Below are 139,714 nucleotides of genomic sequence, written 5' to 3'. Positions count from 1 at the left end.
ATGATGGCATGTTTGAGTTATAATGCTTGTTCAAATTTAATTTATTTTATGCTCTTTTGTTTTGATAGTTATCGTTTGAGTTACCTGTTATTGCTTGAGGTAAAAGTGAAAACAACACAACATTCCAATAGGAACTTGATTATATGTGTTTTTAATTTGTTGTTCTTGATTCATTTAATAAAAACATTCTCTTTTTTCTATCTGGTTTCATGCTAATTATGACATATTTGCCTCCCTCATCTGCTCAGGATGCCTCAACAATTGAAAGGGTTTCAAAAAGCGTACTGCCAATAATATGCTTTAGAGATGGAAGCCCTCCATTACCAGATGCATTGAACACTACTCTGAAAGATCCGGCCATTTCAGGTATGAGCCACCCAAGTCAGTTCAACTTTTAGCGTGTAGTTTATTTTGAAGTCCTTTTCAATGATACATCTATAATTTTGTTAGATTTAGGGTATACTCTGTGCTGCTAGCACAGTGAACCACTTTTACCCCAAAGAAATATCTTCATTTGTTCAAGTACCACCAACATTTATTATTGACATGATTTTTCTTCTGTTGTTTCATTATTATGTATTTAATTAAAATTTCTATTTTCCCCCCTTAATTTTTACAAACCACCTGGTATCTAGTTAGGTCAGGTCCTAGTTAGGTGGAGAACTCCCCCAACATGGTTTTCTCCATCCAAATTTGAGGCCTTACTTAAAGGATGTTGTGTCTCAATTTCGATCAGTTTTGTAGCTTTACTGTGATGTTTTTGGGGGTAAGGGATGAATGCTCAACCCAAGATTATGTGTTCCTTCTATTTCATGTCTTTTGCCTTATTTTATAGGAATGAATGGTCTTGATGTGGAGCAGTGCTTTCCCATGCGTAAAAACTTCACTATGAAATTGACAAATGAGCAGGTATTGCTAGAGGTCCTTTTACTTGAAGATGTAGTTTCGTTTGCTTATTCTGATATCATACTTTCAAGCTTAGTGTGTCTCTTACTTGTGGCTAGCAATGACATGAGTTTATATCCCTCAGTAGTTAATATTAAAATTCCTACAGTATGATTTTTTTTTTTTTGGGTGGTCGGGGTGGGAATCTGTGGTTTTGTTCACAGGCAATTTGATTATTGTCCTTTTTGAATAGACTGAAAATTTAACACATCATAGTTCAGATATCTCCAGGCATTTGGTACATTGGCCTTTTCAATGGCATTGGAGCGACAAGCACACAGTCAAAGATGGTATGGTTTATTATCCAAAAGACTGAATATTCCTAACGTTTGTTCATGACTTCTTTCAACCAGTTGAGCAACCCTTAAGTCCTGTGTTGTCAACTTCTGACGTTGGTGCAGTTACTGCTTTTTCAATCATGTTGTATTATTGTTTTTTTTTTCCTTCTTCTTATTTTTGGATGTTGGTGTTAATGACGGAATTCAGTGTCATATTTTCTATTCAATTATGTGTTAAAATTGAAGATGTTATCATTTTAAATTTATATAGTTGGGATCAAATCCATTCTCATAATTTTTTAATGTTTAATTGCTAAATTGTAATTTTTTATCACTATTGATATGATCATTGTCTTCTACAAGAACAACGACCCAATTCAATCCCTGATTTAGCTTTGAGCAGACAATTTTATCTTTAGATAATAAATGCATACAAAGTTTTCCAGAAAATTTCCACATCAACGTCCGGCTATATCTTTCAATAATGGGTCTTGACGCATCAACCACATAGTGACTATAAGAACTACTTCAATATCTGTGCAGATTATCCGAGGCCCAGCATACTCATTTAGTGCCAATATAAGTGTCCAAGGATGCACAAATTCCATGATGAGGGGCACATTCTGCAATAGTACTGTCTATCCACTTTCATGCTCAATCTCTGCTGCTTCAGAAGTGAACAAGTCAATGGTGGAAAATATGGTGACCTGCAGAAATAATTTTGGAACTGTTTGTGTTCAGGAAGGTGCGCCAGAATTATATTCCTTGGATATAATGAATATGGTGGAAAAGATGACCATTATGGCAGCAAATGTCACATTCCAAGTTACTCCTGTAAGTAGCACTTTTGGTGCAAATGATGCTAATCTAATGTGTTTTGCTCGGCATGGAGCAATACCTTCAGTAGCTTTGCATGACTATTCCTGTAATTTAAATAAAGGTCCTTTGGTCATTCGTTCACCCCTTATTGGTCGTTGGTACATTAGTATAATTCCAGTTAATCTTACAAAAAATATTGGAGAGGCACAGAAGAGTGATGTAAGAGTTTGCTATTCCGTGGAATCACAAGTGCTTGAATGCCCATCTGGGAAAGCTGGACCAAATTGTACAATGGAAAGCTATGTACTTCAGGTGGGATTGCTTACAAAATGTTCCTCTGCCTCTATTTTCAATTTTACTGTCACCTCATATGCTTTCTTTATTATGATAATGAACTGTGTGTCAATGTATCCTATTTGGGGAAAGAAAAAAAAATTGTATAGGTGACATTTCTTGTAGACGGTTACTTATACTTAAGGTTATAGGTTTTAAGGGTAGATTGAAAATATAATTTGCAATGCCTGTATCTTAATCACTGGTGATAAAAATATAGATGTGAAACTTTGGAAGGATAATCTGAGATTTGTATTAATTATCCCAAATTGAAATTAAACATGTATGAGCATGCTCACATTAGAATATCATATAGAACTTTAATATCCGTATGGATTTTTTCACTTACACCATCGAGGAAGTTACAATATGTTAGAAGCTAAAGGTGATTATCTTTTCCTATTTTATTGACATAGATTTAATATTAAGAACACATTGTACTAGAATAACTTCTGTCGTCTGCTTAAAAACAAAAAAAACAAAAAAACTTCTGTCTTGATGCTTGAAGAAATCCCATGAGTGTTTTCTTGACAGGGTGAGAATGGTTGTTTGCAGACAGTCCTAAGGAGAGGTTCAACCCCCTTTGAATCATATTATTTGCCCATTGGACAAGTGCCCTCAGATTCTGCTAATTTTCCTCTTCAGCCACTATTAAGCAATTCATCATACGTAGGAGAACGTGATAACACCTGGACTTACTTTCTTTTGGACATTCCTCGCGGTGCAGCTGGAGGAAACATTCACATTCGACTATCCTCTGATTCAAAGATCAGTTATGAAGTATATGCCAGATTTGGTGGATTGCCGTCTCTTGACAATTGGGATTATTATTATGCTAACAAGATTAGGAGGAGTGATCCATCTATGTTTTTCGTGCTATATGAATCAAGTGATGACAAGATTGATTTTTATATTATCTATGCTAGAGAAGGAACATGGGGCTTTGGTTTAAGACATATTAATACCAGTATTGCTTCTTCAAAGGGACAGACCGTCATGTCTCTTTCACTTGAAAGATGCCCAAAGCGATGCTCCTCACACGGGGTCTGCAAATTTTCTTTTGATGCAAGTGGACTAACATCCTACAGGTTTATTTTAAGCAGTTGTCCTGTTCTTTATTATCAATTATGTTATGGTTCAATCCTTTATTTCTATTGGCTAGGCAAGAATTTTAAATGGCAAACTATTGAATAGTGATTGAGGCATTATGAGGGTAGAGAATGCCATATTGCGCAGTTTCTAGATGGCATGATTTGTATTTATTTCATTAGTTGAAGTGTTTTCCTCTTGGCCTCAGCTTCTGCGCTTGTGATCGAAACCATGGGGGCTTTGACTGTAGCATCGAAATTGTGTCACATCAAGGTGGATGTTCAATTCGAACATATATTATTTTATTTTATTTTTCAAATATTTGTAATTATCTAAGTTGATCATTCTCTTTTTTGCCTTTTTATTTTTATCTGGTTTCCTGACTATGCATTCAATTTAGACCAATTTCCTTCAAAGAAGAATCATCCACCTGGCAGGCTAAACTATCTAGTTTGTAGATTCATATAATCAGTATAACCATCTTGTTCTGAATTTGCCCGGACATCTATACTTGCTTCTAATTTTAGTCAACTAATTGAAAATTTGTGCAGGGCATGTGAGGGAATCAATTTTTCTCATTGTCTCTAATGCTGCAGCCATATTGCCTGCATATTGGGCACTTCGGCGAAAGGTATTTCTCACCTTTCACTTTCTTTTTTGTATCAGGCTTTTATCATAATTTGTGTTAATTCAGTTTTAGAGGATTATGACTTTCTAGGGTGATGTCAGAAATATCGTAGAATCTTGTGGTTATAACAGTCTCTGACCCTCCTACCTACGTTAGGCTCTATCGTGAAATATTCAGCCACATGCAGGATTAGCCTTCTGGTGTCATCTTGAAAGTTGGGACCATTAAAACTAGCACGTGTACTGACATGTTGAGGAGAATAGTTCCTGATCCTATAATCTAGATATTTAAATAGACAAATTGAGGTGGAGATTAGCAACTTCAGAATCTTGTGTCATAAAATATTTGAATTTAAATAATAAACGGGGTATTTTTATTTAACTCGAAGATTATTACTGTTAAATCTCCAATAGAAAAATGATCCCTGTATATCTTACATGTTGCAATTGAACGCATACTTCCCTTCATGCAGGCCTTTGCAGAGTGGATTTTATTCACATCCAGTGGAATTTCAAGTGCACTATATCATGCTTGTGATGTAGGCACGTGGTGTGCGTTGAACTATAATGTCCTACAGGTTAGAGCTCTGCTTCCATTGTTTGTTTAATCTGTGGAAATAAAATATTTTTTAGTAGAAATGCAATTATGAAGATGACCTACTGTTGTGTATCAAAAAAAAGATGACCTACTGTTTTAAGTAAGTTGTGTTCTTAACGGATGTGATAACTGTTATTGCCAATCCTTTTAGCCCATATACATAACTTCTTGAGGGGGTCCAAAATTGATGTCCCGAAAAATAACAAAACAAACAGTGGAGTAGTTACTTTTTCTTGTGGGAATGTGCTCTCTCCTTATAAGTTTGTTTCAAAAGATCAGGGTAACCTTACATATTGCCTTAATATCTTTCAGTTCATGGACTTCTGGCTCTCTTTCATGGCTGTGGTTAGCACTTTCGTTTACCTTGCCACCATTGATGAAGTATTTAAGAGGGCAATTCACACAGCCGTTGCTATCCTTACAGCTCTGATGGCTGCAACAAAAGCAACCAGGTACACTAGACTATTACAGATATTTGTGTGGTTATATACCGCATAAGATGGTTTAGAGTATTGTTGGGTAATTTTCTATGCTGACATGGGCAGGTCTTCGAACATAGTTCTTGTAATAGTCATCGGAGGCGCTGGTCTTCTTATTGGTTGGTTGATAGAAATCTCATCGAAGTATAGGTCTCTTTCCTTCTCAATTGGATTTTCATTAAATTCCATTAACAGGTGAGTTCTGTCTACTCCCCCTCCCTTTTGGCCCCTCGTTCTCTCTACCTCATTAATAATAGCACGCATAGACTAACTAGTTGATGGAAGAGTTATTCTTGTCGTATTATGTTATAGAATTTAGATTTTTTTTTTTGGGGGGGGGGGGGGAGGGGACAGAGATAGAGAGCAAAGAATAATCTGAATAATATCAGTCTTGTTGAATTACAAATCTAATCATGTATGCTAGCTTTATTTATAGGCGTAAGTCCTAATAGATATAAATCTTAATAAAAATCTAGTCTCGTCTAAATATTCTCTAGATATCTTGATCTATCCAAACCCTACTAATATAATTTAAATCCTATTACTATTTAAATCAATTCTTATATAATTATAATTACATAACATATTGCACTTATGTTGATTGCTTCCCTATCATCCATAATTTCCCCCCTTCTGGGAGTTTTGGCTGACGCCATTAAACCTGGAATTCACCACAGATTAACACATTTATCCTAACCATTACAGTCTCGCTATTGTAATATTTAGTATTTCTGTTAGAGAAAAAGGAAAGTGGTATTTGGGATAATGATCCCTTCATGACTCATTCAAATGTCACTGAGGGTAACAACCTTTCAGGTCTTTTCTAAGTCACCTTGTGTGCCGAAGTAGCTCAGGAGAATCTTATAGACAGCTTACTTAAATATCTGGTCATTACTAAAATTAGGAATGATGGATTTTCCCTGCAGCTTGGAAACTATAAAGCAACGGCTTTATAATCTCATGAAGACGCTTCTGAGACGGTTCCGGTGGGGTTTCTTATTGGCTGGTTTTGTAGCATTGGCCATGGCTGGAATAAGCTGGAAGCTTGAAACTAGTCCGACGTACTGGTTTTGGCACAGGTATGATGTCACTAGTTTCCCAGTCTGCACCCACCACATTTGAATTCACTCAATTCATTAGAAAGTGACCGTGTCGACTTCAGAGAGATAGATGCATTGTTTATGAGCCTTACTTGAATCGTGAGGCCCTAAGCCCTTCACACGTGTCTATATTATTTTGAAATTTACACTATCAATTTCCTAAGAATCAGAGAGGGACCGTCATTTGATGTTTTTCTCTTTTACAGCATGTGGCACATCACAATATACACATCTTCTTTCTTCTTCCTTTGTTCGAAGGCAAAAAATGTTGACAGTGAGAATCAATCACTCGAAAGTGGAAACTATGCGCTGACTCCTCAAGATTCACTTTCAAGAGGTAGGAGGTGAAGGTTTTCTATGGAATACATAGGCTGCTGTAAAAAGGGTAGATTAGAGGATTTAATTCCTGAGGAGACATCAACGAAAGCGGTTTATCGATTGTACATTCTTTTCTGTTTGAGAGTTGCTGCTATAATTCTTTCTTTCTTTTTGCCCATATAATTAATAATTTTTGTTTATAAATGGGTCTTATGTTCCGGGGTAGGAGAGTGATTTAAAAATGGGCAAGTTTAGTGGTAGGGAAAGAGGTTATAGATAAGAGCTTTTATCATGTAGTCATCGTTTTTAAGATACAACTTTTTTTCCCTATGAAACCCTATGTGCAAACAAATTATTCAAGTGCAGTGAGAGCTCTTCTCTTTTCTTCTTGTTTTTTTATACAAGACTTGTTAATTTGCAAGTGTAGCCCTTCCTCCTTTTTCAGTGGGAAAAATGACTTCATTACATTTTCTCTGTAGAGTTTTGGATAGGTAAATCGTACAATTTTTTCTTTCACGCCTAAAAATTTATGTGGTGAGTTTTGAGAAACCATTAAAGTCGAGAAGGCTTAAAAAGTGCTTTACAAAAATATTTACATATTATCTACAAAATCCTCATATCAACATTAAAGAATTTGAGCTTACGCCAGTGTATGATATCTTATTTTACATAAACTAATAAAAATCTTAAATTTGTTTAAAATTCAACTTTTTAATTTTATTTTTATTTAATATATAATATATTGAATTAGAGCAAAGTTAACACAATAATAAATGAACAGTAAAATTGTATATTTATATTAAAATTCACTCTTTCCGTCTTATAAATAGCATGAAATTTTTTTTGCCTCTTTTTACTCTATAAATAGCACCATAGGAGTATATCATTACGAGTTGAATTAATGTTTGTTGATAATTATTATACAAATTTATAAATAGTACTGATACTTTTTTCCATTTGTGTAGAATTATTCATAACTTCATATAATACTACAGTCGTGGCTTTTGATTAAAATTTAAATTCAAATAATGTCTTGTTTATGACATCAACTTCACCATGAAATCAGTCCTCGTCAATGACCAACTACCCATTTGGTAAGGATATTCTTCCCCCGCCCCCAAAATTTTTATGTAATGTAATGATTTATTAATCAAATTATTTACCATTTATACTTGAAAATGTGCCATAACAAATTATATTTGTGCATGAGACTCGTTTGCTTTATTATTATACATCTCTCATTATGTTATATATATCTATTATGAATTTTAATTAATTATTTAACTATTCGATCTTTTTTACTCTTTCTGGTATTTTTGTAAGGCATTTCGAGCCTTTTCATTGTAACTGATGTGAGGCTATTAACTTTTAGAAAATGAGGGAAAAAATCAAATCTCTCTATATTTAAACTCATGTTTGAACGAAACATAAATTTTCTGTCCAAAAAACTCACGTTTTAATGAGAAAATTTTCAAGAAATAAAAAGATCAACAAATTAAACATTAAGAAATGGGCATTATTTAAAAAAGTGTAATAAATATATGCTCTAGCACTTCATGATAAGGGCCAAGTATTTCTCTTTAAAAGGCCTTATCCTATGCTGCTCAAAACATTAAAACAAGGTCCTTAGTATTTTTGTTATATCAACTTATAGTACTATTTACATGCAAATCATGAATATTAAAACCGATCTCTCAAACCACGACGATGCCTAGCTTGACACTTAGTTGAGTTTTTTAAACATTTAGTTAGGGATTTGATCCCTGATAGTGTGTACAGATAGGATTTTATAGTCGACACTAAAACCCCTTCAAAAAATCTAGAGTTTTTTAAACATTTAGTCAGAGATTCGATCCTGACAGTGTGTATGGATAAGATTTTATAATCAACACTAAAATCCCTTTAAAAAGTTTACAGTGTAAGAAAATTAGTTACTGCTACCGATAGTAGATAACTTGACCTCAACAAAAAAAAAAAATCATCCCTTGAACACCATGAGAAAATTTATTTATTTGTTTTGGCCAGAATCATGAGAAAATTTATCTACTTCATATAGTGAATGATTTGCATGTGGCGAGATCTCTAATTATAAGAAACTACTTGTTATTGACATATGTAATGATAACTATATCTGAAATTTAATTTGAACATGCGTATGTTCATCATATATATTCTCTTTAAGTATCACTTCTTATAGATTTTATAATAATATATTCAGAAAGTGAAGCTGGTCATGAGTATCATAGATAGTGTAGCAGAAGACACACATGAATCCATGGTTAAGTCATAATTAAGAAAGGATTCCGGAGTGAGAGCAGAAGGCGAGCAAGCTAAAGCTAGCCACCCTCTCACACACGAGTACAACCCATTTCAACTCTCCCTAGGTACAGATCCAAGGGATAGCCATATTAATGAGCTTATTTCATCACCAAACTCCAACAACGACCTACGTACCTATATATATATATATATAGGTTTTATTTATGTAACATATATATTAAGGTTCAGCAAGCTTTAGTACAGACGCACTTGAGGCCTTTGCAAGCGCCACTGAGCAATCCTTCGCCTCTGACACAGAGATAGCCACACTGTTTATTGCCGGTCGTCCCAATGCATCCTCCTGTGAAGAACTTGCTCGGCTTCTCGCATGTCTTTGCCTCCGTCTTCACCACCATTTCTTCTGCATTCATTCATTTACATGATTAACACAAAATATTATTGAAGAAGAAGGAACTCATCGACGTCGGAATAGAGACTTACGAGCAGCGAAGAGAAGGATGAGGATGGAAAAGACAGCGACAAGTGACTTCCTCTCCATGATGATGCTTAGGGCTTCTTCTGGTTTCTGTGATGATACAGAGTAAGTAACAAGAGTTATAGTGAGTTTGATGCATGAGGAAGAAGAGAAGGTTGGTATTTATAGGGGAAGGCGAGGTTGGAAAAGTAGCATTATGCGATGAGCCACTTGATCTTCTGTAGTAAGATGAGGTGAGACGCAACCTGAAAAGTCAGCATATGCGAAGATAAGGTCCCTTCAAATCAATACTACATTTAAAATATCTTCAGCAAGAATATTTAATTAATGATGCTTGCTCTTCTGATTGCAACTCTCGCATGCTTTTCAGCTTACCCATTGCTATCGATACCAATTTGACTATTTTTCCCATCAAATTATGATTTTTTTCCTCAAGAAAATAAATCAAGTAGAAGATTAAATTTTTTTCTTTTTCTCTTCAATATATCGGATAAAATAATAGTAATTCCAATTAAAGAAAAAACCTATCGCCCTCAGATTGTCTAAAAATATCTTATATAAAACAGAACGTGCGGACCCATATATTAAAGTTAGGTCGACTACGATGGTGTCCTTATATGTACTAAGAAAATTGGTATAGGCAATAATAATACTCCTCTGATCCTTAATATAATATAGAACCTAATTATTAAATTAATTTTGGTCTTAAATATAATATCTATTTCTCATATTTATCAATTTTTTTTAAATTATCACTGTGAATATTCCTTCAACTATAATCAAGTAGAAGATGAAGAATGATATTAAAAAAGATAATTATGGTATTTTAAGAAAAAAATGTCAAATTTCTTATAATTAACTAACTTACCTAACTTTCTTAATATAATCAAATTAGTTAAATACGTCTTATATTAAGGATCAGAAGAGTAACAATAATAATAATAAAGGAAAAAGAAAGAAAGAAAATTGGCATCATTCTTTGGATGCCAATAACTAGAGAAATCAAATATCAAATTCGGGAACAAAACCCGCAAAACATACAGCTCAGGTCTGTTTAGATCGAAAAAGAAGAACGCAATACTACCTCCGGTCCTTAATATAAGACCCCGTTTGACTTTTAGTTTGGTCCTAATTATAAGACCCTAATCCATTTTGTCTCTCATATTTATGTATTTTTTTCCAAGATAATCCTTCTAATAATGATAGTTCTAGCTAATATACTTAATTAGCAAGGATATTTTAGAAATGACAACACTTATCTATTACAAATAACTAACTTAACTTACTTCCTTAATTTTTTCAAATTAGTCAACTGGGTCTTATAATTAGGACCGGAGGTAGTAATATTTACAATTAACTAACCCAAATATGTTGGTTGCTTCGAGTATATATAATGATCAATGTTTGAAGTGAATAAAGGAAATTGCATCTTTCTATAATCTCTTCGATTTATTTTGATGTGTGTGTGTGTGTTTAATTAATTACTTTTAGGGACGTGAATGTGGATTCAAATTAAATATCCAATTCAAACAGCTCGAGGAGGGAAAAAATCAACATGAGAGAGGATTTGTAGTTATCAGTAATCGCTGTGTGGGACTCAATTAAAATTAATGAGACCGTAATGTCTTATTTCTGAGAGAGAAAGAAGAGGGATTCGCCATTAATCAAAGAACAAAACAGAAACACACGTCAGAAGCAAAGGAAAATCATACTCATGACACACAAACGCCAGAAAATTTCAAGTGATGACATTAAAGCACGCCGTGGGTGGGTCGGTAGAAGCTAGAAAATGCGACACATGCATTGTCTCTTATACGTGTCCGGTGTCCATGTGTTATTTATCATATAAGGTAAAATTGCATCCGTTTTTAACGTAAGAATTACATAACTAAGTTATGAAAATTAATAAAATTAGCTGAGTTTGTTAGTTTAATAAATAAGTGTTGTCTTCTCTAAAATATTTTTGTTGTTCATGTGCATTGAAGTTTTCTTTTGATGAAAATTTCTTAACATATGTAGGGATTCCTTGAAGAGAAACGAATAAATACTGAAGACAAAATGGACTAAAATCTTATACTAATGACCAAATTAAATCTCCAACTAGGTTATATTAAGGACTAAAGATAGTATTTTCTGGGAGCATTCAACATGCTAATCTTATTTATTTTCTTCCCGATGCATCTAGCACCTTTTGATATTATTTTACAATCACATCCAGTATTCTGATCTTATTTATGATTTAAGATGTTAAATATACTATAAATAAAATTAGGGTACTCAAAATATAAAAATAATATCAAGACGTTAGATGCATATGGAACGGTGATTAAATGCCACTTTAGTTACCTATATAATATAATAATGCGTATGGTCAAACATTATATTGTATGTTCCACACAAATTAATATAATACTGTAATCTAAATCTGTTCTCTTCCCTAAAATTTCTGGTCCCTCCATTGTTGACTGCTGACTCCAACTATTTGTTTTTATCGAAACTGAACTTGTGACTCATCCTCCTCACCACTGCTGAATCCATACACTTGGGTCTCTGCTACATTAATATGTTGACGTTTTGGGAGGCACTGGAAACTTGCTATATGACTCAGTCTTGTAGGGTTTGGGGCGGTTTTAGGTAAGGCGGCCGCAGCAAAAGTCGACTTTGGATACATCATACTCATCTAGATTTATTTTGCAGTGTAGAATTGCACTATAGAACCGGAGGAGTATTTAAATGTTTACTTAACTTTTTTAAAAAAATATATATAATATTGTCTCTATTTAACACAGAAAAGTAAGTTTGTGTTATCTCTGGTAAAATTAATCCAGAAATATAATTTAAATTTTTAGGTAATTGAAATGATAAAACTACGAAGGAGATCGAGCGATAAATGTTGATTTCAGGCGTGCATGCCTTGGGTGATGACGTACCGTTTTTGTACCATGCTGTGTTTGGGCCTCCGCTTGGGAGATGGGCCGGCCTCGCCTTCCCATGGCTTTTGTTTTTAAAAATTAAAAACTTTGTCTCTTTGGACCTGAGGTGCTTGACTAAAACCCTGCTACTGCAATTTGCAAGTAGACCGTCGGACCCTGCTGCTGTTGTCTTAAATTGCTGGAAATATTGTGTCTGACTCTTAATCAAAAGTTAAATCTGACTGAGGGACAATTACTGCGTAGCAGGAAATGGAGCCCACCGCCTTGTGGATGGGTGAAAATTAGTGTGGATGGTGCAATGAATCAGAATTCTTTAAGAGCAGGCGGCGGAGGCATCATAAGGGACAATTTGGGCAACTGGGTTACTGGTTTCTGTCACATCATTGGTATGACCAGTGCAGTAGAGGCCGAAGAATGGGCAGTTTTCAAAGGTTTATCTTTAGCCTGGGATTTTGGTTTTAGAAGAGTTATTTTAGAATCAGATGCTAAGGGTCTAGTTGACCTTTTACACCATCAAAAACATAATGATCACAGCAGTCTCGTATTTACAAGAATAGTATTAGTGTCCATGCTGAGATATAATTGGGAGGTGGAAGTAAGATATACTCAAAGAGAAGGCAACAAGGTGGCTGACGCGCTAGCTAAGATGGGAATTTCGAAGACTGCTCTTTTTGATTCTTGTCCGGAGCATTTGAGATCTCTGTTGACCAGTGATTGTACCGAGTTTGACCTTGGCATTATCTAACTTGGGCTCTAGCCCTCGTTCTGTACCAAAAAAAAAAAAAATAAGAGGCTTGGAAAGTGGTAAGCGGCTTAATACCGCTTAAACGAGATCTCGAGTTCAAGCCTTAACGTATACAGAAATTGTTGTTGGGAGATTCACCCACTACAGCCAGATGCGCGACGCGGGTCGGATCCAGATATAGTCGAAGTAAAGTTCCGATGAATTGGGTGGGCAACAAAAAAAAATTAAGAGACTTGGAAAAGACTAATTTCTATGGGAAGGCTTTGGGAACTTAATTAAGAGAACTTATATCTGGTTAAGTGTAATAAAAAGACACTTATAGCAAAGAAAATAATTTATGTGCCTTTTGATTGTGAACAAGAATGCATTTTGGTTAACAGTAAGACTTTTCCCACGATCTATTGAGGAAAAACTATTTGAAACAACTAATGAGTATTATTGATAAAAAATTTCCCTAGCATTTTTATATATTTAGTACTGTAAAATTAAATACAAAATGAAATTAGTTTGGTTCCACTTTGCGGCCAATGGGCCATAAAAAAATAAATAACAAACGTCTTATCAACTTGTAATCCAGCAGTCTCCCTGTCCCAGTTAGCTCAAACACGTAAATCCACTGAGATGAGCCTATGCGTGAACGTTGGTCCAAAGAAATTAGAAACTTGAAAAAAAACTGAGTTGAAGTGAATTCTCAAACTGCAATTAATCTTAATAGTGAAGATTAAGCAATCTGCCACATCACCTGACCACCCAAATCAAGGATGCTTCAAGAAAAGATTTGTTTAATTAAAATTAGCTCCGACTTTCGAGAAGACAACAAATTAACAAATCGATTTGTTAATCCAACACATCATCAGAATAGGAATTAGTCTATTTTGTCAACAACCGCTTAATTATTGCCAGCACATCCTCATGGGCGATGCTTCTGGTGCTCCTATTCTTCCTGTACTTGTTGCTTCAGGCATTTTTAGCCTCCTTCCTTTTTCTTTTTCTAAAGAGATATGATATATATATATATATATATAGATAGAGAGAGAGAGAGAGAGAGAGAGATCAGATATTTTGTCAATGAAAACTAATTTGCTGCTAACTACACCCATTACTAACAGATACAGACGAGATAGCTAGGAGGCCAATTGTTACATCAAAGCTTTCTCCCTCGCACGGCTCTCATGGTTCCAAGTAACAGAGTGCAAGTTTCCTTGTCGCTTATCAAACATTTCTTCAAAAGAAGGCAAGTTAAAAGATCACAGAAAGCAAAAGACAGGTTTTTCTGGAACAAAAATGCTATCTACAAGTTCCATAAAATTACCAGTATATCCACTTACACCTGTATTCTAAACCAACTGATTGGCCCCTGAATTATTACATCGATTTAGCTCTGGCATGTCAATGCACCCGCTAATCCTTGTAAATAACTTGTGATGAGTTTGTTACTTGTAAGGAACAATTTGTGTATATCAATTTCAAGGACTAGAGATCAATGAACCTAAGGTTTTTTGACGAATGCATATTATTTATCCTTCAAAGAAATCTTTTTGCGTTTCTCACTCTTTTATTGATGCACTCCTCTGGGAAGAAGAGGAAAATGAACGAAAATCTGAAGCTGATAGCTCTCTGTAATCCTTGCGGATGGCCCAAAGGATCTCGGCGCATTTCTTCATACTAGGCCTGTTTTGTCTATGAGGTGCCAAACACTGCAAGGCTAGTTCAAGTATCTTTTCTAGCGCCAGATTATTTGCGGCAGTGTGATCTAGTTTCGGGTCCAACACCGAGATGGTATCACCGCCAATGAATTTCTTCATAGCCTGCCCTCATGAAAAACCATGTCAGATAAAAGCAATAAACTATTTCCACACCCTCTGCTAATACATAATCTGTTCATGACTAAACATCGCTGGGGAAAAGAGAGACGCACCCATTTTGCAGTTATTCTCTCCTTCAGTTCAAATTTTGGTTCAATGGGACGTCTACCTGAGACAAGTTCAACAAGTAAAACGCCAAATGAATAGACATCACTCTTCTCAGTCAGTTGGTAGGTTCTGAGATATTCAGGATCCAAGTAGCCAGCAGTTCCTCTAACTTGGGTGGATACATGGGTCGCACCAGAATCACTGTCAGGTGCCTGTCTAGCAAAACCAAAGTCTGCTACCTTCGCTCGCAAGTTTTCAGTAAGAAGAATGTTGGAGGATTTAATGTCTCTATGAATAATAGGATGATCTGCAAATGAAATACAAAGATACACTGCCTGTAAAATTTTTTGGAGTAGCCTTGAGAACAAATAAGAGGACACTTTTTCATGACTAAAATGATCATTCTGGCGATACGGTCTTGTGAGCGAGGAGTTTATACCTATATACATATGAAGATAGGTGATAGCATGAGCCACATCAATCGCAATGTCTAGACGAGAAGCAAGGTCCAAAATGTTCCCTCGAATGCCTGCAATATTCCTTTTGATCAAGTTACAGATACATTTAAGTTGGCGAAAGAAAATAAATTACAGGTACACTTAAAGTTTATGGAAGTGGCAAGGAAAAGACAAAACCACATGAGAATAAAACAATAAAAGGAAACTCACAATCTAAATGCTCTCTAAGGGTTCCATTTGGGACATACTCCACAACAAGAATTCTTTCATCTCCTTGCTCTAAATATCCATAGAACTTGACCAAATTCAAATGTTCAACCCGTGATAACGTTTGGATCTCACTCTGGAACTCAACACCCGAATGCTTCTCATATAAACTCTGCAAAGCAAGGTAATTAATTAGTAACTTTCACTAATAACTAAGACGATGCTCAAAATGGTGACACAACCAAGCAGAGAATGCTGAATAAGAACAACCTTTTTGGCACGCTTTACTGCAACAACAGTTCCATTCTGGAGATTTGCCTTGTACACTGTACCAAAACCACCTTGACCGACCTTGTAAGCGGGGGAGAAGTTTCTTGTGGCTTGGAAGATACGCTCCAGGGTGAAATTCAGAGGTCTAGGATCATTTCCCTGAGTTGACTTGTATGAACTGGAACTGATTCGTCTATTTGAACTATGCGTTCTCTGACTACCGGTTCCCGAAGAATCAGATACAACTAAGAAACAAACAGAATTTATTATTATGAAATAATCATCCTGCCCGCTTGAAAATTTTTCTGATCAGATACTGAGTCATGCAATTGTATTGGATGCCCTACCAAATTTGTGAAAGTAATGGAGGAGGGCATTACTACACTGTCCCATTCAGCTCGAATGCCTCTCTCAGCTAGCAGAAAATGCAAACCTAAGTTCAAGTGTTATGTTATTGCTTGCGCATAGCAGAGAACAGAGAGGGTTGTGGGGGGTGAGTACAGAGTATTACTTAAAAATTGATGATTTGATGATAGAGGGCCCAGGATTTTGCTCACCAACAAAAGAAACATGCAAGCTAGGATTATGAATCGAAGAAATTATTCACTCAAGTAGGAACCCTATTAACAAGGGATTCACAAGAGCTACTACCTTAGATATGCTTATTTGATCATGATACCCACAAAAAGTATCAACACAACCAACCAGTCTTCACATTTCTACAGTTTTCTCACTAGCCAACCAGTATATACGGCTTCGAAATGGAAACCTCGAAACTAAGAAACCAGGGTCAAAATTCAGATCCAAGACACGCACAGAGAATCACTAACAGCTATCAACAAACAGAATCCCAATTTTCCCCTGTATTGCACAATACAAACTGAGAAAAGGAAACTACCGGAGGATGAAGAGGAAGCTTTGAACTCCTGAGAATCCACGAAGCTCCTGGAGTTACTCTCATCCGGTGGGGTGAAGCAACCAACAAAAACCGCAGCCACTGATCTGGCCGCAACCGCGACTGGGTTCCAAGAGGAGTTTGACCTGTGGATGGTGACACTGGAGGAATCATAGCTGGAGGAGTAGATATGGCGGTGTTCGGGTGTGCTGTAGCCGGAGCCGGAACTCTGGCGACGTGAACGGGAACTTGGCCTTTTCATTTGGCGGGGACAATTGGCGTGGAAGCATTAGCTGTAAGAAAGGAGACCTTCGGTTCTTCAACTCTTCATTCAAGTGCCGAACGTCCTCTTGATAATAATGGCAACGACTTTCGCCTTTCAACTTGCAAGAAATTAAAATATGAATTGTATTTCTTCAATACACTATAAGTATAAATTATTCTCTTTTTTATTCTACAAATATTTTAGATCATATAACTATTTCTTATGAATACAAATACGCGCAAATATCTTTAACTAGATATTTTTTTGATGAAATTTACGCATCATTTTTTTAAAATTAAAACTTTGAAGTTGAAAACATATCTTGAACTCAAGGTTTGAGGCGGTATACTAAAAAATGTATTATTGAGAATATTATATTTGAGGTTGATATGTGAACATAAAGAAATGTATTGTTGCTTTCACCAAAAAAAAAAACACGAAATGTATTGTTGTTTCTTTAAAAAGAGAAAGAAAGTTTATTAGTATTATTGATTTATTTAATTATGATAAATTTTACTACTTCCAGTCCTAATTGTAAGACCCAGTTGACTTATTTGAGGAGATTAAGGAAGTAAGTTAAGTAAGTTATTTGTAATAAATAAGTGTTGTCATTCCTAAAATATCCTTACTAATTAAGTATATTGGCTAGAACTATCATTATTAGAAGAACTATCTTGAAAAAAAATACATAAATATGATAGACAGAATGGATTGGGATCTTATAATTAGGACCAAACAAAAAGTCAAACAGAGTCTTTTATATTAAGGACCGGAGGTAGTATAATCTTTAGAAGTTGGGGCCTGGAGGACCCTACCGGCCACCGTCCAGCGTGTTACGTGTATGTTACGGTTGCGGTCAAGAAGGGAAGGCGGTGAGTGAAGCCGTGCGCTGGCCGATAGGGACTCTTGACTCTTGTATGTGTGTACTGGGTTATAGGGAAACTAAGAATTTTATGCTTAAACAATCATTTTATAACTCAGATGCTCATTATATTTTATATAAAAAAAATTTGAATTTACCCTCTTATACTTAAAAGAATTAAGAAAAATATTTGGCATCATCAAACTATAACAACTCGACATTCTTGAAAAGTTGAATTAAAGGGTGAGTCAAAATTGGGAAGGAAAAACAAATTACCGTGATTTTTTTAATATATTGAATTGGAGAGATATTATTGAAACTATTCTTAATAAAATTAATTTGTTGTGTATTTTATTTGAGAATTATTTTTAAAATAAAGAATTTTCCTGCACCCACATCACGGCTTGTTTCCCTTGATAGTTGATAATTAATTATACTGAGTCAAAATATTCATTCAAAATTTTATCCGCTTTCCTCTCTCTACTTCAAGAAATGAAATTATCAATTTTAATTATTTAATCCTAAAAATAATTAATTAAAGGGTTAATATAATCTTTAAAATATCAAATTTATCTTCATTTTGTTTTCAGTCTCTCAAGTTTGAAATTATAAGTTTTGATTTCTCAAAGTGTAAAATGATTCAAGTTTTTATTGTGTTAACAAATATTAATATTTTAAATGAAAAAAATTGAGGGACTAAAATTAAAATGAAGTCAAATTTGTGGGCAAAAATTTCAAAAATTAAATTATAAATGAAGTCCTTATAATATTTTTAATCTCCAATTGTTTGCTCAATTATCGATGTTAATCTTTTTGCTTATAAAACTCGGAGATACCGTTAGTTTAAGCTGACGGGGGATGATGTGGCGCTTCAATACAATTTGACTAACTCGCACCGTAAAAGATTGCCACGTGGATTAAACACATCGACAGCACGTGGTAACCGGAAATACACATGTTCATGATTCTGCAGCAATTCCATTAATGAAACCCCCTTGCTGTTTGGCTTCCCCTTTTTTAAAAAAATTAAAAACAAATGACCAAATAGCAATACTCTGCTATTAGATTATAAAGATATTTTCTTATTTTAGACAATCATGTCCAAGATGCTGTCGGACATCAAAATGTGAGTACTTCTTCTAATACAAATTCAAATTTTGATTTGTTGTATTATAAGAGATTAGAACCACCGTAGGTAGGAAAACTGTTATAGTGTAAAGAACAATTTGCCAAAATTATTTTTCTTGTTTGTTGTTTCCAAAGAACAGGAAATTGCTCTCAGAATAGGATTCCAAACAAGCCCCGTTACCTCTCTGGTATTTTCCCTTGAAGACAAAGAAGCTCATGAGGAAATTGAGAAATGGAGGACAGGAGGAGAGCTATTAGCGTCGTAGATGCCTAACGTGGTCTTTGAGGGGAAACTTCAACAAAGACTCTCAAAAGGCAAAACTCCCCCCCCCCCCCGGGCATTCCCCATTAATTTATGCCTGGCCCTCCTCTTTCTTCTTACTTTCTTTTTCAGTTTCTTTCCCTTTTTTGGTCGGGGCCATCCTTCTTCTGTTTCCCCCAAAACTTAATTAGTTGCAAGTGAGATGGGGATCAAATCATGTGGCTTTGATTATAAGTTAAGTGGTTCCGCTGGTAATATGCTGCAGCTTTAACACTGTATTAGCATTGTGCTCGAAGCAACGGTGTTTCATTTTCGCATGGGTTTGTTATATACTGGGATTTTCTTACATGAAATTTATAATGGACAATTTTGTTGCTATAAATAATCTATAATTTATAAACTCAATCCATCAATATAATTACAGCAACACAAGCCTTGTACGGTTATTTCATTAGGCAGGATTACTTACATAAAATACTTAACATCATGGAACTTTATTAACTATCTTCTTAGACATGTTATTTATCATAAGATCTGGTCTAATGACTTCTTTTATTGTTTTTCTTGAATTTTATTGCACTTTTTTCACTAGATATAGGGAAAATGACAAGAAAGTACCTAAAAAGTAATCCCAAATAATGTTTGTTGCCTATACTTCAATAAGAATTTCCCCTCTAATGCATATGCTTAACAAGAGTATTTTAAGAAAGATAATATTAATTTATTACAAATAACTAATTAAACTAAATTTCTTAATATTAAAAATTAGTTATTTAACTCTTATATTAAACATTATAGTATTAGTTTAATAATCAATATAAACTCATAAATTACTAGAATTGCAGTGAAAGTTACTGAAGTTATCTCCATTAGTCACCGATAGATACATACATAAATACAAAAAAGAAAACAACTAAATTGAGGGTGATCCCTTTTGATGATTGCTTCGGAAGTAGTTTTTGAAATGATCGTTCACAATTAACTTAAATTAGTTATTTTTTTTAATGAAATACAATTATAATTAGTTTAGGTATGTATTCTAATAATTTTCCCAGCTCTACAAATTATACAATCCAAACGCCATCTTCTTTCATTGTACTTATCAACATTGCTAACGTAGCATGCACTTCTAGAGCTTCAGGGTGGGATCTATCACAAGACACAAAGAAACTAATCTCATTACCAATCTCTATCCAGCTACAACCTCTGACCTTTGAACTGCACCTTTCCTCCATCTTTCTGCGCAATCTTTCCACTTCACACCAACGCTTGTAACAAGCATAAATATTGGACATCACAGTGTAATTCACACTCTTCTTTGGCTCTATCATCAACAGCTTCTGTGCAGCCCACCTAGCCAGAACTATCTGTTCATGTACTTTGCAAGATCCAATAAAAGCTCCTAATGTGTTTCCCTCTGGTTCAATTGGCATAGACCTTAAGAACTCAAAGGCCTCATATATATACCCACATCGTCCGAGAAGGTCCACTATGCAGGCATAGTGCTCTGTTTCCGGCTCAATCTGATACACCTTCGTCATTAGTTTTAAGTAATAAAGGCCCTTGATTACTAGCCCAGAATGAACACAAGCAGAGAGAACACCAAGAAATGATATTTTGTCTGGTTTTATGGCACAAGATAACATCTTCTCAAATGTCTCATTTGCTTTTTGGGCAAGACCATGAAAGGCATATGCATTTATCATTGAAGTCCATGAGATAACATCAGGTTGTAGGATGGACCTGAAACATTTATATGCACAAGCAATAGTGCCACACTTGGAGTATGCGGTTAACAAAGAATTGCTTACAGATATAGATTCCTCAAGTCCTGATTTGATTGTAAGAGCATGAGCTTGCCTGGTTTCAGTAATAGAAGAGGCATACCCACATGAACTAATGGTGCTGGAAAGAGTCAAGTCATCAGGGTGAGTTTCTTCCCTTAGCATATTTCTAAGAATCTCCATGACTTCATTCCCATGTCCACACTGTCCACACCCAACAATCAAGGTGTTCCAAGACACCACACTTCGAATTACCATCTTGTCGAAAACACGTAGAGCATCGGTTATGTTTTCATGTTTGGCATAGATGTTGATCAGAGCGGTAGCCACTGAAACATCAGAATCAAATGACTGTTTAAGGATAAGACTGTGAATCTGCCTTCCAGAGTCATAACAATCAGAAGCGACACATGAACTTATAAGACTACTATATGTGAACTCGTCGCCTTTTACGCCTTCCAATCGCATCAAGTTGAAAATGGCCCATGCCTTCAGGGGTAAACAATTCAAAGTGTAGCATGAGATCATCACATTCCACATAACCAAATCTTTAAACCGAACACAACTAAAAACCAACCTTGCATTCTGAACTAAGCCACGTTTTGCATAGAAATCAACAAGAGCACTGCCAACAAAGCAATCCAAATCCAATCCCAGCTTCACTGTGAAACAATGCAATTGCGTACCCATGTCAATATCATTCAACTGAACGCAAAAGCCAATCAAACTGTTAAATGTGGTAAAATCAGGAGCCGTTTCCATCACCATCCTTTTAAAATAAGAAAAAACCAAGTATGGATTCAAGCCATTGCAAATACCAGAGTCAAATATACCACGAATCGAAATGTTCCAGGATACTACATTTCGCACACGCAATTCCTCAAACACCTTTTCTGCGTCTGAACTTTCCATACATTTGAAATACGTATGCAAGACCTGATTTTGTAAAGAAAGCACACTGGACAATCCAGACTTGAACAAATGCCCATGTACTTGTTTAAGTTCAGAAAGAATTGCCCTTTTCGCACAGGTTTGAAGGATGCTACAGCTAAATAAAAACACCGTGTTGAAATCCCTGGAATGGGTTTGATCAGGAACTGGCACTAAAGCTCTGCATCTACTAACGGAGGGAGATGCAGTGGTTTGAATCAGTGGATGGAACTGATATGAAGAATAACTATAGTTTTGAGCGACGATTACGAAAAACGGGCTTGGTTTGAAATGGAGAATTGGAAGTGAAGGTGGAAAGAATTTGATTCTATGAAGATCATAAATTGAGGACCCAAGCATAGTACGAATTTTCATGCCATGGATTTTTTAACATCTGAAATGCCCAAATGGTGGTCAGTTAGACTTGTCAACAAGAAAACAAATCCAGAACTGATGTGAAACTCGGCTATAGACAACAGGATTGATATCGACCATAAATATTTATTAAGATAACCAAAGAAAAAGTCTAACAACGTTTTATTTGCCGTCTTATAATTGAGAGGAAGAGGAATTATTTTATCCATTTCAATAATTGGCCTCGGAGTCTGCACAATAATTTTATATTCCTTTTCTTTTGTATGATATTGGAGAATCTTTGAAACATCTCAATTCTTATTTATAAATGTAAGTTGTGTATATGATTTTTCTGAAGACTATTTTAAAATTAGAAATTTAAAGCATTAGATTTTTTTTTTGAGGGAATGACAGAAAAAAGAAGTTGGAAATTACAAATCCCAAATCAGTTTTGGTAACACAGCTTTATTTAATATTAATAAGTATGAATTTGCAAATGATAATAAATGTTTATTAACATTCCTTATTTGGTATTTATAAAATTTCAGCTTTTTTTTAAGGCAGAAATGCAAATATAAATTGTTTCAATTTAGCCCCATAAGAAAAAGTTTGGGCTGGGCCTGTTCGCTTTTAATAGGTAACGTCTGAGCCCAACAATATGAACGATGGACCCAGTTTCCGAGCTCCGTTTTGTGCGTTTCGGTGTTTCCTTCTTTCTTTCTTTGAATTTCTTTTTGGGTGCAGATCAATTTCAAACCTGTAATTTTTTTGCCAACTAAAAATTGCGTGTTGATTTAATTATAATATATTTTTCCGGCCAAAGAAACTTAATTACTATTATAATATATTTTATTGTTATTTTCTTAAGAAATTACCGGAACTTATTTTAATGGGGGAGGTAGCATGTTATGTTAAAAGATTGATTCATTTGTTTTATTGTATATTCATAATATCAAGGTTATTTATCTGTTTGCTTATTATTCATTATCATCCTTGTTACTAACCTCTCTGGAAAGTCTCGATAAAATTTAATTCAATTCAGAGAACTTATAACTTCTTTTAAAATTATAATAATAAATGGAAAAGGAATAATGAGAACCGAAAAGGTGGATATTATAAAATTGGTAGATTGAAGTAGGTGAAACAAATAATCAAACATATCAATTTATAGAAATAGAGAACCACTTTGAGGTCTTTTCAAGGATGGTCACTAACCAACAATAATGAATACCTAAATACTATAATACAATGTGCTGTCCCAACCATATCAATTTGGAGTTCAACTAAATTACCTTCTAATCATCACTGTCTTGTCTCCAAAACATTATTGAAAAATACAAAGGAACTAGCCAAACCAAACTCTTTCCCTCTCTATGATTTCTAACGCTAACGCTATTCTTTTGCCATCTTGTAAGTTGTAGACTGTATAAGAAAAAACATAACTAGTTTTAATTTTACGTTTAAAAATATAATTTACTGCATATAAATGCTGCCATCATCGCCATATTATTAACTCCATCGTACCATTTGCTGATAATTATATATTTATAAGTTTCTCCGTTGAATTCAGGTTAATTTATTTTCTGCCAGAGAATTCAGGATAACTTCAAAAATACTCAAGTTCTGATTTATATTCATAAACTTAAGATTGAAGCATTGACGCAATCCATCAGACATCAGTGAATAAATCTAATCTAATGCATGCAAAGAAATTAAAAAAGAAAAAAAGTTCGACTCATTAACTTCAGTTTCACATTATCAGTTTATCACTTTCCATGTTAGGATTAAGGATCCACCTTCATCCCTGGAGCCCCACAACTATTTTCCAGTTGACTTTGTCATTTTCATCTTCAAGAAAAAGAGAGAAAGAATAATAATAACACAAAAGGAGCAATACAAAAATAAGGTAAGAAAGGAAAGACAACGCACCTATGACCATGAGAGAGAAATGAGAGGAGCGTGTAGGAGTAGGACTGTGGACAGGAAAGTAGAGCATACACAGGGTGCAAGCTTTCGCAATCCTTCTCTCACCCGCTATTCCTGAAATTCATCTGTTCTATTATTCTGTATCTCTTCTTCCCAAAGGTACGAGCTTTTACGTTTCCTCAATGGTTTCCTTTGCCGTTGACAACTTTTATGCATTTTAATTGCTCATTCACATGTGGTCTGTGCACCCTTTTCCTCTGGGACCGATTTGTCTATTAGGGTTTATGCGGTGAGCTTCGTAATTGTATTTGATTGAATGGTTTTGATGGGCTATCAGTTTTTGGGGTCGCTTTGGTGTTCTGGGTAGTAAGGCAGATGTTAGCTCTATTTTTCTTGGTCTTATTATGATTATTATCCTGGCTTTTGTTGTTTCATTGATTTGCTGCATCTTTTCTTCTTGTTCTTTGTTGATATTATTGGTTTTTGAGTTGTTTGTTGCTTGTGAAGATTAACTTTTGTTGGGAATTTTTTATGCTAAATGTAGTGAGCCTTTATTGGAAAAGTCATAAATTCAGGGTTGTGAATTATAGTATTATAGTCTTTAAGCCTTGTTATCGAGTCCAGATAATAATTTCAATAAAAGTTCATTGAATGGCTACTGATTTGGAAAGCTGAGTTGTGTGTTAATGAAAGATGCATATTGTCAAAACTACACCTGGAGAACTACCTCCTATTTGAATCCAACAATTCCTGAATCTGGATTAACTGGTGGTAGCGGATACTAAATAGTTGTACTCAAAGGAAAACGATGCTTATTGTCTCTTTCTATTGCCAACTACAGCATGAAAGGTTGCAATAGCAGATGTGTGAAGCCTGTACAAGCTGTGCAAGATGTTGGATATAGTTGCATGTTGTGTTGTATCTTAGAAAAGAAACTATGGCTTCTAAATCCAACTTTTTTATTCAATAAAATAAAATTGTGATAGCTTTCAAATCGTTAGTACGTGATGTTGAACAACCACGTGCGCACATCTTTGTGATTTTTGGGCTCCTTTATAAGCAATTCACCTTTTCTCAGTTGCTGCCTATTAATGCTATTCCTCTGGTCTTAGTGAAGGACTTGGCCACTGGTTAAATTTTGTAATTAATTAGGACATGATATTTGCTTGCATAATTTCAAGTTGACATCATTGTTATTGCTTCATGAAACATCATGCCCATTTCTTTGTGAACTAGCTGTAAATACCATCTGCAGACTTGCGTCAGATAAGACACAAGTTTTAGGGTGCCTCTTATTTTCTTTTGTGCTGAATAACAGGAATGAAAGAGACCATCACTAGTGGTTTTGGCTAAAAAGAAAACAGAAACAAGTGCTAAAAAATGGGAGGTTGCTGCTGCAGTGCCAGAAAACCTCATCTGCATGGAACACCAGTTTATATCTATGTCAGTAATTTAATTTATCCTTCTTGCATAATTTATAGCTTTTGTAGAACTAGAACATTTGATGGTTGATAAGTGGCAATTGGAATGCCATGAACTGCTTTATTGACCACAGCTGTAAATGCAACACACTAAAGCACCATTGCAATCTGGCTTCCTTGAGGGTTTTGATTATTGTGACTGAAATTGTCTTTACTGCAGGTAATCATCAAAGGTGCTGCCAGATTTTATTTATACTGTGCACATCCCCCCTTTTTCTATCTTCTTTGAACACTGAAGTAAAAAGTATAGCCCCCCCCCCCCAAACCAAAAAAAAAAAAAACCTTTGCTAGATGGATGCTTATTCTGGGCACAAAGGATCTCAAAAGATAACCCATTGGCTGTTATTTAATAGAAATGTTAAAAGTTTTGGTGTAGTAATTCAATGAGGCAATAAAAGCGTTGGATGAATAGTATATGGCAAAAGTGTTGGAAGAAAGTTGATTACAGTTGGTTAGTTGTTTTGTTTGGACTATAGAACTGTTTTTGACCAAATATTAGATTCATTGGCAAAAGAAGAGCTAATGAATCATACATCTCTGATTGTGATAAGTTAGGCACCTGGCAGGAAAAAAATTGCCCTGATGCATTCTTTTTTGGATGATGCATCAGCTGCAAGCGGGTGCAAATTTTTTTAAGATATGGAAGCTTAAATTTAACTTATCTTGACAAATCTCTGGTTTATCTTTTCTTTTCATCACCTGCAAAGTTCTTCGCAGAAATGAAAAGGAAATTGAAATGGATTTTCATGGCTGCCTTCTATTTTATCATTTCTACATTTATTCTTGCCTTTTGTAGATTGTACAGTGAGGAGAATGGGGATAAGAAAATGCCTTAATTGTCATGAGGCAATTTGCAGAGATTAAGTGCTAAAACATAATTATGATTACTATATATTATAACACCTTTATAAGAACCTAGTTTTTCTCTTTCTTTTACATAAAGTTGGGAGAATATCTAAAGAATTTTCTCCCACGCAAGCATGACCCCCGCAGGAGGTGTCAAAGGGAAAGCGGCTTGAGATTGAGCTGTATTGTAGTATTGATTGTTTTTTCACACGTTCAAGCTCTTTCACGATGATAGCCATTTACTACTTTTTACATGGGACTTTGCGTAATAGACATTGCTTGTGACATATTTTAAATCTAAGAAAATCTTTTCTTCAGTGTCCACCGGCTTTGGAAGAGCACGAGTCTTTAACTACTAATGATGGTACTGGTGGTTCACTCACTGCCGGCTTGCTGGTCGGTTTGGACCTTCAGGGATCAACACCTGATACTTACCGGCCCCCTCCTGCACCGTTGCCATATGATACGGTTTTGGGTTGTCCAGTGTCAACTGATTCTGAGTCAGGCAGAGAAACAGTTAGTGGTAGTAGTTTTGCAACTTTACTTACATGTGAAGATATTGAAGATGCGGAATGCAAAGTTCATGCTAATTCTATGCCTACATCTCCAAGGAAGCCAGAACTAACAAAATCAAATGAATCTCATGTATTAGTGACAGAGGAAGAGGATGGTTGCCCAATTTGTCTTGAAGGTACAGTTGCCCCAATTTGTAGAAATATTCTTTCTCATCCTCCCATTTTAACTGTGTTTCTGTCGATAGAACTGGGACTAATCCGTCCTGGCTCTCTTTGCCTCTTAAGCCACTGAAAGAGTTTATGTAAGATATGCATTTTAAATGCAGAATATGATGTTGAGAATCCTAAAACTCTGACCAAGTGTGAACACCACTTTCACCTATCTTGCATTCTTGAGTGGATGGAACGAAGCGACTCTTGTCCCATATGTGATCAGGTATGTCTTCTGCAAAAACTGTGAAAAAGGAAAAAAAGGTTGTTAAACTAACCTAAGCACTAAGCAGTTCCAGCTGGATGCAGAAATATGGTTTTTTGCTGACTTGAGAAATCTAAGCATGTCACGGTCAAATAAAACCAATCTAGCGTTTTTAATCCTGAGGAAAATTATATGTTGGACCCAGCCCATAAAAAAATTTTATGGTAAAGAATCTTATAAATCATGATAAATATTATGGTTCAATTTTTAGAAGTTATTACTAGCTTTGAGAATATACTTAAAACCTGGTAAAATGTTCTTAAATTCAGTTAATAGCTTCCCTAAAAGTTGTGGATAAGTCGCGTAAAACTGCATTGTAATTTTGATTTTTGGAAATGATTACAATTTCGCAAGATCCTTAGGCCTAATATTATTAGAATATGGGTACTTGGATGTAATTTTCCCTTTACCTTGAACAACAATTCTGCCGTACTCCAATGAAATATTCTCTTTCCCCTTTCTGATGTTACAGGAGATGATCTTTGACCAGAAACTGAATTAGATTATTCGTTTTAAAACCAAGGTTAGCTAAATGGTGGTTGATGAATGGAGGAAGTTCATTGTTTGATAACTGGTTTGATGATGGTAGCTACAGATTCGTCTTCGATTTGTCATGCATCTGTAGTGTAGTCAGTGTCTTAACGGGTTCGTCATCAATATCAGCTATCTATCTGTGAAGAAGAATGAAGTTTTAACAAAATACAAGATATTGCCTGTTGCCTTGGCTGCAATTCTTCACAGGGGAATTTGCCTGTTAGTATAAGAATGAAGCATTTCTCAAGAGGAAGATATTATTGTTCATTAATGGTTTTTCCTTTGCTATCTCTTTCACTCGTCTTTTTTTTTTCCTGGTGTTAATTTGCTTCTCTCTATTTCTTGTACAAATATCTCAATATTTATGTGCTTTCCCATGCTTTATATTTCTATTTTTTCCTTTGTTGGGAAAAGAAAATATTTATCCTGGTGTTGTAAATCATGTCTTTTTCACTTTTGTTGTATACTACATACAGACTGGTGGATGATGGGGCTCCAGTCCATTGTCTGAAAGAAGAAGAATAGTAAAAATCTTGTTTTGAGTTGGGGGTTAAGGGGGGATGATTTGTAAACGTTTTTGAACATTTAGTCAACACTGAATTTTGCTGGCTTGTGGCTTGTTCGAGAATTGTGAGTCTAAAACTCAATTTTGACTATTCATCCAGTATTGACTTGTATAGAAACTATCTCTGATGGGAAATTCTTACAATCAATAGGGGTATAATGGGAAGCCAAGTGAATTAAGATCTTATATTTTGATCAAATTCAATCCTCTAATTAGTTTTTATATTAAAGACCAAAAGTAGTAATAGGCAGGTTGATCGTTGTTTTAAGCCTAAATGGAAGATTGAGATTGCTTCACCCCCAGAGAGTTTAGGTGAGGAATAACGGGGCCATCACAGCTGTTGCAAGTTAGAATTTTACATACCTAATCATAAAGACCAAATGAGTTCCACAAAGAACAATGTTTGAAGTGTCCTGATTGGCTTGTGAGAGCCAATTATGAACAATTGCTATGACTTCGAGTTGCGTGAGTATTTAGGTCCTCATTGCCTTAAGTTTCAAATTGGACAGAAGAAAGAAAGGAAAGTTGTTGAATTCCAACCTAAATAAATAGGCTTCCTTAGTTGACTCCGCCTCTATTCAAGAAATTAGATAACCAGAAATCTAATTAATTGGTCTTTATAATTTCAAGAGTTATCAACTCCGTTTCCTGTATTTTAAAAACCAGATAGTAACCCTGTTCTTGAGTCAAAGTAATTACATAAATTAAAATATAAATATGGTTTTATGGAGGAAAAAAAGAAAGAAAGAGATATAACTACGTTAAAAGTGGACTTTTTACTAGGAATATATTTTAGGCACTTACACGTTTATTTATAGTATTTTTCCATCCCCATTTTATAGAAGACGTGAAATATGAAATTGAAAACTGTGTATGGAATGTAGTGAGTAAAAGTCAAAACAAATAGGAGACAACTCAATTATTCTTACTTGGACTTATTTGGCAACTTGTCATACTCTTTTTCTTTTTACCAACTTTCTTTTTATTCTCCTTGATTGCTTTTGAAAATTAAACTAAAGACAATAGCTCTTCTTGTCACTTTTGAATCTCATCAATCACAAATTATATAATTCATCGTTTTCTTTCCCCTCCTATGCCAACCCCACCACTAAAAAAGTTCAAAATTATCATGCTTTCTTAAATCACAATCTAGTGCCCTTTTAACGTTGCAAAAGTATTTTAAATTATAGTTTTGAGAGGCGTGAGTGATAAGTTTTAAGGATTAAGAGTAATAGTGAAAAGCATTAATTTTGGAACCTAAAAAAAAACAGTTTTTGAAGTTGAATTCTTCAATAAAATTTTTGCTAAATATTTTGTAATGAGACAAATTTTTACTAGTAATTAATGTTCACTGAATTCCAGTAAAACGTGGCGTTTGTTATGGTCTTCATTTTTTGGGAGTTTTTATGCAAAATGAAAAGGCTGATGATGGAGACGGGGGCTCCCGAATATCATATCAAATCACGTGAACAAAAAATCCTTTATTTGATTTTAACTCAGTAAAACATCTAATCCTGATTCCTGACACATCTATAAAAAAAAAAAAAAGTGGGAATCCAGCTCTAATTACACTAATTGGTCTTGGCCTTGACTTGAAGGTCTAGAACTTCGTCCTCCTCATCCCATATTTACACGTGTCTATGTACAAACATAGATAATGTGTCCCAATATTTGCAGATTGGGATGCTTTTCATTTTTTTTTATCATCTGGAAAATTTGGAAAGGAGAATCCAAAAAAAAAAAAAACTTTTAAAATTTAAAATTTCAAATCAATATTGATTGCTACATTTTAATAATAGTTAACTCTTTCAGCAAGATTCAAACTTTAATTGATTATATTGTGATAAACTAGCACTTTTTACTAGACTTAATCCCATTTGTGCATCAGTCATTTTAATGAGTATTTGTTTTCAACAAGTCCTTATCTGGGTTGGCTTATTTTAAATATTTATAAGCATGTTTTGCATAAATCAAAATAAAACTTCTCTAATATTTTTACTTTATATTTCCTAAATTATAATTATAAAACTGCTCACGAATCATTTTAAACCATTCTAAACAAGGCAGATACCTGATTCAAGTTTTATTGGACCTAAAAAAATTTTTGAAAAAATCTCTCAGATGAAATGAGACGTTGGAGAAGCAAGATGCGCGAGACCCTGTAAAGAAATGGTGAGAATATTGTCTAAATATACTTGAAAATAAAAAAGAATCTCTAAAATAGGAAGTTTAAAATGATTTTTTGTTAATAATATCCGTGAAAAATAACAGTAGTATTGATGGCAGTGAAGAGACACCCGATAAAATTAAAACGATACAAAGAAAATTAACATCACCCCAGCACAAGGATGAAGTTGAATGTATAAATTTTAAAAACTGGAGTGATTTATCATTTCAAGTGTTAACAACTATTTCCGGTTTTAATTATAAAATCTTATTTTCTAATTATAAGATTTTATTTGTAAAAATAAAATATTATAATTAGGATTAGACATAGTATATATGAATTGCTGGTGGTTTTATACCGTTAATGCTGAGGTTTCATCTTTTGTTATGGAATATATGAGCTTTGTTTAATTTAAGAAAATGGCGGACCGCTCTGATGATGTGTTACTGATTTTTTACTTAATAATAATAATAATGCACGTGCCCCATTATCAATACACACTAACACCCACCATCATCCATGGACATGTCCCTGGCATTCAATATTATAACTTTGAACAATTTAACCCTAAAAAAAAAAGTAATTTCTGAAAAAAGGAAGTGGCTTGTATTTTTATGTTTGCAAGCAAGCATAATTGTCACTGTCGTGTCCCGACATAGCGGTGAGCTGTTCAAGGAGAACATGTAAAACCGGTCAACTTGACCCATATTCCCAGAAATAAAATTGGGTAAACATCCAAATTTACCTCGATTTTATTTTTTAAGCATACCCAGTATCTTAATTTTTTTTAGTACTACAACTTTACTCACAATCTTTTTTTCAAAGATCATGAGTAAAATTATACTTAAAAAATAAAATTATACCCAAAAAATTATGGATAAAATTGCATCATTGAAAACATCAGAGTGTTAAAAAACACCTAAAAAATAAAACCAGAAATAAATTTGCATCTTTACTTAATAAAATATTTTATCCTTAAAAGTGTTTTTAAGGATAAAATATTCTTTATATCAAATTATAATCTTTATTCTCTGGAAAATATTAAGATCCTGTTATGATCATATCTACTGATTCCTCACTGAATAAAGTTCTTCGATAATTTCCGTTATAGAAAATATTCTCATCTTTTTCCTAATATATGTGATAAAATGTATTTCAAAAATATTTTATTTATTAAGATAGATAATTAAAATAAAATAATAATAATATCAAAAAAACGAAAAATAAAATATTAACCAATTTAATTATTACTGAGGAATAAAAGTAAAATTACTCTTGAAATGACTTTAATATGTTTATGACCAACATGCGCGAGGGGAAAGCATGTTTTCAACAGGACTCGCTTTTTCGGCCAAAAAAAAAAAAAAAAACAGGACTCGCTTTGAAACTTCCAAAATGAGGGAGCACGGGGGGGAGAGGGGCTGTGCAGGATTAAATATAATACTCTTGTTATATTGAAACAAATGGAATGTAAAATTATATTAATATTAAATGAAATTTTTATGTTGGCAAAAAATTAAAATATAATTTCTAAACACAATAATTTAAATAAAAAAAAATAGCACTTAGATCATTCCCAAACAAAATTGCATAAAATTTCGGCCAAAAAAACAAAATTGCATAAATTACTCTAAACTACTGACGTCATGTTTGAAGAAGAATTCAGATCATCCTAGTTATAAAATCATGGATTCCTAGACGCAACTTAGGTCTAATCATTAGTTAGGTTGCTTAATTTTGCTTTCGAAGCACATAATAAGATCTTTATTGCGTCTAGACGGTTATAATTAACGCTTCTTCTTCTTTTTTTTCTTTTTTGGCTATTTATGAAGGTACACGAAAGTTGTTTTCAAAGTCCAAGCTTATAACACCGCCTGTTGGCCCAGTGTGTGGGTGTGTGCGTGGGTGTGTGTAATGCGGGTTCGATCCCGCCCTTCTGTAACTCAAAAAAAAAAAAGTCCAAGCTTATAAAAATATGTTAAATCGATTAAGTTCACGCGGTCTAATTATAAACAAGAAAAAGTCATGTTAATTCCTTTTCTGCCCATTCTGAAATATTCCAATGCATGCTGAGCTAAAATAAACATGTTTGAGTGAAGCAAGCACATTTCCCTTTTCTTTAACATTTCACAAAAATATACTTTCATCCCAGTTATAAATTTATGACCCGTTAAAGTTAGGAAGAAACAGAAATGCAATTTATGTAAGGAAACGTTATTAGTTATTGGTGTCGAAAATAATTGCAAATAACAATGTTAAATTTAGGAAATTATTTACTAATATTGAGTTCGTTCTTTGAAAGGAGAAAAAAATGTAAATTATTTTTTAGGAAAAAATGGGATAAATTCCCCATTAAGAAATTAATTATATAGTTTTACCTATTCTTTATCAATTTTGTACAACTTAACTTTTCTTGTGTGTGATTCATCTTCTCGTATATATGTGCAATCATCTTCTCATGATGTATTTCTTTTATGCAACTAATATTCTCTTATGTGTAATAATCTTTCTTTACGTGTGATTCATCTTTCTTTCATACAAATTAGTCCTAATATGTGCAACTCAGAAAGTGTTTGGTAAATTAAAAAAAACTTTTAAAAAGTATTTTCACGTCAGTTGATATAAAATTTATCTTACATACTTACTTCATATATCATAAAATTATTTCTAAAATTATAATTTAGTGAGCCCCATAATTTGTCTTGTGGTTTTGTTGAATCCATGGTGTTGGGGATGATTTGTGAAGTAATTTTTTTAGGAAGAATTTTTTTTTTGATATAAACCATCCGGTATCCAACCGCGCCTTTTCTGGGCCCCAGCCTCTTTGGACCAGTTGTACCCGAGCGATCGACTAGTCCGGATTCGGGCCGGGCGACAAGTAAAAAGCCCTCCCCGGTACCCTTTTTAACAAGTGAGGATTCGAACCCCTGCCCTCAAAGAGCAGAGACTCACCTCACTTGTAGCCTAGCCAGTCACCACTAGGCCAGGAGTATTCGGGTTTTTTTAGGAAGAATTTTCCCTCAATATTTCGAATCTTTTAAGACAGTAGCAATGAAAGGATACATCCCCCGGTCGAGGAATACTGGGGTATTTTTTTTAACAAGCACAAATATCTTTGAAAATTTAAGATATTCCTTCCGTTACTTTTTATACAATACAATTTTTTTTTAATAGGTTTGTTTTTTTTTATAAGATTCTTTTTAAATTTATCTGAATATTTAATACATTATTACCTATTTTACTTATAGTTTAATGTATTTAATACATTCTCCTTCTTCATTTATCTCATTAATACTCACTCAAATTTACCTATTTATATATAGGAGTATATCTGAAAAAAATTATATTTGCTACATATTAATTACTTTTAATTAATTTTAACTGTTCTCATAAACCACATAATTTAATTAAAAAAAATTTATAATAAGGGACAGAATAGTATTATCATATATTCCTTCTATTACATTACGAAAAAAATCTTATATTTAAAAAAAAATTATATTTAAGGCAGGAGGAATATTAAATATACGCATTACTCCAACGAAAAGTTAAACGGTTAAACCTTAATTAGGGACTAACCCGAACGTTGGGATGCGAAGAAAAAGGAAAGAGGGGTTTGACAAAGTGCGTGTGCCACCCAATAAGAGAGCGACACGTTTATATTTTTAAAAAACATTTTAGGTTGGGACTCCGTCTTCCCACTGTGTCAGTGGTCCCCACCTAGGTCCCCTCTCCCTCTCCGCATGGAATAATTGCCGCCTCATATTTTCTCTTACTGATATTTTATATAAATTTGGATATTTTTAATTTTAATTTGTTCAGTTCATTCGCGCGTTGAAAACACACCGATTCAGGACACATGTCTGCCACTGCCGCCAACACACTCCCCCAAAAATCACCCTCACTCTCTCTCTCCCCCCCCCCTCTTGCTTTTTTACAGCGTTCTTTACTTTTCCACGCATAATAAATATTAATTAATTGGTCCTGCTCTCAATATTATTTAATTTTTAATTAACTGATAATTTATTTCATTACCTAAACTAATTACATAATTTATATATCTAGGATACTAGGACTAGAGACACTGTTATAGTAATTTACAAAGCTGGGTGCTTGGGGAAAAAAAAAGGAAAATTACCTACAGATCCCACATAAAGCAATTTATCACTCTGAAGTCCCACAAAATGTCAAAATCACTGACAGGTCCCAAGAGACCTCAGAGTAATATTTTCGATTTGTAAAATGACATTATTGCCTCTCATATTCCAGATTTACATTTGCTCTGTCATTGTGATTTACAACCTCAGCAGCGACTATTAACAACTCAATGAGAGGGTGTTAACAACCCTAGCAGTATCCGTTAACAACTGACTTTATAGAATCATATAACCTTCACATAAGAGTAAATTATAACCAAATAGTATAATACAACAACTTTAACACTAAAATGGGAAGCTTTTGATATCATTAAGAATTTTAACTAGATCCAATAGGATTATAGTAATATTTTAATGCGAAGATCCATTTACAACCTTAATAGCGACTATTAACAACCGAATGAGAGAGCATTAACAACCTAAGCAGTATCCGTTAACAACTTACTTTATAGAATTATATAACCTCCGCATAAGAGTAAATTATAACCAAATAGTATAATACAAAAACTTTAACACTAAAATGTGAAGCTTTTTGATGTCATTAAGAATTTTAACTAAACCCAATAGGATTATAGCAACATTTTAATGCGAAAATCCATTTACAACCTCAACAGTAAGTATTAATAACCTAAGGAGAACTGTTAACAACCTTAGCAGTGCCTGTTAACAACTAACTTTATCGGATAATATAACTTCTAACTATAACTAACTAAATTATAACTAAATAGTCTTAAAGTTAATCTTATATAGTTGTTAGAGGTTATATTATCATATAAAGTTAGTTGTTAACAGATACTGCCTAGATTGTCAACAGCTCTCTTTGGGTTATTAATACTCACTATTGAGGTTGTAAATGGATCTTCGCATTAAAATATTGCTATAATCCTATTGAGTTTAGTTAAAATTCTTAATGATATCAAAAAGCTTCCCATTTTAAAGTTGTTGTGTTATACTATTTGGTTATAATTTACGCTTATATGGAGGTTATATGATTCTATAAAATAAGTTGTTAACGGATACTGCTTAGATTGTTAATGCCCCTTCATTCGGTTGTTAATAGTCACTATTAAGGTTGTAAATGGATTTTCGCATTAAAATATTACTATAATCCTATTGGATCTAGTCAAAATTCTTAATGATATCAAAAGCTTCCCATTTTAGTGTTAAAGTTGTTGTATTATACTATTTGGTTATAATTTACTCTTATGCGGAGGTTATATAATTCTATAAATAAGTTGTTAACGGATACTGCTTAGGTTGTTAATTCCCTCTCATTCGGTTGTTAATAGTCGCTGTTGATGTTGTAAATGGATTTTCGCATTAAAATATTACTATAATCCTATTGGATCTAGTTAAAATTTTTAATGATATCAAAAAGCTTCCCATTTTAGTGTTAAAGTTGTTGTATTATACTATTTGGTTATAATTTACTCTTACGTGGAGGTCATATGATTCTATAAAGTCAGTTGTTAACGGATACTGCTAGGGTTGTTAACGCCCTCTCATTGGGTTGTTAATAGTCGCTGCTGAGGTTATAAATCACAATGACAGAACAAATGTGAATCTGGAATATGAGAGGCAGTAATGTCATTTTACAAATCAAAAATATTACTCTGAGGTCCCTTGGGACCTGTCAATGATTTTGACATTTCGTGAGACCTTAGAGTGATAAATTACTTTATGTGGGACCTATACGTAATTTTCCAAAAAAAAAAAAAGATTTCTTCACTTCCGAGATGTTTAGGAAATTGGATCCTCTTCGTAATGTCCGTGAATGCAGCTTTTACAGTGGGGAGAGAAATGGATGCTATAGACTAGCATATTACTGTATGCGGCTATTTCTTTCCTTGCCATTCCACAATTAAAGTTTCAACCAGGAAAGAAAAATAATAAATAAATAAATTGACTGATATTAAGTTAAGAGCACACCAATTCATCCAGAGCTCATCCTCCTCCTCGACGATGAACTCATCTAGCTAAAGCCATGTGTTCGGCTGCCCCAAAATCCTGACCAAGCACAGCCCAGCTAAAATGTCGCTTCTCACTCCTCAGCCCTCTTCCTCCCCCATACCCTTCGCTTTCTTCTTCCTCTTCCTCTTCGCTTTTTCCTCTTCTCAAGCTAACTCTTCCGACGGGGGCAGGAAGGTGCAAGCCAACCGCGTTCTGTTAACAGGAAATGAGACCTTGCGCAGTGAGAATGGGACATTCGAGCTTGGCTTCTTCAGCTTCAATGGCGGAGAACCCAATTATTACTTGGCGATAAGGTACGCGTCGGTTCCGCTTCCCACGTACGTCTGGGTCGCGAATCGCGAAAAACCCAGCAAAAATCTCGCCTATTCGACCCTGGAAATCACTGAAACTGGCCTCCTTGTTGTGAAAGATTCACCAACCTCGATTCTTTGGCAGAGTACGAATTTAGAAACTTCTGGAGCAGGAGAAGTAAAGCTTTTAGACAGTGGGAATTTGGTCCTCCTCACTCGTGACAGCTCTGTTTCATGGCAGAGCTTCGATTTTCCCACGGACGCTTGGCTCCCGGGCATGAATATGACCCGGACCCGGTCCCTGGTGTCGTGGCGGAGCCCCACGGACCCATCGCCGGGACTCTATTCTCTGCGGCTGAAACCGCCAGGCTACGGTGAGTTCGAGCTCCTCTTCAATGACTCCAAATCTTATTGGACAACCGGACGGTGGAAGGGCGACTCGTTCCTCAACATTCCGGAGATGATGATTCCATACCTCTATCTCTTCGACTTCGCGAATCCATTCACACCAAAGGCTTCGTTTGGGTTCCGGGAGAAGCCTCTGAACGGGCAGAGACCACCCACGTATTTCCGAGTCGAATCGTATGGGCAGGTCCGACAGTACACATGGTGGTCTCAGGCTGGAAGCTGGAACATTTTCTGGTCGGAGCCGAAAAATGTGTGTGACGTTCATGGCCTGTGTGGTAGCCTTGGAGTCTGCAATGGCGAAACTACGCCGGAGTGCCAGTGCGTCTCCGGTTACAAGCCCTTGGACGACGGTAGATGGGCTTCCGCAGACTACTCCGGCGGGTGCCGTCGGAAAACCGATAGTCCCTGCGATAAAAGTGATGGGTTCGAAGATATGGGCGTTATGAGCTTTGAAGCACTCAATGTGCGATCGTTTCAAACCAAGTCTCGCGGCAATTGCGAGACTAATTGTTTAAGTTCTTGTGATTGTATTGGTTTATCTTTCAGTCAAAAGACCGGTTCCTGCCGGAACTTCTTCGGCTCAATTCTGAATCTCCATAATTCATCTTCTGAAACCCCTGTTTCTGGCAATTTGTATGTTAGGGTACAACGAGGTGAATCTGTGAAGAGACAGAGTCGTCAAATTCTGACTGGCACTATCATTGGGGCAATTGCTTTTCTTGGGTTAATAGTGGCGACATTGTTAGTATTGCTGAATCGAAGGCGGAAGAAGAAGAAACTAGAAGAAGATGGATTGATTCCTGTTCTGAATCTTCAGTTATTTTCCTACAAAGAGCTGCAATTAGCGACTCGGGGATTCTCAGAGAAGGTGGGCCATGGTGGGTTCGGGACAGTATTTCAAGGAGAATTACCAGATTCAACCCTCGTAGCCGTGAAGCGACTGGAGAGGCCAGGTGGTGGAGAAAAGGAGTTCAGAGCCGAAGTTTCCACCATTGGTAATATCCAACATGTTAATCTCGTTAGACTCAGAGGCTTTTGCTCAGAAAATTCTCACAGACTTCTGGTTTACGAGTTCATGCCCAACGGTGCTCTTAGTTCTTACCTTCGCAAGGAAGGAGGGCCTAGTCTAAGCTGGGATGTTAGGTTCCGAATAGCCGTGGGAACAGCCAAAGGTATAGCTTACTTGCACGAAGAATGTCGAGATTGCATCATTCACTGTGATATCAAACCCGAAAACATCCTCTTGGACACCAATTTCACGGCCAAAGTTTCTGACTTTGGATTAGCGAAGCTCATGGGGAGGGATTTCAGTAGGGTTTTAGCAACCATGAGAGGTACCTGGGGGTATGTAGCACCGGAGTGGATTTCTGGCGTAGCAATCACCACAAAAGCTGATGTTTACAGCTACGGCATGACATTGATAGAGCTGATCAGCGGTCGCCGGAATGTGGAGGCACCCCCACAATCAGGTGGTGGCGCCGGCTTCGAGGAGGCCGGAGAGAAAGAGAAATGGTTCTTCCCTCCGTGGGCTGCACGGCAGATAACTGAAGGGAATTGGACTGCAATACTTGACAGGAGACTTGGGAATGCGTACAACATGGAGGAGGTAAGGAGGGTGGCTCTGGTGGCTGTATGGTGCATTCAGGATGATGAAGGAAGTAGGCCTACAATGGGGATGGTGGTGAAGATGTTGGAGGGGTTAGTGCAAGTAGAAGTTCCTCTCACGCCTAAATTGCTTCAGGCATTGGTTTCCGGCGAGTCCTTTAGAGGCATCAAGGCAGATTCCGGCACCTCCGGTGGCAATGCCGATTCAGAATCATTTACAGTGTGTGTTTCTTCCCCAGCAACCATGAATGTCAATGTCGTTGTACAATGATGACGATGAGTTCAAGGTGCAAGGTAGAGCATTTTGAGTTCGAAAAAGAAAACGCGGTGTAGATGAAGATGTAAAGTGCTTGGATTTTCTGTAAAAGTTTTGGGTTTTTTATTCAAAATGAAAATCCTGGAAGTTGTTTTTTCTCTAGCTCATGTTTTCTTCATCATATTTCTCGCCCTCATCTCGGATGAAGCAAGGAAGCCTTACCTCATCCAGGTCTCTTTGCTGTGATTGTAGAATAAGACTGGGGAGAAGATTTTGTTTGAAATTATAGCAACAAGAGAATGAACACAAATCTTGAAGACATAAATGCGAGTTTCACGGTCACAAATCTGTACAAACGAAGCGAACTTTCATAAGCGAAATAAGCAATTTTGTAAAATTCTTGGAACGCAACGCGCAGAATTAAAAAAAATCCTTTCGTAATCACAGGGGACGATCTGAGTTGAAATAAAAAAATTAAAAATAGAACATGAGTTTGACTTGAGGAGAAGAACAGGAGAGTTTGGTAAGAATGGCAAATCTCCTTTCCTCCTTTTGGACAAAATATCCAATTTTTTGACATTTGATAAATCAAATTCCTTAAATAAATAAAAATACAGGTCCATTATTGATGTACGAAATAAGAATTCCGAATTTGTTATGGTGAACGGGGGGGGCTGGTAGGCCCAGAGATAAGGATGAATCCGAAGGAACCTGCGTCTGCTTTTGAAGCGCAGTATATGCATGAAATGATATGATGCGAATGTGATGATGGGGTATGATTTTACAAAGATTGAAAGTATCTTGCTTTATTCCCTTTCTACTTTCTGAGTATGACGGTGATATATATAAATATATATATATTTGAAAAATATTGCCTTCTACTGTTGCTCACTTTCAATTTCAATGGCCAAATCATGGATGCTGCTCCTTTTTGTCTCCAACTTTACATTCACCTGTTTGGCTTCTGGGCGATCTTTATGGGCCCTTTTTGTGGGTAATCTTTAAAATATAAGGGCTTGCCATGTGAGTTTTTTTCTTCAAGTGGCTTTTCTTTTCATTACAATCAAGTTAAACATATAAAAATATGTGAATGTCCTGTTTAAGTTCAAGGCCTCGTCCAAGTATAACAAGCAGATAATGCTATAGTGCTGTTAGTAAGGCAGCTTGGTGTCATGTGCGAGTGCTGTTAAATAGGAAGCTAGAGAGCAAATTATTGGGTATGATGAGGTCTAAAATGAAATTGAATCCAAAGATAATTGATTACTATATCTGCTGTCGTTGGTACGAAAACGACATCATGATTTGAAGAGGGGGAGGTGGATTCATCAAGTCCTCAATCATTTCTCATGGTATATAATAAATGGAAGATGCCTTCATTACTCTCTTTTGTCATCAACACTTTACCAAACAGTCCCTTCTCTTAACTTCCATTGTTCTTAAATCTAAATTTCATACAGATTGGAGTTTTTAAGCTACATAATTACGTAGTTCTTAAGTCCTCCTTAAGACAAACAATTACAAAATACAAATTTTATCTCCACAATCACACATGCGGTTGTGCTGCAGTAACAGAGTGGTAAAATAACATTAAAGCTGGAAGCTACATAAATACCTGACCACCTAAATTGAGGAAATATGCCTCTTTTTTTTTTGGGTTTAGGTGTATAAATTAAAAAGAAAGAGAAATAAAGAAAGGGTAGCAGGAAGATGTAATGGTAGGTGAGGGGCTACGGGAATAGGAGGGAATCCTGCAGCGAATTTAGTTCTGAAAAATGATGTAGAGGAGTTGGATAGCATCCAGACACTTTTCCACTGATGAAGAATTAGAAAAAGGAAACAGCACACAAAGCTATTTTATTCATCTTTTTATCTCAGTGCCCTCCACCACCTCAATTCTCCCCTAAAACCATTGGACTTCATTGAAAAAAAAAAAATTAAATTATCCAAATTCAGTTTAAGCCATTCAAATTTGATGACTGCTGTTACAGTAGCATCGAAAACATCTTTTCCCATTTTATAATAAATTTATTAATTTAATCACTTGTACGGGCATGCAAATTTGATGTGATTACAAATCTTAAAAAAGAATTATATTTGGTTTGGGCTCAAATTCTTCATTTTTAAATTTTTTTTCCATTTTGACCCAATGTACCTACCTTTCCAAGTGACGTGGCTCCAGAAGTGGCAATGGGTCAGCTGACCCAATGAACCAGCTCATACTTGAGCCCGGAAGAATGAAAACTGAAGAAGCACCGGGCCGAGTTGTTAAACGCGCGCGGGAGTGCCAGTTACAAATATTTATTGATTCTATAGAAATTCTATAGAATTGTTTTTTTTATGGTATATCTCATCTACTAAATTAGTTTTATGAATGGATATTATATTCTTTTAATTAATTATTTTAAAGTAGTGCTTTTAGGATTTTCACATCACTCGCTTCTCTCAAACTTTTTTCTGTCAAGTTAAGGCTGTGTTTGGGTGACACCTCAAACCATGGTTTGGGGAATAAATCACCCAAAAACCAAAACCATGGTTTTGGAAAAAGTAAAATTTTTTTGCTTTTGGAGAAAAAAAAGAGAGTGTGAGAGTCTATAGGATATATATCTTGTTATTTTTTTTATAAACGTATTTAATCTTATATTTTATAAATATGTATACATATTAATTATTTATTAATTATATTATCTTATGTATTATTAATTATGTTAATAAAAAATATATTATTAACAATTTTATTCCTTCAAATTAAAATATATCATAAAATCTATTTTTCTGTAATTATCATATTAACTTTTTTTTTTTTTTTAGTAATTTGTATGTATAAAAAGTGCTTCTGATAACAACTATCCAAACACTCTCACTTCTCAAAATCACTTTTTCATAAAATCTATTCTTTCTAGAATCTATTCTCCAGAATCACTTTCCCAAACCACGGTTTGGTTTCATTCAAACACACCCTAAATCCAACCAAGTATTTCTTTTTTCCTTTTGCTGTGTTTTTTTTTTTTTTTGGTTGTTGATCTGGATTTGTGTATATAACAACTAGGATGTATTACATGCCACATATTATTAGCGAAGTCTGAATGAAACTCATGGTGATAATAATCACTAATTACCTTAAAAATTAAAAAAGAAAAGAAAAGAAAAGAAATTGCTTCAAAATATTGATGGTGTAGACTGTAGAGTAAATATAAATGAGGTAAAAAATCTGGGGGGGGGGGAACGCAGGAACTAATGTGATTTTATCCCTAACAATGATACTACCTCTGATCCTTAATATAAAATCTTATTTGATTTTTATTTGGTTCATGCATCGTGAGAAAAAGCACAGGTTTTTTTAAGATAGACAATGTCCTATAAGAATTTTTTTTCCCAATAAATAACATGATTTTAATGCTTTGAATATCATAATTTTAGAAAACATGAAGTTCTGGGGATAAAAGTTAATTTAACTAAAAATATTTCATATGTTTGGGCTAAAAAATATTTCTAAGCATTGATTTCTTGGGGGGGAAAAAAGGGCATGATCTAACAATTTCCTTCCTTTTATAAATCATTAAAACACGAGCAAATGTTATAACTCAGCGCGCGCGCACACACATATTTACTAATTACAATAGAATCTTAATGAATAACGTTTTTTTTTTTGGGCCAACTTAATTTGATCTAGAATACAAGGAATGTGGTATAATAGTTTTGAAGGGCCTAATTTAAGAGTCATGTATCCCATGGGCCATAAAGTTTTTACATTACATTATCTCTCGATACATGCAAATGGATGAATTCTATTTATTACAATTTATAAATAACTAATTTAATAAATTTTCTCAATTTATTTAAATTAGTTAACTAACATTTATATTAAAAATAAGAGGTAATATTATCTATGATTTTTCCCCTTCTCTTTCTTATGCATCACATGTAGTTTTTGTGAAATCAAAACATTCAAACTCCATCGAGGCATTAATTAATTACATTTTGTACTCTTTTTCCGTATTCAACTCATCAATCGTCTTATACCTGATGCATAAGCTAAATCATTGATCACGTCTGGAAAATAAATATCGTTAAATGACGGAATAAGTATTATTTTTTAAACTATTATTTATTTATTTGCCACAAGTCCAGAGCCACCTTAATCTACGAAGAACTTAAGAATTTAGGATAGGCCTGATGTGATCTGGATCTTGACTGAATAATAAGACATAATCTATGACAAAGATACAGAGATTAAATGACAAAGAACTATGATCAAGGTTGTCAAACTCATCACGTATTTAAGTAAACTTGCAGCCATGATGTAAAATCGAACAGTGAACCCATAAAAATTTACTTTTATTAATAAATTAGTGTTAAAAGTATATGATTTAATAATTAAAATATAAAAACGATAATAATTTTGTTTAAATAGATTTTAAATCTAAATACTTGAAATTAAATTAATCAACATTCGTAAGTTAGAAATGCAAAAAAATAATAAACTCGGTGAATGAACTCGTGAATTCGACTGCGTTTACAATTATCACAAGTTTAAAAACAAGTTAGTACAATTTAAAATGTAAAAGCTTTAATGTTGGAGAGTTAACTTATGAGTTTAACAACGATGGTAATAACTTTTATATATATGATCAAATTAATGAAGGGGCATTGTGATCTATATTCGGTGTTAACATATAAAATATTGTTAGGCATGGGAAGTCGTAATTATAATCACCATTAATGATATATGGTTAATTAATTATTCAGAATCACGTGTCTCAATTGTTGGCGCAAAAAAAAAAAAAGTCATGTATCTCAATTAAACATTCTATGGCTTCTTTTTGCCAACCATGATTTATGATATCGAAATATTCCTTTCTTTCTTCACTTTGCTTAAGCATTTTTTTGGGCCAAAGCTCAGGTATTTTGTTGAAGTGATACAATTAGTATACATAAATTAAATCATGTTGGCCAAAAAAAAAAACCTTTACAAGATAGTTTTCTCTTGAGAATGAAGACGGGGCTTATCCCAGAAGCATATAATTATTTTTTTAAAAAAATACATATAGCCATTTTAACAAGAGAAAATTTAAAAAAAAAAACATCTAAAATTTTAAAATCTCAAATTAGGAATGACTACAAAACTATATATCATTTGTTTTTCAAATGCTATCAATATATTTTTTTTTGGTAAAAGCTATCAATTATTATTAAAGTGTAGTGAATAAGACTGATTTAAAATTTTCAGAAGTCTTTTTTTGAGTTTCTCTCTTTTAACAATCATTTAGAAAGTGCAGCACTAAATGTGAATGCATTATATTGATCAACTGATGCTTATAGCAAAATTAGCTGTCTGATAATAAATTTAAACAATATTCCATGCACCTCCAAGTCAACGCATAAGCTTCCCATTACAAGAATTCAAAACAATTACATACACTTTGTAATATAATATAATATGATAATTGATCCAATTGGCTTCATAATATAATTAAATCACCAACAAATTTAAATAAATGATCCTCCAGTTGGCTAAGATCAAGTCTCTGGCATCCTCAATAACCACAAGTGACAGCACTCATCCAATACAAAAGAATTTTAAAAAAAAAAACTGCAAAAAATTTTAAAAAGTAACATAAAAAAAACTTTGAATTAGTCTAAATTAAACCATCACTCTAAATTCAACACCTGCTGCTCTCTTCGATCGCCAAAAGTCCAGATATCAACAGTTAAAAAATAAATTAATTTGAGCGAAAGTTTGGAAGTAGATTAAACTTTTCACCTCATTGACTAAATTTCACTCAACTTTTCATTCAATCGTATTGAGGGTAAGAATGAAACAAGGTTTATAATGTCTAATTAATAAATCTCATACAAGTAAATGATTCAGATGTAAATTGAATGAATTAATATTTGCAATTAGATCATAACCACATGAGAGTTGCTGAAGTCACAAGTTCATAGCCTCCCTAAATGTGATTTCAATAACCATCATGTGGATGAAAACTATTCATTCTTAAAATCCAGATCACCCCCGCTTGACGTGTGTTAGATTTTTTTTTAAAAAAAATCGGTGAAAAAATCCCCCTCCAAGAATTTCGTTAGCTAGAAAAATCTTATTCTACTTCTGATTTTAAATTTACGATCAAGTTGAATAATTTAAAAAGATTAAAGAAATTAAATAAACTAGTTTAAATGATTTATATTTATTATTATTTTTTAACTAATTGGTCTCATATATAAATTGATATATAATCTAATATAATAATATATATAAGTATTTCGAAAATACCACAAAAAATATACTATAATTAAATCATTCACTTATTTTTTTAATATCTTTAAATTGATCAGTTGAGCTGAGTCTTATATTAATGATCAGAAATAATATATTTTTATGCATACAAAGTATTAGCACTCTGAAAAAATTCACACACATTAAATATCTTTTCGACCAACTGTGGAGTTTCTATAGATATGCAGAGGGTGTTTGACAATATTCAAAAGTGCATATAAGAAGCACTTTTCTGCAAAATGAAACAAACTCCTCCATATATTTACTTTGTAAACTATAAAAAGTATTTTTGAAATCATGATTTGGTTTCTATCCAAACACTCTCACAATTTTAAACAGAAATGTTTTGAAGTGAAGCAAAAGCCTTATCTTTATTAAGATTAATAACATTGATTGTTAAATTCATCTGGACACCAGTGATTCCTCTAAAGTACGAGGATAATACTTTTATGACTAGATTTGTGTCTTAGGGTGTGTTTGGATGAAACCAAACCATGGTTTGGAGAATAGCTTCTGGAGAATAGATTCTAAAAAAAATAGATTTTGAGAAGAATAGATTTTGTGAAAAAGTGATTTTGAGAAGTGTGAGTGTTTGGATAGTTGTTATTAGAAGTACTTTTTATATATACAAATTGGCATAAATTAATATGATAATTATAGAAAAAATATATTTTATGATATATTTTAATTTGAAGGAATAAAATTGTTAATAATATATTTTTTATTAACATATATTAATAATATATAAGATAATATAATTAATAAATAATTAATATGTATATATATTTATAAGATATAAGATTAAATATATTTATAAAAAATATGTTTATAAAAAAATAACAAGATACATATTCTATAGGCTCTCACATTCTCTCCTTTTTCCTCCAAAAGTAAAAAATTTCTGCTTTTCTCAAAACCATGGTTTTGAACCCAAACCATGGTTTTGATTTTTTTAAGGGTGTTTGGCTAACATTTTTCCCAAACCATGGTTTGGGTCCCAAAACCATGGTTTGAGGTGCTTGCCAAACACACCCTTAATCGCTGATTATATTATTTATGATCTGCAAATGGTATTTCTCCCCTTGGGCCAAAAAAAATACTATCTCTTATTCTAATTATAAGACATCTTTTATAGTCTATAAATAAGATTTTATAATTTGGACTGTAGGTAGTAAATAGTATTTCTTGCTATAAAGTTTATATTTAATAAATTAAATAAAAAGCACATTTCTTTTTTTTTTTTTACCTGAATAAAAAGCGAAACTTCTAAATGATGCAGCAAGCCTGCAAAATTTGTATACTACTCAGCCGATTGGGAGAGACAAAATTTTAATTAGCTAAATTTAAAAAATTAGAAAAGTAGGGTTATAAAATTTTGATAAAGAACATATATAAGATAAAAAAGTAAGCAAAATTAATTAAAAACTTTTAACAATGCTTCTCAAATTTTTTAAATTGAGCTCATTAAAATTTTTCCTTACCTCTCATTCTTTTTATTTTTCTCGTATCAAATAGACCATAAATATAAAGCCTATTTCATAGTATATTCTGCTGGTTCTAAATATAAAAATTACACTATAAAATTAATTTTATATTTTTAGACTATAGCAGTAATTTGCATTGTAAAATAGATATTACGTTTAGGATCGAGTGGAGTAATAAACATCTTTCCCATTCAGCTCGCAAGATTGGTAGTATTTTAAATTTTTTTCACGGATTTTGTGTAGCATTTGAATCAATATGCTGTCTAAAAATACGAAAAAGAATTGAATGAAATGTATGAAAAAAAAAAAAGAAGAGAGTATGGAAACTCTCACAACTTAACAAATAATTTTTAAAAAAATATTTTCACGTAAGTTAAGATAAAATTCCCCTTATATCTTTACCTTGAACACCATAAAATTACTTTAAAAAAGCTAATCCAAATACTTAAAAATGAAATAAAAGTGGTTGAAGTTTTTGTAGTCCAAATGACAGCAATCATTTTCCTGAATTCCAATTCAAGCTCTCTGTGAATGATACGTAGTCATGACAAAAAATATCCACAACTCAATGAAAAACTCACGATCATGACTTGTAAATAATATTATTTTTAAATACCACATACATAACTGTATTTGTTACCACTCTATAACCAAATGATATTAAGGGTTTATTTAGAATAAATAATAACATTTTTTTAATGGTGATTTACAAAATACGAGGTGTGTATGTAAAAAAAAATCTGTTTCGATCTACATGAAACGCTATTTATATACGTGATTTTAAATAAGTACCAAAATATTTTTAAAATTTTTTTAAACATAAGATTGTAACTTTGATTTTTTTTTTGGTAAAGAGTATAACGAGTGTGAGTTATGACAATATACTCATATTTATTTACTTATATACACGTGTGTGTGTACATGGAGTTAATAATGGCGAGGAGAAATTGGAAGGGAGAGGTACATCCATTTTCTAGGGCATCCATGTATCGTCCCAACTCATGACTCTTTTCCCAATACTAAAGGCTTTCTTTTTTAGTTTTTTATTGGAAATACTAAAGGCTTTTCTTTTCCAAGCCTAACAAGAATCCATCCAAAACCAAAATCAAAAATCCTCTTAACTCAACCCTCAAGTTAAATATTAACCAGGGTTATTTATCCGCAAAACCAACTATATATATATCCACCATGGCCCCAAGCGTTTTCTTTCATCAGCAAACCCTAATAATTTTTCCAAAATCATTTATCTTCTAATCTCCTCTTTACAGTTTACACCTCAAAAAGAAAAAATATTTAGGGGGCGAAAAATGGGAAGTTGGGAGAAAGCCAAGGGCCAAGGTCAAGGAAGGTCCCAAAAGAGTCATTGAAGAGAGCCCCACTCAAAATTTTCTCTACACTCTGGTACGTTTTCTTTTCTTTCCAATGAAATTTTTTGGATTTTGAAGAAGAGGGTCTGTATCTGTTCAAAACTTGAATTTTAGCCCCTCGTCCCTATGTCTCTTTACCTATTACTTTCTGCAATTAAGATACATGAGAGCGCGGGACATCGAAAATTTTCCCGGAGATGGGGCGGGGGCTTCGAAAGCCCTAGCTAGATCCCAGCTTTCCCGCCAAAACCACCCCATTTTCGGGCATAACCTTGCTTCTCAATCGGCTCCATTTATCTTCATTTTCTCACATGAGGTGTTTGCATGTCTAGTCGTAGTTTTGCTGTTTCTGTGATTCTTAAGTATCGTGCGTGCTTCGATGCTCTAAATGTTCGAGAAAGGAAAAGGGTCATTAATCTGTTTTCAGGTCTTGAATTCGGCGCATATGATAGGACAGAGGATGGTCTATGCCTGATTATGGGCTTGCTGTATATATTGGTTAAAACCCCACGAATGCTTTAACCAGACGGATTCTCGGTCGTTCTTGAATCGGTTTCTGAAGGGCGTGATGTCCAAGCTGGAGGAGAACTAGATAGCAGTGGTTTTTAAGCTTTATCTGGTAAGCTCCGGTTCTGTTGCGATCAAGTTTCTTATTGGTTTTTGAAAGAGAACTGCCCCCGACGTACGTCCTCAATGCTTGGTAATGGGAAATCAGTGGATTTGTATAAGCTCTTCAAGGTTGTTAAGGAGAACGGTGGGTATGACGCAGTCTCCAAAAACCGTTTATGGGATCTGGTGGGTGAAAAATCTGGGTTGGGTACGAGCATTGGTTCATTTGTGCAACTGATTTACAATAAGTACTTGATTACTTTAGAGATATGGCTAAAGCAAGCTGCTGATAATAAGGTCTCTGACTGTAGTCTGGAGTTTAACAGAGTTGATTTTGGCAGGCATTTGATGGAGTTGCACGCAGAATTCGAGGGGTCCTTGTCGGACTGTACTGATGAAGAGTTGGGAGATGAGATGTGTCAACGTTCTGAGTTTAAAACTGAATATGAACGCCAGGATGGTGGGGTGTTGTTCGATGCTAAGGGAGTGAAGAGCAGGTCTGGAGGGGCCAAAAAAGTTCAGAATGGAGGATTTATTGATTTAAATATACCAGGATTTGACTTGAATGAACTCGCAACAACAATTGAGTTGAATGAACTCAGTCCAGGAAATTTGTGCATTAAGAGTGAGGTAAACAAAATGCCCATATTATCGGATGGAGGCATGAAATGTGCCAATGATGATGATATTTTGATATTGGACCCATCTGATGTAAATGAAGAGAGCTTCAATCGTAAAAGGAAGAGGGAGTCTATGCAGGGAATGCTAAACTGGTTGACTGGCATTGCAAAGAATCCCTGTGATCCTGTTGTTGATTCGATGCCTGAAAAATCAAAGTGGAGGTCTCACACCAACGAGAAGGTCTGGAAGCAGGTTTTATTGTTTCGGGAGGCTGTTTTTCTAAAGCGACATGCTGATTCAAGCAGTGAACAACTGAATTGGCAGGTACTATGGAAAGTACTGCATGTTATTGTTATCAATTAATTTTATTAATATACCAATTAAGATGAGGCTTGTTAACCTTAAATTGCTTCCGTATTAGTATGTGTTGTATAATTAAATGTATTGGCTGTATATTTATGAGCTTCCATCTAAAGGATTTTTGCACATGTGCATGTTTCTTATCCTGCTTATGCATCTTGATGTCTTCACACTGTGGATGCACAGTCATCCATAATTATTTCCCTATTCATAGTGTCCGTGGCCTAAGATTGTGATTAGCTAGTATTTTCACTTGTAATTGCGGACTCCCATCCCTTTTGGTCCTCAAATTTTCACTTGCAGCTTTTACTGCCTTGACAACCTGAAGAAATTCATTGTTTTGTCGAGGGCTATGACGGTTGGCTCTAGTTGGCATACTACAGAAACACATTGACATAATGTTTCAAAACTTGCAAGCGCACACCACTTGCAAGCACGCCTGCACATGTAAACATCTTGTTTGGTGTTGTTTAATCTGCTGCTCTTCGTTGTGAATAACATTTCCATTTGTTCAACTAACATAAAGCACATTTGCGAACTTAAATAGTGCAATGGAAAAACCAGAACTGGATGGAGGAGGAGGAAGAGGAAGAGTTATGGTTCATGTGATTCATGTATGCAACAAAAAAAAAAATTTGGAAAGAACTTTATTTATCTCATCCATGCTGACCTCTTTGTTAATGCCTTCCTGTTTCTACCCTTGGACTCCGTCACCATGAGGAGTTAACATCATTGTACTTATATCTGGAAACAAATAATGGCTGGATTCTGGTGTTTTCACTTGTTCTTTGTGCTTTTTCTTTGACATTTTCCTTTTGTTGACTACTACTTATTTTACCATCTTGTTTTCTTTTTTAGTATTGCACTGATTGATGTACAACAAATGAAAGAATATGGGCGGGAGGAGGGAGAAATAGATAGAAAGAAGAGAGAAAAGGAAGAAATTTAGGGAGAAAAAGAGAAGATAACTAATGTAAAATGGTGTTTATTTTTCCTAATTACAAATTGAAGTCTTTTCTGCTACTTCGTAATACCTTTGACATGCACGTAAGTGATTATAGTGGTGGGGAGTATGCCAGAATTTTCATAAAATTATAGCAAGCTCGTGTAGTTAAATGTCATGGATATCGTGTACAGATTTATAAGCCCTTAATTGGCTCGTAATATTTATAGCCAAGCTATTTTGTTATGTGAGTAAAGATTTTAATTGGAAAGGTTTACTTACATTAATTAGTAAGTATTAAGGATGCTGCTACCATCTATACCTAAGCTGGTTCTTAATAGGTAGGCTATATCTTTAATGTATTTTTCTAAAGTTGACGCTTGAATATTTGGTCAAAACTAACATCCTTTTGAATTTATTTTTAAATTAGAATAATCTTTTGACTTTGCAGAGACAAAAGATGCATCCATCTATGTATGAAGATCACCTTGAGGCAACGTACAATCTTAGGGAGAGGTGGAAGTGTGCCAAGAAGCTTATATTTGAAAAATCTATGTCTGCAAGAGTCTCTTCAGATTCATCCATTGAAACCAAGGGTAATCTGGAGAAAACTTCAAGTCCTCACAATGAAGATTCTGCTGAGAAAGAGCTGCCTGATTCCTCAAGTGCGCCATCGGGTATTGACAAATGTGGCATAGTTCCCATCCCTCTGGGGCCAAGTCACCAAGCTAAAGTACCAGAATGGACTGGCATGACTTCTGAAAGTGATTCCAAGTGGTTGGGGACCCGAATATGGCCATTAGAGAAAGTGAATCACAGACTCCTGATTGAGAGGGACCCCATTGGCAGGGGAAGACAAGATTCATGTGGCTGCCAAGTACCAGGTTCTGTTGAATGTGTCAGATTTCACGTTTCCGAGAAAAGGGCTAAGGTGAAGCTGGAGTTAGGTGTGGCTTTTTACCTGTGGAATTTACATAGGGTCGGTGAAGATGTTAGGCAATCATGGACAGTGGATGAAGAGAAGAAGTTTAAGGATGTGGTGCGATCAAATCCTCCATCATTAGAGAGATACTATTGGGATCATATTTTTAAAGCCTTTCCTAAGAAGACCAGGGAAGATTTAGTTAGCTACTATTTCAATGTCTATCTTTTGCAGCGCCGAGGATACCAGAACAGGAGTACTCCAAATGAAATTGATAGTGATGATGAAGAATCAGAATTTGGACCCTTGAGGAATGTTTTTGGACAACAAGCACAGAAGCCAGCCAGTTCCATCTTACTAACCCCCAAAAAGTCTCAGACAAAGAACAAATAGTGTGAATGTTGGCCAAATCAGGAATTTATTTTAATTGTATATTTTGAAAATTTTGTTTCTTCACTGCAGCAATCATTGGTATCTGGATCTTTCTGTTTTGAATTTGCACTGATAATTGCTTGTGGAGTTAAAGATTGAGACGCAAGGTTGTTAATGTCTGGTGCATTTTCGAGAAATGGGGTGCCTGTGATGGATGTGGCCGACTGTGAGGATTTGACCAGCTTAGCAATTGGAGACTGGAGTTGCTGTTAGTTTGATTGCTTCCGGATTTTTAAATATACTTTTTGTCCATTCACAACGACAAAATCACAGGTAATCAAAATTGCATGTTTCCAATTTTTTCACCTGGTTCTTTACTACAAGGTCTAAGTTAAAACAGAGGCCTTAGAGGAATATAGAGTAGAATTTTATTGTAGAGGATCATGGATAAGAGTACAGCTAGTGTATTTCAATTTGCGGCCTTTCATCTGCACAACGCTCGTTCAAGTTTTTCATGTTTTCACAATGTGCTATTGAAATGGTTTTGGATCAGGAATCTGCAGTTTCCTCTGCTGATTTCTTGTGTTGACTCATCTACACATGCTTGGGCAAATATATCAGATTTTTTCAATCACAATAAGCAATATGCAAAGAAATTGTCACTTTTTATCTGTTAATCTGATTGAAAAACATGCTCTTTTCATACAAATTAAAATGCAATTTTGCCAGCAGTTGATACTGATTGAACCAGGCCTTTAATTTAGGAATTGAAATAAAATTAGCTTTTAAAATTGTCAGATTCTTGTTTAACAAATGGAATTTTGAAGTAGATTTACATTAAAAGAAGTAAAATAACATTAAATTTTAAAATAATACTTATTAACTCAAATAAATTTTAGTTGAGGCATATCAAATATAATAAATTAAAATTGAATAAATAAGTTAAACTTAGCTATAAACCTTATTAAACTTGAATATGAACAACTTCACTAGCAAACGTCTTTATTATACTGGAAGACTTTTAATTCGAAGTGAATGATGTTTCAAATTCTAGTTGAAAAATTATAAAATAAACAAAAATAACATTTCACATAAACTAATCTAAAAGTATTAAAATTTAAGGATAAATGTGTAATTTCACCTTATTTTGCTTCTAAGCACAAGCTAGCGGGTAGGGTGGCATCGAACTCGTATGCCAGTGTCACAAAAGGTAACTTCGGGTGCCACTTGATTTAACATTGCGACTAAACCCCATTACATTTAGATGACTTTCTTTCATTTGTCAATAAGAGTTAGTTTAGTTTTAGGAATCAGTTCATAATTTACAAAATCATGAGATTGTCTCACTTTTAATATGCGGACTTTGTCAGTAAAGAATCTGTAAATAGTTTTGTAAGCATTCTTTTCAGTTTTCTTTTTTTAGAAAAAAATTGCATTCAGATGGTAGGGCAGGTTTTCCTTTCCTTTCCTTTCCTTTTAATTACACCAAATACGCCGTAAAAGTTGAATTCACGGTCTGACAAGACAAAATTATGAAAATGCCAATATGCAGCTATTGGCTGCCTTTGGTCAGAGCAAAGAAAAACAATTGGCTAACTTCTTTTTATTCTTTATTTATTATTTGGAAATAAATAGAAGTGCAGCTGTGAAGCATATATATTATATACACAAGTGAGTGAAAGAAAGATATATTTTATTATTTTGTGGACTCTAAAGCCTTGGCCATCATAATCTGCCACACCATTTGCTTCATCAACTGGCTTTTTACGTGCTATACAGCCTTTGGCTTTGTACATATTTTGATAAATTCTGGCTTAAATGATTTTAAATATGAGACTAAACACACTTTTTGATTAATGTTTAACATTTTTTTTAATGCTTTTTCAATTGCGTTTTGAATCTCTGTATGACAGAGAATCGAAATATAAAGTGAAGAAATATGTCGTCATTGGTTATTAGTTTCCTTTTGATTTTGATTGATGCAAAGGAAAAGGGAAAATTGATTGGAGCTACCTCATCTGAAAAGGACCCATTTGAAATTTTCAATCTGGGAGAGAAGCTTTACAAAATTTCTTTTTCATTTATCACACAACTAGATTGTATAGCTGGATGATGATAAAATGAGAGAGTGGAGTTATAAAATTTTATTTAAAAAAATGAAAGATGAAAATACAATCTAAGTGCCCGTTTGGATTAGCGATTAGAAAAGTAGCTTGTTGTCAATTTGACTTTTGAAAAAGTGAAGTTAGGTAAAAGTTAAATTGGATAAGTTGAATTGTGTTTGGATTGGAGTTTAGAAAAGTTGATTTGTAAAAGTGAGATTGGTAAAAAATTGTTTGGATTATGACTGAGTAAAAATAAGTTTGGTTGTAAAATGACCAAAATGGGTATGAGTTTTAATAAATAATAAAACATGATTAAAAAAAGTGATTTCACATAATACAATAAAATTAAAATAATTTAATATGAAGAAGTTAAATTTAAGAAGTCAAATTTCATATCTAGTTGGCCTCCAGCTTCTCCCTTGTGTTCTGCTTGCCGTGAAAAATCAGAAGATGAATAGTGCCTAATAAGTCTCGTCGGCCACCAGAAAAAGGTTCAATCAGTGAACTCTCCCCTTCCAATCGGAAAGAGATGATGATCACTGCTCCCAAAATCACCTTAAAAGCACGATTTCATAAGTCATAAGCCGGATGATTCTACTTCTTCAATCGGGCTTAAAAATTACAGCTTTTGGCCATAAGTAAGATTGAACAAAAGCTGAACCAAATATCTCACTAAGAAGTCAATCGTGCTTATGCCTTCAAAAGCTACTTAATCAGTGCTCAAATACTGATCCAAACAGGGCCTAAATCAATTGAAAACTTTTAATTTCAGTTCTCTATTTTTTTCAAATTAAACTCCTTAAAAATCTTCTACAATAAATTGGTATGCAATTGAATAGATAAAAAAATGATTTAGCTGCCATGTTGTTAAATATTTATTATTGAAAACTATATGCTAATAAGAACATCATTAGCGTTTACCGGTCAAATATTTCTAAGAAAAATGTTTTCTATTTTTTCAGAATAAGTACTCAAAAGTTTAGCGCCACGCCCGTCTCGGATTCTTGCAAGCGGCACAAAACGACAGCATACTGTGTCGTTTGATTCGGATTCTTTGTCTTTTCAAACGGAAAAAAGACATTAGTATGTGACATCATTTGTGTTTTGAATTTTAGTTCAGAATTTTCAAATTTATTATGATGTCAGATTTAAAAATGGATTGTGCCCAACATACGGACGCGCATTTCAGTAAACTGATCGACATTTGTATATCAATTTAATTTGAATTATAAACTAAATCTTTTATTACGGATCAAAAGTGATATTTTATAATATATGATACAAAATATAAAGAAATTTTTATTAATAAGAATACAGTATAGTGAAAAAAAATTAGTTTTTGATGACATGATGAATTAATATTCAAATTTTTTTTAGAAGCCGGGAAAGTGTTTATATTGACTAGACTAACTGAGCTAGCACTGTTTTAATATCATTGACGAATAAATTTCATTATATTAAGAATGTAAAAAGGAAAATGCAACGGAAAACCTTAAATTTAATGGCACCTGATGTGGCTTTGGAGTTCAATCCGTGGTTGGTGCAGAGATTGAATGAATTCAATGAGGACTGGCAGGCGAAGGCGTGAACGTCACAATGGAATGGCGTGAGGGGCACGTAACAACCTCAACTTCAATTGGGATTTGTTTGGATTAACAATTTACATAAATTAAGATAAATTTCGTCTTATATATTTATTTCGCATTTCATAAATCATGTTTAAAATGTTATTTATAAGTTATTTTAAACAAGTTTTTAATTTTTTCATCATCTTCTCCTTCGTCTTTTTTTTTAACATTTATAAATTTTGAATTTTTTACTTCCACCCCACCCCCTCGTATCAATTCCACAGACCACAATTGAGTTCGAATAAATTTTTTAATTTTAAATTATTTTTACTTTTCAAGCACGTCAAAAGAAAAAAAAAAAAAAAAAAGGAGTTAGGCTGCGAGTCTATTTCTATGGCGGATTTAAATCAGGTCTACGTAAAAACAGCGTGGGTCGAACCTATATACCGCCCGTTGACTCATTAGACCACAATTATTGCACATATATTGCTATGATTTTTTATATTAATATAAAATTTAACTAACTAACTTAATTAGATAAAAAATTAAGTAAGTTAGTTAATTATAAGAAGTATGACATATATTTTCTAAAACACCATAATCGTCTTTCTTAATATCCTTATTCTTTCTTCTACTTGATTATGGTGAAGAGAATATTAATAAAGATAATTTAAGAAAAACTAATAAATATAAAAAATAAGTTTTACATTTAGAATTAATATCAACTCAATAATTAGGTCACATATTAACGTTTTTCAATCCTTAATATAGGACCCAATTATTGAGTTGATTTTGGTCCTAAATATAAGATTCATTCTCATATTTATCAATTTTATCTAAATTACCCTTATGGATACTTTCTCAACCACAATCAAGTAGAAAAGGAAGAGGGAGTATTAAAAAAGATTATTATAATATTTTAGAAAAAACGTGTCACATTTCTTATAATTAATTAACTTACCTAACTTTCTTAATTTAATTTAATTAGTTAAATATGTATTATATCAAGGACCGGACAAGTTCATAGTTAGGCCAAGTGGGAGTGACTTAATTTATAAATCTTGTAAAAATAATTAACAAAAATCACGTTAAAGAAAACAGAAAAACTTGTAAGCGGTGAGATCGTGGTGGGAAGAACCGACAAAAGAAGCCAAAATCAGTGACCTTTTTTTCCTTTTTGGTGACTTTCAGAATCAATGAGCTTACGGAAAAGCTAACAAATTGCCATATGTGAGGAGATTAATTACACAGAATGAATAATGAACAATGTGGGGTGCGCCATACAGAATTAAGGATAAGAACAAGAAAAGGGAGGCGTGATTAAAAGAATTCAGCATGATTAGAGTTTGTATTTTATTAGGCCCTTACGATAAATAATTCCTTTCTTTATTTGAATTAGACTCCCAAGTTACTCAATCTGAGAATAAGTTAAATTTGAACTGTACACGACACGTTATTCTGTACAAATCCATCCTCACAAGTCTCCCTCATCCATATGCTTAATTATACCAGGTGAACTAAGCTCTTTTCTTAACTCTAAAAAAAAAGAAAAAAGAAATAAGCTCATTTATTATAATTATTTTTACCATATGTTTAAATCTTCTAAGATAATCATCTCAATGCCACATTACACAAATTTTTTAGCACAAAATATGCAAAATCCAGAGGCAGAATAAATAGATGGCAATTAATATAAAGAGGTCTCAAGATTAGAGGCATGGCTAGTGAAGTGCAAGTGAATATGAAAACAAGGCATACAAACATTTGTACTGAGTTTTTATATATTCATTGGCTCAAGGCTTTTATATATTCTAAACTGTATTGGAAATGCTACTTTTAATTGTACATAATAATTCTTGAATTTATATAATTTTCATGAACAAATTTGATTACAGTAGGTTGTCATAATTAATAAAGTGTTAAAGTATAAATCTGTCTAAAAACTCTTACTCAAAAGTATTGGGCAATCAGAAGTTTTTTAGATACAAATTTACTCATACAATTTAAAATTTAATCGTTAAACTAGTTATATTGATGATTAACACTTTTAAAAATAAGAAGCAACATTATTATAATTTGAAATTTTTGGGCTAAATTTACACTTCCCATCCCATTCCCATTAATAATTCATGAACTATATGTCCTTTTCTCTTGTGCACAACTTTTTTTTTACTGTTTACTTTTTTCTTCACCTATTTTATTAGATCATGCAGCTTTTTTTAGAATAAAAAATAGTTCAGTACAATTTAAATGCTGAGAAAATAAACAAAAGCTTTTGAAAGCTTTTTGTATAAACTCACGATATAAAATGTTTAAGGCGCCAATGTACATTTTCCATTCAAAAAAAAAAAAAAAACCAAAAACGACTTGTACGTATCTAAGACTAATCAGTCAATCATACTGTAAATAGCGCCAATTAGGGTTCCACAGAGTCAAGTGAACACCACAGGAGAAGGCTGTTAATTTTTGGCAAAGAGGCACCATTGGGAATTGAGAAGGAGGAATCTTGGAAGTACAGGGCATTGTAAACAGTCGTAATAAAATAATGTGATTGGACCTAATCGGAAATCTATAATTCTCCATTATTATTATCTCTTCCTAGTTTTGCTGATTGTTGTCTGAATCAATTTTGCTCCTTCCAGTTTCAAAAGCCAAGGTCTCCCCTCCTCCATCGCTCTTCTTCATCTTCTCAACCTCACCCACAACAGCCGAGGAAGCGAAAATTATCGCAGAACAAAGATGTCTTCTCCTAGCAAGCGGCGAGAGATGGACTTGATGAAACTGTTGATACTCTTTTTTTTTTAATCTTTTTATTTCTGATTTTTCTTCAATTTTGATTCTAGTTTCTTGTTTTGGTTTCTGATTTTGGACTTCTATTTTTTCTTTCAAGGATGATGAGTGATTACAAGGTGGAGATGATCAATGATGGAATGCAAGAGTTTTATGTCCATTTCCATGGACCTAATGACAGTAAATTCCCGTCCTTGTATCTTCTGTTTCTTCTTTCGGCGGTTGGTGTATAGAGTATTTGGCTCGCTGGGCTCCCTGCTTGTTTTCGCTTTCTGGATATTAACTATATGACCATATATGGGTGGCGGCTCTCGATTTAGATTTGGGTTGCAACAACATGATGCAAAGCAATCTTTGTCAGTTGCTTATGATTTCCTTCCCATTTGCTATTCCGGTATTCTTAATCCAAAAATTGCAACAATTCTTAGCCAAATAAGTATTGGTATGAGCTAGAATTTTTTTTTTTTTGGGGGGCTGGGGGGCGGGGCGGTTCTGTGTATCCGCACCAACTTCTGATTAGCTCTTTGCTTGATGTTCTGTTCTGTTGAACTGAATCCAGCATTTTAGAATTTGAGTTAATCCATTTTTCTTGTCTCATGGAGCCTTTTTCAGTCATCCTTTAATCCTTGTGATGGCTTCTCTCAGGTCCTTATCATGGTGGTGTTTGGAAAGTAAGAGTTGAACTGCCTGATGCTTATCCCTATAAATCACCCTCCATAGGCTTTGTCAATAAGATCTATCACCCAAATGTTGATGAGATGTGAGCATGTCTAAATTCGACACTCTGAAACTCTAATGAATAGATCACCTTTTTCTCTATTTTAACAGTAAACTAGTTCATGTCTGACTGTTTTGGATAACTTTAATTTCAGGTCCGGTTCAGTTTGTCTGGATGTTATCAATCAAACCTGGAGCCCCATGTTTGGTATTGATCTTCAATAGGTTTTCTGAGAAAAGTGTGGCTACATTTTAATTTTCTATTTAAAGATTGTTGTTCCCTGACAAACGTCAAATCTTGTTTTCTTCCAGATCTTGTTAATGTGTTTGAGGTATTTCTACCACAACTTCTCTTGTATCCCAACCCATCTGACCCCCTGAATGGAGAAGCTGCAGCTTTAATGATGCGCGACCGAGCTGCTTATGAACAAAGGGTTAAAGGTATTGATCATTTATAAAGATTTAGTTTCTGGAATATTCATCTCTTCTTATGGGCTTGTTCTTTGGTGAGGATTACAAACTTGCTGTGTTGCTTTGATTACAACCTGAGAGCTTAGAGCTAAGACTATTATGTTCTTCGCAAATTTTCTTTCTTTCACCCAAACGTTGGTTATGAGAAAATTCTAAAACCATGGAATACCATTGAACTAACTTTTGAGGCCTCAGAAGGATAGAATTAGACTGCTTTGATCATTTAACAAATCAGATACAGTTCAGTTCAGATGTGCATAGCTCCAGGGACAAATGCTAGTAAATGCATAAACATTAAATGATCATTCGTGTATGATTGTTGAGGACATATGATTAACAGAAAAGCTGTTGCTACTTTTTGTTGATCGCCTCCATTATAGACCTCACCTTCTTGTGGCCTTCGCTGCCAGAATTAACCATCATGTGCCACTGGTATTTTGCCACTGCATCATGGCATCCTGAAATTTTGAGAGATATGAGCTTTGATGAAAGGAGTAGGAAATGGCCCCATAATGAACCTAATAGGAAAGCTTATTTTAGTATAGTAGCAACTTCAGTGACGATTAAACAGAATAGTTGATGGATGATGATGTGAAGCTTCTTATGATTTAGTGGATGAGCTGATGCTCAAATCCTATTTTCTTGCCCCTTTTATTATTATTATTAATTTATTTATTTATTTTGTAAGTTGCACTCTAAACCAAATTTGTGCAATTCGCTTATCTAGTTCAAGCTTTTGCATAATTTGTTTTGCCCTCTTTAGTTTATATTGACACAGTATCTTATGAATAAGATTATCCTTGCGACTGTCTGTTCTATTGCATCACGAAGGAAAACTTTGTAATAGGGTTATTTTTCGGTGATGGTTCTCTTGCAATTTGTAATTAGCTGCTTCCCCCGGCACCCCTCAGATTCAAACAATCAAAAACCACCCACACCACACACACACACACACACACACTATCCACGCCCACATGTTTGAATGTAAGGTGCTGCTGTTTTAAACGTGCCACAATGACATGTTCCATAAATTAGATAGCATCATGACAGTACACATGATCTTGAGGTGCATCTGTTTCAGTTCATTGTATAATCGTGTCAGTTTTCATAACAAAAGCTATATCATCACGGGATATGAAGGATTAGTCAGGACTCGCTTGTTATAATTGAAATTGTGAAGGCTAAATTGAACACAAGAATAGAAAACGGGGATCAATCTCCTCAACTCTCAAAGGAGAAGAAGAGGAAGAGAAAATTAAGACTCAGGCAAAAGTTTCAGGGGGAAGAGAAACTTTTACTCTTGAAGCATAGCTTACTTTTTGGCTTACCATTTGTTATATTCACGGGTGGAACTCAAAATTATATCTGTTCTGCAGACACACTGATAGAGATTCGTCATCCGTTCTATCGAATGGTAAGGTCTATGTTGTGCAAGAATAAACACTTGCCAGCAATGTATGTGCTCAATTTACCCGTGAAAGTAGGCTTTCCCGCTTTTCACTATATGTACAGGAGCGACTTTCTTTTAGTAATAACCATGTGCCAAGCAACAAGCACTTGTTCATGTGAATAGAAGTGTTGATATTTTTTCTCCAGCTTGGTTAGGAAACCTCTTATCTCTTGTCACTGCATTTCACGAATGAATGTAACAAATCTGAGTTTGTTTATGAAAATAATTTCTAATTCCAATGTTTTTGGCAAGATCATGTCATCTTCACCCTTTTCATTTCTAAGCATCTTTTGGTTCCTAGATCGTTGGTCATTATTATCTACTGTAGGTAAAGAGGCAGTTGAATGACTCGTGAATCGTGATGTTTTTAATTCACATTTAACAAGTATTCAGCGATCAGCATTCTTGTTTTCAAAGGAGCTCTTGGAATTACTTCTCACTAATTCTGACCATGATGCCTTGCTCCTTTTTTTTTTTGGGTTGGGGGGGGGGTTGTTTATTTTGGGTGGGTTCTTCCGAAACCCATTTTCTGTATGGTTTCGGTTAGTACATCGGAAACCTTTGTTCTGAATTTAACATTTTACTAATGTTTATGAGTTCATTGTTCAGAATACTGCGAGAAGTATGCGAAGCCAGAAGACATAGGAGCTGCTGCGGAAGAGAAATCCAGCAGTGATGAGGAGCTGAGCGAAGATGAATATGATTCCAGTGATGAACAGGTGGCTGGTAAAGCTGACCCTTAGCCACATAAGCCTGCTCTGTTATTCGTTGTGTCTGTATTTTATCTGTACATGATGTTCTACTTCTAATTAATCCCATCTCAATTCTCATGTAATGAACTTGATTGTTGACAAGGGGGAAAAAGTTTCCCCTTTCTCTTGGTTTCATGTCTCTGTAAATAATGTACCATTCATTTCCTGATGCAATATTTTTCTTCTCTTGAACTATTTTCAAGTGCATGATATTGATACGATGGAGTTGTGCTTTGAGCCTGATAGTAAGCAATATGTTCAAACATGCTTGCGAAAGGTTAAAAAAAGCTTATTTTGCACTCTGATCTTTTAAAACAATTTTCGTTTTAATTTTTTTGACTACTACTTGAACGTGATTATTGAACTATGCTGGAAGAGATGGATCACATTTGGTCCTACTGTTTGGCGACAATGAATAATAGAATGAATTGTAAGGTGAATTTATTAAACGAGAATAGTTTTGAATTCGAATCCTTAAATGGCGCCAAGGAAACTTTAATGATAGCCATAAAAGGTAAATAGACCTAAATTCATGCAAAAGTTTGAATATCAAAAGAATAAATAATAATATAGCCATAAAAAAGAACTCAGCTACTCATTCGTGAGAAAACATCTAGTTTTGAAATAAAATAAAATCAAGACATTCAAATATTGATATTCATGTTATTGGAGTAACAGTGCGCTGACTTTTTCAATGCAGTAGATAAAATCCCAACGAGAAAGATGTTTGAGATCTTAATCTTGGCCTCACGCGTGAATAAGAATTCCGGCAAGATGTTATGAGAACTTGTCCAATAAGTAGCTTGGGTGACAGAATTCCAGCAAAATTCTTCTCTTAAAACGAATTTTAAAAAAAAATTAATTTGTCAATTCCTAATTCCTGCTATCATCTTACTGAATTTCAAATAAGATCTCTATGCTTTTTTTTTTCTTATTTTTTGTAATTGGATTCTCAATTTCACTGTTAAAGACACCAGTTAAACAGTTTATAAATCTTCCTGGGGCAAAGTGTGAATGCACTCCTGATATTAAGGACGCAAACAGACAAATATTGTTTTGTATATTACAAAAAATCACAACCAATCCCTTGTTTTTTTGAATGAATTACATGTCAATCCCAATTAAAAAAATTTAGTTACCCAAAAATTAGGAAAAATTTCAAATTACTAAATCCGAAATTAGATTTGATAACAATATATTAATAATTTTTGATAAAATTGAATTTGTAAATAATAGCATATTTTTGTTGAAATTTCTTATTTAAATTTATCAATTTCAAGCTTGTTTTTGTGAAATTTTTTTAAAAATCTTAACCTCTTGTAAATATAAATTGAAGTCTGACTAGTAAATGGGAATGAAAAAATAATTAATTTTCTCATTTGGACATGATTGTAATTTTACCCTTCTTAACACGTGATGGTCCTTCCGCTAATAAGGTTACGATCAGCATCGTCGGACCATCCGGGGTCCCCTCTCTGTATTCCTCGCCGGACAGCTCTCGCTCTACTGCAATGTTGACCTTGGTCCGACGGTATACCCACATTATCTGATTCGGATCCTTCTCTCCGATCAAATGCGATGCAGCTGATGTCTCTATGTCTTCGTTGGTTTCTTTCTTCGCCCAAAATTCTGGGCACCTCCTTAAATACACACATTACGCAAATCGATTAAGGTGTTATATGCAGGGTCAGACTTCTGGGCAGCGAACAGGGGAGAAGCAGGAGGGTTCAAAGAATGGTATTATATACGAGTGTGGGAAGACGAAAGCTGCAAAATTGGTTTCGGAGTGTATCTGTTTGTGCATGCTTGTGCGCATAATCAGGCTAATGGCTTATTCAGGGTCACATCATCCCCTATTCCCATAAACCAAAGACATCTGAAACATCCATTAACGAAGGAACAACCGTTTTAACCGTGTAGAGGGGAAAAAAACTGCCAGGCCTAATTTTTAATTTTTAAAATTTGGTGAAACTAAGCACTAGAAATTTAATCTTACGTACCCCAAAAAAAAGGAATTTAATCTTAAAGTCACCATTTCACTTTTCACATCTTAACTTTTAAAATATATTATATTATATATATTTTTAATGAATGTAACATTCAAATTGAAAGACATTTTGCCTACATTAGATAACTGATTTACCTGTCACTGAACCATTAATCCAAACTGAATTTCCACAATCATAACATGGTACACTGCAACTACTTCGTCAAACGGAGTGATTTGTGCGTGATCGCATCCAATTAAAATCTCAAGTATTCCATACAGACTAATAGATCAACGTAGCAACTGAGGCGCGTGAATGGTGGCTCTCAGTCAGTCATACAGGTAAACCCCCCCCCCCAAAAAAAAAATTCCTACCAGTGCTATCATTTTTTTTTTTCAAGAAAAAGAGTTATATACAGAAGCTTCAGCTATCTGAAGAGGAAGACAATACCTGCAAGCTGCAGATGCCCAGATTAAAAATTTGGAATATTATTGCCATTTAACTCGTTGAGGTAGCTGTAAACTGCAAACGGAGGCCTACTCCTATATCAACAAATTGGACTAAACTCTTGAAGGTAAAGACCACTAATTCACTAACATTTTATTGCATTTGAGAAATCTATAGATGGCTTGGTCTCCTTTTCCCAGAATCCGTCCTCAACCGCTTCACAGGATTCGCCCAGCCGGCTGATCCACCAGATCCGTTAGGTTGTTGAGATGGCTGGCGCTTCCACCCTTGAGCTTGCTGTTGAGCTAGTCTAGCATCCTTTGAACCTGAACTTGGTCCTGGACTTCTTATAGCAGGACCAGAGCTAGGTGGTGAAACAGGACCAGCTGAGCCACCCCTAGTCTTCCCTGAGGATTTGTCCCTCTCATTTCTTCTCTTCTTACATACTACCAGTTCACCTGGATGAGTGAGTAGCGGAGAATCATCCTGCGGGATTTGCTCTCTGGCACTGTCAGAAGCTGTTCCAGTTCTTGAATCCTTAGGTGGCAGATGCACTCTGATCCTGGTGCTTTCACCACTTGGAATAAAACCCCGATGCGGTTGCTTCTGTGAAGGGCTTGAATCATTTTCAACCTCATTTATCGGCTTGTGTCTTCTGCTTTGGCCAACAGCCAATTGCCTCGGGGATGTTAGAGTACTGACAGAAGTCGGTGCAGCAAAAGAAAGTGCACTTCTTGGCCCTTGGAAGTCCATATCAGGAAATGCAACCTTCAAGATATCAAAGAAGAGATCGTGGACCTTCCTTGCTTCAGATCTAACCTGTGTGAATCATGATCACCTATGAGAACTTCATACATTCAGAAAGATAGGACTTAAGAGTGTGAAATCTAGCGGGCACAGTTATAATAAGTACTCAATCAATACCCCAAAAATATCCCAGTCTCACGATTAACATTCAATAACAATCTTCTGAAATATCAGTTATCACCATATTTGTTGTCTTTGCTCATTTAACAAAGGACTCAAAAATGAAATAAAACAGTAATCTCGTGCTTGAGTTAAATATTGAGATTCCTAAATTAACAAAGCATAAACCTGAGCAATGAACTTTACACAACCTATAAGCATCACTCTATTCAATAACATGTAAATGATGAGGTGCTGACTCCATACATAATCTCGTTATTTTATGTCGCCATCTCTTTGAATGTAAGAATTCATGAATATAGTGGATCCAATTTGAAAACAATTAGGACGGAAAATTCAAAAAGTAAGCAATATGGAATCTCAGCAGCAGGAGCAATTTGTTCATCTTTAGATTCCATTTACAATGATTTCTTAATTCATTCTTAAATTTTTGCTTTAAAAAATTGACATGCTTTCTACTAAGCGTTACGTGGGTGTCCGTCTGAAAGGCCACAAACAAGAACCTAAACACAGGTAACTGGGCCAATCATGTCGGGAGAAATCCAAAAAGAAAACCAGACAAGCTCTCAGTCATATTCCAGAACCAGCTATTTTCCATCTTCAAGAGAGAATACCATATCAATTCCGCAAGCAAGTCCACTGGCTTCTACAAGAGGCCAAAATTTAAGCAAAAAATTTTGCACGGTGACAACAGATATGGAATCTAACCTCATGTGAGAACCCATAAAAATCCATCGCACACTTCAGCATGAACTGCACATCACAAACAAGCTCCAATACTCCATTATATTCAAACCTATCAATTCGCTGATCAATCTTCTGCATGTCCAACCAGTTCCCAAATCCACCGTTGTGTCCAGAATTCTTCTTCCACAAGTCAGTAAGCAAAGGCACAATTTGATGACCTTCCTTATTTATTCTCCTTTGAAACTTGCTAATTACATTCTTGCACTGCAAGAGCACAAATATGCATGAGTCTGCGTTACATGAACAAGAAGAAAAGCTCAAATGAATTATTATGCTTATTTGATGACCCTCCTTATTTATAATGCTTATATTCTACATTATATAATGAATTATTATAAATGAAGTTCAGAGCAATCATTATATTATATATCGCTCTGATTGACAGTTCCTGTGACCAGCAGTTATGCGAATTCCTTTTATGAAGTCACAGAAGGATCTCTTTAGTGACACGTACCTTTCTCTGGACCATTTCAGACATTTTAGCACCAACAGCTGAGGACCCACTTGAATGGAAAGGCTTACCCTCCCACTTTTCTCTGAGTTGTTCACCACCATCCTCTGAAGGAGCAGAAATGCAATTCAATCTACCAGATTTAGGTGAACCATGCAATTTATTATTTACTCTCTTTGAAGGCAAGCTTCGCTTATTTTTTATCGATGATTCATTCTGATCATGCCTGGCAGCATTAAATTCTCCACGTGATTTTACATCTGGGTCAGTCCGTGATTGTGCATGATATTTATGGTCTGCTTGGACAGTCAAATGAGCCAATTCTCCACGTTGAAGAGATGCCATCTCACTGCTAGACTTTTCCTCAACCCTGTCTGTAGCATGACGGGGTCGAACACGGCGACTGCGTTTACGTTTTAATTTGGGTTGCAAAACTTGCTCATCTTCTCCTTCATCACGATCATGAATCCAACTGCCAGATTGCTGGTGATCCATGTGAGAATCACCAGACACTGCAATTTCCCCTTCTTCTAAGTCATCTGTCTGGCAAATATTGCCAGAAAAAATATAATAAAAAAATTCAGAATGAGACAGAGAAAGCCAAACACAAAAAAAAGAGTTAAAAATTCAAAAAGCAAAGCAAAGACACAAACCATCCTTTTGGAAATGGAACTTGGCCTAGAATCTAATGCAGAGAGGGAACCAAATTTCTGAGAGGAAATTGAAGGAAATACGGTCTGTGTCAATTTTTGACTGTCTGAGGACGACCCTGAGGAAGCAGCTTCATCAACCATATGACTGTTTCTCATGCTTTCTGAGGAAGGGCGAAATTCATATCCTGCATCACAAGGTGGATCCTCATCCATTTGATCTTTATTATTTGGTTGAGCTCCATCAGCACCACTATACCCATCATCTTCAAATTCCCCTATTTCCCCTTCTTCATTTGCAGAATATCCATTTCTTTCTTCAGAACTTGCTTCAGATGATTCTCCATTTTCATCTTCTAACTCTTTATAACTAGGATGATTTTTCCCCTTGGGTCGTCCTCTTCTCCTTTCAGTTCTTGCAGATGCATCAGAACCCATTTCACTGGATTCCACAGCAATAGTACCACTCAAGAAAGTGTTCTTTGAAGGTCTTTTTGATAATGCAGCAATAGTGGCATTGATTTCTTTTGTACTGGCTCTAAGCCACTTAGGCACTTGATCATACCGTGTCATCTCCTCAGTCCAAGCCAGTTCTTCATCCATTTGATCAAACAGCTCGAGTTCTTCTTCACTCCTAGCAATCATGCGATTCACCTCCTGTAGTGAGGGAACATCATGGACAGTTTCTTGGTACCTTTCCTCATCATGTAATAACGTCTCCAAAGTCATACGTCTTTCTTCATGTGTTGTTCTCTGATCAAAACGTCCAGCATTGATCACCTCATCAGCCATATCGATCTTGTATTGTTGAATATTGTTCCTAATCAGGCTCTCAATGGATCCCATATAACGATCCTTACCTGCAAGTTCATCCTCCAAATTGACAGTGCCCCCACTTCTATGTTCATCCTCTTTTTGATGGCTAGGAATTTGGTCAACAACAGCTTCCATGTAGATAACCCTGACTTCTCTAGTCTGTCCAATGCGATGAGCTCTTGCAACTGCCTGCTCCTCATTTTTTGGGTTTGGATCAGGATCATATATGATGACTGTGTCTGCAGACTGAAGGTTAAGGCCTCTCCCAGCAGCTCTAATACTAAGCAAGAAGATGAAACAGTCTGAATTTGGGCTATTAAAGTCCACTATAGCTGCTTCACGGTCTTCCAAACTAGTTGTCCCATCAATTCTTCTATAAACAAGTCGTCGCCATTGCAGGTATTCTTCTATAATGTCTAGAAGTTTTGTCATAGTACTAAACAGCAGAACTCGATGTCCAGTTCGTTGCAGTTTAATAAGGATCCTATCAAGGATCCACAATTTACCACAAGATTTCAGAAGGAAATCTTTGGAGAGGTCATGGAAGTATGGGTAATTAAGCAATGGATGATTGCAGGTCTTACGCAGCTCCATGCATCTATTATTTAAAGTTTTATACTGCTTCACCTGGTAAAGTGGATTCTTTTGAACTCTACGCTTCTCATCCTCAGGATCAAGTCGAAGGGTACCAGTGAATTTGATCCAGTCATAAATGGCACTCTGAATAGCTGACATTTTACATCGTAAAACAACAGAGACCTGCAATGCAGCATGGAGTGAGCTTATACAAAGAAGAAACAGCTCACTAAGAGTTCCACAATTTTACCTTCGGTGGAAGTGAGCCTTCAACATCTTCAACACGACGCCTAAGCATGAAAGGCTCAAGAATCTGATGGAGACGATGAATAATGATAACTTTCTTTTCAGTCTCAAGCCAATCATCCTCTACAATTTGACTAGGATCTTCCTTTTGAAAAGGTTTTGAAAACCAATCATGAAATGCTTTTCGATTATCAAAAACCTCAGGAAGAAGTAAATTTAAGAGTGACCAGAGTTCCTTCAGATCATTCTACAAAGAAAATGACAACATTTGCAAATCTGTCAAGAAAGTTACATGTATAAATTTGATTTAACACTTGAGTGTCAGCATACAGCTGGCACATACATCAATATACAAAACATAAACTCGTTTTTTAATTAAGAATTTTGTAGTCAAATCATAATGGGCTTGTTAGGGAACTTTTTTCTTGACTGTATTTTTAGACCAGCAGCATCCACGCCAGGTTGCATGCTCTTCAACTTATCTATATGCCCCATCCAGGCTGGTTACGTAACTAGTCACCACTTTAATAAGCTCTTCGAAGAATCCTCATAGACTATAAGCTAAGGTTACAAGGCTACCAGAGATCAAGTTCCTGAATTTTACTTTCAGGTTGAAAGTCAAGCAGGCTTCTGCTAAAGAAAAAGACAATATCAGCTAAGAGTGGCTTATAACTCTTTGAAACCTAGCATACCATAGATAGCACTTATTAATCTCTGTCTTCTTTAGGACCGCTTAGCATAAGCCATCAGGTTTGGCTGGCAGGCATAACATAATTGGGTTCATCATCTCTGTCCAAGTCGTGTCATATCAAGTACTTCTTATGGGTAAAACATGTTTCAGATAGTAAATCGAACATCTATTTTGTATATGTTTAAATGCAAATATCATCAAGTTAAGTGTTCACATGCAGACCTCTGATATAGGAGTCAACAACAACAATGATGATGATAATAATAATGTGAAAGAATGACCAAAAGAAGCAGAATCTGTAGGACATAATAGACAACTGAAGTCTTCGTGATATAGTCAAATGGTAGACAAATCAAATCTGACCTGCAGTGGCGTTCCTGTCAGAAGAAGACGTCTCTGACAACGGTATCTATCAAGATCGCGGGCTAGAACTGAATCCCTATCCTTCATTCTTTGTGCTTCATCAATTATGATATACTTCCAATCAAGTTTTGACAATTTGGACCGGTCATACATGATGAACTCATAAGTTGTCACAAGGACATTAAATTTCATGGCAGAAACCTCCTACATATATAGCAGGAACAGATCAGCAAGAGTAATAATAAAATACCCTCATACATTGAGTAAAAAGGATAGCCACTTACTTGAGAAAATAATTTTGATCGTTGGTCCTTCGCTCCAACATAAAAAATGCAAGAGGCAGAGGGTAACCAATTATACAACTCACTCTGGATAATGAACACAGTTTCTCATGTTAAGAAACACAATTACAAATATAAGGAAATTTTTTCAAATAGACAATAGTGTGCAAGCTCACCTTCCAGTTAACCAGAACTGCGTTGGGAACAATTATAAGATGCGGGCCATAATTTCCTTTGAATTCCATCAAGTAGGCAATCAAGGCCATGACCTAGAGAGATGAAAATGCTTTAATAGTAGCTACAGACAAGAGTTGCCACAAAAATATGATATGGTACGCTGAAAAGACAAGTAGGGTATAATTGTCCCATAGAAATGTCCTAAGTAAGAAATAAAATCAATTATAAGGGAGATGTCAATAAGCTTCAGAAAACATAGAAGTGTCCTTCCCATAATAAGCAAGGGCACAGCAAGGCATAACAATAACCTGCACAGTTTTACCAAGACCCATCTCATCTGCTAAAATTCCATTTAACTTGTTGTTATACAATGAAAGCATCCACTGCAAGCCAACCTTCAGAAATAGCATGTCAGAGAATTAAAAACTCAGTCCTGAACACCATAAAGCAGTCAGTTATGGAATAAAACTTAATCAAATGCAGCAACCTACAAGCTGATAGTCTCTCAAGGTTCCAGCTCGTAACATAGATGGCTGCCTTATGACCTTCTCATTCACCGCATGAGCAAGGCTGTAATACCTGGTAATGACCAAATAATAGTTACTACCAGCAGATGCGCTCTTCCATGGAATCACTTTCAGATAAACAACATGGTAGCTTCAAGATAAAAATAACAAAGCATATTTGCTTGAACTTATGAGCCAACACGTAATGCCATCGATCCGCCCTCTAATTTTTTAATCTCCAGACTTGATACTGTATTTATTTGAAATAGATGACCAATAACTCACTTGCTGACAGATGAACTGTCTTTAGGAGCATTCATCTCCATAAAACGATTTCTAATCATCACTTCCTCCCCAGCACAAGCTGCAGCTGCTCTGACTTCTTCTTCAGAGAGACCCTTTAGTCAGAAACCAGACAACAAATGAGCGATAATAAATAATCCAAGGGGTTGAGTTTCGAGAAGAAAAGGCTCAAATAGCATTAGCTAGAAAACATCAAACAAGCAAAAAAAAAAAACTCAAAAATTGATTTTTTTGGGGGGGGGGGAGAGACATTTTCCTAGATCCTAGGAGTGCGTGTGGGTGGGTTTTTTTTTTTTTTTTTTGGGGGGGGGGGTTGGGGGTGGGATTATTTAAGCATGCCTGCAATCGTGCTGCAGCTGCAGCAGCTCTTGCTGCCTCCTCCACTTCCTGCTGACTTTTCGCAGCTGTTATTTTACTTCCCAGCTTTTGTAGATAATCCTCAGTCTGTGTTAAGAAGGAAGAAAGCACAGCATATCTCTCTGAAGCATCGCCGGGGATGCTAGTCTGCTGCTCTAGCAACATCTCCCTGTATCTGTCAACATCATTATTTTTCAAGGCTTCCATCCTTTTGTTCCTATCATCATCTTTACGCTTTGAGAATTCCCTCAACATTCTCTCATGATATTTGCCCACACCTCTGTTGCGGGCAATTCGAGCATCACGAACAGCCCAATGTGCCTCAAGAAGCTTCTTACGCCACTGGAATATAGATTTGAGTTGTTTCTCCCGTATAGCTCTTTGAGAGGCTTGCACTTGTCTAGCCAGTTCAATACGCTGACGCTCACACAGTCTAACAAACTTACGATATGGTCTATCTGGCATTGCCATTATCTCTTGTTGCTGCTGATCAATCTCATCCCTCAGTCGTGCCTGAAGACCTAAAAAACGAAGCTTTTTCTCTTCAATTTGCAGTCTCAAAACAAGATCTGGCCTAATTCTTTTTCTCTCCAAGTTCACTGCCAGTAAACCTTCAATCTTTTTTAAATTTTCCGCCCTTCTCTTTGTAAGTACTTCCATGCCTTCTTCATAAAGAAGATCTTTGACATCATAGGCTAGAGACAAGTTATTGTTGTTCACCACCATAGATGACCCAAATGAGTCAGGTTTCCTAGTGAAAAAAGGGAAATCAAAAAGGGGTCCATGATACTTTCTTGTGGATGCCATATCTTTTGATTGGGTAACAGAGTTAGTTTGTACAGGTTTCTTAAGTTGAACTGAGTCATGTGGTATGATAGCCTTTCCCCTATCTAGAGGCATCTCAGTTCTAACAGGAGTTCTGTTAATCCCGCGATCATTCTCCTGGTCTGACTTTATTGATTGCTGCTCTTCTTTTCCAACAGAAGCAGCCTCCTTAGCCACAACTGGCATAGCTTGCATATGAACTGTTGGAGCAGTGGATTTCTCATCTCTGGAAGAGACTTCCTGCTTTGAGGAACTCTGTTCGTTTATTGCAGGGACAGATTGAATATCCTTTGTTTTGGACTCAATGTGCCTTGGGTGTTCTACCATGGTATTGCCAGAAGATTTTTCTATATTCTGTCCTCCAGCAGGATGGATTGCCTGCTGTAATTGCAACTCAAGAGGCAGCGGAACAATAGCCTGAAGAAGTTCTTGCGGAAGTGCACCTTCTCCTTTCTATATAAAAAATAATAATTAAAAATTTCAGCAAAAACAATGTCCATAAAAATTAGAAATAGTACATATTCTCTAGGAATATATTCACATAACATGCAAATAGAATACCAAGATACAATAGAGTAAGAAAGGAAGCTTAAATTTAACCTTCAGCCTCCTGAATGCTAATATCTGTGCTTTAAGTACATGCAACTGCTGTTTGGTAAATCCAGGTCGTTGCTGAGGTATCTGAGTTGGTGGCCCAAGGAGTTTGACATGATTTCCAGAAGTCCCTTCATTTGCAGAACCAGTAGTCTGAGCAGAAGATTGGTTTAATTGCCGCATGGGCTTAACTTGTGGTGAATCTGGTCCTGGTAGTAATTTTTTCGCATTCAAAGGATGATCTGCAACATGATTCATGTTAGCAGAAAACTGTTGGGGATGCATAGGAGGCAATCCATTTCCAACAGCAACAGGCTGCCTCAGAGATGCTTGAGACTCTCTGCCATGTATGTTAATTTGTTGCACTGCCATGTCACTGCCGCTACTGGCTGTACCAGCATTGGTCGGTGGAACAAAGTGGCTGGGGGGAACTGTCTGCCTGGCTTTTGCACATTCAGACTGCCCAGACAAGTCACTCGACGAACTAGCATGTGTTGGGTTCTCCATGGGAGAAGCGACTTGCTGTTTTGAAACAGAGACAGGTGATGACTGAGGAGCAACATTATTCTCATTTGGCTTTTGTTGTGAAACCATCTTTGACTGCATCATAGGAATGAGTTGTGCCATTAAGTTAGCATTTGCAGGATGTGATAGATCAATGTTACGTTCATGTGCCCATGCCTGCATAGCATGTAGTTGAGCAGATACTGCCATCTGGTTGTTCACAACATTTTGGATGCCTTGAGTAGCTGTTGGTACTTGCATGGGTCTTGTCATATTTCCAGGCATTATATGCCCAATGGATGGTCCCTGGGTTGAAGACTTTCCCTCACTCTTGTGATCCGTTGCTTGATGCTGGCCTTGATCAATCTGCTTTTCCGCACGAGAGAATTGTTCAGATGAACTCCTAGGAGTCGAAGATGAACTCCTAGGAGTCGAGCATTGTGTTTGATTAACTGCCTGCGAGGGAATTAGTTCCTGCATTTTCAAGTTTCCCATACGCATTTCTTGGTCCTTTACTGTTGGAGAGCCCAGCATTCCCATTTTAGTTTGCTGCTGTGATTGCATTGCCAAAGCAGACTTTTGTTGAGCAGCCTGCAGAGCGTATTGAAGGTATGCTTGATGGACAGGATTAGGCATTTGTTGCTCCATGCCTAGACCCCTGATGTGGGCCTCCTGACTGGAACCATGCTGAGTGAAATCAATCGATTTCCGTGATTGCTGGGACAGTTGTCCCGGAGTGGGAGATGAGAAATTATTAGCACCATACACCCCTGGAAGCCCTGCTTGATATGCTAAAAATGTTTCATTCCCTTCAGGTTGTCTAAGTAGTTGCTGTTGCAATGACTGCATAAGGACATAGTTTGAATAGAAGTCATCATTCTGTAACATCAATTACTATGGGATAAGTTTGACAAAAACCAAAACAGATACTATCACCCAAAAGAATATCAATATTTGCAATAAGATGCAACTGAAAATACCATTGACATCAGCACCCAGAAATTTTATAAATTCATGTCTTAGTACAGCAAAGCCAATGGCACCCAAGCAGTTAGACCCTAAATTTGAATCAAGACCTTAGAAAAATAAAGAAAATTCAACTGAGACTTATAATGGCTACCACTAAATCAGTAAAAAGGAGGGGGAAGGGGAAGAGGGGAGGAATATCCTCGACTAAAGTAACATAACCATGAAAGCAGAAATAAGACACTGAAAATGACAGATTTTCCATTAAACGATACTAGCACATAATCGATCACATATTGATTACCGTTATATCTTGAGAGGAAGTCAATATGATGATTATTTTCCGATCTAAGATTACAAAAGATAGAAAACTGGCAGTTTGCAGGGAACTAATGATTTTAATGTAGATAACAGACAGTGAAAAACGTCAGGAACAGTTAGAGCTAAAACTAACAACATGCAGAAAATGATGAAACAATACTTTTAGCAAGTGTCAACTGGAGCTTGTCTGGTTATACTGCACAGCTAATCAACATGTTCAAAGTCCAATAAATAGTTCTTGAAGAGAGAGGAAACACCCAAAAAGATTGCAGAAAAGAAACGACATGTGCAGAATAGTGTTAATTTGCTTATAATTTAACATCGCATATGAACAGGAAATAAATGCAGGACAAATAAGAAAAATATTCAAAGCTTACAGCACAATTTATAACATTGGATTTAAGGCAAGTTAACTAAAATTAACAATGTTAGCACTTCGTTCCACCCAAGCGGTTCCAGGTTCAATGCTCCCATCAGTTTCCAAATTTAACTTATTTCAGATATCTCTAGTTTGACTCCCTGATTATCAGAAAATTATCGGTTTAAAGAATTCACAAACCTGACCGATTAACTGTACTTCCTAATGCATCTGGCAAAAACAGGAAGAAAAGAAAAAAAGTGCACTTCCACTGTCACTAAACACCCAGACCGCAAATTTCAGCAACCACCCCAATAACACATTCCCAAATTGAAAAAACCAATGGGCGTTAGACACGATCAAACCCCATTGATAGTACAACTGAGAAACAACTTGCAAAAACTTCAGAGTACGTTTTTTACAAAATTATAATAGAAATTGAGCTCAACCCCGAAATACACACCTGCCTAGAACCAATCTGCTGGTGTTGCGGCTGCTGCAACGAGTCTAACCCCAAGTGCGAAGTTGACACTGCCGAAGATGAAGAGGATTGGGAAGCAGCTGACGATGCGGCGCGCCCTGCCGGCCCCACTCCCGGGTTCCGGCCGGGTCCACCACTACCCGGACCAGTAGATTGCATGCAATTAGCCAAGAATTCAAGGGGACAAATCCCAAGCTGCCAACTCAAATCAACGTCGGCAAAAATTACAATTAATTCAACCCAGAAAGAAAATTTCGAAATCACTCCGAAAAAATTCAAGACAGCAGCATTGTTTCCCTCCGATCCCAACGTTCAAAATCTATCGACGACATTTTTCCCTCTATCCACAGTGTCCTCTCTAGCTGCAGTTGCTGCCAATTTTCTCTCTGTAAAAGCCGCAACCTTGGGAACATTGGACGATAGATCATCCAGAGCTTAGGCCCCAGAGGAGCGAACTTGACGGAATCGGTGATTCCACTGCGGGGAACGGACGAGATTTTGCAATTTCCAGTCAAACCCTACGATTTTTTTTTCCTTTTTATTTTTCTTTTAAAAAAATGGTGTTTGTTTGCTCAAGTTGACAAGGAAGGCTCAGCGTCTATGCCTTTATGCCAAAATAAGGAAGGGGCGCTGCCGTGAGAGTTTTGCAAAATTTATCATTTATCAATTCATTTCACGGTAACACAGACGCGTCTCTAACTCGTGTGAGGAATCAATGCGAATCTCTACTTGTGTGAATATTTGGCCTCTCTTTGTCTCTTATTCGGGTGAAAAATAGGAAGAATTATGGTGACACAAGAAAAGGAGAATTATAATAAAATAACAAGAAAAAAAATAATTACTAAAAAATCTTAATAACAACCTATAATAATAAGTTTTAGAGTAAAAAATAATACTCCTCCGATTCTAAATATAAAACCCACTTATAGTGTAACCGGAAGAGTAACTTATTTTATAGTTATTTTTTGTACTTGAGACCTTATTGTAATTTTTTTCATAAAGTATTCATCAACAACAAGTCTATGTTACTAATTTATTATTGAAACGTTTTAATAATTATATTTCGTGAAAAATAAAACGTTTGGATGCTCTGCTCATTCATTTCTGTCATCATTTTCATTCTGACTTGGGATGAGTTTTATTTAAGCAAAGGGCTAAAAGCTCAGGCTTAGGAAGTGCCTTTATTTCTGTGAATATTTAATATGTATTTAATTTATACTCTTTTCGAGTTTTTCCATGAAAATGTATTAAATTAAGTATGAATTAATCGAACAATAATTGCGTACGAGAGGCCATTGAAAAAATTAAGGTCATATTTGGAGCCATATTTAGTATGCTTTTTGACTTTCACTGGTATGAATTATGACTGCTAGTACTCCTTTTCTGCCATAAATATAGGAACGTTTTGAAGATTTTGGTTTGACATCTACCTCTTGCCTACTATATTAGTATATTTTTTTCTAGTAATGTTGTAATTAATGTTTCATTTTTCAGTCAATCCGGCGGATTAAATATGGTGATTAACTGTACGGTATTCCAAGAAAAGGATCACAAATTTTCAACATATTAATTATAATCCTTACAAAGTAGGTAAAATGATCATATATTTAATAACAAAGAAAACATATTAAATAATTGAGGATTTGACATACTTGATATGAAAAACTTAAGTATTGTCCTAAATATACATCCTGTGAATATTAAGCAAAAACTAATTTCTTTATATATTAAGGGTAAAGGGTAAATTCCTTCTACCTAAGTTATTAATTCACACCTCCATTGGGCTAAGATATTTTGGTCATTGGCTTGTCTTTCTTTTATTTGTTCACTATTTTTATTCCAGCGAAAATATAAATTAAAAAAAATGATATTTTTCGCATCTATCACGCCAGCCAAAGACTTGTGATAAAAAGTTAATTTGATAAATGTGCCACCATAACTGGATGGCCAGGGGATTTTCTTGTAAGCCGAAACGTAAATGCGTGATCACCGCGGTTGACTTCTTGCATGTCGTAACTTCTATGATACTAAAAAATTTCAATTGCAGGTCCAAAAAAAAAATTCAACTGAGGTCAATTCCTTTTTTCTTTTTTTGGGGTGAAACAATTGACCAAAAAAAATCTGATCTCTGACTTTTAATGGGATTTTTTTGGTGCGAATTTCATTTGAATAAGTTCATGCAATATATTAAAAAAAATATATACATATTTTTCTTTTTTTATAACGCACTCCCATGCCTTGTTTAAAATTGAAGGACGATTGTGCAATTTTGCTTATTTTAGTTTTTCTTATTATTTTAGATGGCATTTAATATGCTTGCTCTTTTAAAAAAAATTAAGGGAAAACCATATTGAAGGTACCTATACTTCCTCTCAATTTTTAATTTGGTACCTATGTGTTTTTTTCCTTTTAATTAAACATTTAATTTTATCTTTTTAGCAACATTAGCTCTTATAACTTTGTTCTATTAATATTTTTAGTCTCTACATAAAGATTAATGATGTTAATAGAGTAAAATTAAAGATTTAGTTAAGAACAAAAAACACATAGGTATCAAATTGAAAATTAAAAAAAAATATAAGTACCTTCAATATGGTTTTTTCAAAAATTAATTATGAAAAGCTCGTTCTACTCCACAAAAACGCCTGTACTTTAAATATCAAATAATATTATTATTAGGGTTTTAAATATCAAGTACAGAATAATGCTGTCTCATCTTTTTGGGTTTTCTTTTCTATGACAAACTTGAAATTGACATTTACATAAGACACATTCTTCAGAAAAAAGAGGATTGAACTCCTTGAACCATCAGACCTTTATGGTGCAAACAAGCCACAACATTTGCAAGTAAAAAGAAAAAGGGAGAGACAAGAATATAGCGATCTGCGTTATGAATAGCTGACGAATTCTGCAACTACAGGACTGTGACAGAGGAATGCTGTGATCCATGCAACTCCCACAGTAAGTCTTTCTGGTTGTTTCAGAGCATTCGCTTCTGAATCAATCCACTGCCACTGGTTGCATGTTTTCGGCCTCTTTCCGAAGTTCTTGGAACAGGACAGATGACAGATACCGCTCCCCAAAACTCGGATGAACCGTCTGAGATTCAAGTTATCATTCATTATCACGAAAATTAGCAACAAGTCTATGATGCAGAAAAAATGTGCAGATAATTGCAGAGTTTTCTAATCATTGATGTCAAGAATCACAATGCAACTCATCAAATCATCTAGATTTAGGCTAAAATATAAACGTTTCTTACCACAATCAGTTTTCCCTTGTTCTCCGGCAACCTTGCCAATCTTAGAGCTGCAACTGTATTAGCTCCGGATGATATCCCTACCTGTAAAACCAAACAAGAAAAGGAAATACGAATGCAGCTTCAGACATTCTGAATGCAAAGGCAAGAAATATAAACACTTAAAAAAGCATCAATAGGGACATTGCATTATGTGTGTCTAGTGCCAGTGTACAATATGTGTTAGATTAAGGTGCTGTTTATTTTTCCAAGTGCTAGAGGAGTGGATTACCATGAGTCCTTCCTTCAAGGCCAACTCTCTGGCCATGTTAACTGCATCATCACTGCTAACCTGCAAGATAAGAGTCACAGGTCATGTTTGCGAAGAGAAGAGGGAAAAGATCAAGCTAACTCCGCCTAGGATGAAGTTAAATTCTCAGCACTTACCTCAAGAACTTTCTCCATTATATCCATGTCCAATATGTCTGGTTTGAAACCAACCCCATTGCCAGTAATATCATGAGGACCTATTTCATTTGACGATATCAGAGTTTTAACCTCTTGTAAAAGATGCCAGATTTCAGTCTCACTCAATTACGCAGACATGATTACATTTTTACTCCTAAGGGCTTGGTGGCAGGCAATATACACAAGGAATTCCTCACCTTTAGCATGTTCGTGATAAAGTTCAGACTTCAGAGTGATGAAAAATAGATTTCAATAAAAGCCAAAAGGAAATATATACATTCTTCTCTACAACTTATTTTTCTTGAAAAGAAAAGGCAGCAAAAGCATGAACTTTACCAGGTTTACCACCATTGAGAACATTACTCTCAGCAGGCTCCACTCCATATATCTAATGGAATTGGAAAGATTTCATTTACAATCAGTATGCCTAAAAAAAAAATTGCTCAATATTCATGATTTAACAGTGGTCAGGGCACTTTACCTTAACATTGGGATTTTTAGATTTAAGGTATTGCCCAACTCCAGAAACTGTTCCACCACTACCTATTCCCATGACAAATATGTCTACTTGTCCATTTGTGTCCTCCCAAATCTCTGGACCCGTTGTTTCAAAATGCACCTGCAATTCATTTTGAACTATTTTACTTAAACAATTGGCCTAAACATACTTTTCATCCCTTAATTTTCCAATCAAAACATGACAAGGGGATGGAATTTTTTTTCAAGCTCAACACCACAAGATTATATATTTTTCAAGGAGAGTTTGAACACCAAACCTTCACCTACAGCCCACCCTTAACACCTACTTTTTTTTCCTTTCTTTTCTTTTTCTTGGATACTCTGGTACTCACATGACTCTCAACTTCTCTAAAAAACTTCAAATGGGATCATTCACATGCCTGAGTATTAGCTGGGTTGGAGAATTGTTGAAGCATGAAAGCATTTGGTGTGGATTCAAGAAGTTCATATGCCTTCTTAATCGTTCCTCCCATTCCCTTGGTTGGATCAGTGAGGATCAACTCAGCCCCAAACGCTCTCATGGTCACCCTTCTTTCCAAGCTTGTGTAGGAAGGCATGGTAAGTACCATCTTATAGCCTTTCATGGCTGCAATAAATGCCATACTTATCCCCATATTGCCTGATGTTGGCTCTATCAGAGTTGTCTGCAGCAAAAAATTATAGCAACTATTAGCATATCTACCCATGAAATACACATATAACAGAAAATGAGCATGTTTGGAAAGTCCTGCAAAATTTGAACTTCTCTTCTTCCTCTTCTTCTTCTTTTTTTTTTTTTAAAACCATTTAGCATTGAAGCAATTCATTGGCCGGCAGATCCACACTAAAAGCACTATTCTTTGCTTCTGCAGTAGCGTGGTCAAACAGGTACTCAATAGGGTTTGGAATTGAGTCAACTAAGAACCAACCTTCCCAGGAGATATCAGGTTCTTTTTTTCCGCGTCATTGATCATAGCCATTGCAGGTCTGGCAAATAAAGAGATAATACCTCCGTGAAGTTAGTTTCTGATATTAAGGTTAATAGATGCATAATAGAATCTCAAATAGGTCTACGACAGAAATAGGATAGACCTGTCTTTGATGCTAGCAGTGGGCTGCATCATCTCTTGCTTTACAGCAATATAAGCTCCACATCCTTCAGTGACTTTGTTAAGATAAACAAGTGGTGTTCTTCCAACCAGCTGAAAGAGGAAACTTTTATTTCAGATTTTTAAGATCAATTGTATAAAATCCTCGAGTACACAACGGTAAAATCGACACATAGCTCTGCAAAAAGACTTCTGTCTCTAAGTTTTGCCGATAGGAAAGAAATCTACGTCAAGCCGTTTAAAAATAATTATCTTAAAAAGGGAAGTGTATTTAAATCACACTTTAAAGACGAAATTTAAAAAAAAAATCCCCTTTTAAGATAAAATTAAACAATTCGTTCGCAGTGAAATAATCGTTCACCACTGTAGCTGAAAGTGAAAGCCAAAATTCAGCATAGTGGTGAATCGTGTAGGTAGGTGCCATTATTTCCATTCGTTTAACAAAAAATCTTTGTAATGGGGTCCAGCTAATACATGGAAGCCAGCCCAAAAACTGTGACTGTAGTGGAACTTCTGAAGATTGAAAGCTTTCAAGGGCATAAAAATTTGCAGGGAAATGCAGAAAAAGAGGGAGATAGAAGGATGAATATTACTTGGGAAACATGTTTCTTAATGTTGGTGGCAGGAAGATCCTTGGGCAGATCTCTGATCTTCTGGACAAGAGAAGGAGAATCAATGATGGGTTCGGTGGAGAAGAGTCTGCTGAACACAGAGTAATCGGAGTGAGCAGAAAGGGAAGGCCTTTTCCTGAGGAAAGTCCTAAGAGCAGCCATTAATGGAGGAGGAGCTAAGCTTCACTCTGAGAGCTTGCAACCGGGGGAAAACTGAAACGCGAAAATAATATAATAAGGGAATGAGATGACTGATTAAGGAGGCTCGTTTATTTATAAGGCTCTCGTGAAACGAATCTCGAGGTTCATCCATGTATAATGATTCGATCTTATATTTTTGTGCGCCCTTGGATTTTCATTTTTGTCGCTTGACGCCTTTTATGCGCTTTGGACTCGACTTGGAATGCAAAAGCCGCCCCACTTTCGACGGCTAAACGTTCTTCTAATATTCTTTTTCGTTTCTTTTTGGTTTTTTTTTTCTGGTTTCTTTTTCCAAATCCACCCAATTTTAATCAGATAGACACCTCATAACAGGATGGAATCCTTCTTAGAGAGGGCCCATGAGTATACTTCCTCTATTCTTAATTATAATTATAAAATCTAATTTTTTTAAATAGATTTATCTCTTTTTATAAGATCCTTTTGAGTTTGTCTAAATAGTTAATACAGTATTATCTGTTTTATCCCTAATTTAATGTATTTAATATATTTTTTCTCTATTTATCTCACTATTACTCTTTCATATTCATTTATTTATGGATATATTTAGAAAAAAATGTATTTTTTACATATTAATTGTCTTTAACTAATTTTAACTATTTTTTAAACCACATAATTTAGTTAAAAGATTTATAATAAAAAAGAACAGTATAAACAATTTTTCTTGCCGGCAGAAATCAGTAAAACCACGTGGGTACATCTCATGATTCTTTTTACATGTAACGTCCAATTCACAAAAATGAAATTAAACGTGAAATAATAAGTTTCTAATGCGATTTAACCAGCCACCGTAATCGACCGGCCGGACTTTTAACTTCGTAACCCAATTGACTACTTCTTACATCACTCCGGTCCAACTAGCCACCATATTCATCTTTTGATGAGTTGATTTGAATTACTTGTGCTATCTCTCCGGTCGTTTTTACAACTTACAATTTTCTTAATATGTCTGATTTTTTTTATAAATTGTTATTTGAAAATATCCAAAATCTTAACATATCTCTCATGTTCGAACTCGAATTCTAAGCCTGCTGGACAGTATTGTTGCTAGAACACCAGACCGCTGACAATCTTAGCTGATTTTTTTAATCATTTGTCGTAACGCATAAAGAAATTAAAAGGATTAGTTTAATTGACCAAGGCTCATGATATATATAGATATATACAAACACACATATATGTATTTCTTATTCTTATTGGGTGAACAGAAACAGGCAACGTGACATGTGAGCCCAACGTGAAAAGAATAATCAGTGGGAGACAACACCCAACGACTAACGTGGGGTTCAGTGAATGTGTCACAATCTGGAAAGAGGCAAAGGGCAGAAGGTCAAATTACGAAACCCAAACCCAATTGTCACTTCTCTCCCTCTTTCATCATTGTCACTCTCCACATTCCCTTTCCTACATAAGCAGTTTTTTTATGATTTATTTTGAATAGTTTATAAATAATTTTTTAGTTGCTGAATTTTTTTTGTCGCTGACCAAAAAAATATTTTTTTAATCATGATTTATAAAATATAAAGTAAATATGTTAAAATAATTTTGTATCTACTTAGCGAATATGCTCATAAATGTTTATAAGTCATAGATTCAAACAAACCCTGGGTCTGCCGGGCCAACAATGACCTTATCACCTTATCTTGATTTTTTGAGGGGAGAAAAAGAGTTTAATTTAATAGTTAGCGTAACTTTATTAAATAATGCTTAAAAAAATTAGAACTAAAAGTAACACTTATTTAACCATGAGGTTAGCATTTCATTGAGTCGATTCCCTCACTCGATATTGTTTTTATGCTGAGGAATTTTGCATATAGTGCACGTTGTTTCGTTTTGTTATTTTCAGTTGTGTTTGGTGTGCTTTCTTGACTGGCTATGACGGTGACTTAAAGTGGGTTTGTTTCTCCTTGATTATTAAAATCACAAATTTGATTAAGAGGGGAAAAAAACAAGTCTCTCACTCGATGCCATTTGCAACAATTATGGTCTTACTTTCTTTACGCCCTTGTCTTTCTCTTTCTGTCTTAATCCGCTCATTAGTCAGATTTTACAATAAATTACCATATTATTTCCGGTCCTGATTATAAGACCTCGTTTATAGACTATAAATGAGGTCTTATAATTAAGATTGGAGATAGTACTTACTGAAATAATGTAAGCTGTACAGTTATAAGCTGGCCAAATTGGCGGTAAAGATGAGATTTTTAATGGATACAGATTTGGGGTTTCAAACAAACCCTTCTATTTCTAAGTTGAATGGTTAATATGTTACATATAAATTTTATACTGTTTTATTATTTATGATTCAAGATCAATACAAAATTTTAGTCAATAAATATCAATGCAACTTTTTTCATTCATAAAATTTTATACCAATACCATATAATATATATTATGAAAAGGTTTAAGTGTGTTAGATATCTCTGGTTAAAAAAAATGTGTGTTAGTTCTTTTTTTCCCCCAATATATGAAAGTTTAGATGAATTGGGTCCTTACATCGGCAGCGAGATTCAAACTCACAACCTTGTGGGTCATGAGCCAACTCCTTACCAATTGGATCAACTCTTATTGATACGTGTGTGTTAGATATACTTCAAAGCTTAGAATGAATTTATAAAAGTACTTGAAGACATCGTTTAACGATAAGGTTTTCGCGGTTTTCACATTATTTGATTTTGTTAATCATATAATTTTTCTTTTAAAAAATAAATATTCAAATGCAACGTGCATTGAACTTCGAATTTCTTTTTAAAAAATAAATATTCAAATGCAGCGTGCATCGAACTTCGAACATTTCTAAGGTTTTATACATGGCACATGCGAGTAATCATGGAACACGGACATCCAAATATACTACTCGGTTCTTAATATAAAAACTAGTTAGCTAATTTAAGTAAATAAAAAAACTAGTTAAATTAGTTATTTATAATAAATAAGTGTTTTTTTCTAAAATATTCTTGCTAATCAAATATATTGATTAAAATTATTATTACCACGAGAATTACCTTAGAAAAAAATGGATGAATATAAGAAACAAAGTGGATTGGGATATTATATTTAGGACCAAAATAAAAGTGAAACGAACTCTTATATTAAAAACCGAAAATAGTATATATATTAAAAATAACAGAATAAAATCAATTAAATATTGGCATCATAATCACACAAGAAATGAGGCGCAGAAAATTATGGGAGTTCCTAGGTTCTCGGCAGGGAGCATGAATATCAAGTGGTGAACATGGCTTGTTCATAAGTTTCGTACGATAATGCCTCGCATATGCTCCATCCTAGTTCGTAGTATTTTACTATAAATGATATGAAAGGAGGCAGAAACAGAAACTCTCTTAACAATAATAATAATAATAACAACAAATACGTTAACAAAAGAGTAGCTTACGTGTGATTACTAGTATTTGCCGCTCCCTTCAGTTTTATTCATAAAACTCTCCAACCCATCCCAAAAAACAAAAGAAAGAAGGGAAGGCCCGTGCAAAAGATCCCTGTAAATTTATCTCTTATTCTCTTCTTAATTTATTCTATATATATTTGTGAATGCATTTTTTCGTCTTATTTATTATGAAACATTTTTAGCATGTCTTATTAAAATAAAATAAAATTCTAAATTTCATTAACTCTATCTTTAATAGCTTTTCAATTTTTTTTATTTAACATATACTCTCTTTTTTCATCAACCTATTTGATATACATGCCTCATAACTTTTTCCCAACAATATAGTACTATATTTTATATTTTAATACTCATCCCTTCTTTAATATAAGACCTCATTAGAGTGTTAATGTTAATCCTACATATAACACTTATTTTACATGCTCATCGTTTTTTTTAAAAATTAATTTTGTTAATACTTCTTCAACAATAATCAAGTAAGAGAAATATTGAGAGAATTAAGAAAAATTATCAAGGTGTTTTGACAAAAATATAGTAGCATCATATTAACTAATTTAACTAATATATTTAATCTACTCAAATTAATTAATTAAATCTTAGATTGAGAATTAGAAAAATACTCCTCCGGTCCTTAATATAGGACTCAATTCTTAAGTTGGTTTTGGTCTTAAATATAAGACTCATTTCTCATATTTATCAATTTTCTCTAAATTACCCTTATAGATACTCCCTCAACCATAATCAAATGGGAGAGGGAAATGGGTATTAAAAAAGATGATTATGGTGTTTTAGGAAAAATGTGTCACTTTTCTTATAATTAACTAACTTATCTAACTTCCTTAATTTAATCAAATTAGTTAAATGGGTTTTATATTAAGGATCGGAGGAGTAGTTAGTTTGTTTTTATGAACAATAAATGACAGTACCATTTTTTTTTTGCTAAACACCGTATATTCAAATTTATGCGCGCAAAAAAAAAGAAAAAAGATTGAAGTGTATGTGGGCTTGATCACTGTTGTTTGTTCAGCAACACAAATTCCGTGACATAGCTCTTTACCCCGAAGAACCCATACGCACGTTGAAGAATTCTTTCGGGCTGCCTGGTGTCGGTGTCTTCTTGTTTTACACTTCCAGGCTTCGCTTAAATTCCTCATATGAAAACCATTACGAGCTCACCTCACTTTCTTTTCCTCTTCCTTCTCCTTCTCTCTCTGCTTCTCCTCGTTTCCCGCAATCCCCAGTTTGTCCGCTTCGCCGAGGGCGCCAAGCGACGAGTCCACATCCCTGACGATTTGGACGACGTTGTTGACGACGAAGAGGACGATGCTTGGAGACAATGGGGCAAGAAACATTCATCCTCTTCCGACTTCGATCTTCCGCCTCCGGAGGATTTCTCCAATATGGACATCTCCCAGATCCAAGCTGCGATGGCCAAGCGCCAATCCGGTCCCGCAATCGGATTCGTTAAGCTCCGGTTAGGGGTTCCTCGAACTCCGGTAAGTATCTTCGCTTGTATACCATTGTTTTATTAGCTGAATTGGAGCTTGACTTTGAATTGGACGTCTGATTTCGCTCATTATGCTCGCTGGGTTCGGGCTGTGCACCATGGACTTGAGCCGCGGTTTGCTTTCTGGTCTTTGACATCCCTGTTTTGCAATCTTGAAGTAAATCTTAATATATTGAGAGTAATGGTAAATTGACTGTATGGGGATCGATTTCGCTATCGCTGCTTTAGCTTTGACGATATCTCTCGACCTAACGAGCAGCGAGAGTACTGGCTGGCATGACAGGTGTTGAAAACTAGCAATGCTGTCACTACATCATGATGAAATATGTAGTGTTTAAAGCTAATTCTAAGTGTGACCTTGTGTGATATTAATGACATGGCTTCATAGTCAAGTGAGAAACCGAGCTCAGGCCTCAGGGTTTAGAAATATGATTGTGCCATTATGCTTTGTTCTTGTGGTACTGGGATTATAGAGAGGAATGTTTAATGTTTATTAATTTAAGTAGTTTTGATTTGACATTGGAACTTGGAACCTTGTGTCTCCTAGTTCTCAGTGGCTTGCATCAACACTGGACATTTTGGTTGGAAGCTGTGAAGTTGTAGCGCGCTTATTGTTTAACATTCAAGAGAACTTTAACTTTTAGCTTCTAATTTTTCATGAGATGCCTTATTATTTACTTTGTAATAGAAATATATTTTGTGCCTAATTTCAGGAAATTGTGGGCAACATTGCAAAGAAATGGACTGAAATGATGAGAAGTGGAGCTGTTGGAGCAAGGTTCATGGGTGTTGATCTTAATACAGTCATGTTTAACCTGGAATCAGGCAAACAACTTGAAGAAGTATGTCATTTCTTCTCCCTTGGTTATAACTTTTCATTTATTGTCTTTTAATTTTAAATATAAATATAGTAGACAACGGTGAAAATAGCAGCTGGTGATTGAGTTATCGGTTGTGACAATCTTCAAACTGCTATCCTTTTCTAAATCCTTATGCTTCTCCCCAAAAATTTCTTAGAGGTGCTCTTGTGTGTTGCGTTAGAAACGAATTTTCTACATCTTGAGGTTTAGTCTGTAAATGAAGCTTTTGTGTCCATATAATCTCATTTGCGTACTATGTTATCAGTTGAAGGAATTTATCTTGAACGAACCAGAAGCATATGAGATGAAGATTGGGGATCAAGTTTTTCGAAGACCCGGAGATCCTCCTCTGGACGAGGTTATTGGGAGGCTTCAAAGTGAGAAAAACAAAGCAGATAACGCTGGACCTCAGGAAACTGATGCACAAATGAAAGAGGAATTGTAATTGAGCGGTATAGCTATGATTCTCTGGAGAAAATGACGTTTCATCTTTTCTGAATCTTAACCACCATGTTCGTTAATTTTGTAGTTCCTGACCCACTATCCAACCTTTTTGAAGTAAATACATTACATTTCACTTTTCAGCACGTGTGCGCGGGCGTGAGTACCCTTCATGATCCAGTTCCCGGATGTTGCTGAACGCAGCAAGCATTTCGTAAACCAATCAACCTGATAGTTTACCATGTTTTATTTATTTATTTAATGACGGATTTGAACTTCATATTTTTACTCGTATTTCACCCTATTTTTAGTTTTTTACTAATTAAACTAGCATTACATGATAATCTCTGGTATCATCGGGAGGCAAGATATCTGGGATGGAAATGCCTGTGTGGGTCGTTTGAGTATTCTCAGTTGTTAGAATTAGATTAGCATGTTCAATTTCTGAACTGGTCGACTTGAAACTCGATCAAACTCTGATGAAAACTCAAGTTTTTAACCAAATCTAGGACCTGAGCAGGTAGTTGAAGAGGTCTCGGGCTGAATTTGAAATTAATTCACTAAAGTGGTCTCTTCCCCTGAGAATTGAAATTGATTTTGGCAGCAATTCGAGGATTCGAGTATGGACCCCTTGAACAAATAAGCATCTCCACCAAGCATCCAATGAAAATGATTTTAAAAATATTTCCTTGTTAATCGGAAGTCTAAGATGAAAATCACGAAATATAACTGGTGGTTATATCAAGTTTGACTTTTTGAAAAGTTGTACTTTCCAACTTGAACGTGTTTCAACTTTCAAGAACCAGGTTGGACAGGCCAACGGGAATGAACATTGAGGATCAGTCCCCTGTTTCCCTCATGTTGTCAGCTAAAACTATTCTGTAGAAGTAGGCCCGAATCCTTGAAACCTCTTTGTCTAATAGTAACTAGTCCACTTTTGAACATTGGTTTGAGAAAGATTAACAGCTTCATGAGCTTCGCTCTTTATTTTTCTTTTTTGATAATAAAAAAAACTTCACCCTTTTATCATCCAATTCCATTCAAAAGTTGAAAGGGTGTTCGAACGACGCCAGACAAAATAACCGAATCCGTGCTATATCTGGCAAATGAATGTGAAATCATTAGTACTTTCCAATGCAAGATTTTTTTATGCGTTGTTTCAGGAATAAAAATTATGTTCGACTCCGCAAGTAATTTGAGACATCCTAGTTTCCACTAGCAGGGACACATAACAGTACAGTTTAACAAGAATGAAAATAAAGAAAATTTTCAGAATCTCTTGATTGCTGGAGTTATAAATGACATCGAACAAATAATTAATTCAATTATTATCAAACCGCTTACTTCAACTTCTTACTGAAGTCAGAGATCTCAAGAAGGCGAATCCTGGGAATAGTTGCCGCTTCCTCTCTCTCTTTTTGAGTGTTGTACCCCCAATCCACTGATCCCAACAAACAAACAGGTGAGCTTATCATACTCTTATCTTAAAGAAAGCAAAATAATGCACCAACGCAGAATGGGAGGATGCAAAAGTTTTAACTTATTGAGGACAACTTTTTGAGACATCATATGCAAAAGATAGGTGATCAAATCAACCATGATTGTTATAGATATAGATATGCCAGAAGTTTCTTCAGATTCCACCTTGTCATGTTTACATGATTATCTTTTGCAAACGAAGTCTATTTTGAACCCAAATCACATCCACTGTGGGAAAGGATTTACTTTAAAATTATGTCTTGTAAAGAGGAGAAAGTTACCTAGATACAAATTCCATCCGTCCAACTCAGGCTCCTTGATAACATTTTTTAAGGTTGCTAGCCGATCTTCAACAAAGCTGAATGAAAAAAACGACTTAATTTCTTGTAGATCATCTCAACAATAACAGAACTCCATTGATAATGATCTGGGACCAAAATTTGTATCGATCGCTGTAAATAGCAAAATATCTTACTGAAGTCTGAGCCCTTGGTGCTCTGGTTTCTTCTGAAGCCGCTTCAGCACTTCCACCTTTGGGCTATTAGAGAAAATTGAATCGTCCATGAAAAACTAGCTTTTTTCAATTGAAATAAGAGAGGAAAGAGACGATAAAAGCATCAATGCACTGCAATCCACAGCAAGTCAGCGAATCAAAATATGTCAAATATGTCACATACTAACCCAGTTCCAAGGCCAAATATTCTGTCTGGCGGAATGGTCACACCAGCAAGCTCTCGAAGCAAAGCATCAGCAAAACGGCTCTGAAATTCAAAATAGATGACAGAGGAAAAGGGCACTAACTTTTTAGCATACCACCCCCTTTATTTCCATTGATACTGAACCTGAAATTATATATCGCAAAGACCATTACCTCCTTGTAAGGAGAAAAGGGAGAAGGTCAGACCTGTTTTGTGGTGACAATGTACACTCTTGAGCTTGCAAACTTCAGTGCATCAGTAACGCCAGGATAGAATCTACGAGGCAAGGCAGTTAGCAGAATTATAATGTTTGAAGGGGTAAAAAAAAAAAAAAAGAGGAAAAAAAAATTCTGACAGAATACGAATTTATCACTCTATAACATAACACAACATGGAGGTCCATCTCCTCAACACCATTGATCACGACCTGCTACTCTGGTGGTTGAGTTGGTATAAGTGCTTATGCCCAACATGAACCGGCCAAAATTTTTTATGATAATGCAGGTCCATGCATGACAAATCTAACTGTACACTGAAAAATTTTAAATTAAATTCTAAATAAAAAGTCGGAGACCAAGACAACCATATGTAAGCACATTAGAGATACTTTTTAGAAAGCCTCACCTCTAATGTGCTTACATATTTATCCAACAATGGCATGGTCTATCTCTCTTTTGTACACGTGTTCTACCTAATAATCTCTCCTTTTCATAAGACTTTACATGCGTCATCATGCATCTGGCATAATTGTACGAGAATAATAACTGATTCCCTAATTGATTGAACTACCTGTTTGCACCAATCCAAGTAGTGAAATCATTCTCCAACCATTCATCTCTGATTTTCCCAAAAAGATTTATTAGAGCATCCCTATTTTCTTCACCCCATTCTTTCATGATAATGGGCTTCAGCGCAAGCCAGTTCTCCAATATACCCTCAACTGTGAGCCCCTCCGCAACCTTGCAGAAGAGCTATATCAGTCAACTGGTCTAGTGCCCACACCAGCGATTTGAATACATATGTAGATTCAAGGCTACAGTACTCATGAAGAGTAATAAAGTTCTAAATCGCTTATACATGATAAGAATGGGTCAAAGGAATTATACCCACCGAAGACTTCCTGATGGAAGGTGTTCTTGTCTCAAGCAACAGCCTCACAAGCAAAACGTTTTCATATCCAGTTTCCACCACTGGTCGCACCTAACATTCAGAATTATTGTTTATTTAACGATCTCATGCAGAGGGAGAAAAGAGTAGCCAATCATTCTGTATGGGATTTTTCTTGAAATTGGAAGCACCTAAAATAATCATCATGACTCTCCACACCTAAAATAATCATCAAAACAAACCATGATAGGATTGCAATCCAGCAGAGCAAGCTTTAATGCCCCCAAGCTTTTTCATTTAAAATGGACCAATTCTGAATTCAAGCTCAGCGTTTAATCTAGCCAAAAGTTTTGGTCAACCTCCATTTAATTATTTTAATTATTAAATGAACTGATTCTGAGCTGTACGCGTGCTCAATGAGCTCAGAGCCAAATTTTCAATATCGACTCGTTTGCTAGAAGAGTTTGGATAATTAAGCGAGAGGGGGGGAAAAAAAGGAGAAGAATCTAAAAGAGCTTGACAGGCTACTCAAGCTCATTCATTCATTCATAAGTGGGCCGAGATTAAGAAGACAGCTTCAAGTAGTTCACAGAAAGCTTGATTCATTTACATCTCGAATTACATTACTAAGCAATAAGTGCTATAACGTATTTAACAAGGAAACCAGCGAAAGGAAATTCCCCCATCAAATTCTACTTTACATTCATGTTCAATCTTTAAATTCCAGAGTGTCTATGGCCTTTTTTTTTTCCTTTTGTCCGTTTAAACAAGACATCGTTCAGAAGCTGGAGATCGATTCAACAAAATAAATCCTCAAAAACATAAAGCATTAATTCATTATCTAAACTTCCAGCAAATTAAAGTCAGTTTCTGGTTTCCTTCCAATTATGCCTCCACTCGTCAGAGATTTTCAGCCAAATTACAGAATCAACAACAAAGTTAATCTAGGTAAAGCAGCATGAATCCTAGCATGAACCAAATTTAAACCATCCATAAATACTAACCGCATACATCTGGTCGATAATCCAATCTTCTGTGGCTGAATCCACGCCGTCAAATAAACCAGGCCATCTCACCTTAGCAGCCTAAAGAAAAGATGCAAGATGCAAGACAAACAAATGAGCACCTTAATCTACGTATCCTGACACAAATATCTGCTGAATTTTCGATGCTTTCTTCAACTTTCTCGAGGTCAATCGGAGGAGGATAAAGGAGGCGAACCTTGACGGCGGAGATAGAGCTCTCCCCACAGCTATCACACAGAACTCCATCGAAGTCCAAGGCGTACAAGTCCCCCATTTTCGTCGAGTCTCCTAATCGTCCCTGATCCTAGATTGGTATATAGATATCATTCGCTCCAGTGGTTTAATACTTTGTATTTACCCGCCATCCGTACAGCTCCTTTCTCGCGGCTCTTTTCCAATGAAATCAACCCTCCATTCTTGCTGCTATCCCCAATGAAATCAACCCACGTGTCCACGAAGCTGGTCCGTTTTTCTTTTTCAAAATTTTAGTCTAGACTAATTTTTTTCTGCCTCACATTGAAAATCATAAGTTTACATTTTTTTTTATTTTCTTTAACTCACACCTCATCCCTCTTTGCTCTATTTTATACTCCATATATATATATATATAAATATTCATGAGTTTAAATTATCCCATCCTAACATAATAATCACGTCATAATCAATCATTTGCACTAACTTTGAAACGCATGTTTTCCTTTCAAATTCTCTTAGAAACCTTTTTTACTGTATATGTAAAAAATGATTGAAGGCACGTAAGCATTCACTTGATAGAATTGGACTTTCCAAATAATTTTTTGCATATTTTGAAATATAAAGCCGAAGACATTTTAACTTCTGGAAAAAGAACGAGTAGAGGATAAGAAGAAAATATAAAAAAATTGGATGACAAACATGTGAGAACAAAATCCATAAGGACAAGGAAGGCATCATCTTTCTTCATTGTAGATTATGACCCCACCCCCAAACAAAAAGGGGCACCTCCATATTTAATGCTTTCCTACACTCACAAACAAACCCATCCCAACAAAAAGAAAAAGAGACAGAAAAGAAAAATCTAACAGCAAGGGATTGGGCAGTACTTTTTTTTTGTTTTAAAATTATTTTATCCTTAAACATAACACGTGAAATTTATAATCCTCCAAAACAAGAAAGTTAGATTCTTAAACAAGATGTGTTGAGATTGGATCCATTCATATGCATGGAAATTAAAAGGCTTTATTAGCAGAGGCAAAACCCACATTAATAAACTACTACCTCCGGTCCTTAATATAAGACCCTGTTTGACTTTTATTTTGGTCCTAAATATAAAACCCCAATCCATTTTGTCTTTCATATTTATACTTTTTTTTTTCAAAATAGCCCTTCTAATAATAAGAGTTCTAGTCAACACACTTGATTAATAAGGATATTTTAGGAAAGACAATACTCCTCCGGTCCTAATTATAAGACCCAATTGACTTATTTGAGGAGATTAAGGAAGTAAGTTAAATTGGTTATTTATAATAAATAAGTGTTGTCATTCCTAAAATATCCTTGCTAATTAAGTATATTGGCTAAAACTGTCATTATTAGAAGGATTATCTTGGAAAAAAATGCATAAATATAAGAGACAAAATGGATTGGGGTCTTATAATTAGGACCAAATAAAAAGTCAAATGGGGTCTTATAATAAGGACCCGAGGAGTACCTATTTAGGACAAATAACAAACTCAACTTACTTCCTTAATCTCTTCAAATTAGTCAACTGGCTCTTATAATTAGGACCAGAGGTAATATATGGGAGTGATTAGTCAATAGTCATGGGTTGAATTTTTCTTTAATTTGTTTAAAAAAAGAATGGAATGAGTGATAAGTCTTAAGCCATCCGCTGGATTTTTTATTTAATTCCCTGAAAAAAAAAAAACAAAAACGAAGGAAAGCAAGGAGGGATGCGCGTGCAGCCACGATGCTTGTCACAGCTCAACTCACCATCATCTTTCAAGATTCATTTAAAAGTTACTCTTACGATACTTAATATAATATCTAATTGTTAAGTTAATTTTAGTTATAAATATAAGATATATTTTTTATATTTATTAATTTTTTTAAATTATTTTTTTGGATACTCTCTCAATCATAATCAAGTAGAAGAGGAAGATAAGATATTAAGAAAGATAATCATGATGTTTTAAAAAAAAAATCATATTTCTTATAATTAACTAACTTATCTAACTTTCTTAATTTAATCAAATTAATTAAATAAGTTTTATATTAAAGACTAAAGGAATAACTTACCAGAATCAAGGCTTCATCCTCATCCCCTCTCCTTTTTTGCAAAAAAGAAAAAAAGACTACGATATTTGAAACTTTTTTAAAAAAAAAATTGCAGAATTTTAAATAATTAAATTTTTTTGTATAATGCACAAAACCAGAACAAGTTCTAGAGAAATAAAAAAAACAAAAGCCTAAATTAAAAATGTTTATTTATACAATTTTAAGCTTAATTTTACTTTTTTTTGTTTTATTAAGCATTAAATTAATAGTGTTTATAAGTTGGGCGACAAAAATATTTAATTAATGTCAAATTCAAAATCCTACAATGTCTAGCTACTCCTAAAGTGTTATACAAATTAAACTTTAATATCTTATAACCTTATCTAATATCTAATGCTAGTAACTATATCAAGCATCAGCTCAGGCAAGAAAAAAATAAATAAATAAATTTTCATATCACAAAAAACTTTTCAATTAAAAATGTGAAATGATCTCAAATTTTACATTAATTTCAAATTTTCGAAATTAACATAAATATTAATAGTTATTCTTATCATTATTATTTTCTTCGAGCTGGTGCCTGACGTCCTCTGTGACAGTTATATCCTTACCTCTCCCACCACGCAACACGACATTACCGGTAACCCCACTTTCTTACCGCCCGTCCCGAAATCGCAGCGCCCATCTCCCTTTACACTCTACCTACTACAGCCGGTCACGCCCCCGTTTACCGATACCACCGGTCTCCTATTGCCTTTCCCGATAATCCCGAGTATAAAAACCATTTTCTGAGCTCCGAGTTTCAGTTTTAATCCCATCGGAAATCTGTTCGGACAGTGGTCTCAACGTCGATCTCGTCGGATTCCTGTAAGTATTTCTCTTCCTGTTGCTATGAAATATGTTGTTTTTTTTACGGCCTCTGGGAGGAAAATAATCCGATGGTTGTAACATCTGATCTATCTGATATCTTGTTGGTTCTGGCGTGGTTGCTATCGTCTGATTAATACCGTTTTGGGTCTCCTAGCAGCGATTTTAATCCATTAACATGTCTGTATTTATGTTGTCATGTGCCTGTGCAAGTTTGCTGTTTGTTCAATGGATTGACGACTTGTGAAAGCTTTTGCATACTTGATGAAATTAAGATACTTTTTAAAAGCATATAAGTAAAGAAATAATCGTCAAAGGCTGGATATCATTTATAACAAGAAAACTTGGTTGGTTTTGGTTGTGTTTTTATTTTGCAGCAGAAATTGCAGAGGCGCAACCAATTGTTTCCCAAAAACAAAAAGGCGTTCATCCCGTAAGAAACTTTGAGTGAAGCTGATTACGCATTTAGGATTCTGTTTTGGCCTATAAATATATTATTTTCTTGTGTTTTGGGTTAAATCAATTTCTTCACTCCTTGTGTATGTACATGTTTTGTGTAACCACCTGTATATTTACGTTCATTCCGGATAGAATTGGTATTCTGATATCCTTTTTCTGACAAAGGAAAAAGATGGCAGATAATGAGGATGGAGAGGAGAGGACTTCTCGTGGGAATGAATGGGAGGTTGTGACACTTACAGCATCAGCATATGAAGCTGCTCCTCGTTCTGGACAAGTTGAGTTGAAAGATGATGACAAGGGAGACGCGTCGATGCAGGATGAAGCTGAAACATCACATGCCTTATTCATGTCTCGTCATTTTGTTTTTCCACCCATTGAGCATGAGAACTTGCCATTGGAACCTGATTATAGTGAGATTCTTGGTGAATCAGGAGGCAAAGATATCTCTGAAGTTATTGTTGATGACGGGGCCAGACCTAGTGGAAAGGATGAAGATAGTGTGATGATATCTGAAATGAATGTTTCAGAAGCCTTTTCAGATATTCCTTTTCTTGATGATAAGATGAGCAAATTTTCTGTTCATGGTAAACAGTTTGCAGAAGGTACAACTTTAGAAGATTTAGGTTTGATTGGCAAAGAGGAAAGCATGTATGACACTGCAAAATACAATTCTTTACACAGTGAGACAGATTTTGGTGATGCAACTGCATATGGGGATAATATAGTTGTATCTGAAGCAGTCGAACCTGCTGAACAAGAGTCAAACACTTCTCTTGATTTATCAGATTCAAAGAATTTTCCCAGTGATTATAAGTGCCACCCATCAGATCTTCCTTGTGAAGCTTGGTGGAAGCGAAGAGCTGCTGCCTTATATGCTCATGCGAAGGAGGCAAATGCATACTGGTCTATTTTCATTGCAGCTGCAGTGATGGGCCTTGTAATGCTTGGTCAGCGCTGGCAGCAGGAAAGATCTTATCAACTTCAGTTGCACGGTGGTGTAAATGATGAGGTGTGTCCATTATTATGAAAGTTTTCTCTGAGATATGCACTTTTAAAAATATCGTAGTTAGTTAACGTAATATTTTGCAATTGATCAATGACTCAAGCTACAGTTTCAGCCCCTGTTTCATTTTCATCCATGTCTCTTGAAGACATTGTAGCGACTAATAAATTCTTCATGGGAACTGTGTCTAGGAAAATTTAGTCTAAGAAGTGGGCACTAAGTGAACACTTTGTATTTATTGGGTTTGGTGCATTTTTGTTCCTGCCCTATATGAGCCAAGAGAGCCTGTTCCTACGCTATGGAATTTGCAAACCATTTTAATGAGAACATGGTTTTGGTCCTTTATGACAAACTTGTGCTTTGTCATTTTTAGTATCCTCATTTTGAAAGTCCCGCTGTGACCTACTTCGTACGAGCTGTTTTTGCGTTCCAAAAGTGCAAGTAATTGTCATTTAAACAGAATAGGACTGAATATCTTCACTCTTAAGATAGGAAGGGGATGTAATGAGAGATGTTGCACGTATATATGGCATTTAATTTTATCTTGGTTAAATAAAGCCATGCTTGGTTGGAGAAAAAGCTAGGTGAAAATTGAAGCACTAGATTCTAAATATGCTGTTATTTTCCACCTCCCTTTCTTAATTCACTCGAAGTATTGGCCTAAATGTATGGATTGTGCTCCGCCCAGCCTTAAGTTGCCAATGACAGCTAGAGAGATCGCATTATAGATCAGGTTCCAGGGAGATGTTTGTATATTATTGGTGGCTGTGGTCATGGTGCTGACTGTGTGCTAACGGATATCTTTTATTCGTATGGGAAAGGGAATGGGGCTTGAGATTTTTTTTTTTTGGGGCCCAAAATTGAGGCTTTAAATTGAATGACCATTTGTTGTGTGGTTTTAAATTTTTGATACATTTTTTAAATTGATGCTGCCTTTACATATTCTGAATCTGTATTGTTTTCTCTTAGCTGCCCTGTATTGTCTCGATTACACACTGAAACATTTAACCTCATAAATGCTAATGTTGTCATAGGGAAGAAGCAGGATTCTAGCACCCATAATACGACTCAAAGATGTGATTGTTGGCGGCCATCGTCGTGGTTCCTTGATCAGGGGCTCCTCAGATGGAAGTTAAAGATGATGACGATAAATTGTGTGTTAAGAGTTGGGGAAAGAAATGCCAGCTTTGTAGTGCGATCTTTCTGAATGTTACAGGAATAACATTTTATAACATGAATTCCCCAGCTCCTTTTTTATTGTGTTGTTGTCATGCATTGAGTTGCACTGTATAGCTCTTGGATGTGATTCAACTTGATATTTTATGTAATTCTGATCATGTGGAATTAGCAGTTTAGACTCCAAAGGCGATTAATGAAGTGAAGCGACGTAGTAAATTGCTATGCTGGCGATTTTAGTTCTTGTATGACTCAGAATCATGAAATGCCTACTAAGTCACGCCATTGGAGAAGTGCCTTTTGCTTTGACCCAGGAAAGGGAAAGGAAAAGGAAAATGCAGGAATTGAAAATTGATAGGTTCTTATCATCCATTCTTACTTTCCTGGCTTTGCCATAAAAGCGGGTGATCTTTTTTGGTTTAAAGCAACTGACGTATTATGATATACAAAATGGTTCCTCTTCGTATGTTTCCTCTTTCCCAATTGATGCCAACATTTTTATCTAGTTTCTTATTTTTCATATCGAGAGAATAGTGTTCAAATGGGTTTTAAATAAAGTTAAAGCACATGAGAAATATTTCAAATTGAAGTTTATTAAACCAATTATACCTTTTATTATGACGCCGAAAAATGATCCTTGATTTATAGTTGTTAATTTGGAAATTAATTAGAACTTTTTTTTTTTCATTTCACAGGTTAGACCCTTACCGAAAATCACTTTATGTGAGTCTAGCACAACGGGCACTAAAGTCTAAGACAATGTTTTAAAAGCCGGACCGGAAGTCGAACCGGAAAGATCAACGGGTCATGGTTCAATCGGTCGGATCGGTCAGACCGTTCGGTCGGACCGGTGACGCAATAATTAATTTAAAACTATATTATATACATATAATTAGTATATATGAAAAATATCAAATTATTAAATAATTTAGAAATGCATTTAAATAATCTAAAATTATAATGAAATCATTGAAAATGGACTAAAACCTTATATATTTAAATTTATGTATGTTTAAAATATTTAATGATATTACAAATTATCAATTCATTCAAATCAAAATATTTTTTTAAAAGATAGACCAAATATCGAAACAAAAAGACTAGCGACTCACGATTTTAACATCACAATATATGAAATTTTCAATGAAATAATACTTTATGGTTATAAATAGTCTAAAAATATATTAGGATATTTAAGGGGATCAATTTTTTTTTATTTTTCTTCTATTTTTTTTTAAATTTTTTAGTATTTTTTCAGTCAGGCTAAAAAACCGTCCGGTTTTCTGAAAACCGTTCCGGTTCCCGGTCCAACTCCGATTTCCGGCTTAATAACGGCTCAACTCCGGTCCAATCCGGCTCAACTATGTGAACGGTTTTTTGGTCCAAACCGAGCCGCTAACGAGTCCGAGTGACGGTTCAACCGGTCCGACCGTCCGGTCCGGTCCGGTTCTTTAATTATTGGTCTAAGATCATAAGCGCCTTCTTGCTCCGAACCCGTTATACTGTGACCTGTATAGTTCATTATTTCTTCGTCTTCCGAAAATGGGAGGAAAAAAAAACTCGGTGGCAAAAAAAAAAAAAAAACAAAGAAGGAAAAGCTAACTATAGTTACCCGTAATTTAATGTGGTCTAAATTTTTTTTCGCCATCCAATGTGATTCTAACTTTTTTTCTTTTGCCAACGCCAATGTGATTCGTATTAATAAAAATAATTAAAAAATGAAAGGCACCTTGTCAAAAGCATCGTATAATGAAGATGGGGGAGTAGTAGTGTGTACATTTTGCCGGACGGTGTTAATGTGAAAATTTTCATGGCATTAATGCCCCTGCCTCTTCATCCCCGCGTTGACTTTAGTCTCATTCAGTGTGATATATTCGAGGAGCTTTGACTTTTACTATGCTGAAACGAGAGTAGTGTTTCCAGGCAGTCCCTTTATAGTTGCCTCTTCATTCTTCGTTTTCACAATGGTAAGCATTGAATTAAAATGAAGGATAAACTCTGAAACCTTCCCCGCCTAAATAAAATCCAGGAAACTGGTGTACCGCCTTCAATCTGCAGCTCCTTAAAGTCCAGCCTATTCATGATCCTACCTGCCCACATAATTTTGACCTTTCATGTAATTTTGACTTTGCCATTAATTCAGAGAGGCTGAGGGTCATAATAATTTTACACTATGTTATACATATCTTTAAAGCCATTAATGGTGTGGGAAGGTCAACTCTGAGTGGGAAGAAGAACGCTGTTATTTTATAAGTTTCTTGGGCTTTTTTTTATTGAGATTGCAGGGAGGCGATGCATGTAGGCTGATGCAGAGGCAAGAAGACAGTTCACCCACAAATAAATGCCGCAACAGTTGCTCACCTAAACCCAACCGATTCTCCCTTCTCTCTGCCGATTTAATATTAGCCCCATGCAACATCACACTTTGATACGGAATGCCTTTTTTCTTCGTAATAAATCAAGTCAGAAAGCGAACTTCTTTAGGCCTTATTTATAACTTACACCATCAAATTTCATGGGAGAATTACAATGAGGTCCTAAGTAAAGAAAACAATTAAAAAACAAGTTCTAGAGATTATCATTCTTACCATAAGATTTGTCATTATAGGCTGTTAAGGTTATTATTGAAAACTTTTGATAATTATTTCTCTTCTGTAGAACTTGATTGTAAATCCCTCAATTTTTATATAAACATCTAATTTAATCCTTCATTTATTAATTTTTTAAATTATATATATTAAATAGAAATAAAATTATAAAATTGACGTATCTTATTAACAAGGAGTTAATAAAATTTAAATTTTTTTTTAAATTCTGATGACATATAATAATAGAATCAGGAAAGTACATACAGTATGTCACTCACCAGTCACCACTTCTCAATAAATTATAATGATGCACTTGCACCTCATGAGTCTTGGAAACCAAGAGGTGGGGTTGCTGCCCATAATAACTGCTTGCCACCCAAACTTCTTCCCTATAAATCTCTCATTTTCTCTCAAACACTTCTCATTCTATTGCCACTACCCACCTCTTCCATCTTCACCCATAATTCTCTCTCTCTCCTCTTATTCTTCCCTAATCAATCATTGTCTCTCTCGTTGTACTCACCATTCATCCAACCTGTTCTTACCAAAATCTGGAACAAAGTTAGCTAATTAGCTTGCGTGGCCACATATTGCTATGTTTTCCTCCTAAAATCTGAAATCTGAAGGTGACCTCATTTACCTCAAATCTCTGTTTGTTTCCCGCGGGAAAAAATGGATACGTCCACGGCATTGCTGCTTTTGACGGCGATCACGGCTTACCTCATATGGCTCACATTCATGTCGCGGTCCCTAAGGGGTCCACGTGTATGGCCTCTATTGGGTAGTCTGCCGGGGTTGATTGAGAACTGCGACCGCATGCATGACTGGATCTGTGACAACCTCCGCGCGTGTGGTGGCACGTACCAGACCCGCATCTGCGCGATCCCCTTCCTCGCAAACAAGCAAGGTCTCGTGACTGTCACGTGCGACCCGAAGAACCTGGAGCACATCCTCAAGACCCGATTCGACAATTATCCTAAGGGGCCCACTTGGCATGCTGTTTTTCATGATCTGCTTGGTGATGGTATTTTCAACTCTGATGGCAGCGCTTGGCTGTTCCAGCGTAAGACCGCGGCGCTGGAATTCACCACCAGGACATTGCGCCAAGCCATGTCTCGCTGGGTGAATCGAGCCATCAAGGATCGGCTCTGCTTGATTCTTAAGAAGGCTGAGTTGAAATCCGAGCCGGTTGATTTGCAAGACTTGATGTTGCGGCTCACGTTTGACAACATCTGCGGCTTGGCTTTCGGAAAAGACCCAAAAACTTGCTCGCCGAGCTTGCCGGAGAACCGCTTCTCATTGGCTTTTGACCGAGCCACTGAAGCTTCGCTCCAGCGGTTTATTTTGCCAGAGGTGTTCTGGAGGCTTAAGAAATGGCTTGGCTTCGGAATGGAGGTCGGCCTAAGCCGAAGCCTTGTCCTTATTGAGGAGTATTTATCCAGTGTGATTGACAAGCGCAAGCTCGAGTTGATGAGTCAGCAAAAGGATGAGAACCCGCACGATGATTTGCTGTCGAGGTTCATGAAGAAAAAGGAATCCTACTCAGACAAGTTCCTCCGACACGTGGCGCTGAACTTCATCCTAGCTGGACGTGACACGTCATCGGTTGCACTGAGCTGGTTCTTCTGGTTGGTGATTCAGAACCCTACAGTGGAAGAAAAAATCCTACGAGAAATATGCACCGTTCTGATGAAGACACGTGGTGATGATGTGGCGAGATGGGTGGATGAGCCGTTGGATTTTGATGAAGTGGACCGTTTGGATTATCTCAAAGCAGCATTGTGCGAGACTCTACGCCTCTATCCGTCAGTGCCGGAGGATTCAAAGTACGTGGTGGCGGACGACACGCTGCCGGATGGCACATTTGTTCCGGCGGGATCGTCGGTGACGTATTCAATATATGCTGCCGGCAGGATGAGGTCGACATGGGGTGATGATTGCTTGGAATTTCGGCCGGACAGGTGGTTTTCATCAGACGCCAACAAGTTCAGAATGCATGATTCCTTCAAGTTTGTTGCCTTCAATGCGGGTCCGAGAATATGCTTGGGCAAGGATTTAGCTTACCTACAAATGAAGTCAATTGCGGCGGCGGTGCTACTCCGGCACCGGCTGGCCGTGGTGCCAGGGCATGAGGTGGAGCAAAAGATGTCATTGACTTTGTTCATGAAGAATGGACTCAGGGTCTATGTGCAGAACAGGGATCTGAGGGGAGTTTTGGCAAGTATCGGTGAACAAAAGGGACCCACAGAAAACTGGTATTAGGTAATTGGCTAGCCAAGTAAAACATAAATAGACGCCTAAGCATATCAAGAGTATATAAATCCAAAGACCTGGTCTTTAGCTGCGGGATGAGTACAGTGTGTGTGTGGACGTTAATGATGATGGGTATTAATTAAGTGCTATGACCAAGAGGAAGAGTTGAGGCCTTTTGACCTTTCAGAGCATATGCGAGTTCATTCACACATGTGAACAGTTCAGATATTAAGGCATAAACTGCATGTTGTAGAAATTAATGTATGAGAAATTGTGGGTAAGTGCTCGTTGAAATTAAAGCTAACAGTTATTTGTTTGTATTATAGGTTTATTGTTAATTAAGATGTTCCAACTGGTTTTGACATCCAAACACGCAATATTAACTGGTTGTGTTTTGGGACGATAAGTTTATCGTCAAATTAAAATAATTTTTTTTTTCAAATGAATTGAAACCAAATATTCAAGTAGAGCATCTTCCGACTTCCGCTTACTCCAGCCAAGCTAGCTATTGGAATGACACTGGACGGCAACTTGTGGCGAAGGGGCAAGCACTGGCTCTTCCAGGGTAATGGTAGATACTTCATGTCTATTAGTGTACTGACGAAATAATAGAGCAGGGTACTCTCCCTCCCTCCCTCCCTCTCTATCTGAGGAACATAAGAAGAAACTGATGCCTTCTCTGGCTGTTAATAGTAACAAATCACCACAGGCTTTCATTCTTGTATGTTAGTATCAGCAAGCATTTTTTTATGATCGCTTTTTTTCATGCCCGCTGCTGAATCAAAGCTCTTACGTACAGCCGGCAAGCATGTATGAATGATGATTAACAACATGAGAGACTCGACCCAATTATGAATTCAGTTTCTAATCAAACAATTCATTTCGCTCCCACTACTTGCAGCAGGGCCTTGCATGTGTTGCCCCACAGTTCACCAACTGGTTTTGGGTGCATTGCCATCTAGCTGCATTTTTCTTTTCTTTTCCTTTTTCAATTTTTATCCCTCGTACAACATGGGGATTATATTTGTTTGGAAAGATTAGTTAATTGGTGCTCTAACTTTTGACTTAATTGTAACTCAGTTCTTCAAGTTTAACTCGTCGCAACTCAGTCCCTAAAGTTTATTATGTTTAACAATTGCACGTTATCAAACTGAACGCTGTTAACAAAGTTAACAGAGTTAGTCCCCTCCTCTTCCTCCTGATCATTTTTGTTTTCCCCTCATCAGCTCCTTCATTTTTCTGGGGAAATCATTCTCAGAACCGGGATCCATCCTTCAAAGTCTTCAAGCCAACTATGGCCCTATGATCGATCTTTTTTCCCTTGGTTCTCATTCTGCTATATGTTTTGAATATGGTCTAATTTTAGTAATATTGCCTTGGCCAAAGAAAGTCTCACGCCATTTTTAGGATTTGATTATTGATTATCACTGGTTGGAGACACTGAACTTTCTTCTTCACCTTCAGAAGCACCAAGAGGGTCACCTAGAAAGGAGCTTGCAATTGGTGTCACCAATTCTATCTCCAGCTTCATTACTATGGTTGACATTGGTGCCGACACCATCTCTATCCCCAAGCCGCGAGGTCAGCTCACAGGCAGAGGCAACAATAAGAAATTAAATTAAATTAAAGAATATCTATCAATTAATTAATTCAAAGTTCAAATCCAACTACTAGCTTGCACCATTCGTTCACTTTTTCTTATGTTAATACATATTGGCTGCACATATTTTCCCTTTTTGCCCTGTTTTGAATGAAAGTCTGTATGGCAATAGAACGATCAGTTATAAACATAGCAGGATGAGAACCAACAAGGAGAGTGATCGATCATGGGGCCATACTTGGCTTGAAGACTTCGAAGGATGGGTCCCAATTCTGAGAATGATTTCTCCAGAAAACTGAGGAAGCCGATGAGGGGAAGATGGAAATGATCAGGAGAAAGAGGAGGGGACTAACTCTGTTAACTTTGTTAACAACGTTCTGTTTGATAAATAACGGCAATGGTGCAATTGTTAAACATAATAAATTTTAGGGACCGAGTTGCGAAGAGTTAAACTTGAATGACTGAGTTACAGTTGAGTCAAAAGTTGAAGGACCAATCAACTAATTTTTCCATTTTTGTTTTATTTGGCCATATGAGGAAAATACGAAAAGCCACACACAAAAAATAACAGTAAATATAACATCATTGATTTTTTAAATTAAAATGTGATTAAAAAAAGGTACTTCTCTGGTCCTTAATGTAAAATGTAATTAACTAATCTGAAAAGATTAAAAATGTTAGTTAAATTAGTTAATATCATATGTTTTTTCTAAAACAGCTTAAATGTCTTTTTTAATTCTCTCCTTCCTTTCCTACTTGATTATTATTGGAGAATATTACTAGGGTTAATTTTTTAAAAAATTGATGAATATATAGCATGAATCTTATATATATAACTAATATCAATTTCTCAGGATCTTGTTATAACATTATACACATTGACTACAATTTTTTTTTCTTTTTGTTTTTTAATGGGGCGCCCTCGAACTGGAAGACGCAACTCGGGATAAACAGCACTGTCGTAGTTTGTGAATCTCTCATTCTGTTGAAGTAGCCATCAGAAGGTCAATATCATATATTTGTAACCCGCAACATACTCTGTTAGGTCTGCATACTTGCCCTTTTTCCCCAGTATATGCTATATATAGTCAATTAGTACTCTTCCGGTCTTAAATATAAGGTTCTTATATTTAGAACCGGAGGAGTATGATTATAATAAATCACTTGTCCATATGTATATATGATAGGGTTCATCTAAAATCTTATTCTTAAAAATACTAAAGAACTAGGCCGGCCGGCCACAGCTAATAAACTACAAACCAAATAGCCCCGTTCGTCACTGAATATTAGAGCACATGACCAGTGACAAATTAAAGCAACGCATCAAATCAATGATAAATCGATAATCCACCGATTTTTTTTTTTTGAAAAAAAAAACCTACCAGGTTTAGAAATACATTCGGAACACTTCAATCAATATAGCGAGTAGTAAGTGGCAGCTAAAACTCTTTAAAAATAAGGAGGGGGGAAAAAAACAAAAGAAGGTAAAAACACCTACACGAGTGTTCAGCAACAACGTACAGGACCAATTGACTCCATTCTTTATGAATCTGAAATAAGCACAGTAGCTTTATTAGATTCGAACGGCATGTCACTTCTTGGTGTTGTGCATGGACTCCACCTTGCCATCATTCCCTCCAAGCAGCAAGTACTTATCCTTCCTGGTTAAGCCAGTGCACTCAAACCCCAGCACATCACCCAGCACCTTCTGCACGTGATTCGCCACCTCAATCGACGACTTCCCTCCGGCCTTACACGACATCTCCTGCGGCAGCCGATCAAGGAACGTCACCTCATAGACGGGCCTTGGGTTCATGAAGAAGAAGTAGGGGTCCCAGAACTTGACCCCACGCACAGTGGTCCCGTAGAACATGCTCTGCTTGCAATTTACTGCCACCGGCACGATCCTGTCGCTCATCTCTGCAAACAACGCAGAGAAACGCAGCAAGAAAGGCTCGCGGCACGTGGTCCCCTCCGGGCACACCACCAGGTCACCTTTCTGGAGGAGCTCGGCGATGCGTGCAGCGTCGGCCGCGCGATCTCGGGTCAGAGCGATGGCTGGGATTGGAGAGAGGAACCTTGAGAGCTTACTTACGCTGTAGGTGACGCAGGAAACTTTGCGTCCGAGGGCAATGGCAATGACGATGGGGTCGAGGGCGGTGCGATGGTTGCAGACGTAGAGGTTGCCGGGAGTGCCTGGGGACGGTGGAGGAGGGCGGTTGCCACGGATGACGAGCCTGATGCCGAGGAGTTCGTAGGTGTAACGAACGATGCGTTCCGGGAGAGGGAGGTTGAAGTAGACGCGGATGAGGGACAGTATGAAGCCAAATGGGAGCCATAGGTAGGTGAAGATGGCGTTAAGTGGCGTTGGGCGCTTCACTAAGCGACCGTCGTGGAAGATGAGGCGACTTTTGAGACTTTCCAATGGCACTGCTTTGGCAGTTTTGCTAGGGTGCACCATGTAGCCCTCCTGTATTAATTGGCCATGTCATGACGGATTAGTTAGATCTACACCTAAGTCGATCTCTAAACATAAAACAAAACTTAATTTCAATAAAAAGAATGAAAGAAAGAAATATACCACTCTGGATAATTATCCCTTGTGGGGAAAAAAAAACTTTTTATGACAAATCAAATTTGGACATACATTGCTGTCAACCCCAGAAAATATGCAGCAGTCAAATAAAAATTTATATATCATCAGATATACCGATAAACAGAACAAAATTGAGATTACGTGGCGAATTATGAAGAAAAATACACGTCAAGGTTGATTGTGTAAGTTCTAATTGAGCGAAATGAGTCTTGAGATGAAATAAATAGTGGAAGGTAATAATATATCGTGATCAAGGGTGCATCAAATATATCCTATAAAGGGGGAAAAAAGGAAGATGATTACAAAGCGTGTCTTGCTTTTGCACTCTTGATTTAGAACTTGTATTGGAAAGGTAGGGTACTTGAACATTGAGCACGCAATATCCGCAGCGATGGCCGAGGGGAAGGTTACCAACCCATGACTACATTAATTAGGACGCTTTTATTTATGAATGGACCACTAAATGTCTAAGCTGGCAGTTAGTTGGGGATGGTTAAGACGCTGGGTCCTGCTGGGCTCAGATGGCGCTACAAATCTTCCACAGAGAGAATGAAAAGTAACTAATGGTATACACTTATCCTTACAGCTTCACCCCTAGCTAGCTCATTTCTGATGAATGCGATGCTTATACGGTTCACCGTTCTACCCATATGCAAAGTGTGAATATACTTGACAAAGCAGTCTTCATTCTATTATTGCTGGAGACAATGACCCAAAAGAGAAAGACTATGCATCGAATTTATCTTTTTACATTTTCTTTCCAACAGAGAAAGATGTCATACTCATAAAATATTGATGGTGTGTGTTGATGCTCTAATTAGAGCTTTTATTCAATATCTTCAGATTTACATAGCTCTGAAATTTATAATAATTACCACATGCCTAGTCAACTAAACTGAACGCTAATGGTTTTCTGGAAATTTCAAGATGACGATCACGACTCCTTTAAAAGAAAATGGTAAAAGATCATATACTTGTTCACAAACAGTAAACCAATAGAACTTAAGCGTACGAAATATAAAGGAATGACCCGGTTCGTTCACATATATCAGCTAACTTGACCGTCTACGCCATCCATTGCGCCCGAGGCACGCAATGGATATAATTGGTGGACAAAAAGCAAAGAAAGATAGTCTAGCAATCCCATTTGTACATCATACTATTCAACAGAAAATGGATCGCTTGTACCCAAAAAAGAAATGGATCGCAAACAGAGTTAAATGTAATGCGTCATGTTTAGTTTGTCTTACAACTAATAGATTGTTTTTACATTCACATGTTGTATTCTTTAGAAAGAAGCCTGAATTTGATCATATCAAATATTTGCCGTTAATTATTTTCTAAAGATTCATTATTAATCCTCTCTAGTGACTAACAGATAATATTATATCAGAATTAGCAGAGATCTTTTTTCGGTCAACAAAATTAGCCGATATCAAAAGCAAATTATACTAATTAAAATTATCCGATAAGGCGACTGTGCTGTGACTTCGAAAGCACAACGTACTCGATTAAAAAAGTAAGGCGACTCAACGGGGAAAAAAAAGAAAGAACTAAAAATAAAAAGTGCAAGGCGTATCAGAGGATTAAGTTACCTTGCAAATAGCCATGAAATCGTGGTCCGATTCACGGTCTCCGATCCCAATATCAGGCGACTCGTCGCCGAACTCCTTCAAAATCGCGAGCTTCTTCAGTTTCCCCACCAGCACACCAGGCTTCTTCACGAACCCCGTAGCCTTCTTCGTCTTTGGATTCACTTCAATCTCCGTTCCCAGAACCTTGTCACCGCCGAGAAAATCCCTCACGAACGGCTCCACCATCACCGTCGGATTTGCCGTCACCACCACCTTCCTTTTGCATCGATCAAACACCTCGTAACTTTCCGATCTCACATCGGCAGCGTAAAACCTGCACAACAGACAAACTTCCAGTTCAGAGCACTAAATATAGAAATGTTGAAATATAAAAGGAAAGGAAAACACAAGCGTGCATAAAGTAAAGCCACCATTACTACGAGCTTAGAAGGAGAGTAAAAAAGAACATTAACGGAGTATACCGAGGAAGAACGGCCCGTGAAGCGAGTTCAATGTCCCGGATTTTGACTCCGGCGAAGGAGATGAAGATGAGGATTTGGATGCCGATGGATTCCGAAATGAAGAGGTAGGCGACGATTACAAGCGGAAGGGACAGGAGGAGGACGAGCCCTCTGAGTAGGCTGCCAGCCTCGATGGCGACGAGCAGGAAGTAAGGCACGGAACTTCTGGAGATTAGAAGAGTGCCGTCGAGGTCGGCGGCTATGGACTCGTACGACGTCGCCGTCGAGCCGTTGCATTTTGCTATAGCCGGGAACTCCCGCTTCGGTTTCGCCGACGCCATCCCTCTCCGAAATTCTCAGACCCTAACTACTCTATTCTCCTTCTTCTTCTTCTTCTTCTTTCTCACTTTCTTTAAAGTCTAAGCGCAATCTGTGGTATATATGTTTTCTCTTGCCGCGAGAGAAACCGTGAGGCGGGTTGCAGGAATTAGCAAGTGGGAACGTTGGGTTTTAAATGAGGTGAAGCCGCGTGAAGGTGAAAATTACATCGGAGTCCCTCGTTTTTTAAACATTTATGAATATAATGAAAGAATTTAAGTTTTCTTATAAGAAGAATTTATATTTAAAAATTTAATAATTATTCATATAAAATAGAAACATATAAAAATATATATTAGTGATAAATAATTTAGGGGGAAAATGTCGAGTTTTATATGACATTGTTTCTCAGGGAAAAAATTTATGCGCTGGAAAAAAAGATAAAATTTATATGCACAAATAATAATATAAGAAAATCACCATTCCTTTTGTTTTGTTCTGTTTTTTGCCATAATAAGAAATTTACCTTTGAAACTTCTTAAGGCATTGGCTTTTTTTAAAAAACAAACTGAGAAATGTTAACAAATTACAATAAGAAAGTTACACCATGAATTTTGGTTGTTACATGATCATGTGACCAATATACCCTCGCTCATTTATTTCTGGGACAAAATTAACATGTCTTCGATCACATCATATATGATTTCATAGTGGCGATCATTTTTAATGCTTTATTATAAAATTTTGACTAAAAAATTTGTAAAATAAAATGAATGCTGTTACACAAGGCATCTCTTAAATAAACTCATTGCAATTAATTTAAATAATAGTATGCGACCTCAAATGAAATGGAAATTAAAAAAAAATTAGACAACTTTTTAGGGCAAGGGCACAGTGAAGTGAATTAATGTTCGTTGGTTCACCATGGCAGAGTTAGGTACGCTCTGATAGGCAGTGAAACTACCAGGCGTGGAGTGCCATGCCGTGATAATCTAAAAGGAGGCCTCAATAATATTTTTAATAAAAATTATATTTCTCTGACTTTATGGAAAAATATATTTTTTATTAAAATACAAATTTTTAATAGATAATTAGCTTAACCAAAAAAATTGAACCCTTAAAAAGGTTCATCTACCTGTAACAAGTTCAAAGATCTGACGAGTTTGATGGAGTTGGATGACCTGCCCAGTGCCGTCCTGCTTTAATTGCCATACTCCCATTTTAGCAGAAACGGCGGCCGATGAAGCAGTAAAAATTCTGGCATTCAGGGGTATATTGGATTTTATTGCTAGAAGAACCTGTCCTTATCCTGGTTAGTTAGTTAGTAGTTACAAACTTTATATTTTTACCTTTTTAAATTGAAAAAAATGACCACTAAGATGAAATGATAAAGCTATGCACACCCACTGATCATCGATCACAGAAAGGGTTACGGCTGATTATCGTACAAATAAGTAGTATAATTTCTGATTCCTAATATTATAAGAGTTAGTTAACTAGCTCTAAATATAAAATTTATTTCAATCAATTTTGTTTCGTAACCCCTGTCTTTTTTTAAAAAAAATTATCCATATTGTTTGACAAAAAAAAATTGCCCATCCAATCCGTAATATAAAACCTAATTAATTAATTTGAGTATATTAAGAAAATTAATTAAATTGGTTAATATGATATTTTTTTAAAACACCTTAAGCATCTTTTTAATTTCCTCCATCTCTTATCCACTTGATTATTATTGTGAAAATGTCATTAAGACTAATTTTTAAAAAAGTTTATATATGAAATAGGTATTGCATTTATGACTAATATTACCTCTCCAGTTAAATCCTGAAATATTTGACAAAAAATGAAATGGAAAGCAATGATATAAAAAATGTCATAGACTAGATGACAAGGAAAGTGACATTGAAGAAAAAATGAACATATAATTGAATTTTGTTGGTTGCAGTGGGTGATGTATCTGGAAGAACTTCTTAAATTAGAGGACATCCTATCGCACATGCTTCTGTGTTATTAGACAACAACCCTATTCATGCATTGACTTTTATCCTGTCCCATATGCTTGCTATCCTTACGCCTGTAAGATCATGCTCCCTTCGATTTTTAAATATAAGAGCTAATTAAGTTATTGAATTTAAACTTAAACTAAAATTTTAATTTATTTTATTTCTAATATATATCATTATTCTTTCAAACTATTTTTTTAAAAAAAAAAATCAAAATCCTTCGCAATGGCCTATCACAATCTTTTTAGATTACTCCCTCCCGTTGAACTGCAGCCAAAATACATTACATTTCAAAGTGAAAAATATTTATCAACCAACTTCAATTTAATGATACTAAGAGCAAGGTCAAGTTTAATTATTTGCCTTCTTAATACTCCATTATATTATATACTTCTCACGTCCTCAACATAAGAACTAATTAGAAAATTGATACTGATCTTATGCGTAAGGCATATTGAACATATTTATTATTATTATTTCAAATTAATCTTATTGATATTCTCCCAACAAAAATCAGAAAAAGAAGGAAAAAATTAAAAAAATGTTTAGGGTGTTTAAAAAAAAATATCATATCAACTAATGTAACTAATATTTTTAATCTACTTAAATTAGTCAATTATGTTTTACATTAAGGACTGACGGAGTATATGCTTTACAGAACGTAGCTGTGACACGAGATATGGTTTGCTTCCCTGCTTATACAGAGGTATTCTAATTAAGGATATGACGACCTAGCAAGTAAAGTAATATTAACTAATAGCCTTATAGTTTACGGTATATCCTTTATTATTATGTTGACATCGATAACCATATTGATGGTGCTTTTTTTTTTTTCCTCCCTCCTTTTTGGCCTAGGTAAATCATATTTAATTGCAAGCCTCAATTTTAGTTGAGATATTAATAATCAGAGTGGCACAAATGTATGTCGAACATAAGCTAAAAGTCTGCGAGATGTCCATGTCTCACCTTCTCCGAAGAGCGAGATTTGAGTCTCACAACAAAGAATTATGTATGTGTGTAAATTGTACGATATTGCCCTGGGCATTAAGCGATCTTAACCTTTAACTTTTGGTTCAATAACAAGGTTTAATATATATAATGACAATAATTATATATTTATATATAATGACAATAATAAGTCCACAACAGCCTCATGTGGTTGCGGATAAATGATTACTTCATTTTAATTAAGAAATAAAAACTTTAGTTATATATGAAAATAAAATAAAATAATTTTGGTCCTAATTTAAAATTTACAAATCTTTTTCTAAGATAAAATTAATTTTATCTTTTGATCATCGAATGTCATTTCCCCTAATAAAAATGAGGTGACATGTGGATTAATGTTAAGACTTTATATAAGCATCCCTAATATCATTTTTTTAAATATCATGTCAATTTATATTTCAATTAATTGATGTGACTAAAAATACAAATTTTTTTTTCAAAACTCGATATCTCGTAGACAACGAGACAATGCGATATTTTATAACTTTTCCTTTACAGCATTTTTTTCCGGTTAAATTTAATTCTTACCATATTCTCGTAATTTTCTACAATAACTCATATAGTCATTATATCTAAACTCATAATTAAAGAGATGCTTGATGTTAATTGAGCTACAAGCCCTGACTATAATATTTTCGTGTGCGCTTCATAATAGTCCCCGTCTATATTTATAGGAGAATTTTGAGAGCCTACTTTTGTTTCCCTATATATATACATAAAATTATTAACCTTTTTCCAAAATATTTATTAAAAATTTTGAGTTATGTTATGCCCTTACTAAAATATCGGAGAGGCAATCTCATCAATAAATGGGTGAATTGGATCAATTTCTCTAGGTAAGGGGGAATTTTTTTTTTTTTTTATCTTGCCAATATGAAAGAGGGAGTATTATCTGATCACGTTAAACATTAATTAATGCAATTTATAGTTGGCGGTAAAAAGGCAAGACAACAAAGAAATTAAGAAAGGGGCGTTGGAGTGATGGAAGATGGATAAGGTAACCAAACATATTAAGTCATGATTAGACGGAGTAGTTAATGTCTTAAAGAATTCATCAATGTCGTCTTTGAGATTGGTGGCCGCTCGTACAATTTTTTTTAGTATAAGTCATTTTCTTGACTTTTTCATCCAATTTACCATTCATGAATTTCCACCAGTTACTGGTTAGTTGGTTGGTAGACTCAGAATTCTATGAAGATCAACCTGATCTCCCTTAATAAAAATAATTAGACGTTAATGTTAAAATTTGGAAAAATTTAATCATTTAATTTACTCATAATTTTGGCTCGATAGTTTCTACTCAATCTGTCAAACTTCAGTCGTTTAAATTGCGATTATTTTCAAAGAAAAAACATTAATACTTTAAGGGCTGAGTTGTATGAATTAAATGGTTGGAAATTTAAAAATTGAGTTGCACTTGCTAAATTTTTAAAAGCTGGTTCTAATCGAATTAAAAGTTATGAATGAAGTAATTTTTTTTTAATAAAATCTTATTGATTAAAACACAAAACTCGTGCATAGAGTGCCATTGTCATTTGAAGTGTGTGAACTGCCGTTTATTCCAAACTATCATTAACCTTCTTCTTCTTCTACTTCTTTTTCCCTTCCAATCCCTGCACCTTTTAAAATTGCCGGTGTATCTGTTGTTCTAAATGGGAACGATTTGAATTTATTAAAATCCTTACAGATATGGTAAAAATTGTCATTAGAATGTGACATCACACTGGTTTGCTTGATTGAGATTATTATAAAAGTACCGTTTCTGATTGTGATTATTTATTTGCAACGGTTTTTTAAGAACAAAAAAGGCAAGAATTATCTCGTTGTCACGTAAATGGGACTAGGCCAACACATATACATAAATAGGAAAATGGGAAAAAGGAAGATTGAATTAGCAGCGAAAGCCAATATGAGAAAAATTTATGACAGAGCGGAGTGTGATTTTTTGAGGGAGGTTGGGGTTAAAGATTTACAAGGTTGGAAGCAAAAACTTGTTAACATTTGTGGGAAGGAAAGTGTTAATAAAGGTGGTTGCTATTGTGTGTTTATTTAAATACATATTTTACATAAATTGAGATAAAACTCCCCTTACATACTATAAGTTATAGTTGAAAATCTACTTACAAGTCATTCTGAATGAGCGCTTAGTTAACCCGCGTCACGTACCTGGCTGTGGTGGGTGAGTCTTTCAACGGGAATTTCTGTATACATTGAGGCTCGAACTTGAGACCTCGCTTAAACGGTATCAAGTCGCTTACTACTTGGACCAATCCCTGTTGGTTGCGACAGGGCCACTTTAATCTCATGCGTCGATCCATTTCCAAATGGCGTGCTCAATTTCAAAACCATATGCTCCATTTTTAATGGGCTTCTTCTATTGAGCTCCCAATTCCTGTTCAGTGGGTCTGCGTCTGCCACGTTTCCAGACCCATTAATACTAGACTGAACCCAAAGAAAGTATAAAATTTGGGTGAAGGTCTGTCCATTTAACGTTTTTTTTTTTTGGGTGGCGCTCTCTTCCAAACATATAAATATCTAAACGTAGAAAATCTAATTTCCGAGCCATTATTTTCCATAATATTTTAGGTGGATGCACATTCTTGCCTAATTCTCCAGCATTTTATTCGACTTTGGGAAGCAGGTTTGGAGGCGTACGTACTAATATATAAAAGAATCAGTTAGAAAAAAAAATATCTATGAGAATTAATTGGCAAAGAAATGGACACAATACAATATTGCTAAATCAAAGCACTCATACTAATTAAATTAAAGTCGTTTGTAATAATGTCAAGTCCATTTGATTTACTTATTTAGGTTGGTAAAAAAAAAAAAAATCCAATCGATGGAGAGGGTGGTAGGGAGGGAGAGTAATATGAAGTTCACTTCCTCTTTTCTTTTTTTAATTATTTCTTTTTAAAATTTTCGTTACATATTATTTATTAATTATTACTAGACAAATAAACTAAATCTTCTTCATGGTTGCATATAATTTTCTTTTAGTGAACATGGACATATCATGTTCTTATTAAATAGACTGCACAACACTTGCTGGTCAAAAAAAAAAAAAAGACTGCACAACATTCTATAAACAGAATGACAACAAATTGCCAACAATTTTGTTTTTTTTTAATAAATGTTTTTTTAGTTAAAAAAGCCAGCATTTGGGGGCAAAAAAAATAAAAAAAAATAAAAAAATAGGCTCTTGCCCATGCTTGCTTTGGCGATGGCCTAAACGAAGAAAAACCTAATTGGGTTCACCTTGTGTGGCGTCGTTTCATGGAACACCCTCGTTTCGTCGCTCGCCATTGACAGCGACTCCAACTGAAGTGTGAAATTCTGAGACACAGATTTCCAACCCTCCTTCTCTCTCTCTATCGCTCCGTCTCCTGCTTCTACCTACGTTCGCCATTTCTCTCCTTTTTATTTTTTCTTTCATATTTTCTTAACTGTCGGAATAAAAATTCTCTCTCTTCTATCCCTGCTGGCATCGCCGACTACCGCCAATTCTCTCCATTTCAAAGCTTCCCGTCCGTAATTCTTTTTTCTGCTCTGAGAGATACACAACTTGCGTAAGCGCTGCAAATCTCTTTACCAATTTCTTTCTATTGCATACTTATACAAGGCTTGAATGGATTGTATCAATAGAATGAGATAAAGCGTGGTAATTTTACCCATTTCTTAGTGGCATTTTCTGTGAGCTCCCGTGAACGATTTATGGCCTGTCTAGCCATTCTTCTTTCTTGTCTTCTACTTTATTTTTGTATTGAATTCTTATTGTTTTGGTTACTGGAAATTTGGTTGATAGCCGAAAGGGAAGTCAGTCATCATTGTGATTCAAATCATTGTGATGCAATAAGAATGATTAAGAACTCTTATTTAAGACCACGGGGATGGTCATGGGTGATTTTAATACCACGGGAACATGGGTGTTGTGAGAAGTCCTTATCTTTGCTCCTTGGTGCAGGAGAAACTAGCTATGGCTTCATAACCCTAGTTTTTTAAAGAAGATTTCCACAGTTTTTCCCCTCCTGAGCCTTGGACAGATCCCGTCACAAAAAATTACTATCGGAATTCTTGCTTAGGGGGAACATGAGTATTGCAAATTGGGAAAGTTGATATTAAGCTGGCACCGCAGTACCTGCAAACAACTGGATGTATGATTATTCAAGAGAAATAGCTCTTTCTTTATCGTCAAAACAAGTTTAAACAGCTTATTGAAAAGTATCATCCATGTCACATGAACAGTACATCAACAATTGTTATTCTAATTCTGAATTATAGTTATAAAGCTAAGTATTTTGGGTGCAAGCTAACCACCTTCAATTTGGAGTAGTAGAGTGCTCGTCATTTCTTAATTTGCCACACGTTGACTTATTATCTTTAACTTTACATTGGACTTTGAATTTCGGAGGTGCTAAATTATTATTGTTTAAACTCTTGCACAAGACATGTCTGTTTTGCTTACTGTTTCACTTTCGTGACATAAAAATTTGTGCGTTCCTGCAGATACTTTTGCTCATGGAACACGCACATTGTGGTGGTGCTGCTTGTACCTTTTTGGGGTGGTCGTCTTAACTCGTTGCGTGAAATTGCAATTTAAATTTATGCTTCAGAGTGTATTGCTTGCGACACAAAGAAACTTACTATAGCCACATATTTTGTTTACCAAATAATTTTCAGATGTCTGAAATTGACATGGCAATTATTAAACCTGAGGTATGGCACCTTGATATAAGTCTAATGTTTATTGTTGCATGTAGTTAGATTTTCATGGAAGTCATACAGCTTTGGAGCTTCCTTCTTTATTTCATTGCTTTTTTGGCTGTGCACTGAACTTGCACTTTTATTTTATTTGGTTCAGTACTTTATTTACTGTGAACTTTAAGTACTTTATTGTCATCTTGGAACACAACACAGGCCTTTTTTAAGGTTATTTGATTTTGAGTTCTCTTACAATTATGAATACTTTCCACTTGAAATGTCATGTAGATTTTAAACATGTGGAATTGATTTATGAAACTTGGTAGTTTTGGTCATCAGACGAGAATATGAAACATCTTGAGTTTTAGATCCTGAGGGAATTGGTTTGGTGGTGATATGATTATATCTGATTCTCATATTTATTGTCCAGATTATAAAAATTATAGATTGGGACCATGCATTTAAAATTGACAGTGTGTACATCTATGATTGACAATTATAGTTTCCGTGGTGATTGTTGATGCGCTCCTATAGTGCTTGGAAATTTTACTTTATGTGTTTCTTGCTAATTGTCAAATATTAGTTGCACTGATGCGCATAAGCAAGACTTATTACCTTCTTGAAATCAAAACTTCACTTTATTACCATTTTTTCTATAAATTCATCTTCCACTTTATATTACACATTCGATGTCTATAATGCTAGGCATGCTAAGTCTCATTATGGCCCATACAGATCCTTTACACTCCTTTATCCTCAAAGCCCAGACCTATCTTTCGTGTGATCTGTGATAACTTTCATGATTTCCTAAGATCCCATATCTGGCTATTTAGGTAAACTGAAACCTTGCTGAAGACAGTGATATAAAAACACTTGTCAACTTGCCTTATATGGAAATACCCTATTGTGATGCTCTTAGTTAAGGAGACCTGCTCTCCGGAGAATCTTGTTGTTGCTTCTTTCACATTGATATTGAAACAACACTGGTGCTAATTTAAATTTTCAGATGATTAAGGCCTATGTATGGCTTCAGATTTCTGATGGTTCTGTTCAACAAGTGGAACAAGAAATCGCAATGTTTTGTCCATTTATATGCCATGAAATAATACAAAAAGGGATGGGATCATCCAAGAATAATGCCATATGTCTTCCTCAACGAGTTAGTCCTTCCCTGTTAAGCTTAATTCTTGACTATTGCCGATTTCATCAAGTACCAGGGCGCTCAAACAAGGTTCTACCTCTTTCTATGATGCTTTAGTGTTGTTATCTTCATGAGATGAGTGAGCTGATGACATGAATGTCAAAGATGATTACTTTTGGGTAGTTTTCTTGTCTAGGAACGGAAGTCCTTTGATGAAAAATTTGTTCGAATGGACACCAAAAAGCTGTGTGAGTTGACATCTGCTGCTGACAGTCTTCAGCTGAAGCCATTGGTTGATCTTACCAGTCGTGCACTTGCTCGAATAATTGAAGGGAAAACACCCGAGGAGATACGTGAGATATTTCATTTGCCTGATGATCTTACTGAGGTGTCTGGTGCTTGTGAGAACTAAGTATGCCACTTTTATCTTCTTTGATTTTCAATTATCATTTCTCACCTTTTCTTTTGTTCCAGGAAGAAAAATTGGAGCCCTTGAAAAACACAACTGATGATCCAAGGATCAGACTTTTGAACCGTTTGTATGCCAAGAAGAGGAAAGAGCTTAGGGAGCGTGAAAGGTTAAAGGTGATGCAGTTTTGTGTTATACTTTGTTGCTCACTTGCTATTATATGTCACTCTGCTGAATGTAATCCGTCTCCTTAATTGAAAAATTGATGTTGAACTGAACTTTTGTTGCTGGTAACTGTGCACGTGCACGTGCACTCTTGCACGAAATTTTTATGCCCTAAAAATGTATGAATAACTGAATGTTGATTTTAATAAGAATTATTCCTTGTGTTTCAGAATGTTGAAGTTGAAGATGAGCATGCAGATGAACGTGTAGATGAACGTTCAGTTGATGACCTTTTGTCCTTTATAAATGGAAATGATAGAGGTGGATTTACCTCGTCATCCCTTTTTTTCCTGTCTTTTTTTTGACTACTTTCTGCATGTGTCTTTCATTTTATTGTGATATTTGACCTTCACCTTAGAGAAGATCTCATCGTACTCATTTGTATTTTTCTTAATATAATTCATTATTTTATCAACGAATGAAGGGCTGAGACTAAACCATTTTGACTGGAATAAATTACTTATGGGCCCAAAATAATTATGTTACTGTGGGCTATGATAGGTAAAACATTTTTTCCTATTGGGCCCCCTCTCTTTTCGGTGACTTTTTAGGCACAGGTATGATGCTTTAGTTTTGAAGTGTCAAACAGAGTTTACACCAGTTTGGCCAGAACATTTTTTGAAAATGCATCTTACCTCTAGAGGAAAGAATATTTCCAGAGTTAAAAGTTGCAATCATTGACGTTATCTGGAATTTGTTTCTGGGATCTGAAGTTTTAGTGAAAAACATGGAGATAAATCATATAGATATGAACTCTAACAAAAGAAAACTTTTGAAACACCAATAAGTCCTATTATGAGTTAAGATTACGGTACAGCATTTTCTCATTGAATCTTTGAATGACCTTGACACAATACGCATGGTCAGGGATTTCGTTTCTCATCTCCATGTGTGTGCATGTTGTGTGAGCCTTTGCCATCTAGTGGATTTTGAATCTGTTGAGTTCCTCTGAGAATTTGTTGGGATTTATAGCCTCCTAGTATTTTTTTTTTCCTGGTTTATATTTTATTACATCTCTGATCTCTCACTGAGGGTGTGGAACTCCATTACAGATCCAAAGGGAATCAAAACTTCCAAGAATAAAAAGAAGAACCGGAGAAAAAAAGATCAACAGAAGAATTCTTCCTTAAAGGAGACTTCTGAACTTAATAAGGAGGTCTGCTAGATACTTTGCAGTCCTGCTGTTTAATTCACATATTATTTTGTTGGTTTTACGTTGTTTTTGAATGAACACGGTAAATGCTCAAAATTACCATAAAAATTTTATTTCCTTTTCTTAAATAGGAATCAAATGGTTATGATATCAGATGCCAAAATGCTGAAACTGATAGAATTGGTGAGACCTCAAATTTACATGATACGGAGAACGACACCCTTGTTCATAAGGCTGAGCTTGATGATGGCGATATAGATGATGAGATCGATCCTGCACTACAGGAAAAAATTGACAGGTGGAGCTAATGCTCTTTGCTCATATAATGTTCATTAGCTTTTATTCTGACCTGTGGTCGTTAAAATTGCTCAATAGCTTTTATCTGGATCATATAATATGCACAGGACAAGAATCTAGAATTTTTAAACTGTGTCCTGTTAGTATTCATTATTTTTTCTTATTATCAATTGCCGGTTGAACATTGACACTCATGTGGGACTGGGAGATACGACAATCCAAATGAAATTCGCTATGAAAAAGTGATGTTTGTGTCCATGACAATGCATCTACAGACGTCACAATTACTGTATCTGCTTTCACTGCTATTGCAACCTGATTCCTGGTCTTCTATATAATGTCATAAATATTAACAATGAGTTGGTTAAATTCTGCCTATGCAAAGGTTATGCCCATTCTCTGATGCTCACAATCATTAATTCAATTAAACAAGTTATCATAATGATAACTTTGTATTGCATTATATTTTGACTCTATTGTCTAACAGATTCATGACATTCTTACTAGTTGTTTTCCCTATTGGTGTTTTCTTTTTATTTGCAAATCAAGATAACAATTTCATAAGATAGGATTTCTGTTTGTGGCTGCGGATTTCATTAAAGGCTCGATAGAATAGATGGTTGCCCATGAAGGTTTGAGTTAACTCTATTGCTGTATATGGGTGTCTAAATGGAATGAAATGGGCAGCCTTACTAAATCTATCCATTATCACTAAAATTGCAGTCATAGGCTATGATTTTGTCAAGCCTTTAATGAAATCCTTAGCCAACTGAGACCATATGTGCTTATTGGGAGTGGTTGTCCCAACCTTGGAATAGGGGATAGTTTTCAGATTTAAAGCTCCGCCATGGGCTACAATTCTGGACTATTTTCCTAACCTCCTCCTTGAGGCATTTCCAATAAAAAATGTCAAGAAGTCTCGTATATGTAGTGGCCATATTTGAGTGTCCTCTTATTGGATCTTCATGAAATGGCGTAATAATTGCTCCCTCGATGCTTGGTCTTCCCGGACAACTAGTTCCCTTTTTCTCTTCAGTAGCTCTTGATTCCAAAAACATTTGGGCCTTGCTTGAGGATCTAGTTGCAGTTATTGAATTAAACTTTTGACTTTGTTGTTTGAAGTACTCCAGTGGTGATAGCCAAATAGTGATCCTCTTTTAGACAACTCATCTGCAGCAGCATTGTCTTTTCTTTTTGTGCACACTTTCTTGCGACAGCCTCAAAGGTTGGGGAACAACTTAATCTTCTCCGGTGATGCAATTGGTTGCTCCAATTTATACTTCAGATCGCAGGTCACCTGTCTTCATGAATTGTTTTCCTTCTTTGTTTGATAACAAAAACAATGGCCAGGCCCATGGATTCTTTTTCATATGGGGGGAAAAAAAACCCTCTAGGCTGGACAGAGAAGCCTGCTTGCCAAGGCTGTAAGGTGCCCTTCCTATGACTAGACAGCCCCACGACCACTTCTTGTTGCATTGTTTTCCATCACAATAGGCAGATGAAATTTTGGAAGGGCTAGGATAGGCATTGATGTCATGGTCGTTTTAGGTTTGGCTGAGTCTCAGCCTGTGTCTCCATTTTTCTTCAACAGGCTCATCAAAGGCTTAGCTATCATCTCATACTCCGTTACAAGTCTTTAGAATACCTGGTAACTAGTAAGGTCCAAAAACCTCTTAATGCTTTCATATTTTCAGGTTTTGGTCTTGAATTAAGTGCTTCAGCCTTCTTCAGGTATGATGCCACTCTATTCGCTAGCATTTTATAAGTTGCAATTCAAAAGTGTTTCTAGAGTCTGAGATGTTATGGTCGAGCCTCTACTCAAGTCCATTTCTGTTGTAAACGCCTCAAGTCCAGGCATGCATCAAACATCTCCCCTGCATCTTGTGTGTTCTACTCCATTGTTGCTCGCATCTACTCAAATGATGGTGTTCTAGTGGAGCCTTTACTCAACTTCCCCCCATTTCTCTTGTGATCAAGCTCCTGGCACCAAGTGGCCAAAAAGAGGTTCGGATCCCCAAATGATATAGAAAGGATACTGTATGACTACTATTCAGATCTCTCAGTACATAGGTCCTTTTTATAGGCCCTTTGTGTCTATACAAGATACTAGCTACTAAACTACCCTGTGACTAGTTATTCTGTTATAGGTTATGCCAGCTACATTGACACATAGCTGCTGCACTATAGTGCTACTAAAATAAGACTAAATTTTATCTGCATGGTACCCTTTTGATGCAGGGAAGTGAAAGATTTTGAACGCATATTGAATTCAGACTGGCCAATGAGGATGCAAGAACTTTTGTCATCATCAGGGCAAGAGAGGAAAACAATGCTTTTTTCCACAAATGGGGCCAGTTTTCTTAGGCGAAATGACTGTATGGCTTCGTTTTCTTGCTTTGATATTTCTATTTACGCATGATTATGCTTCCTAGCTGTTGACATCTTAAATATCATTTGTGCTTAATGGTTTTCTTTTCCTTTCCATTTGATTCGGTTTTAGCTGAACAGTGATTCGGTCAGTAGATTCTTTTCATCCTTGCTTTCCTGTTCCTTTTCAAAATTTATTTCCCCCTCCTTTCTAGGTTTTGGTCTACTTGAGTTGATGAAATGTTTAAGGATTGTTTCTGAAACTCTGCATATTGGTTCGGGTCCTACTCTGCTTTGCGGGGTGAGAGTCAGACAGAGCACTGTATATGCCTTTTCTAGTTATGAATCTTCTTCTTCTCTCCCTTCTTCTTCTTCTTCTTCTACTACTACTTTTTTGGCGGGGTTGGATCTAGTTATGCACCGTGTCACCATCATAGATTTGTGGATGCTTTTATCTATTTACCTTTTTGAGTTAGGCATAATGAATCTTTGAATTTTCCGGCATGTAATTTAGTACTTCAGCATCAGTACTTTTAAGTAATGCGTCTATGTTCCTGAGAGATAGGATCCTCTAAACTTCATGTCTATTTTATTCATTCCATGTACAGGACTGGACTGGAAATGGAAATGAGTCCCTCACAGAATGGCCAAATGTGGCTTGACAATTTTGAGAGATGCTGATAGTCGTAGAGAAGTGTTGCACGTCAGTTATTTTCATTTAATTTATTTTGTTCTTTGGAGTTCATTGGTGGTGCTTGGCCCAGCTGCAATTTGATTCTGGGGCATTCTCTTGTACCTTATGGGAATAAGAATATTATTCTGAGCTTTGTATGAATTGCCTTTAAATTAGAAGCTCACTGAGCCTTTTGTGTTAGTTACTCTGATTATCTATGTTTTGCCCCTTTTTGTGTTAATATCAGAAATATCGATTTTAGGTTGTCAGAATGATGTTATTTTATGTAATATATATCTATATATAGTGTACAGTTTTTGTATGTATAAATGTTATCACGGAAGACTTTTGTCTAATTTTGTACCTATGAGATGGATTATTGTGAAGGTTCTTTCGCACTTCTATCATAATTTGGTAAGCGGCAAAGCTGACGTCACCTATTGCTGTGTGAACAGTGATCTAGACGGATGAAAATAATCATGAAAAATTCAGACCTCTTTTGACGATTTCCCTCGCTGCTTACCTATGATGGCTGGGATGTTCGTTTTTAGCGTTAAAAAACAAATAATTGTGATAAACTGGCTGATATTAGGTAATTTGTTCGTCCAGCTACATCCCTATGGCGTTAGTTTCTCGACGAGCAAAAACACAGCAGTCTGCAAAAGAATTTAACTTACTAATTAAATTAAAATGTTTAATTTCAAAGTCACCACATTAAAATGTTGGAATAAATTGCATATAAATTTTAACACAATGATATTGTAATCTTATGCCCCGACACTAAAAGAAGTATGGTTTTCACCGTATCAATTATTATTCTTGAGGTAGTTTAGGTATCCCCAAGAATGCTTCACTTGAGCCCAGTCTACCCTTACAAAAAGTTAACCAGCCAACCTGGAATTTTTTCACGCCAAAACCTGGAATTCCAGGTAGAGTCCCTTTTTCTGTTTCCGATTTTCCCCACAAGAGGATTTCAGATCTGTGGCTGAATCCACAAGCATGCCTATCATTAAAAATCATTCTCATGTCATCCGCACTTGTTACTTTCTGCTATTTTTTCCTTCACAATGTTGTGTTTTGCTTCTTGAAGCAACTTCAAAGGATAATTACAAGGCCTTCCATACTGTCTACCACTCAAAATTTTACATCTACTAGTTGCTGTGGATTCCATGGGATGCCTACCATCAAATCTAAGCTACCATATTATGGGTTTAATGCCTTTGCAATGGTTACAACCAGGGCACAAATCTGACACAATGTCCTAAGTTTCTATTGGGCTCAAGTAAACTGAACAACCTAAAATACTACTATGCAGGGTAAGTAATGTTTCATTTACTGTGGCTGATCCTCTCGTTGGCCTAGCATGTGCGGGCAAGGAGGTCTTTCTGGTTCACCTCTCGTCCATAGAATCTTGAGTTCACCCTTCTTCTTTCCCAATGCCAAAAAGGTTCCTGCATTCATCATCACAAGATAAAGTGCAGAAAACTCAACCCCTTCAGTAAAAATTCCATCTATGCATTTAAATAGGAAAGATAAATACATCAGGCCAATGATGAAGTAAAATTCTTCTCTATGTTGTTCCTATTTTATTACATGCTTCCAATGAATTGTATAGGGTAAAGCATTCAATGGCTGGGACTTGTTTCAAAGAATTTGATGTTAATTTCAGTTATTTTAATATACTTATTTCGTGTATTAAGTGAATGATCAATACTGACAGTAACGGATGGATCCTCACATGTTAACAACATAGCACGTTCAACATCACTAAAAAAGGCTTAAATATAACCCCAAGGTCTTTTATGTGCTTTGAAATGAACAAATTACAACGAGCATAATTTTTCCCAATATGAAAAGCATGACTACTTTAAGCAGCACCGGCGATACTTGGATATCATCAGCATGTGTTTGAATTCAAGTCTGAATATTTAACTTACCAAGCGTAAATGGAACTATGTATAGCAAAGCTGGTTGGCCATGCCCATCCATTATATTCAAAGCTATGTATGTGACAAGAAGACCTGCAGGGCATCACTCAAGAAATCAAATGATGAGAGACTATGTCAACATTCACCTCCTCCACACATGAAGGAAGATGGCATATACGAAGCCCCAGATAGCCCTATCAGTTTTGTTGCATTGAAGTGTTACGTAATAGCACATATATTCATGCTAAACCATCAATTGTGTTGTGTGTATAATCTATAAAGCATGGACGCAGTATGTTGGACGCTGATCCGTGCTTTCTATTGAGGAAAACTGTAAGGCAAGTAAACCCTCAAATCAAGCATTAACATACCTAAACCATAAGCTGTCATTGCCCATAAGAAGTATCCAGCCCTGAGTTTCCTCTTTGCCAACCAATCATACCTGTAAAATTGGCAACAGAAATTAAGGTTCATGAATCATTGATATGATCCAAAGGCCAATCCATTCTTTCCCTCTGTCTTGAAATATTCCATGACTTGCACAATCAGTCAACTATAAAAACAAACACTAATAGTTCAAGGAGGCTGAAGATGCATGAGAAAGAGAGATATAAATTGTATGAAATCTATATATGACTTCCAATTAAACCTGAGAGAAAATGCTACTAGCAGTCCAGGTAAGATTATGTCCCCAAAACCAATGACACTGTAACCACCCCAAGGATCGAACAAGCGGGGTATCTTTAAAAGCATGGGTATACCATCTTCACCACCCTTTTCACCTCGAGCTACCTACATCATGGAAGTGACAAAGTTACCCATACTTATCGAGAAAGAATGCATCAAATTAATGAGATCAAATAAGCATTCTAAAGGATGGAAAAGGAAGAGCTTTCTTTTGAAACACGCACCACTATCATGACGCTCTCATGAAACCACCATTTAGAGACGAAGACCCAAAAGATGTCATAGAGGAAGGCACAACTAAGAAGAACAGTTCCAACCTGATTTTACATAAACCAAAATGAATAAATACCTTTGTTTATTGTCACAAAAAAAGGTTAGCAAAGCCATGTGAATTCTCGCTGATAAAATACATGACTCCCATAGTTATAACTTAGAGAATAATACAACTGACTCGAAAAAAGATTTTAAAAAAAAACAGAGAGAAAAGAAGGTTGTCATAGGCAAGCTCTTCAAATATATTGAACCATAATTAGTAAGAAAATAAGGAGAGTATAAGCATCACCTTGAGATTCGGTATGCGGACTATCTGAAGAACTGTGATTATCAAAGCAATACCCTGAATGAAGAGGAAAAAGTTATAGAAGGTTGGCACTTAGCAAGCCAGGTTTCATACTTTAAAAGCTTCAGGTTCCACAAAACAGGGAAGCCAGTGAAGTAAAAATGTGCAGAGCTTGAATTTCAGGGTGAAAAACACTGAAAGAACAAATGATAAACAACACAGAACGGTAAACATGGACATGAAAACCATCAGAAGCTATAACACTGGGATAAGAGAAGTTATCAACCATGCGCTAAATGTTATTGAAAGGCTAAAAGCCATCATTTGGTAGCAAATACTAATAATAGCCTGCTTCCGTATGTACAAAACAGACATTAGGATTATAATAATTGATCTCAAAATCCTGGGTACCAATAGGAAAACAATGCTCTCTTCAATTATCTTGCCGCACTCTAGATCCAGCAGGTAACACTAATCCAGGGATTAACATATCTCTGAATTTTCAAAAATATACTAATTGGATCCTAACTATCAGAGAATGTATTGAGGAATAACAAAATTAAGCCTTAGGCCTCGCACTTTATTTAAAGTTAGCTGAAAGGGGGGAAAAAATCAATTTCACCCTAACTTCAGAACATTTTCAGTTTTATAGTGAATTTTTAAATGGTTGGTCTTTAATGGAAAGCTCTGTGACATCAGCCAAGCTGGTACTCAACATTTTGTCATAGTTATCCGCATTTTATCACAAGAAAGTCAGACCACAAGAGTAAGGTTAAAAAGTATGTATTAAAAGAAAATGATCCAAAAAGAAAAAGCCACAAAAATATTCTTACAAGAATATCTTGACCAATCCAAGCAAAGGAGATGCGGCGATGTACTGCCCAAACAACAGTGAACGCTATGCAGAAAGGAGTAACTGCAAGTGTCAGATATGAGACAGCTCCAAATAAGGGTACTTTAACAAAAGTTTGCCCAGCATGTTGAAACCATCTGAAACTAAAGACATTTTATTGTCAATTACATATGATAAAAAAGGAACAAGAGAAGATAAACCATCTATTCAACATCCGCAGACAATAAATACCAATTTTTTTCATGAACAAAACTTATATTTTCATGTAATGTTGAAAATAAAGGAAAAAGAACATATATTTGAAAGAAAAGAATATAAATCACTGGAGGATCACACACAATGCTTGTAATGCAGAAAAAAGTGTATTTTTGCCCGATGTTCACCAAAAACCTAGTGATTGCATGACTGGCTAATCCAGTCTATAGAACCATTATCAAATAACTGATAACTTCTTCAAGCTATGGATTAGTTTCAGAGCAGTAGAAAAAAATCCATAAATTAATCATCAAATTTTCATCTCATCCAAGAGCAATCCTTCATAATAAATGGTTACGACCCTGAAGACAGAAGCATACAAAAGAATTTACACAAGGAAACAACGATAAAAGAATATTACCATGATAGAAGAGCCACTAAACAAGTTTGCAGTCCCTGAAAGCACATGAATGTATTAGACATTTAGACGTACAATTTGACAACATAACCATGCCACAGTCTTAGAACATTGGCTCCAAGTAACTATTCATCCAAAAATTATCCTACAAACATATGAAATAAAAATTAAGCAGTGGCTTACATAAATTATGACAGTTAGATGTTTATATGAATTAAGGAATAACTAACATATGCACATCCACTCAAAATGAAAAGAAACACCAATAATTTCTTGTATTTTCCCTTCTCTAAGCATTCTTTTTACAGTCCCTAAAATTTGTTCCACTTTCAAACTGTGTTAGTTCTTTTGTTCAATCATTCCACAATCTTCCTCCATTAATATTAAGGAGAAATTGCATTTACCAACCCTGACCTTGGCATACAATTTTAATGTCCCCTCTCATTTTAAAAATCCGCAATTAGTCCCCGGATCTATTAGTTCTATTGCATTAAGCCTCTATCATCAAATATGGATATTCTAACCACTTAAAAAACTAACATATTCGTATCATAGAACACTCTTTATCTCCTCTTCATCATCTCTAGTTCTCCTTCCTTATCTTTCTCCATCCCCCGATCCCTCACTTGTCCTATAGTCAAACATCAAGTCACACTGTTGTTAAATGTCTGATTTCGGATGCTTGGAAGGAGCTTTGGGTTGTTAAGAAAGCATAACTAAAACCAAGGGTTTTGCAGGTGTTTTGAGAACATTCACAACGGTGATTAGTAATGCATGCTTCATCACTGAATCACTTATCCAGAGCAGAGAAAGAGCTGAATTCTGATAACAAGGAACAAATTTGGAAAAAGAATGACTCACCTCTACCCCACCGATGCAAAATAGAACCACCAGAATCTCAATAAACCAGTATGACATTAATTTGTAAATCATGACCAAGAAACAGGAAGCAACCACAACAAAAAGAATTGCTGCAGCAGTACTAATTTCCACATAACTACTGGAACCAACATTTTCCATATTCACAAGTTCATTTGAACCATCCTGCAAGCATAGAAGTTATTCATATATCAGTACCTAAGTCAATGAGTTATTAAAAAAGAGAGGATTTGTGGCTTCAAAAAGAACAAAATTAGCCCATAAAAAAGAATCAAATTGACACAAAGAATTCAAATTAAGTAACCTTTAATAGCTTCTCATGCTCAATGGCTGCTTCTCTGGTGGTCCACGCTGACCAATAAGAAGCACATAGAATGGTACCCACGGCCATGAGCCATAAAAACACTTCTGCAACATCAACTGCTGGACGCAATGGAGAGTATAACTGCACCGAAACTAAAGATTGCAAATTGCGCACACAGAAGTGCAAGAGTATATTATCAGTAAGCACCAAAGCCACCTCAGGTAATAAAAAATTAAAATTAAAATTCTGCACTAAAGGAAAGGCATAATCAAGTTACAAAATTATACAGAGAAAGTGAAAGGTACCAATGGAGTTATTCTCCAAATGTTTTTCCAAGTTTGTACCAGCATCTTGTGGAAGCATGACAGCAGGTATTCTAATATCAACATCAGTTTCATTCTCGTCACAAACCATCTTGAAAAGTTCTGCTCAACAACAAGTTAAGAACTATATTTCTTAGAATGAATACAATACAATAGGCTTGAAATTAAACTAAACATTTGACAATACTTATTGCAAGTTACTTGTTCAAACTAAAAACAAATAATGAATACGATTGCTTAACATTCTCTACAACCATGATCCCCATGAAGAACTCTGAGCCTCTTAATGCAATGTGTGAAGGTAACAGAGAGAAGGAAAATGAAATGGGCTAGATAAATTCAAATTCATTTTAGGCGACAAAGCAGACCAGATGCAAACACCTGTTCGGTAGTTTATGACAAGGATGGCAGAAGCCCCAGCTTCTTCAGCTCTATTTGCCTTGGTTGTGAAACTACAATTTCCTCGGTGCACCAAAATGACCTTGCCAGTAAGCTATCAAACTCCCAATTACAAATTGATAAGTATCTTAAAATTTTAAGGTTTTAATATGGAAATCTATGCTCCACATGCAAGTTTTTTGGCATTTGAAAATTTTGATGGCTCAGAACTTAAATACCTCATTTTTCAGCTTGCTACAACAATCAGGAGGGTCAGCCAAGGCAACTCTGGTATGGTTGGCATGTTTTTCTTTTGATTCCAACGACTGGCCAAACCGTGCACCAATACCAACATACTCACTGTCTTCTACACCATCAATCCATGTAGGGACTTTGACCTATCAGATCTGAAATTAGTCAAACAGCTCAAAAAACAACAAAAACAAGAAGCAGCCTTATCCCACCAGTTGGAAATCGCATAACACCATTGTGCTCTATCAATAACCAAATCCTGGGATGGGTTGTCAACCAAAAGGTGAAAGCATTCATGCTATTTCCTACAATACTCATAAGAAAATATTAACAACTCACAAAGCATTTTCCTGGAAGCCCGGAGAAAATAAGATAAAAGATTTGCTTATTTGGTTTCCTCAAGTTTAGTCACTATAATTCTCTCTACGAGCTTATTAGGATAACTATTAACAGCAATCAATTAAGGATACCTACAAACTTAACATGCCCCTCTATTTTCAAACAAAGTAGACCATTGAATAAAATACGAAACAATCAAGAGGCATGGCAAAGCAGAAATTTTTCCAGGAACAGAGACAGACTAAAAGTTAAATATAGATCGCCCCTCCCCCGATGGCAAAGGGCATAATTAAAGATCCTGTTCCTCCCAATAGTTATATAAACCTATACTCTATATGTGTATAATTAGCCAAAAGAAACATTCACTCTATTTAAAAAGCCCTCACGCTTTATGTTTTTCCACTGTCTTTCTCCATGTCACTAGACAGAGTCTGCCATCTGAAAGTATTTAACAGCAAAAATTGAAAAGATGCATAGTTTTCAAGGGTTAAAAGGAAGCAAATCTTATCTCTTCAGGCACAAATGAAAACTTAGATAATCAAAAACAACAAAACAAAAATTTTCGACTTTTTCCCTCAATTCCTTTCCTCGTTCCTCTTCGTTCTTAGTAACCAAACAGCAAGAATGACATTTCTAAACTAGTTTTCGAATTCATGCTAAAAACTAAAACTCCTACCAGGACAAAGTTATTGTCGCAACCAGGCTTCCTGGGAGCTGTATTATCGGGGTGGACTATATCCCCTGCTAACCCCCGAGTCAAAATCAGCAGAAACACAAAGGCCCGACCATATACAGCTTGAAGTGAAACCATGCTTAGCATTCTTCGGAAGGAAATTGAGAAGAAACCGGAAGAAGGTATCAAAGAAAAAGGGAGATATTCGTACTTTTCTTTCCCCTTAGAAGTACAGAAGAAGGAGGTGAATTGAAGGAGAGAGGATGGAAAGGAGGAAAAGAGAGAAGGGGTCACCATTTTTTTTTTTGTTGTTTATGAATTTATCTTTTTAATTTGGGTTTGTCGTTCGTAGTACGGGACACGAAAAAAGCACCGCGTTGTAACCGTTGAACAAGAATTTTCGCACTTTTTCTATTACCGATTTGCTTAGAGAACCACGAGCCCTTGCAAATGCGTGACTTTCACGCGTAATACTTATGGAAGTCAAGTTCTGACTTGGGAAACAATTCCTCTTTTCTCAGTCAAATGACAGATCGATAAGCTATCAAGTAAAAAAATTAGTTAAAGAGGTTAAAAATATTAATTAAATTAATTATTTATAATAAATATGTATTGTCTTTTTTAAAATATTTATGTTAGAACTACTATTATTACAAGGATTATCTTAAAAAAATAAATACGAGAGACAAAATAAATTAAAATCTTATATTTGAACTAAAATAAAAATCAAATAAACTCTTATACTCCTCTTGTTCTAAATATAAATCTTACTACCTCCGGTCCTAATTATAAGACCCAGTTGACTTATTTGAGGAGATTAAGGAAGTAAGTTAAGTTAGTTATTTGTAATAAATAAGTGTTGTCATTCCTAAAATATCCTTACTAATTAAGTATATTGGCTAGAACTATCATTATTAGAAGAACTATCTTGAAAAAAATGCATAAATATGATAGACAGAATGGATTGGAGTCTTATAATTAGGATCAAATAAAAAGTCAAATGGGGTCTTATATTAAGAACCGGAGATAGTATTTTGTAATGTAATTTACATTACAAAACAAATCTTATATTTAGGACCGTAAGAGAATCAAGCACCGAAAGCAATATGATGCAGTAATTGGAAGATATCTATAAGGGAATCTTCAATTAATCGAGAGGGTAAAACTTTAACTGGAAGAAGAAGAAAAAAGCTTAGTGAGCTACAAATTAAAAAAAGTGTAGCTTAAATTCAATATATAATAATATCAAAATACTTTTTTTTTAAATTGGGTTAGAAGGTTAAATATAAGTAACTAACAAAAAAAATGAAATCAAAAGGTATTAAAAATTTTCCCTTAATTATCATAAAATTAATGGAAAAATTGATGTCAAATTAAAATACTACTACCTCCAATCCTTAATATAAGACTCTATTTGAATTTTATTTTGGTCCTAAATATAAGATCCCAATCCACTTTGCCTCTCATATTTATTTTTTTTTTCCAAAATAGTCATTCTAACAATGATAGTTCTAGTCAATACACTTAATTAGTAAGGATATTTTAAGAAAAACAATACCTATTAAGACAAATAACTAACTCAACTTATTTCCTTAATCTCCTCAAATTAGTCGACTGATTTTTATAATTAAGACTGGAGGTAGTATTAAAAACATGTATTATGTACAAGTGCATTTGTCACTTTTTCCGCATATTTCATTAGGTTCCGCATAGTTATATTTTTAGATATTTGTTTATGTTTTGATAGAGTTTAAATGTTAAAATGATAATTATGCTTTTTAAGAAACTTTTTCCCTCTCATATACATCCCCCTAGAAATATCTCAAAGAAAGATGCATTTTGTAGCAAATTTTATTAGTGCGATAAAATTATGGTGGAGAATTACAAGTTTAATTTTTTTTAGCATCTGCAAAATCTACCCATAAAAAAACATCCTGCAACAAAGTTTGAAATCAAGCATCTATTAATAAAACTTATTGTTGCTTGATGTAAATAATACTTCCGTGATCCTTAATGTAAGATCTATTTAACTAATTTGATTAGATTAAAAAAGTTAGTTAATTATAAGAAATATGATATGTTTCTTTCTAAAATACCATAGTCATCTTCATTAATATGCTACCATTCTTTTTCATTTAATTATGATTGAGAAAGTGTCAATAGCTATAATTTAAGAAAAAATTGATAACTACAAGAAATATGTCTGATATTTAAAGTCAAAATTAACTCAGTAATTAGATCATGCATTAAGTATCAAAAGAGTTTTATTTTTTTTCCTTCTCTAAATCGACCATTGGGGCTTTTTTTTTCCTGTTTTCATTCAGATATTCAATTTTTTCTGGGTTTTATTACTACAAAGAATTAAATTTAGCCGTGTTAAGCTATAAAATGCTTATTAACGTCAAAGTAAGCTCGTAAAATATTTACTGTCCACAGATAAAATCGGCACACGTCTAAAGTCCGAACATACATTTAATAAGAAGAGAGTGTGAATATAAATAGGAAGTGTTCAATGTGCTGTTTAGTTTTTCCACTCATATTGCAAGTGTTCTGGTACGAATAAGAAAGTGTGAATATAAAACTACAAGCATATGGTTCAATTAGATCTTAATAAAGTAGATAAAAAATTATATATATGTGTGTATATATTACCTTATGTCCTTAATCTAAAAGCTAGTTGATTAATTTGAGCATATTAATAAAGTTAATTAAGTTAATTATTTCTAATACTACCTCCAGTGCTTAGTATAAGAACTAGTTGACTAATTTAAGTAGATTAAGAAAATTTGTTAAATTAATTATTTGTATTAAATAGGAGCTATTTTTGCTAAAATATCCTCATTAACCAAGTGTATTAGTTTTAATATTTAATGAAATATTTAACATATGCAACAACCACTAGGACTACTTTGAGAAAAAATAAATAAATATAAAAGATTAAGTGGATTAGGATCTTATATTTAAAATCAAATTAAAAGTCAAACTAACTCTTATATTAAGGACCGGAGGTAGTAAATAAATGTTTTTTTCTAAAATATCCTTACTAATCGAATGTATTAGTTAAAAATTCTATTATTATAAGGATTACTTTAGGAAAAAAATAAATAACTATAAAAAAACAAAATAGACCAGAGTCTTCTATTTAAAACTAAATAAAAATTAAACTGACTTTTATATTAAACACCGGAAGTAGTATAACTAAGCAAAAATGAATGAACTTAAAATTTAAAGCCTTCATTCCAGCCACGTTTTGAGGAGCAGAGGGGAATATCACATGCTAATCACATGATTCATCTGACGATTTACAGCTGTAGGAACCTAACACGCACACAAAGATGCATAGATATGCTATAAAGGTGTGACTTAACCAATGACCTTTATCTATAGTGAATAACAAACAAACAATTTGCATTGCATCCTGGTAGTTATTCGACAGAACTTTCTTTTGGGCATGTTGGAGAAAAATTTTATAGGATACTTTCGTGTGAAAAAATCAATAACTCACCTATTGTGAAATATAAGATTTAATTGAAGGATTAGTTTTAATTCTGAATAAAAGATATTAATTTTTTCTCCATCATTGCTAATCCTTTTCGACAATTATCATAATTAATATTACATTTTTAAAAAATTCTTAGCATTATTATTATTTTTATTCTCTAAAATTTAATTTTGTTTTAATTTTAGTTTCTATATTTTAAAACTAATGGTTTTGATTCTTGAAATTTGATATGGTCCGATAGAGATTTTAAATTCATAAAATAGTATTTTTGGTTCACAAAACAAGATTTTAAAGATTAAAATAACTAATTTTAAATTTCAAGAGCCAAAATCAAAAGAGATTAAATTTTAATAAGTAAAAATAATTCTCCTTCAGTCCTAAATATGAGACATTTATACTAGTGTGTATAAAGATCTTACATTTAGGACCGGAAGAGTATTAGACTTTATTCTTATTAGAATAGGTGTTTAAAAAAGGGAAAATTGCAAAAAAAGACCTTGGAATTGCAAAAACGCAGATAGGGACCCTTGACAACTTCACTTTGGGTTTTGACAACTTCAAGGCATATTATTCTTGTCAAAACCCAAAGTGAAGTTGTCAAGAGTCCCTATCTGCGTTTTTACAATTCTAAGGTCTTTTTTTGCAATTTCCCCTTTAAAAAACCACATATTGTTATAAATAATAATGACAAGTAATCTACTTAATTGATTTATTTAATTTCTAACATGTTTTACATATGTCAATAAAAATCTTTAATTTTATTAACTTTTTTTAAATTTAACAATTTTTTAATTTATTTTTATTTTACATATGCTATATCTCTTGAGAGTAAATAAAAAAATTATATTATTTCTGGTGTTAATTATAAAATTTTATTTTTATGATTAAAACCGAAAATAATATAATTGTATAAAAAATCCCTTCATCCTATTTATAATTTTTTTTTATCCTATAGATAGGAGAAGAGGAATATCCGCTGTAGGAGGAACTGGGAGCTACTGATCTTGCCGTGTGTTTCCAGACAACCATGTGAGCGCGTGGCACAAGCTTTTCATTGTAGTACGGAGGTGACCGGCTACTGCCTGAACAAGTATGAGTCCGTATGGACCGTACAGATGAGGCGGCAGGACAAATGCTGCGAAATTAATCCAATGCACTGCGGTGCATCAAATAGTATACAGGTGGCACCACTCTATTGGTGTTGGAAGCGGCGGTCGCCCCATCACCCCCTTAGGATTAAAATAGCAAAGCAACTTGTCCAGAAGACGTGTCATGATTCATGAACATATGAAGGTGATCGCAAAAGGAGCTTCTCTCCGGTGTCCCTTAAGGCACACGACATGTAAGCTCTCAAGCGGGTCCTCACATGGGTACCTATTTTGGTCACGCCAATTCTAATGTGACACATGAACATCGGTCATTGGTGTGATCACACGTGTACAGATCCACATGTGTGGAGCCCAATTTTAAACTCATCCAATTATTAATCATGGGATAAGATATTTTATTATTAATAATATTATATGCACCCGCATCTCAATTTTTTTTAATAATGCAATTTTATTCCTGAAAGGGTAAACTAGTACAAATAAATCATGAGTAGAATTACATAACTAAACAGATCGGAGTTCTGGATACACATGAAAAATAAAGCTAGAATAAAATTATATATTCATCCGGTCCTAAATGTATGATCCTTATACTCGTTCTAAATGTAAGACCCTTATACTCACGAGTATAAAGGTTTTACATTTAGAACCGGAGGAGTACTTGAATATAAAAGTCTTACATTTAGAACTGGAGGAGTACTTACCCTAATACTAATAAAGATCTAAAATATATGAAAATTTACTGCTGATTTGGTTTTGTTCCTGACTCCCTGCGGATCCGGAGTCAATCTCGGAACGCTCTAAAAATATATCTCTACATTTTATGATGTAAATTATTTTCATATATTTGCTTCCTTCAATGTAAAATTACTTAAAATAAATAAAACCAAACAAGCACTATATGGCATCCTCTATATATCATCAAATAATTATTTAAACGATCGTAACTTGTTGCTGCATTGAGTTTATATTTGAAATTTTTATTTTAATTAAAAATCCCATGCTCTTTTTTTCCCCCATAAACTTTGATTTTGAGAATATGCGTTGCGCTAAAGACGTGCTTTTAGCTGGCGATGGTTCTGGATCTATGTTCTCTATTTTTTATTCATTTGGTTCCTCCCCCCCCCCCGGGGGGCCATTTAGCCACCTTTTATTTATTTGTAAAGTATGAAGCGAGGAAGAGCCAAAAGAATGAATAAGATAGATTATAGTGGGGACAAACTTTATTCTTATAAGGTACTCTTCCGGTCCTTATTATAAAACCCAATTTGACTTTTTATTTGGTCCTAATTATAAGACCCAATCCATTTTGTCTCTTATATTTATGCATTTTTTTCCAAGATAATCCTTCTAATAATGATAGTTTTAGCCAATATATTTAATTAGCAAGGATATTTTAGGAATGACAACACTTATTTATTATAAATAACCAACTTAACTTACTTCCTTAATTTCCTCAAATAAGTCAATTGGGTCTTATAATTAGGACCGGAGAGTAGTAGTAGTATAATTTAGTCAGCACTCTGGCCCAAAAAAAAGTCATTATGATAGTTATTTTTATTAACCAGTTTTTATTTAATTAAATATCAAAACTAATTTTGTTCTGAGATGAAGGTTGAAACTCTTCAAAACAAAAACTTATATTTTAGGGGGGGAAAGACAGTAAGAGACAGGTAAAAGGGATATATAATTGCATTTTGCACTTCTAAAAAAAAAGGAATTACATTTTTTTTATTATTATCCAATAGACTCAGGCCTAGTTTTGTTATCGCACTAAAAAAATATCACATACAAAATCAGAATATTAATCTTTATCAATTTTTATATTCACTGATATAAAAATACTTTTCATTTATACAGATCCTTTTCTTTTTTTTATTCTACTTTATTTTAAATACCAAAAGAATTTTAAAACTCAAGTTAATAAAGGCATTTGGCCTTTATTAAACAAACTTTTTTAATTATTCCATTAATTAATTCCGTACGCTAAACAATTCTCGTGGTTATCTCCAGACTCCAGCGGATTAAAAATTTCGGTCATCACTGATAATACTTGATGGGATGCCTTTTAATATTTTTTTAATTAAATTTATTAATGCCAAGAGGCATTACAAATCCCAGTTTTTTTAATCCAAGAAAAAATAATGTTAAAAAACTTTGGTAGTTAACGACTGTCTTTTTCCCCCTACTTTCTTTTTTAAAAAAAAAAAATTGAAGAGCCAACTATCTCTGATTTCAAAGAAATATACTCTCTCGTCTATGGGCAGTCCTTTTCCAAAGTCACATCATAATCTTGATAACCTAAAAGATTTTTTTTATTGAAAGTCAAATACTACTCAAATTCCTCATATTAATATTTTCATTAATTTATTCAGCACGGAGATGATAATCATAATATAATACAACTAATATTAATATACGCTAGACAGATGGAGATAAAATAAATCAAAACTTCACTGATTAAAGTAATGAAGTTAGAGGCCCACATATTGGTTATACTAGTGAACTGTGGAGCCACCTTTTTGGGTCTATTTAGAATTAAAATTATTTATAAATACATTTTATGTATATTAAGATAAAATTTTTTTTACATACTTACTTCATATTTTATAAATTATAATTAAAATATTGTTTATAAATCTTTTCAAACGGATACTCATGAGGTCCTGTTGGGGTTAAGGGGAAGATTAAAAAAAAACGGTGATAAAATCAAATCATCTAATAGAAAATAGTCTTTTATTTTTATCTCGGAAAATAATAATAAGGACAAATCTTGCAGTCGAATGGATAATTTTTCTGCCACCGAGGTAGCATTATTATAAAAGAACAACTTGGGTCGGTGTGTCCAACAAATATTCAATATAAAATTAAGGGAGTTTAAAAATGTAAGTTTTTTTAGCCACCAAATTTTTCAATCTTTTATAATAATGCTATTTAGTGGCGGAAAAATTATCCATTCAACTACAAGGTTTGTTCTTATCATTTGTTTAGGTAAAAAGGGATATTATTATTTTTATAGATGATTCAATTTCATTGTGGTAGCATTTGAAGACGAAATAAACATGAAATTAAATGTTACGAAATTCAAGAGACAAAATGGGACTACTGATGCTCCCACGCAGCCCTCTAACAAGACCATTACTTAAAGTTTGTCAAGCTCCAGACATAAATGGGGAAAAAAATATAATTTTATAAAATAAAATGTCGTCATTAATTTGTGTCGTGTCTGAAGAAATTATCGTATGTAAAGACAAAGCGAGCATGAAAGTAAATATGGGGGGGAAAAACTCTTGACATTTACATGTCTTATTTGTCAAATTTTTTGGTCAATTTTCAGAAGAAAATGGCACTTTGATTACTAGCGAGATGGATGACTGAAGACATATTGACACAGACAATGCATACCATCTCATCAATAATCAATAATAATAATAATTGAGTCATATCGGACAGACGGCTAAATCTCCCCCCAAGTATTTAGTTATAATTATAAATATTTTGATAATACTCCTCCGGTCCTTAATATAAGACCCATTTAACTAATTTGATTAGATTAAGGAAGTTAGGTAAATTAGTTAATTATAAGAAA

General features: G+C 35.1%; 16 protein-coding genes across 25 annotated transcripts in view; 9 read left to right on the top strand and 7 right to left on the bottom strand.

The window, feature by feature from the left end:
- Positions 1-6,983, top strand: part of LOC114726778 (uncharacterized) — an 8,152-nt gene extending 1,169 nt beyond the window's left edge. The window contains exons 3-14 of the mRNA XM_028913481.1: positions 249-366; positions 836-909; positions 1,167-1,235; positions 1,767-2,354; positions 2,931-3,463; positions 3,673-3,737; positions 4,016-4,095; positions 4,565-4,669; positions 5,002-5,141; positions 5,235-5,363; positions 6,095-6,247; positions 6,475-6,983. Coding sequence (XP_028769314.1) covers positions 249-366; positions 836-909; positions 1,167-1,235; positions 1,767-2,354; positions 2,931-3,463; positions 3,673-3,737; positions 4,016-4,095; positions 4,565-4,669; positions 5,002-5,141; positions 5,235-5,363; positions 6,095-6,247; positions 6,475-6,616 — 2,196 coding nt within the window. The 3' untranslated portion in view covers positions 6,617-6,983. The remainder of the gene's footprint in view (positions 1-248; positions 367-835; positions 910-1,166; positions 1,236-1,766; positions 2,355-2,930; positions 3,464-3,672; positions 3,738-4,015; positions 4,096-4,564; positions 4,670-5,001; positions 5,142-5,234; positions 5,364-6,094; positions 6,248-6,474) is intronic.
- A 7,255-nt stretch (positions 6,984-14,238) lies between these two features.
- Positions 14,239-17,103, bottom strand: LOC114726713 (calmodulin-binding receptor-like cytoplasmic kinase 2). The gene is made up of 6 exons (XM_028913392.1): positions 16,766-17,103; positions 15,868-16,112; positions 15,601-15,769; positions 15,372-15,461; positions 14,938-15,239; positions 14,239-14,827 (listed from the first exon to the last, which is right to left on the bottom strand). The coding sequence occupies exons 1-6, from the start codon at positions 17,022-17,024 to the stop codon at positions 14,567-14,569; spliced, it is 1,326 nt and encodes a 441-aa protein (XP_028769225.1). The 5' UTR covers positions 17,025-17,103; the 3' UTR covers positions 14,239-14,566.
- Positions 17,104-20,343: 3,240 nt separating this feature from the next.
- On the bottom strand, positions 20,344-21,998 carry LOC114726728 (pentatricopeptide repeat-containing protein At2g46050, mitochondrial-like). Its single transcript, XM_028913412.1, has 2 exons — positions 21,882-21,998; positions 20,344-21,725 (listed from the first exon to the last, which is right to left on the bottom strand). The coding sequence occupies exons 1-2, from the start codon at positions 21,973-21,975 to the stop codon at positions 20,344-20,346; spliced, it is 1,476 nt and encodes a 491-aa protein (XP_028769245.1). The 5' UTR covers positions 21,976-21,998.
- Positions 21,999-24,277: 2,279 nt separating this feature from the next.
- On the top strand, positions 24,278-28,419 carry LOC114726767 (probable E3 ubiquitin-protein ligase RHB1A). Its single transcript, XM_028913464.1, has 5 exons — positions 24,278-24,432; positions 25,592-25,716; positions 26,919-27,291; positions 27,442-27,551; positions 28,063-28,419. Exons 2-5 carry the CDS (start codon positions 25,654-25,656, stop codon positions 28,090-28,092), a joined length of 576 nt encoding a protein of 191 aa, XP_028769297.1. The 5' UTR covers positions 24,278-24,432; positions 25,592-25,653; the 3' UTR covers positions 28,093-28,419.
- An 8,547-nt stretch (positions 28,420-36,966) lies between these two features.
- LOC114726765 (G-type lectin S-receptor-like serine/threonine-protein kinase SD2-2) lies at positions 36,967-39,705 on the top strand. The gene has a single exon (XM_028913463.1). It carries the CDS (start codon positions 37,045-37,047, stop codon positions 39,556-39,558), a length of 2,514 nt encoding a protein of 837 aa, XP_028769296.1. The 5' UTR covers positions 36,967-37,044; the 3' UTR covers positions 39,559-39,705.
- An 8,874-nt stretch (positions 39,706-48,579) lies between these two features.
- LOC114726714 (AT-rich interactive domain-containing protein 2-like) lies at positions 48,580-52,599 on the top strand. Of its 2 annotated transcripts, none has more exons than XM_028913393.1 (3): positions 48,580-48,702; positions 49,096-50,222; positions 51,653-52,599. In XM_028913393.1, the coding sequence occupies exons 2-3, from the start codon at positions 49,362-49,364 to the stop codon at positions 52,514-52,516; spliced, it is 1,725 nt and encodes a 574-aa protein (XP_028769226.1). In that variant the 5' UTR covers positions 48,580-48,702; positions 49,096-49,361; the 3' UTR covers positions 52,517-52,599. The 2 variants fall into 2 exon arrangements, with proteins under 2 accessions (XP_028769226.1, XP_028769227.1); XM_028913394.1 differs by lacking the exon at positions 48,580-48,702 and having other exon boundaries at positions 49,068-49,287; positions 49,619-50,222.
- Positions 52,600-58,648: 6,049 nt separating this feature from the next.
- LOC114726776 (ubiquitin-conjugating enzyme E2-23 kDa-like) lies at positions 58,649-62,543 on the top strand. Of its 2 annotated transcripts, XM_028913477.1 has the most exons (7): positions 58,649-58,715; positions 58,811-58,951; positions 59,059-59,138; positions 59,604-59,718; positions 59,831-59,883; positions 59,988-60,116; positions 62,206-62,543. In XM_028913477.1, exons 2-7 carry the CDS (start codon positions 58,908-58,910, stop codon positions 62,337-62,339), a joined length of 555 nt encoding a protein of 184 aa, XP_028769310.1. In that variant the 5' UTR covers positions 58,649-58,715; positions 58,811-58,907; the 3' UTR covers positions 62,340-62,543. The 2 variants fall into 2 exon arrangements, with proteins under 2 accessions (XP_028769310.1, XP_028769309.1); XM_028913476.1 differs by lacking the exon at positions 58,649-58,715 and having other exon boundaries at positions 58,741-58,951.
- Positions 62,544-64,554: 2,011 nt separating this feature from the next.
- LOC114726716 (ATP-dependent helicase BRM) lies at positions 64,555-76,490 on the bottom strand. Of its 2 annotated transcripts, none has more exons than XM_028913396.1 (14): positions 75,906-76,490; positions 73,300-74,676; positions 71,857-73,152; positions 71,500-71,612; positions 71,200-71,287; positions 71,017-71,103; positions 70,708-70,800; positions 70,535-70,618; positions 70,251-70,454; positions 69,201-69,443; positions 67,562-69,133; positions 66,912-67,451; positions 66,419-66,661; positions 64,555-65,602 (listed from the first exon to the last, which is right to left on the bottom strand). In XM_028913396.1, the coding sequence occupies exons 1-14, from the start codon at positions 76,080-76,082 to the stop codon at positions 64,955-64,957; spliced, it is 6,765 nt and encodes a 2,254-aa protein (XP_028769229.1). In that variant the 5' UTR covers positions 76,083-76,490; the 3' UTR covers positions 64,555-64,954. The 2 variants fall into 2 exon arrangements, with proteins under 2 accessions (XP_028769229.1, XP_028769230.1); XM_028913397.1 differs by having other exon boundaries at positions 73,300-74,640; positions 75,906-76,489.
- Positions 76,491-78,574: 2,084 nt separating this feature from the next.
- On the bottom strand, positions 78,575-82,138 carry LOC114726746 (bifunctional L-3-cyanoalanine synthase/cysteine synthase 1, mitochondrial). Its single transcript, XM_028913431.1, has 10 exons — positions 81,830-82,138; positions 81,220-81,329; positions 81,057-81,114; positions 80,529-80,792; positions 80,111-80,248; positions 79,966-80,017; positions 79,609-79,688; positions 79,454-79,513; positions 79,186-79,266; positions 78,575-79,022 (listed from the first exon to the last, which is right to left on the bottom strand). The coding sequence occupies exons 1-10, from the start codon at positions 82,007-82,009 to the stop codon at positions 78,924-78,926; spliced, it is 1,122 nt and encodes a 373-aa protein (XP_028769264.1). The 5' UTR covers positions 82,010-82,138; the 3' UTR covers positions 78,575-78,923.
- Positions 82,139-86,553: 4,415 nt separating this feature from the next.
- LOC114726750 (uncharacterized) lies at positions 86,554-88,577 on the top strand. 2 transcript variants are annotated; one of them, XM_028913441.1, is made up of 4 exons: positions 86,554-86,971; positions 87,696-87,824; positions 88,108-88,294; positions 88,428-88,577. In XM_028913441.1, the coding sequence occupies exons 1-3, from the start codon at positions 86,630-86,632 to the stop codon at positions 88,285-88,287; spliced, it is 651 nt and encodes a 216-aa protein (XP_028769274.1). In that variant the 5' UTR covers positions 86,554-86,629; the 3' UTR covers positions 88,288-88,294; positions 88,428-88,577. The 2 variants fall into 2 exon arrangements, with proteins under 2 accessions (XP_028769274.1, XP_028769273.1); XM_028913440.1 differs by lacking the exon at positions 88,428-88,577 and having other exon boundaries at positions 88,108-88,426.
- An 817-nt stretch (positions 88,578-89,394) lies between these two features.
- Positions 89,395-92,947, bottom strand: LOC114726749 (uncharacterized). The gene is made up of 9 exons (XM_028913439.1): positions 92,789-92,947; positions 92,572-92,652; positions 91,571-91,660; positions 91,250-91,419; positions 90,667-90,736; positions 90,444-90,523; positions 90,238-90,300; positions 90,044-90,120; positions 89,395-89,724 (listed from the first exon to the last, which is right to left on the bottom strand). The coding sequence occupies exons 1-9, from the start codon at positions 92,864-92,866 to the stop codon at positions 89,624-89,626; spliced, it is 810 nt and encodes a 269-aa protein (XP_028769272.1). The 5' UTR covers positions 92,867-92,947; the 3' UTR covers positions 89,395-89,623.
- Positions 92,948-95,633: 2,686 nt separating this feature from the next.
- Positions 95,634-98,604, top strand: LOC114726748 (ATG8-interacting protein 1). Of its 3 annotated transcripts, none has more exons than XM_028913436.1 (3): positions 95,634-95,715; positions 96,340-97,186; positions 98,215-98,604. In XM_028913436.1, exons 2-3 carry the CDS (start codon positions 96,347-96,349, stop codon positions 98,314-98,316), a joined length of 942 nt encoding a protein of 313 aa, XP_028769269.1. In that variant the 5' UTR covers positions 95,634-95,715; positions 96,340-96,346; the 3' UTR covers positions 98,317-98,604. The 3 variants fall into 3 exon arrangements, with proteins under 3 accessions (XP_028769269.1, XP_028769271.1, XP_028769270.1); XM_028913438.1 differs by lacking the exon at positions 95,634-95,715 and adding an exon at positions 95,772-96,148 and having other exon boundaries at positions 96,347-97,186; XM_028913437.1 differs by lacking the exon at positions 95,634-95,715 and adding an exon at positions 95,772-96,148.
- Positions 98,605-101,237: 2,633 nt separating this feature from the next.
- Positions 101,238-103,261, top strand: LOC114726744 (cytochrome P450 86A8-like). The gene is made up of 2 exons (XM_028913429.1): positions 101,238-103,165; positions 103,200-103,261. Exons 1-2 carry the CDS (start codon positions 101,617-101,619, stop codon positions 103,208-103,210), a joined length of 1,560 nt encoding a protein of 519 aa, XP_028769262.1. The 5' UTR covers positions 101,238-101,616; the 3' UTR covers positions 103,211-103,261.
- Positions 103,262-106,097: 2,836 nt separating this feature from the next.
- LOC114726745 (glycerol-3-phosphate 2-O-acyltransferase 4-like) lies at positions 106,098-114,350 on the bottom strand. Its single transcript, XM_028913430.1, has 4 exons — positions 114,338-114,350; positions 109,450-109,826; positions 108,989-109,301; positions 106,098-107,267 (listed from the first exon to the last, which is right to left on the bottom strand). The coding sequence occupies exons 2-4, from the start codon at positions 109,767-109,769 to the stop codon at positions 106,389-106,391; spliced, it is 1,512 nt and encodes a 503-aa protein (XP_028769263.1). The 5' UTR covers positions 109,770-109,826; positions 114,338-114,350; the 3' UTR covers positions 106,098-106,388.
- Positions 114,351-116,081: 1,731 nt separating this feature from the next.
- Positions 116,082-124,061, top strand: LOC114726747 (SKP1-like protein 21). 3 transcript variants are annotated; one of them, XM_028913434.1, is made up of 11 exons: positions 116,082-116,329; positions 117,267-117,322; positions 117,441-117,476; positions 118,468-118,692; positions 118,799-118,990; positions 119,077-119,187; positions 119,407-119,497; positions 120,289-120,392; positions 120,521-120,687; positions 122,925-123,061; positions 123,662-124,061. In XM_028913434.1, coding segments are annotated over exons 3-11 (1,065 nt in total). In that variant the 5' UTR covers positions 116,082-116,329; positions 117,267-117,322; the 3' UTR covers positions 123,664-124,061. The 3 variants fall into 3 exon arrangements, with proteins under 3 accessions (XP_028769267.1, XP_028769266.1, XP_028769268.1); XM_028913433.1 differs by having other exon boundaries at positions 117,267-117,476; XM_028913435.1 differs by lacking the exons at positions 116,082-116,329; positions 117,267-117,322; positions 117,441-117,476 and having other exon boundaries at positions 118,560-118,692; positions 118,786-118,990.
- Positions 124,062-124,695: 634 nt separating this feature from the next.
- On the bottom strand, positions 124,696-131,790 carry LOC114726773 (signal peptide peptidase-like 4). 2 transcript variants are annotated; one of them, XM_028913473.1, is made up of 14 exons: positions 131,518-131,790; positions 130,490-130,648; positions 130,254-130,365; positions 129,855-129,974; positions 129,550-129,701; positions 129,228-129,410; positions 128,370-128,404; positions 127,734-127,896; positions 126,904-126,957; positions 126,566-126,658; positions 126,304-126,446; positions 126,026-126,096; positions 125,664-125,747; positions 124,696-125,177 (listed from the first exon to the last, which is right to left on the bottom strand). In XM_028913473.1, exons 1-14 carry the CDS (start codon positions 131,659-131,661, stop codon positions 125,059-125,061), a joined length of 1,632 nt encoding a protein of 543 aa, XP_028769306.1. In that variant the 5' UTR covers positions 131,662-131,790; the 3' UTR covers positions 124,696-125,058. The 2 variants fall into 2 exon arrangements, with proteins under 2 accessions (XP_028769306.1, XP_028769307.1); XM_028913474.1 differs by lacking the exons at positions 130,254-130,365; positions 131,518-131,790 and having other exon boundaries at positions 130,490-130,544.
- Between the last annotated feature and the right edge of the window lie 7,924 nt (positions 131,791-139,714).

This window comes from Neltuma alba, unplaced genomic scaffold (assembly GCF_004799145.2).
Source record: "Neltuma alba isolate B1F8T4 unplaced genomic scaffold, ASM479914v2 tig00012402_pilon, whole genome shotgun sequence".
Classification (NCBI taxonomy): Eukaryota; Viridiplantae; Streptophyta; class Magnoliopsida; order Fabales; family Fabaceae; genus Neltuma; species Neltuma alba.
Note: the sequence above shows the minus strand (reverse complement) of the source record. Positions and strands in the feature narration are given on the sequence as shown.

Excerpts from the sequence above, each read along its gene's own strand:
- LOC114726728 (XM_028913412.1), bottom strand. The coding sequence starts at position 21,975 with ATGGAAAGTTCAGACGCAGAAAAGGTGTTTGAGGAATTGCGTGTGCGA. Across the intron at positions 21,726-21,881 it reads TCGTGGTATATTTGACTCTG|TGAAGCTGGGATTGGATTTG; the intron begins GTATTTGCAATG and ends ATTGTTTCACAG.
- LOC114726748 (XM_028913436.1), top strand. The coding sequence starts at position 96,347 with ATGGCAGATAATGAGGATGGAGAGGAGAGGACTTCTCGTGGGAATGAA. Across the intron at positions 97,187-98,214 it reads ACGGTGGTGTAAATGATGAG|GGAAGAAGCAGGATTCTAGC; the intron begins GTGTGTCCATTA and ends ATGTTGTCATAG.
- LOC114726773 (XM_028913473.1), bottom strand. The coding sequence starts at position 131,661 with ATGCTAAGCATGGTTTCACTTCAAGCTGTATATGGTCGGGCCTTTGTG. Across the intron at positions 130,649-131,517 it reads GCGACAATAACTTTGTCCTG|GTCAAAGTCCCTACATGGAT; the intron begins GTAGGAGTTTTA and ends CAGATCTGATAG. Across the intron at positions 125,748-126,025 it reads AATGACAGCTTATGGTTTAG|GTCTTCTTGTCACATACATA; the intron begins GTATGTTAATGC and ends GATGCCCTGCAG.
- LOC114726744 (XM_028913429.1), top strand. The coding sequence starts at position 101,617 with ATGGATACGTCCACGGCATTGCTGCTTTTGACGGCGATCACGGCTTAC.
- LOC114726747 (XM_028913434.1), top strand. The coding sequence starts at position 117,441 with ATGTCTGAAATTGACATGGCAATTATTAAACCTGAG. Across the intron at positions 119,188-119,406 it reads GGGAGCGTGAAAGGTTAAAG|AATGTTGAAGTTGAAGATGA; the intron begins GTGATGCAGTTT and ends CTTGTGTTTCAG. Across the intron at positions 120,688-122,924 it reads CTACAGGAAAAAATTGACAG|GGAAGTGAAAGATTTTGAAC; the intron begins GTGGAGCTAATG and ends CTTTTGATGCAG.
- LOC114726765 (XM_028913463.1), top strand. The coding sequence starts at position 37,045 with ATGTCGCTTCTCACTCCTCAGCCCTCTTCCTCCCCCATACCCTTCGCT.
- LOC114726776 (XM_028913477.1), top strand. The coding sequence starts at position 58,908 with ATGTCTTCTCCTAGCAAGCGGCGAGAGATGGACTTGATGAAACT. Across the intron at positions 59,139-59,603 it reads TTTCCATGGACCTAATGACA|GTCCTTATCATGGTGGTGTT; the intron begins GTAAATTCCCGT and ends GGCTTCTCTCAG. Across the intron at positions 59,884-59,987 it reads AACCTGGAGCCCCATGTTTG|ATCTTGTTAATGTGTTTGAG; the intron begins GTATTGATCTTC and ends GTTTTCTTCCAG.
- LOC114726750 (XM_028913441.1), top strand. The coding sequence starts at position 86,630 with ATGAAAACCATTACGAGCTCACCTCACTTTCTTTTCCTCTTCCTTCTC. Across the intron at positions 86,972-87,695 it reads TAGGGGTTCCTCGAACTCCG|GAAATTGTGGGCAACATTGC; the intron begins GTAAGTATCTTC and ends GCCTAATTTCAG. Across the intron at positions 87,825-88,107 it reads CAGGCAAACAACTTGAAGAA|TTGAAGGAATTTATCTTGAA; the intron begins GTATGTCATTTC and ends CTATGTTATCAG.
- LOC114726714 (XM_028913393.1), top strand. The coding sequence starts at position 49,362 with ATGCTTGGTAATGGGAAATCAGTGGATTTGTATAAGCTCTTCAAGGTT. Across the intron at positions 50,223-51,652 it reads GTGAACAACTGAATTGGCAG|AGACAAAAGATGCATCCATC; the intron begins GTACTATGGAAA and ends TTGACTTTGCAG.
- LOC114726745 (XM_028913430.1), bottom strand. The coding sequence starts at position 109,769 with ATGGCGTCGGCGAAACCGAAGCGGGAGTTCCCGGCTATAGCAAAATGC. Across the intron at positions 109,302-109,449 it reads TCACGGGCCGTTCTTCCTCG|GTTTTACGCTGCCGATGTGA; the intron begins GTATACTCCGTT and ends TCTGTTGTGCAG. Across the intron at positions 107,268-108,988 it reads ATTTCATGGCTATTTGCAAG|GAGGGCTACATGGTGCACCC; the intron begins GTAACTTAATCC and ends CAATTAATACAG.
- LOC114726746 (XM_028913431.1), bottom strand. The coding sequence starts at position 82,009 with ATGGCTGCTCTTAGGACTTTCCTCAGGAAAAGGCCTTCCCTTTCTGCT. Across the intron at positions 80,249-80,528 it reads CCAACCCAGCTAATACTCAG|GTGCATTTTGAAACAACGGG; the intron begins GCATGTGAATGA and ends AATGAATTGCAG. Across the intron at positions 79,514-79,608 it reads TAATGGAGAAAGTTCTTGAG|GTTAGCAGTGATGATGCAGT; the intron begins GTAAGTGCTGAG and ends CTTATCTTGCAG.
- LOC114726749 (XM_028913439.1), bottom strand. The coding sequence starts at position 92,866 with ATGGGGGACTTGTACGCCTTGGACTTCGATGGAGTTCTGTGTGATAGC. Across the intron at positions 92,653-92,788 it reads GCTCTATCTCCGCCGTCAAG|GCTGCTAAGGTGAGATGGCC; the intron begins GTTCGCCTCCTT and ends TCTTTTCTTTAG. Across the intron at positions 90,121-90,237 it reads CACCAAGGGCTCAGACTTCA|CTTTGTTGAAGATCGGCTAG; the intron begins GTAAGATATTTT and ends TTTTTCATTCAG.
- LOC114726713 (XM_028913392.1), bottom strand. The coding sequence starts at position 17,024 with ATGAAAAGGCCAAGTTCCCGTTCACGTCGCCAGAGTTCCGGCTCCGGC. Across the intron at positions 15,770-15,867 it reads CAGTAAAGCGTGCCAAAAAG|AGTTTATATGAGAAGCATTC; the intron begins GTTGTTCTTATT and ends CTTGCTTTGCAG. Across the intron at positions 14,828-14,937 it reads AGAGAATAACTGCAAAATGG|GCTATGAAGAAATTCATTGG; the intron begins GTGCGTCTCTCT and ends TCATGAGGGCAG.
- LOC114726767 (XM_028913464.1), top strand. The coding sequence starts at position 25,654 with ATGGGAGGTTGCTGCTGCAGTGCCAGAAAACCTCATCTGCATGGAACA. Across the intron at positions 27,292-27,441 it reads TTGCCCAATTTGTCTTGAAG|AATATGATGTTGAGAATCCT; the intron begins GTACAGTTGCCC and ends TTTTAAATGCAG. Across the intron at positions 27,552-28,062 it reads CTTGTCCCATATGTGATCAG|GAGATGATCTTTGACCAGAA; the intron begins GTATGTCTTCTG and ends CTGATGTTACAG.
- LOC114726716 (XM_028913396.1), bottom strand. The coding sequence starts at position 76,082 with ATGCAATCTACTGGTCCGGGTAGTGGTGGACCCGGCCGGAACCCGGGA. Across the intron at positions 70,619-70,707 it reads CAGTTCTGGTTAACTGGAAG|AGTGAGTTGTATAATTGGTT; the intron begins GTGAGCTTGCAC and ends TTCATTATCCAG. Across the intron at positions 66,662-66,911 it reads CTGAAATGGTCCAGAGAAAG|TGCAAGAATGTAATTAGCAA; the intron begins GTACGTGTCACT and ends GTGCTCTTGCAG.